The following is a 144,179-nucleotide window of genomic DNA, read 5'->3' as shown; positions in this document are numbered from 1 at the left end:
GGGGGGTGGGGGGCGTGGTTAAGATATATATATATATATAAGAAATACTTGACTTTCAGTGAATTCTAGCTATATATATATATATATGTTTTATTACATATATATATATAAATAAATAAAAGAAATTCTTGAATTTCAGTGTTCATTTATTTACACATAAACACACACATAACACTCATCTACTCATTGTTGAGTTAAGGGTTGAATTGTCCATCCTTGTTCTATTCTCTGTCACTATTTCAGAACACACACATTATACAAATATACATTATAAAACCAATAAGAAAACGGGAGCTCTAATTTGGGAGTCTGTATTAGGATCAAAAGTTCCTATATAAACATTGCGCACTCACGTCGCCTTTTTGTATTTATTACTGCAGCTGTGCACTGGATTCATTCACAAATACAAACTACAACTCACAAACACTTTAGAGTTAGGCTCCACCATCAGAATGTGTACTTAAACTTATAAAGATCACATGGATATTATTCAGTGAGTTGATTCACCAAAACTAACCTGTTACTACTCAGTGGCCTAGTACCTACTCAGTGGCCTAGTGGTTAGAGTGTCCGCCCTGAGATCGGTAGGTTGTGAGTTCAAACCCCGGCCGAGTCATACCAAAGACTATAAAAATGGGACCCATTACCTCCCTGCTTGGCACTCAGCATCAAGGGTTGGAATTGGGGGTTAAATCACCAAAAATGATTCCCGGGCGCGGCACCGCTGCTGCCCACTGCTCCCCTCACCTTCCAGGGGGTGAACAAGGGGATGGGTCGAATGCAGAGGACAAATTTCACCACACCTAGTGTGTGTGTGACAATCATTGGGACTTTAACTTATACAGGAGGAACAAGCACACAGGACGTTTCAATTGTTCACAGACTGGTCACGCTCATCAGAATGACAAGACACTTCCGGTCTGCAGGTGATAGCATTCAATTGGGAAGAAACGCCCTACTGCCCCCTACTGACCAATGTGAATACTGGTTAAGAGGGGAGGAGTATATTGACAGCTAGAATTCACCAAGTCAAGTATTTCATACATATATATATAGATATAGATATAGATATCTACATCCTGAATATATGCAAACAAAACTGTTTAGATAATTGATACTTCAAACTTGCATAAATAAATATTAAGGAATATAACATAACTTGGCTTCTGAGAGTTTCAAAATGTAATGAATAAAAATGCTAAAGTTGTTGATAAACAAGCAATTATTTTAATAATTAAATATGGTCATTTTAAATGAATTATTATGATCATTTAAAATGAATTATTTCAAATATGTTTATTTTAATGTATAATTATATGGCTGGATGTAATAAGGAGTCACAAAAAAAATAAATTAATTTTGATGTTTTTAGCAAAATATAGTAAAAATGTATTTAGTTTTTTTTTTTTTTTAATTAATAAATATATTTATTTTTAGGTAAAATAAACATAATAATGCAATTTATGTCTAGTCTGGATGATTTAGTTCTTGTCACCCCATGAAAAAAGGTTGTCCTCACTCAGGTCCGCATGGAGCTGGAGGGGGCGTGGCTTCCAGCTCCGGCCGAAAATCGGGAGGGGAGAATATTTGTCCCGGGAGGTTTTCGGGAGAGGCGCTGAATTTCGGGAGTCTCCCGGGGAAATTCGGGAGGGTTGGCAAGTATGCACATATGGCTGCCCCACGATGATGCAACAGTTTTGTCCGTTGCCAGGGTGACAACCATGCTCAGGAGCCCCCGGGACATGTTGATATTACTTTAGAACTGGAGGCAGCAAATAGAAAGTCATGCATTTAATGACTGAGAGTCAACGTCATCACTCTAACACATTTGTGTCCCTTAAGGAGGTGGCGTCAGGGCGACTAGGAGGGGCACCAGATCAGCCCCTGGAGACTGACGCCACACCCATCAGGGTGTTGCTGCACACACTTGCACTCCCGGCTGCTGTTCGACCGAGCTGGTGAGTTTTGTTCACATTGTGCACGTCTTTCATTTCGGGGCTTGTGAGGAAGGACTATATCAGTATTTGACCACAAATCTAAGGTTATTTCTCATTTACTATTTCAATCGTTTTGCTGGTCAAAGCGCCACAATGTCATGTCTGTGTAATCATGTTTTGTTTTAAGTCATGTTTTGTTTAGTTTCTGGCTTTTCATTCCCTTGTCTTGTTTGCATGATTACCCATTAGTTTCACCTGTTCCACGTTTGGACTCATTGTGCACTCTTGTTTGTCACCATAGCAACCATTAGTTGCTATGGTGACAAACACGTTTTAAAATCGTGTTTTTATCATCTTCGTCTTTTAGCAAAGGTAAAACCGTTTTTATCTTTTAACCTTTTTGAACAAGTCGTGCATGCTTTTATTTCAAGTCGCCTGGACTACTGCAATGCACTTTATGCTGGCATTAGCCAAAAAGCTCTCTCCCGGTTGCAGTTAGTCCAGAATGCGGCAGCACGACTTTTAACAGGGGCCAGGAGACGCCAGCATATAACCCCAATCCTTGAGAGTTTGCACTGGCTCCCTGTTCATTTTAGAATTGATTTTAAAACCTTGCTGTTTGTTTTTAAAGCTTTACATGGACTGGCACCTCAGTATATCTCGGACCTCATCCAAACTTACAATCCTGCGCGCGCTCTGAGGTCCGAGAGCCAGCTCCAGCTCGTGGTGTCCAAGACGAGACTTAAAACCAGGGGAGACAGGGCCTTCTCTGTGGTCGGCCCTAAGCTCTGGAACACTCTGCCCCTCCATGTTCGAACTGCTCCCACAGTGGAGTGTTTTAAGTCTCGTCTTAAGACCCACTTTTATTCTCTGGCTTTTAACACTATGTGAGTTGTGTGGTCCTCTGTTGTCCTCTGTGTTTTTAAAATTTTGCTTTTTGCTTTCTATTTACTGTTTTAATTGGTTTTACCCTTTGAAATTGTTTTTAATCATATTTATTTTATATTGTTTTTAATTGTGTTTAATATTGTTGTGCAGCACTTTGGAAACATTTTGTTGTTTAAATGTGCTATATAAATAAAGTGGATTGGATTGGATTGGATAGTTTTCACCTGTCACGTCACGCACCTGTTTCACGTTTCGAGTCACGCACCTGTTTTCGTTAATCATGTCTGTGTTATTTAAGCTTTTCATTTTCTGTTGTTAGTCCTGACAGATGTCGTCAGCAAATAAGTTTTCCCGCAGATGACATCACGCCGCCGCCTTGTCATGACGTCACCCCACCCTCTGGTGATGACGTCAGAGACCAAGACCAAGAACTTTGTCTATCAGCCACCACCAAAGGACTTTTTTGCCAGAATCCTGCCCACTAAATTGTCCAAAAAATATTTCTTTTTCCCCCACCTGGGGTTGTGTGGGCGGAAAAAAAGAAACATTTTGTGACGGGGACGTGGCTTGAGTCTTGGGGGGGGCAAGGACAGTCCCAGTGAGCGGGTCTGTGAAAATTTTTTCTGGAAGTGTCTGATTCTGGCAAAAAAAAGTCCTTTGGTTGTGGCTGATAGACAAAGTTAACAGAATTTAAAAAAAAAATCTTGGTCTCTGACGTCATCACCAGAGGGTGGGGTGACGTCATGACAAGGCGGCGGCGTGATGTCATCTGCGGGAAAACTTATTTGCTGACGACATCTGTCAGGACTAACAACAGAAAATGAAAAGCTTAAATAACACAGACATGATTAACGAAAACAGGTGCGTGACTCGAAACGTGAAACAGGTGCGTGACGTGACAGGTGAAAACTAATGGTTGCTATGAAAACTAATGGTTGCTATGGTGACAAACAAGAGTGCACAATGAGTCCAAACGTGGAACAGGTGAAACTAATGGGGTAATCATGCAAACAAGACAAGGGAGTGAAAAGCCAGAAACTAAACAAAACATGATTACACAGACATGACATACAAGACCTTTACTGAATAACAATACCTTATATTACATGCTGCAATTTAGGAATTAAATATTATGTATTTATTTATTCGGCTCAGGTTTCTGTGGAGATGGCAGCTTCAACAACTCGTCCGCCCATGGACCATCTTGAACCTGTGACCCATCCTACGAACGGTACGTTCCTACAAGTTTTCGGAGAGACTTCAAGAAAGTTAAAGAAGACCTGGCCGAACACGCTCTTAGTTCAACATGGTAAAAGTCAACAAATACTTGCAGAAGAGCACGTGCTGAAACTGAAACCACAGATGTTTGCTTTGCTGGTTTGTCGTCACCTGCAACGTGCATCAGCCCTGCGTAGTGACCGGAGGAAATAAAAACATACAATGTTGGTAAAGTGGATGTAACGGCGCCGACGTTACTGGAGGCGGGCGGCGTCTTATCAGTCTGATGTCAGAGAAGAGTCTGGGAAGGAGCGACTCTGCCGGCGTCTGTTGCCGTGGAGATAAGAGCCGTATGGTCTTTTATTCCAAAGCAGAAGCAAGCAGAATTAAATGAGCAAAGTTGAAATTTCCCAAGGAGTTAGAATATCAAATATGTCGATGTATTCAGATGTTAAAATAATGCCTATTGTAGGGAGCAAAACAAATTGTAGAGTAAACTACAATGGTACTATTGTAAATAGGAGAAATTATATTTTTGTTCCAGAAGAGGGGTGTCAAACTCATTTTGGCTCAGGGACCGCATGGAGGAAAATCGGTGCATTAAACATGGCACTAAAACTAAAAACTAAAGACATCTTCAGATTGTTTTCTTAGATTTACTTTGGCCAAAAATTACGGAGCGCCTACAGGGACATGGATGTTTTGCGAGATCTCGCAATACCTTTTGAGAGATCTGGCAATACTTTTTGCGAAATCTCGCAATACTTTTTGTGAAATCTCGTAATACTTTTTGCGGGATCTCGCAATACCTTTTGTGAAATCTCGCAATACCTTTTGCGAAATCTCGCAATACTTTTTGCAAAATATCGCAATACTTTTTGCGAAATATCGCAATACTTTTTGCAAAATATCGCAAAAATCTCGCAATACTTTTTGCGAGATCTGGCAATACCTTTTGCGAGATCTCGCAATACCTTTTGCGAGATCTGGCAATACTTTTTGCGAAATATCGCAATACTTTTTGCGAAATATCGCAATTCTTTTTGCGAAATATCGCAATACTTTTTGCGAAATCTCGCAATACTTTTTGCGAGATCTGGCAATACCCTTTGAGAGATCTGGCAATACTTTTTGCAAGATCTCGCAATACCTTTTGTGAAATCTCACAATACCTTTTGCGAAATCTCGCAATACTTTTTGCAAAATATCGCAATACTTTTTGCGAAATATCGCAATACTTTTTGCAAAATATCGCAAAAATCTCGCAATACTTTTTGCGAGATCTCGCAATACCTTTTGCGAAATCTCGCAATACCTTTTGCGAAATCTTGCAATACCTTTTGCAAGATCTTGCAATACCTTTTGAGAGATCTGGCAATACTTTTTGCGAGATCCCGCAATACCTTTTGCGAAATCTCGCAATACCTTTTGCGAAATCTCGCAATACCTTTTGCGAGATCTCGCAATACCTTTTGTGAAATCTCGCAATACCTTTTGTGAAATCTCGCAATACCTTTTGCAAAATCTCGCAATACCTTTTGAAAAATCTCGCAATACCTTTTGCGAAATCTCGCAATACCTTTTGCAAGATCTTGCAATACCTTTTGCAAAATCTGGCAATACTTTTTGCGAGATCTCGCAATACCTTTTGCGAAATCTCGCAATACCTTTTGCAAGATCTTGCAATACCTTTTGAGAGATCTGGCAGTACTTTTTGCAAAATCTCGCAATACTTTTTGCGAGATCTTGCAATACTTTTGCGAAACCTCGCAATACTTTTGCGAGATCTCGAAATACTTTTTTGCGAAATATCGCAATAGTTTTTGCGAAATATCACAAAAATCTCACAATACTTTTTGCGAGATCTGGCAATACCTTTTGCGAGATCTCGCAATACATTTTGTGAAATATCGCAATACTTTTTGCGAAATATCGCAATACTTTTTGCAAAATATCGCAATACTTTTTGCAAAATCTCGCAATACCTTTTGCGAAATCTCGCAATACCTTTTGCGAAATCTCGCAATACCTTTTGCAAAATCTGGCAATACTTTTTGCGAGATCTCGCAATACCTTTTGCAAAATCTCGCAATACTTTTTGTGAGAGCTCGTAATACTTTTTGCGCAATATCGCCACACTTTTTGCAAAATCGCGCAATACTTTTTGCAAAATCTCGCAATACTTTTTGCGAGATCTTGCAATACTTTTGCGAAACCTCGCAATACTTTTGCGAGATCTCGAAATACTTTTTTGCGAAATATCGCAATAGTTTTTGCGAAATATCGCAAAAATCTCGCAATACTTTTTGCGAGATCTGGCAATACCTTTTGCGAGATCTCGCAATACCTTTTGCGAGATCTCGCAATACTTTTTGCGAAATATCGCAATACATTTTGCAAAATATCGCAATACTTTTTGCGAAATCTCGCAATACTTTTTGCGAGTTCTGGCAATACCTTTTGCGAGATCTGGCAATACCTTTTGAGAGATCTGGCAATTCTTTTTGCGAGATCTCGCAATACCTTTTGCGAAATCTCGCAATACCTCTTGCGAAATCTCGCAATACCTTTTGCGAAATCTCGCAATACCTTTTGCGAAATCTCGCAATACCTTTTGCAAGATCTTGCAATACCTTTTGCAAAATCTGGCAATACTTTTTGCGAGATCCCGCAATACCTTTTCAAAAACTCGCAATACTTTTTGTGAGAGCTCGTAATACTTTTTGCGAAATATCGCAATACTTTTTGCAAAATCGCGCAATACTTTTTGCAAAATCTCGCAATACTTTTTGCGATATCTTGCAATACTTTTGCGAAACCTCGCAATACTTTTTGCGAGATCTCGAAATACTTTTTTGCGAAATCTCGCAATACTTTTTGCGAGATCTCGCACTACTTTTGCCAAGTCATATTGGAGAAATTTAGACCCTATGTGTCAAAGTTAAGGTCCGCGGACCAGATCCGAATGAATGATCTATTGCCCCCCAGGATGATATTTGATTAGTATTAGACCCGGCCCGCAGGCCACAGCCGTCTGCTGCTGTTTTGCACGCACCAATACTCCATCAGTGTTGGTGCAAGGAATTCTGTAAATGGGGACCCCATCAGGTCATAAAAATGGGGTCCTACAGTAAATTTTTGGGATCCCACTTTTTTGGTAAGCGTTTTGAAAAATGATAAATGCATGCATTTTCCTGTTATATCTCACATTCTATATAGTGTTTTGGAAAAATTATTATTATTTTTTTTATTAAAATAAAAATAAAAATGTATGCATGTGTAAATGTATTCAGTTGTAAATATTCATTCACTTTCTTCTTTCCTTCGTGGATCTAAACTTTACCGCTGCCGATTTTTTTTAAATACATTTTTATTGTAATATTTTCAGAATGTGTTTGTTCTATTTTTGGCCAAAGTAAGACAAAGAAAACCATCTGAAGTTGTCTTTATTTTTTTTAGTTTTAATGCCATGATTTTAATAGTTCGGCCCGCGTGTGCACACATTTTCCTCCATGTGGCCCCTGAGCTAAAATGAGTTTGACACCCCTGACTTAGACCATGCAAACAAGTAATAACCTGTGTTTAATATCGATTCATCCAAATTTAAAAAGTGTGATTTAGAAAAAAAGAATGTTTCCAGCACGAGACCTGGTCTATTTACAATGTCTCCCAATAATGTGAATTGTGTGTTTTATGTTGAAGGTGTGACCGAGGACTACAACAGCGTTGCAGCCTTGGTTGGAGGTGAGAATTTAACCCTAAATGTCAACTTTTGAGTGATGATTGACTGACGGATTGCGTTCAGCTTGAACAGACGCAGACAATGTTCGTGAAAGAGTATTTTGCCAACAGTTTTAGAACACAAAGCGCAAATCAACAAAAAAGGTTAAAACAGCAAAACTAGGGCTCACGAAAAGCAAGAAAAAGGAACATCTAAGATGGAAAAGGCCGCTGAGACAGAACGAGGGAAGTAGGAAGTAAGGATGGGTGCTTTCCACATCTCAACCAATACGGTACCGATTCCCGGCACCTTGAAATCGATACCAATATGTAACGGCAAATGTGTTAATAAATATGACCTTTGAAGAATTTCATCTTTTCTGACTGTGGAGGGGGGCGTGGCCTGCGGGCCTGCCGCGGAACGGGGTGGGGGGTGTCAGGACCGGCCTCAAAGACAGCGACAGGTGCGTAGATGGCCCAGGTGGGCCTTGTTATCTAATCACCTGTCGCCTTGATTAGCAGCAGCCGTGAGGAAACGAGGGGTTGGAGTCAAAGGTGCTGCTGAGAGACGGACGCAGAAAAGACTGTGCTGAAAAGCAGAAGACTTTGCACCATTGAAGGAAAATAAAACAGTGTTATATGCTGAATGCCTGGCAGTCTGTGGTGGTCTGAAGAACCCACTAGAGGGCAACCTCTACAATTGTAGAAGAACCAGGGTTAGGGTTAGGATTAGGGTTAGGGTTGGGTTAGGGTTAGGGTTGGGGTTGGGGTTGATGTTGGGGTTCGGGTTCGGGTTAGGGTTAGGGTTGGGGTTGGTGTTGGGGTTGGGGTTAGGGTTAGGGTTAGGATTAGGGTTAGGATTAGGCATAAAGAAAAAGAGTTGGTTAGGGTTAGACATAAAGAAAGAGAGTTGGTTAGGGTTAGGGTTAGGGGTAGCGTTTAGGGTTAGGGTTAGGATTAGGGTTAGGGTTGATGTTGGGGTTAGGGTTAGGGTTAGGATTAGGTATAAAGGAAAAGAGTTGGTTAGGGTTAGGCATAAAGAAAGAGAGTTGGTTAAAGTTAGGGTTAGGGGTAGCGTTTAGGGTTAGGGTTAGGATCAGGGTTAGGGTTAGGGTTAGGGTTGGGGTTGGGGTTGGGGTTAGGGTTAGGGTTAGGATTAGGGTTAGGGTTAGGATTAGGCATAAAGAAAAAGAGTTGGTTAGGGTTAGGCATAAAGAAAGAGAGTTGGTTAGGGTTAGGGGTAGCGTTTAGGGTTAGGGTTAGGATTAGGGTTAGGGTTAGGGTTAGGGTTAGGGTTAGGGTTAGGGTTGGGGTTAGGGTTAAGGTTTGGGTTAGGGTTAGGGTTAGGTTTGGGGTTAGGGTTGGGTTAGGGTTAGGGTTGGGTTTAGGGTTAGGGTTGTGGTTGGGGTTCGGTTAGGGTTAAGGTTAGGGTTAGGGTTGGGGTTGGGTTAGGGTTATGGATAGGGTTAGGGGTTAGGGTTAGGGTTAGGATTAGGATTAGGGTTAGGGTTAGGCATAAAGAAAAAGAGTTGGTTAGGGTTAGGGCTAGGGTTGGGGGTGGGGTTGGGGTTAGGGTTAGGGTTGGGTTAGGCTTAGGGTTAGGGTTGGGGTTGTGGTTGGGGTTAGGGTTAGGATTAGGCATAAAGAAAAGAGTTGGTTAGGGTTAGGGTTAGGGGTAGCGTTTATGGTTAGGGATAGGATTAGGGTTAGGGTTGGGGTTGGGGTTGGGTTAGGGTTGGGGTTGGGGTTGGGTTTGGGGTTGGGGTTAGAGTTGGGTTAGGGTTAGGGTTAGGGTAGGGGTTAGGGTTAGGATTAGGGTTAGGGTTAGGATTAGGCATAAAGAAAAAGAGTTGGTTAGGGTTAGGCATAAAGAAAGAGAGTTGGTTAGGGTTAGGGGTAGCATTTAGGGTTAGGGTTAGGATTAGGGTTAGGATTAGGGTTAGGGTTAGGGTTAGGGTTGGGGTTGTGGTTGGGGTTAGGGTTAGGATTAGGATTAGGGTTAGGATTAGGCATAAAGAAAAAGAGTTGGTTAGGGTTAGGGTTAGGGGTAGCGTTTATGGTTAGGGATAGGATTAGGGTTAGGGTTGGGGTTGGGTTAGGGTTGGGGTTGGGTTTGGGGTTGGGGTTAGGGTTGGGGTTGGGTTTGGGTTAGGGTTGGGGTTAGGGTTAGGGTTAGGGTTGGGGTTAGGATTAGGGTTAGGGTTAGGGTTAGGATTGGGCATAAAGAAAAAGAGTTGGTTAGGGTTAGGCATAAAGAAAGAGAGTTGGTTAGGGTTAGAGTTCGGGGTAGCGTTTAGGGTTAGGGTTAGGGTTAGGGTTGGGGGTGGGGTTGGGGTTAGGGTTAGGGTTGGGTTAGGGTTAGGGTTAGGGTTAGGGTTGGGGTTGTGGTTGGGGTTAGGGTTAGGATTAGGGTTAGGGTTAGGATTAGGCATAAAGAAAAGAGTTGGTTAGGGTTAGGGTTAGGGGTAGTGTTTATGGTTAGGGATAGGATTAGGGTTAGGGTTGAGGTTGGGGTTGGGTTAGGGTTGGGGATGGGGTTGGGTTTGGGGTTGGGGTTAGGGTTGGGTTAGGGTTAGGGTTAGGGTTGGGGTTGGGGTTTGGGTAGGGGTTAGGGTTAGGATTAGGGCTAGGGTTAGGATTAGGCATAAAGAAAAAGAGTTGGTTAGGGTTAGGCATAAAGAAAGAGAGTTGGTTAGGGTTAGGGGTAGCATTTAGGGTTAGGGTTAGGATTAGGGTTAGGGTTGGGGTTAGGGTTAGGGTTTGGGTTAGGGTTAGGGTTAGGTTTGGGGTTGGGGTTGGGTTATGGTTAGGGTTGGGTTTAGGGTTAGGGTTAGGGTTGTGGTTGGGGTTCGGTTAGGGTTAGGGTTAGGGTTGGGGTTGGGGTTGGGGTTGGGTTAGGGCTAGGGATAGGGTTAGGGGTTAGGGTTAGGATTACGGTTAGGGTTAGGATTAGGCATAAAGAAAAAGAGTTGGTTAGGGTTAGGGTTAGGGTTAGGGGTAGCGTTTAGGGTTAGGGTTAGGGTTGGGGTTGGGTTAAGGTTACGGTTAGGGTTAGGGTTTGGGTTGGGGTTGGGGTTAGGGTTAGGGTTGGGGTTAGGGTTAGGGTTGGCGTTGGGGTTTGTGTTAGGGTTGGGGTTGGGGTTAGGGTTGGGGTTGGGTTAGGGTCGGGGTTGGGGTTGGGGTTAGGGTTAGGGTTGGGGTTGGGGTTAGGGTTAGGCATAAAGAAAAAGAGTTGGTTAGAGTTAGGGTTAGGGGTAGCGTTTAGGGTTAGGATTAGGGTTAGGGTTAGGGTTAGGGTTGGGGTTGGGGTTGGGTTAGGGTTGGGGTTGGGGTTGGGGTTAGGGTTAGGGTTAGGGTTAGGGTTAGGATTAGGCATAAAGGAAAAGATTTGGTTAGGGTTAGGCATAAAGAAAGAGAGTTGGTTAGGGTTAGGGTTCGGGGTAGCGTTTAGGGTTAGGGTTAGGGTTGGGGTTAGGGTTAGGGGTTAGGGTTAGGGTTAGGGTTGGGGTTGGGGTTAGGGTTAGGTTTAGGATTAGGCATAAAGAAAAAGAGTTGGTTAGGGTTAGGGTTAGAATTAGGGTTAGGGTTAGGGTTAGGGTTGGGGTTGGGTTAGGGTTGGGGTTAGGGTTGGGGTTGGTGTTGGGTTAGGGTTAGGGTTGGGGTTGGGTTAGGGTTGGGGTTAGGGTTAGGGTTGGGGTTGGGTTAGGGTTGGGGTTAGGGTTGGGGTTGGGGTTGGGTTAGGGTTAGGGTTGGGGTTGGGGTTAGGGTTAGGGTTAGGGTTAGGGTTGGGGTTGGGGTTGGGGTTGGGGTTAGTGTTAGGATTAGGGTTAGGGTTAGGATTAGGCATAAAGAAAGAGAGTTGGTTAGGGTTAGGGTTCGGGGTAGTGTTTAGGGTTAGGGTTAGGGTTAGGGTTTAGAGGTTGCTCGCTAGTGGGTTCTTCTACAATTGTAGAGGTTGCCCTCTAGTGGGTTCTTCAGACCACCACAGACTGCCAGGCATTCAGGGTTAGGGTTAGGGTTAGGATTAGGCATAAAGGAAAAGATTTGGTTAGGGTTAGGCATAAAGAAAGAGAGTTGGTTAGGGTTAGGGTTCGGGGTAGCGTTTAGGGTTAGGGTTAGGGTTGGGGTTAGGGTTAGGGTTAGGGTTAGGGTTAGGGTTGGGGTTGGGGTTAGGGTTAGGTTTAGGATTAGGCATAAAGAAAAAGAGTTGGTTAGGGTTAGGGGTAGCGTTTAGGGTTAGGGTTAGGGTTAGGGTTAGAATTAGGGTTAGGGTTAGGGTTGGGGTTGGGTTAGGGTTGGGGTTAGGGTTGGGGTTGGGGTTGGGTTAGGGTTAGGGTTGGGGTTGGGTTAGGGTTGGGGTTAGGGTTAGGGTTAGGGTTGGGGTTGGGTTAGGGTTGGGGTTAGGGTTGGGGTTGGGGTTGGGTTAGGGTTAGGGTTGGGGTTGGGTTAGGGTTGGGGTTGGGTTAGGGTTAGGGTTGGGGTTGGGTTAGGGTTGGGGTTAGGGTTAGGGTTGGGGTTGGGTTAGGGTTGGGGTTAGGGTTGGGGTTGGGGTTGGGTTAGGGTTAGGGTTGGGGTTAGGGTTAGGGTTAGGGTTGGGGTTAGGGTTGGGGTTGGGGTTGGGTTAGGGTTAGGGTTGGGGTTGGGTTAGGGTTGGGGTTAGGGTTAGGGTTGGGGTTGGGTTAGGGTTGGGGTTAGGGTTGGGGTTGGGGTTGGGTTAGGGTTAGGGTTGGGGTTAGGGTTAGGGTTAGGGTTAGGGTTGGGGTTGGGGTTAGTGTTAGGATTAGGGTTAGGGTTAGGATTAGGCATAAAGAAAAAGAGTTGGTTAGGGTTAGGCATAAAGAAAGAGAGTTGGTTAGGGTTAGGGTTCGGGGTAGTGTTTAGGGTTAGGGTTAGGGTTAGGGTTAGGGTTTAGAGGTTGCTCTCTAGTGGGTTCTTCTACAATTGTAGAGGTTGCCCTCTAGTGGGTTCTTCAGACCACCACAGACTGCCAGGCATTCAGGATATAACACTGTTTTATTTTCCTTCAATGGTGCAAAGTCTTCTGCTTTTCAGCACAGTCTTTTCTGCGTCCGTCTCTCAGCAGCACCTTTAACTCCAACGCCTTGTTTCCTCACGGCTGCTGCTAATCAAGGCGACAGGTGATTAGACAACAAGGCCCACCTGGGCAATCTACGCACCTGTCGCTGTCTTCGAGGCCAGTCCTGACACCCCCCCCCCCGCCCTCCCCGTTCCGTGGCAGGCCCGCAGGCCACGCCCCCTCCACACTGACTTTTTTATTGATCTTGTCATTCACTTATTTGTTTCCTGTTTCGCAATGAAGGGAGAAACCGTGCCAAATGCTGTCGAACCGGTGTAGAATGTATGTTTGTACAAGGACAATAAAGATTTTTACGTTATCTCGGCCTACAAAGTCGGATACTCGCGTGAAACAACGTTGAAGCATCAAATCATGAGGTTCGTGCATTTTGGCGTGAGATTGCACGCAGTTTTTGAACGTCGGATTTTTTTCGCGGGGTTTTGTAGCCTGGGTAACTTTTTGACATCACAGTGATACTGTCATGATCCGTGGCCGGATCATGTTTTGTTTAGTCATGTTCTGTTAGTTTTGGACTCCCTGTTTTGTGCACTTCTGGGTTTGTTTTGGTTACCATGGGTACTAATTGGTTTCATCTGCCTCTGATTAGTGTTCGGTACGTTCACCTGCTGCACGAGAAACTTTTTATAAAAAAAAAAAAAAATAAAAAAAAATAAAATATATATATATATATTTTTTTTATAATTTAAAAAAAAAATTTTTTTCAGACATGTATCTCGTGCGCACAAGAAACTTTTTAAATATAAAAAAAAAAAAATAATAATTTAAAAAAAAAACAGCACCGCGGTATTTTTAAACTGGCAACAGAGCTGCCAAATTTTTTTGTAGGAAAAAAATGTTGTACTGTTTTTCCATTTACAGTAATGCACTGTAAAAAAATTTACAGATTTTACAGTAAAAAAGCGCTTGGTTGACTGAATTTTACCGTAAAAAAGTGGAGAGAAAAAAAAGCAATTACTGTCATATGCTTTAACAAAAAGAAGCAAATTTTACTGCAAAATCTATATATTTTTACGGTGTACAATTTGATTGATAAATTACTTTGAAATTATAAATCAAGCAGATATTTCAAGTATTTATTTTCATTTTAACAAAAACAGTGTTTGCAAAGTATAATAATATAATATTTGTTGCAATATTGGGTAATATTAAAGTTAAAAAAATATGCAATTTCACGCAATACATTTTTTTTTTCTGTCAAAACGTAAAAAACTGATACGTTTAGTAAGAAAACAATAAGGTACGCTTATTAATTCCAGCATTGACGAGCCATGTTAAATGATGTGGCGGGCCAAATGTGGCCCCCAGGGCCTTGATGTTGACATCAGTGTGTTGGAGCCTTATTCCAAAATGGCATTTTTTTGTTGTTGTTGTTCTCAAAATTCTTCAGACAATATCCCGTAGCAATGTGAAAACTGTCTTTTTTTTTTAAAGAATTTTTTGTAAATGTTTTAAAACAAGAAAAAAACAAGAAATCACTTTGATTTCGCCGTGATTACCTTTTGGATGACCTGGAAAAGGTCAACATGCTAACCTCCTCCAACCTCCGAGGACAAAGCTACGAACAATGGGAGACCGGGCTTTCTGCTCCGCCGCTCCCAGTCTGTGGAACGCTCTCCCTGACCACCTGAGGCTACCACAGACTGTGGATGCTTTTAAAAAAGACTTAAAACCCCTTTTTTTTTTTTTTTTTTTAAAGCATTTTTTAGATGTATGCATTAGAAATGCGCGGTTTGCGGGCACAACCGCGTAGTCCGCGGATTATCCGCGGATCGGGCGGATGAAATTTAAAAAAATTAGATTTTATCCGCGGGTCGGGTCGGGTCGGGTCGGGCGGTTGAAATTAAAAAAAATTAGATTTTAAATAGATTCAGGCGGGTGGCAGTTAAACCAATTCGGAAATATATATACATAGTTAAATGTTGTTACCCACATACGAAAAACGAGCAGGCACCTGCTGCATATGCCACAACAGAAGAAAAAAAAAAAAAAAAGAGATGGACACTTTTACGGAGCGGAGAAGGCCCCCGACGCCTCGCCGGGGTCCGGGACCGAGGCCCCTTCCCCCGAGAAAGCCCCACCGGGAGCCGTAGCTGAGGCGATCCGCGAGAAGGGCCCGACGCACGTCCAGGGTCACCACCGCGCCCACCGCACCGACATCCCGCCTCGTCCGCCTTCGCCGCGGCCGGCGTCACGCGCAGCAGGTAAGCAGCTTACCTGCCCGCCACCCCCGTGGCCGGGGGCTCGTAACAGGGGTCACTCCGCGCGCTCCGCCCGCACAGCTTACCTGCCCGCCACCCCTGTTGCCGGGGGCGCGTAACAGGGGCCATGGACGTCGGAACCCGCTAAGGAGTGTGTAACAACCCACCTGCCGAATCAACTAGCCCTGAAAATGGATGGCGCTGGAGCGTTGGGCCCATACCCGGCCGTCGCCGGCAGCGAGACGCGCTTGGAGGTGCGCTCAGCGCGGCTCCCATATGATTGCGCACTGGTGTGCGTCTGGGCCGTGACAGCGTGGCACGCGAATGTCTGTGTTGCATTGGATCAGTCTCCTTTCTTTAACAGGCAAAAGCTTTATAACCTCACTAATGCCTTGCATCGTCGATATTAGATATATAACAACGGGCGGGTGCGGGCGGATGGCGGGCGGGTGCGGTTCTGATCAAATGTTACATCGGGTGGATGGCGGATGGTTGACGACTTTCTGATGCGGTTGCGGATGAAATAATTGCCTATCCGTGCATCTCTAGTATGCATACTAGTTTTAGCTATTTGGCTGTTCTAGTTTTTATTTTTATTTATTTTTAATTATCTTTTTTTATTTTTTTTATTTTTTTTAATACACTGTAGCACTTTGAGGTTGTTTACTCAATGTAATGTGCTTTTTACAAATAAAATCTATTATTATTATTATTATTATTAACATTACATGGAGGGTGGCGTCAAAATAAGGCATCGTTTGATTTTACGGGAATTGATACCTGGTACTACTGATGGAATTCAGTCCTTACCTTTAATAGTTCTAAATTGGAAACCCATCCCTAGTAGGAAGACACAAACAAAGAGATAATAAAAATGTGGTCATATGGCAGCAGTTACCAAGCGGCTGTTAGGTTGGCCTTGTTGTCCTGGCTTTTACCAAAAATCAGGGTGTCAAGGCAATAAATACAAAATCAAAGTCAGGAAGTAGACACATAAAACAGAACAATGAATTAGATTTTGTGACGAACGTTTGTACCCTTCCTTGTGTAGGGGTTGTAGGTGCAACGCTGCTAATCCTCATCAGTGTGATGGCCTTCCTGTGGTGGTGTCGACCTGGACAGAAAGGCTCCTACACCACCAACGAGATGGTGGATAAGGATAACGGAGATACTGACGATGATGACGAGTCCGTTTGCTCCGATACTGCACTCAAACACAATGTGCCTTCAGAGGTGGAAGAGGACGAGTAGAGGACTACAATGTGAACTTTGGACAGAAAGTCGGTGAATGTTTTTTTTTTATTACGTCATCAGTCTCCAAAAGTTACCCCGAAATTCCCCCAATCTACCAATTTGATGAATGCAACTGTTGCAGGATCTCACAGTAGAAATGTTTACTATTGGCAAAAATAATGACCTTTTGTGATTAAATATTTTCTCAAGGTAGTCAACTTTAAGAGCTATCTTCCTTGGGACATTGTGAACTGAAGGTTTTCTAACTTAATATAAACAGCACCGCTTTGTGGTCAACATGGAGAACTGCAGCCTGTCTGCATGGCGTCGATATATATTCTCTACTGTACCAAGTGTCCTTAAAGTTTGAGTATTTGATATACAATAAATAAGTCAATTAAATTAATAGTAAATAATTGTATATATATATATATACATATATATATATATATATATATATATATATATATATATATATATATATATATATATATATATATATATATATATATATTAGAGATGCGCGGTTTGCGGGCACAACCGCGGAGTCCGCGGATTATCCGCGGATCGGGCGGATGAAATTTAAAAAAATTAGATTTTATCCGCGGGTCGGGTCGGGCGGTTGAAATAAAAATAAAAAAGATTTTAAATAGATTCAGGCGGGTGGCAGTTAAACCAATTCGGAAATATATATACATAGTTAAATGTTGTTACCCACATACGAAAAACGAGCAGGCACCTGCAGCATATGCCACAACGTGGCCGGGGGCTCGTAACAGGGGTCACTCCGCGCGCTCCGCCCGCACCTTACCTGCCCGCCACCCCTGTTGCCGGGGGCGCGTAACAGGGTTCACTCCGCGCGCAGTGCGCTCACGAAAGGGGTGGGGCTCACCCTGGTTGATATAGACAGCAGGACGGTGGCCATGGAAGTCGGAACTCACTAAGGAGTGTGTAACAACCCACCTGCCGAATCAACTAGTCCTGAAAATGGATGGCGCTGGAGCGTCGGGCCCATACCCGGCCGTCGCCGGCAGCGAGACGCGCTTGGAGGTGCGCTCAGCGCGGCTCCCATATGATTGCGCACTGGTGTGCGTCTGGGCCGTGACAGCGTGGCACGCGAATGTCTGTGCTGCATTGGATCAGTCTCCTTTCTTTAACAGGCAAAAGCTTTATAACTTCACTAATGCCTTGCATCGTCTATATTAGATATATAACAACGGGCGGGTGCGGGCGGATGCGGTTCTGATTAAATGTTACATCGGGTGGACGGCGGATGGTTGACGACTTTCTGATGCGGTTGCGGATGAAATAATTGCCTATCCGCGCATCTCTAATATATATATATATCAGTGACGTGCAGTCACTAGAGGCCTCACCTGCCATCATGGAAAGAAAAAAAATGTAAAAAGAAAAAAAATTAATTAAATTGTTAAATGTATCCAGTGATTATACTATAAAGTTGTTTTCCATTTAACTTCACCAGTTTTAGATTATTTTTATTCAAAATCGCTGAATTTTCACATTTGCCGTTCAAATACTGAGAAGAGACGGTGCGGTGATCAGCAGCCAGTTGAGGCACGTCACTCAGTGCCTCAACATGGATTGCGGACTCGGCTAACTGCTGGCCTGCTGTGCAGTGAGACCGTATTGCTATATGAATTATATTATACATTTCCATAGTTTAGTTAGCTGAGGTATATAATGTACAGTGTATTTTGTCAACAACTGTATGTGTGTAAAGTCTTTCTTGTGCTGAGCAATCATAAAACTGCTGCGAAAACGCACTGTGTGAGGCTCGCAGTAATCCCGCCTCCTGGTGCCGGTTAATGCACCCCCCGACGGGAGCGCCACACCAACCAAAGCCCACACCCAAACCCTCCACGTGCAAGACCGAATCCACCCAAAAAAAGTCACTTAACAAAAAGCCAAAAAGTGCAAAAACAACAATGCTCGCGCCGGAGGAGCCGTGAACGACTGCAGGGACACAACATTAGGTACACCTGCAGACTGCAGCACGGATTTCATATTTCATTCATTCACAACTCCTCCAACACGAACACCACTGTTCCCGCACTTATAAGTAAAGGTAAGACCATAATAAGGTTTTTTTAATTAAATGTGCTTTTTTGTGTGCTACAGTTTGTATGTGTAAAGTTAAAGTTAAGTTAAAGTACCAATGATTGTCACACACACACTAGGTGTAAAAAACAAACAAAAAAACACCAAATTATTTAGGGGGGGCTTAAGAATATTTTAGGGGGGCTTGAGCCCCCCTAAAATAGGCCTAACAACGCCAATGAGTTAAAGTACCAATGATTGTCACACACACTAGGTGTGGTGAAATTCGTCCTCTGCATTTGACCCATCCCCTTGATTACCCCCTGGGAGGTGAGGGGAGCAGTGGGCAGCAGCGGCGCCGCGCCCGAGAATAATTTTTGGTGATTTAACCCCCAATTCCAACCTTTGATGCTGAGTGCCAAGCAGGGAAGAATGCTGGTATGAGCTTTTAAACATAACCCGTTAACTGCTGCCAATCAAATGGTGAATAAGATACTCTTTAGGGTTCATATGTTTGTAAATCTGACTGTGATGAAGTCAGTCCCTCACCAGCCATCAACCTCACCACACGTCACTGATATATATATATATATATATATATATATATATATATATATATATATATATATATATATATATATATATGAAACAAAGGATGAACATGTAAATAAAGGATGTTGGATTTACAATAGGGCAGCAGGGTGGCACAGTTGTTAATGCTGGTGCCTCACAATAGGAAAGTTCTGGGTTCGATTTCCCTAGCTTGGGGTCTCTCTGTGTGCAGTTTGCATGTTCTCCCCGTGACTGCGTGGGTTCTCTCCGGGTACTCCGGCTTCCTCCCACCTCCAAAGACATGCACCTGGGGATAGGTTGATTGGCAACACTAAATGGGCTCTAGTGTGTGAATGTTGTCTATCTGTGTTGGCCCTGTGATGAGATGGTGACTTGTCCAGGGTGTACCCCGCCTTCCGCCCGGGTGCAGCTGAGATAGGCTCCAGCCGAAAAAAATCAAGACAAAATTTCCTGCATTTATGTGCCTTTCTACGCTCTAATTTACCTTTGGATTTATTCACATTTACCAACCTCTTTTGGCTGTCTTTTTGACACTCACATGTTCCATGTAATGCATCACTTTTTGTTTTTTGTTTTTGTTAAATTTTATAACATGCTTGCAAAGAAATTAGAAAAAGTTTCCCACTTGGCAACGCTAACCTGTAGCCACGCCCCTTCAAGTAATATACTTCTCGTGTTGTGACCTCTGTTTGCATCCGTCACGTCAAAAATATACCTTATCGCTGGCTACTAATAAATACTCGAAAACTACAACTGCTTCGGAACGCACAGTGTTCACATTGTAATAATCAATCATTCTGACGCGAAAATGTATGTTTAAAAACGCTGATTTCCGTGTTTTCACGGACATTTCACATGCCTGAGATTTAGATTTAACATTTAGATTTAGATTCAAAATTTAGAATAAAATTTTGCCTAACGGTCACAATCATTATGAAATACATGACAAATGGATTTTAAAAAAATGCATTCCTAAATATTAAACTTAAATAAAAGTTTGCTTCCGCCCATAAAATCCGATAAATAAAAAATCAAAAAGTGCCAACAAAACTATTTATGGCGACCACGTGATCCCTACGGCCTATGTTTACGTCATCGAGTGGTCTGCTGTTTCCTTGCTTCCCTGCTCCCTGTAAGTTTATTGTAGATCTTAAATCATGCCTCTCACCTCAAATGTAGATGGCTGAGGATCAGTGTTGGGACTGTACTTTGTAACGCATTACTGTAACGCTGTTACTTTCTGCGGTAAATAGTAATCAACACGTTTTTTTTATATTCAGTAACTCAGTTACCGTTACTACATGATGCGTTACTGCCTTATTTTACATAATTGTTTATGTAGTATCGGCTAGAAACTGAGAAGATCTGAGTGTGTTTTATTGGAGCGCTGCGGAAGAGGCGACAAGGAAAAGGCGCGCTGTGTGTGTGTGTATGTGTGTGTGGGTGTGGGAGAGGGCGTGTCTGTGTTAATAACAAGACGTCATGGCGAAGCCCAAAGCCGAGTTTCTTAACATGGAGATATTCTCACTACTTTTCTTTTGTCGACCACAAATAAAAGAACATTTTTGTTAAATGTAAATTGTGTAAGATCCTATCTTGGCAATTCAAATCTGCTGAAACAGCTACAAAAGCAACATGCTTCGACGAAGCAAGTAAAAAGAGACACACTTCACCTCCTAAGCAACAGCGGCTGGATTTTAACGAGGCACTGCACACTGAAGGTACACACACTCTGTCATTTCTCTTATATACTCTTTCATTTTAGACTTCTAGAGTGTTTGATTATCACATCACTCTAAATGTATAGACTATAAAGTCCACAAACATAAAGAGGGATGCTAGTGGGCCAGGCCAATCTTTCCTTATCTCTAAACTAAAACTGGGGAAATGTGTGGAGTGTTCTCGGCTACAGACATGATTTTATTTCAGAATTCCTTGAGAGAGAAAAAAACGCCTGGTTAGGCTTTGTATATGTAGTGTGTGCCTTCCTTGGTTTACAGCTATGTTGTTATTATGCTGTTTGTTACTTATGTATGTTATGTTGCAGCTATTTAAAATAGTTTTGTCAATTTGTTCTGGCCTGAAACAAATTGGCCCTTTGAAACATATCTTTGTCTTTGTGTGTAGAGCACATTGCTTAGCAGAGTTCAGTGATGCAAATGCATGTCAAGTTGATCAACACATTGTATTATTCTCCAGTGCAATAACAGTACTGAAATGAAGGCTAAAAGGGCATTAAAGGGGGCCTTAAAAAAAAATTAAATTAAATAAAAAAAAAAATAAAAAAAAAATATATATATATACAGGTAAAAGCCAGTAAATTAGAATATTTTGAAAAACTTGATTTATTTCAGTAATTGCATTCAAAAGGTGTAACTTGTACATTATATTTATTCATTGCACACAGACTGATGCATTCAAATGTTTATTTCATTTAATTTTGATGATTTGAAGTGGCAACAAATGAAAATCCAAAATTCCGTGTGTCACAAAATTAGAATATTACTTAAGGCTAATACAAAAAAGGGATTTTTAGAAATGTTGGCCAACTGAAAAGTATGAAAATGAAAAATATGAGCATGTACAATACTCAATACTTGGTTGGAGCTCCTTTTGCCTCAATTACTGCGTTAATGCGGCGTGGCATGGAGTCGATGAGTTTCTGGCACTGCTCAGGTGTTATGAGAGCCCAGGTTGCTCTGATAGTGGCCTTCAACTCTTCTGCGTTTTTGGGTCTGGCATTCTGCATCTTCCTTTTCACAATACCCCACAGATTTTCTATGGGGCTAAGGTCACGGGAGTTGGCGGGCCAATTTAGAACAGAAATACCATGGTCCGTAAACCAGGCACGGGTAGATTTTGCGCTGTGTGCAGGCGCCAAGTCCTGTTGGAACTTGAAATCTCCATCTTCATAGAGCAGGTCAGCAGCAGGAAGCATGAAGTGCTCTAAAACTTGCTGGTAGACGGCTGCGTTGACCCTGGATCTCAGGAAACAGAGTGGACCGACACCAGCAGATGACATGGCACCCCAAACCATCACCCAACCATGCAAATTTTGCATTTCCTTTGGAAATCGAGGTCCCAGAGTCTGGAGGAAGACAGGAGAGGCACAGGATCCACGTTGCCTGAAGTCTAGTGTAAAGTTTCCACCATCAGTGATGGTTTGGGGTGCCATGTCATCTGCTGGTGTCGGTCCACTCTGTTTCCTGAGATCCAGGGTCAACGCAGCCATCTACCAGCAAGTTTTAGAGCACTTCATGCTTCCTGCTGCTGACCTGCTCTATGGAGATGGAGATTTCAAGTTCCAACAGGACTTGGCGCCTGCACACAGCGCAAAATCTACCCGTGCCTGGTTTACGGACCATGGTATTTCTGTTCTAAATTGGCCCGCCAACTCCCCTGACCTTAGCTCCATAGAAAATCTGTGGGGTATTGTGAAAAGGAAGATGCAGAATGCCAGACCCAAAAACGCAGAAGAGTTGAAGGCCACTATCAGAGCAACCTGGGCTCTCATAACACCTGAGCAGTGCCAGAAACTCATCGACTCCATGCCACGCCGCATTAACGCAGTAATTGAGGCAAAAGGAGCTCCAACCAAGTATTGAGTATTGTACATGCTCATATTTTTCATTTTCATACTTTTCAGTTGGCCAACATTTCTAAAAATCCCTTTTTTGTATTAGCCTTAAGTAATATTCTAATTTTGTGACACACGGAATTTTGGATTTTCATTTGTTGCCACTTCAAATCATCAAAATTAAATGAAATAAACTTTTGAATGCATCAGTCTGTGTGCAATGAATAAATATAATGTACAAGTTACACCTTTTGAATGCAATTACTGAAATAAATCAAGTTTTTCAAAATATTCTAATTTACTGGCTTTTACCTGTATATATATATATATATATATATATATATATATATATATATATATATATATATATATATATATATATATATATATATATATATGTATATATATATAAGTAACTAAATAGTTACTTTTCACAGTAACGCATTACTTTTTGGTGTAAGTAACTGAGTTAGTAACTGAGTTACTTTTGAAATAAAGTAACTAGTAACTGTAACTAGTTACTGGTTTTCAGTAACTAACCCAACACTGCTGAGGATATAATCTGACAAATTGGGACTCTTTGACAGCCATTTCGGACCTGGAACTGGCGAGGAAGACAAGAAAAGCGCTTGATTGCCAACCAGGAACAGGTGTGTCTGATCAGCACGCCGATAGGAAGTGAACACAAAGGAGGAAATAAAACAAAATGGGATGCAATGTGACAAAGTCCAAAAACTGTCATATGAGATCATGGCAATTGTGGTTAGTGTGTTTGCTTCACAGTCAGAATTATTCTGAGAAAAGATCAAATAGGCCTACTTATGAATAGTCATTTAAATGTAAACAGGAAATCATTTAAACCCCCGCTTTTATTTTGATGGGGTGACTGAGTTCATTGGAGGCTGTTGTCACATTACTCGTGTGCGTGTGTGTGTGTGTGTGTGTGTGTGTGTGTGTGTGTATGTGTGTGTGTGTGTGTGTGTGTGTGTGTGTGTGTGTGTGTGTGTGTGTGTTGCTAATCAAGCACAGATGAGCAAGCACTGTGTGTGGTTCAGTTATTGTTGTCAGGGTCATTTTAAATGTCATTTGGCCAAATGGAAAAATGATTTAGTCCTCATTCAAACCTGTGTGTGTGTTTGTGTGTGTGTGTGTGTGTGTGTGTAGTGTGTGTGTGTGTGTGTGCATGTGCGCCATTTGGAGCCAAAGAACAATTTTGGTACTGTTTAACTCAGCTGAGGGCTACAGTTAGTTGCCAGTTCATTGTTGTTCACAAATGTTATTATCCCTACCCGTGACTTTCACAGAAGCTTTCATCCTCAAATGTGAGTCTGTAACCCAGACCTGGGCAAAGTAAGGCCCGGGGGCCACATGCGGCCCGTTGATCTTTTCAATCTGGCCCGCCGGACATTCCCAAATAATTGTTTTAGATGTTTAAGATGTAAAGTGTAGCTGCCATTATGATGTGCAGTGATGTTTCATCATATACTAGTTACTATGGTCATCTAATTAGTTACTATGGTCATATAATTAGTTACTATGGTCATCTAATTAGTCACTATGGTCATCTAACTACTTACTATGGTCACTATGAGATATCTCAGGTTGTAGGTGGGTTTTTTTTCACTATGTTTGTTGCATTTTGGTTGCTTTTAAAAATATGTTGTTGATATTCAGTGTTTTATCATTCATAGTTAATATTGTAAATCCCACATTCTTTATTTGTATGCACATTCTGGGTGTCTCATTCTTTCAAAACATTTTCAAATTCCATTCCGTTTTTTAAGGCGGTCTGTCATAACGTTTTAAGCTTTCAATCATTATTGTGAGGTTTTGTATTAGTGTTCCTAAAAATAGATATACCGGCCCCTAGACACACTTTTTATCTAAATCTGGCCCCCCGAGTGTGTTTTGTCACCATACTTGCCAACCTTGAGACCTCCGATATATATATATATATATATATATATATATATATATATATATATATATATATATATATATATATATATATATATATATATATATATATATATATACATATATATATATATATATATATATATAAGAAATAATTGAATTTCAGTGTTCATTTATTTACACATATACACACACAGGGGAGGTATAGCTCGGTTGGTAGAGCGGCCGTGCCAGCAACGTGAGGGTTGCAGGTTCGATCCCCGCTTCCGCCATCCTTGTCACTGCCGTTGTGTCCTTGGGCAAGACACTTTACCCAACTGCTCCCAGTGCCACCCACACTGGTTTAAAAGTAACTTAGATATTGGGTTTTACTATGTAAAGCGCTTTGAGTCACTAGAGAAAAAGCGTTATATAAAATATAATTCACTTCACACATAGCACTCTTCTCTACTCATTGTTGTATATATATATATATATATATATATATATATAAAAGAAATAATTGAATTTCAGTGTTCATTTATTTACACATAAACACACACATAACACTCTTCTCTACTCATTGTTGTGTGTGTGTATATATATATATATATATATATATATATATATATATATATATATATATATATAAAAGAAATAATTGAATTTCAGTGTTCATTTATTTACACATATACACACACATAACACTCTTCTCTACTCATTGTTGTATTTGAAAGTGCAATGCTTTGCAGCCAGTAGCACAGCCTTTGAAGGAGCATAGGTATGGGCAGCATCTGTGAAATTTAAATTTGCAGGAAAGGAGTGAGTTTAGGGTTGAATTGTCCATCCTCGTTCTATTCTCTGTCACTATCTTTCTGACCATCTTTTCTAACCATACCGTTATGTTTTTGGACATTACTACTTGCCGTAGTTTTGAAGCAATTAGCAAGTGTATTAACGTGCCGGCTGGAATAAACACAGGCTGAGAAATAGCTCCGTGCCTGCCTACTTTATGGGTTATAGATAAAACTATGGATAACGAAGACATATAGTCACATAGTCTCTGTCATGTTCTGTGGTCATGTTTTGTTTGGTTGTGTTCTGTTGGTTTTTGGACTCTTAGTTCCTGTTTATGCTCCCTTGTTTTGGTTGCCATGTCAACTTATTAGTTTCACCTGTCATGTGTTGGACTCACGCACCTGTTGTCACTAATCATGTCATTATTATTTAAGCCGGTAGTTGCCAGGTAGTCGACCTGCCGACATTACTCTGTTTGTGCTCACTTCTTGCCATAGTTACTGACATTGTTGAAAGTCTGATTTTGCTAGTTTTCATACCATAGTTCATGCTTCATGCCTTGCCACGTAAGTTTTGTTTTTTCATGTCACAGTTAGCGAGTTTTGTTTCATGTCCATAGTTTACGTCAAAGTATAAGTTTTGAGTGTCCGCCTTGTGTTTGTACTTTTGAGTAATTAAATCATGTTCCTACCTTCATCCGATGTCCAGTCAAGTCCGTTTGCACCACGGGAAAACATTTCTCGCAGTAAGCTGCAAGATAGTCCACGTCCTGATGGTCTCCTTGTTGTGTGTGCAGTTGCGCACTGAGCTCCAAAAGCCGTAGATGTTATATAACGTGACTGGGCCGGAACGCTGTTTATATGGAGGAAAAGTGGACGTGACGACAGGTTGTCCTCACTCAGGTCCGGCTGGAAATCGGGAGAAATATTGGGAGAATGGTTGTCCCGGGAGACTTTCGGGAGAGGCACTGAAATTCGGGAGTCTCCCGGAAAATTCGGGAGGGTTGGCAAGTATCTTTGTCACCCCATGTGAGCTGATATCTTATGATTATTAAAGAATTTAATAATCAGACGGGTCGCAATGTCCTCGCACGATTCCGTAACACTTCACCAAACGGTGTAAAATATAACAATGTTCCATCTAATCTAATTGTAGAGTACAATATTTTAATACCTCACATAACCTCGTCATCAGTAATTGCAAGTATATAACATCCTTCAAAATTGCAAGATTGCTTGTTTGATTTTGGCCCTTTGCAAAATGCAAAAATAAAATGGATATATTATCTGATAACATTTCGGCTTGATATGTTATGGTTTGACTAAGAGGAGGTGACGGCAACAGACACCAGGGGGAGGATAGCTCTAAGATTATTTATTATATATATAGCTAATATATATAATAATAATAATACAAAACAATACAAACTAAACTAAGAAAATGGAGTATGTGACAAAACCCAAGAGTGAGTGGTGTTAGACTATGTGCGTAGTTAGCTATTGTGTATTACCGTGATGTTGGATGAGGAAGCAGACAAGTCCAAAGAGGGCAAGGCAAAAGGGGTCCAAGATCCACGAGAGGTCCGTGGGGCAGAGAGAGACGTCTGAGTCCGGGGACGAGCGAGGAGTCGAGAAACGAGGAAGGCAGTCGAGATCCAGGGCAACGGAAGGAAAACACTGCGGGCACATGGGAGAAAACAGGGGACAAGTCAAGCCACGGAGAGGAAACAAGGAGAGAGCATAAAGCTTGTCGCTTACGGTTCACCATCGAGAAACTAAGTTTCCGCAAAGATCCCTGGGTCCACAGGTCCTTTAAGCAGCTCGCCCTCATCAGTTCCAGGTGTGCAGATTGCCGATTGTCTGCAGGCTTGTAGCTGCGTGGGCGTGCTGCTCTCAGCGGAGCCTCTAGGTGCTCCCGCAGAGGAGGGAGAAGCAGACTGCGTGTGCACCGTAACATGATAATTACAAACAAATCTAAGATGTGAACGTTTTGTTCAGAAAACTGCATTTTTTTTTAACCTAGATTGGATGGGCCTCTTTAATCTTTAATCCACAGAACGTTTAAAAAAGGCCTTCTGCATCGTTTTGTGTTTTGCTGCACTCGGTGGAAAAGGTTTAACTCCTGAGGGAGCGGTTGCAGCCAGCATGGCTCCAATTAGGGACAATATGAAAGTGATTGGTTGTCTGCTTCTTAGTGTTGTTATATTGGTGTTGACTGCACTGTCAATTTGTCATGGATAATTTGGCATTGAAATGCACATTTCTAAGAGAGCAGAGCTGCAGCCCGTCAAGACTGCTCCTTCTCTCACCGCTAACAACGGATGATGAGTCCCAGGTCTGAGGTCTCCCAGGCCCGCTGCCATGGAAGATCACTATGGCAGCAGGCCTGTAATTGAAATATCTTGGACGTGTATGTGGGGACGGCGTGGTGCAGGTTGGGAGAGTGGCCGTGCCAGCAACCTGAGGGTTCTTGGTTCGATCCCCAGCTTCTACCAACCAAGTCACGTCCGTTGTGTCCTTGAGCAAGACACTTCATCCTTGCTCCTGATGGGTCATGGTTAGCGCCTTGCACGGCAGCTCCTGCTATCAGTGTGTGAATGGGTAAATGTGGAAATAGTGTCAAAGCGCTTTGAGTACCTTTAAGGTAGAAAAGCGCTATACAATTTACCATTTATTCAAAAGTTTTTCTCTTTCTGGGCTAATTTGAGATATTTGTTGGTCAGTTAGTTGGGTGCCTCATAATAGCCTGACAACACTGTTACCAAGATTGGTTGAGGAAATTAAATACAAATTAAAGCTGAAAGCAGTGCTGAATGGGGCCTTGTGCGTATTTAGTAAATAAGTAAATATTTTAGTGTCATTTCTTGTTATCACTGACTAATTCAGGAAGTGACCTATGCATATCTGGAGGGGGGAGTTGTGATGGCACAGAACCACAAGGGGGCTCTCTCTCTCTCTCACTCTCTCTCTCTCTCTCTCTCTCTCTCTCTATTGGTCCATCTCTGCTCTCCATATTTAATTGATCACTGGTTTCGTCCTGTCCCATTTCAAGCAAGCAGTTGTTTAGTGTCTTATAAAAAGTCAAACCTGTTTTTATCAATTATTGTCCCATTTCTAAGCTGCCCTTGGTGTTTTACAAACAGTTGTAGCAACGCAGTTTATCTCCGCTTCAAACAAATACGATATTTTTGATGGACTTTAGTCCGGTTATCGCCAGTTACGCTCCACAGAAACAGCTCTTCCACTGGTCTCCAATTACACAATGAAGGCTTCTGATCTTGGTAAATGTACAATACTGGTTTGATCTCAGCAATCTTTGACACTGCTGATCACCACATCCTTGCAGACAGGCTGGTGGACTGGCATTTTGAAAGACTCAAATGTTTTAAATGCTACTTAACTGATAGATCTTTCTCAGTGGCTGTTGGCCCACATAAGTCAGTGTGAGAATAATTGTATCTAAGTTATCACAAAACTTTGTGTTACATTGAGTTCAGCTCGCCCTGCGAGAGGACAAAAGCTGTCTTTGATCCTACCAAGCAAAAGGCTTGTAAAAACTCCACTGTGTACGATGGGAGGAGACAGGAGGGGTTCGGTTTCTTTGATGTATTGTAATCCACAGAAAGATATTGTCTTGACCCGAGATCTACAAAGCGGAGCAGAAGCAGGGCCTGACTCCCCTCTAGGCACCTCTTCTTTGAACTGTTTTACGACCTTTTCTTTGAACTGTTTTTAATCAAAGACAATGGCTGTTTACGACCCCTCTCCCTTAGAAACAGCTGTTGTCATGTAAGCAGGGAAAGTCCAAATAAAAGAGGGGTTCGTACAATCTTTCGTCAGAGCATGGTGACACTGTGCAAGGGTACAAGTGTACGTGTTTCTCCTTATTGAGCCAAATTTAATTCTGTCTCTGTTTGATTCCTTGCTTTTTGTCTTGTTTAATAGATGCCATCAGTGTTTGAATCTGACAGTCAGTGTTTTGTTGTCAACAGCCTCGTCTAGAAGACATCCGGTCCAACTGTGCAAACTAAACAATGGTCTCCGAAAAAAGGTTACACTTTATTAAATGATTATAGTTTCTATCAATTACGGTAAAAGTTGGGATCAGTGGCAGAAAAAATATATAAAATGATTCATCTGTAGCTCGCATGGTAGTTTCAAGCAACCATTGGTAAATTGCACTACATTTAGAAGTTTTAGTTTTTATTCTCACAGGGTAGTTATTTAAATAGATTAGATTTTTCTTTCAATTGTTGAGTTGCAAATGTATTGTCTTTCTGTATAAATGGGAGCGGAAGCACAAAGTCCACTACGGCACTGGGGTGTCAAATGACTTAGAGCGTGTCCGCCCTGAGATTGGTAGGCCGTGAGTTCAAACCCCGGCCGAGTCATGCCAAAGACTATAAAAATGGGATCCATTACCTCCCTGCTTGGCACTCAGCACATACTTGCCAACCTTGAAATTTTGCATTTTTATTTTTATTCTACACATTTTTGGAACATTGGAAATCATGAGTAAAATGGAGGCTTCTCAAAGGATGATATAAGTTCTGGAAATTACTGGCTCAGAATAGATGTGTGTGTCCACGTTAAAGGAAACGGCAGGCTGTCTTCTTCTAATGGATTTATTACAGTCTTTGCAAGCTGGGTAACGTTTGCTGTGGTCTGGAACAACATGGCACATAAACAGCTATGAGAAATGCAGCCAATATTACATACAGATAATGTGTCATGAGACATGCAAATATAAAATAAATACACAGAGGACACAAGTAAAGGAAATTAAATGAGCTCAAATATACCTACAATTGAGGCACAATGATGCAATATGTACATACAGCTAGCCTAAATATCATGTTAGCATCGACTAGCTTGCAGTCATGCACTGACCAAATATGCCTGATAAGCACTCCAGCAAATCAATAACATCAACAAAGCTCACCTTTGTGCATTCACGCACAGCATAAAATGTTTGGTGGACAAAATGAGACAAAGAAGGAGTGGCATAAAACACCTTTTTCCGTGGCAGCATCGGAGAAAGTTGTACATGTAAACAAACTACGATGACTTTAAGGATCGCTAAAATTAGTAGGACAAAACTGTGCTTGCCGAATACTCTCATCAGTGAAGCATGTTTAATATAAACAGTGGGATTTCTAACAATTAGGAAGGTTTGTGTCATGTTTGTTCTCCTACAGAAAATATATTTAAAAAAATATATACTTTTTTCTTCATCTTTGTTCATTTTTTTTTTACACATCTCTGAAAGAGGTCCAGGGAGCCAATAGGGCGGCGCTAAAAAGCCACATGCGGCTCTAGAGCCGTGGGTTGCTGACCCCCAATTTAGACATTAAGGCCCACCAAATACCCCAGACACTGTTCTTCCGTCGAACACCTGCTTTTAGAAACTGATAAAAAGCAATTATGAGGGATACAAGGTTTTATGTTCAATCCAAGCCTTGACAGAAGTCAATTTTGGATTGAACCTTACATAGTATGGTGGATAGAAAAATCACATTGTTGTTGTGGCCTGGAGTTTTGTTAGATTCATATGCATCAAAGTTTCTATTCTTGATATATCATTTTTGTCATGGTTTAATGACAGGCCTGGTCCTCCCCGGTAAAACCGACCCGGTGTCATTATCTGTAATAAGTATTGCAGCGCTTGATTTTAACCGCCATCGCCCTCGTCATTTGCCATAATGCCCCAAAAATGTACCAACATTTGCGGCAAGAACATGTCGTGACCGCCCTTGACTTTTTACTTGTTAATGGACAAGGGATGTAACAGTGAACGGTATAATAAACAAAAATTAACGTTGTTGCCCTAGGGTAAACTGGGTATAACACATGGCACACTAACAAAGCTTATTGTTAATATAACAATCTACAAGGTTAATATAGGTTGCTTCTCTTTCTTCCCCTCCATTTTTCTTCTTTCCTTTGTATCTCTAGTTATCCATTCATCCATCCATTTTCTACCGCTTGTCCCGTTCAGGGTTGCGGGGGGTGCTGGAGCCTATCTCAGCTGCATTCGGGCGGAAGGCGGGGTACACCCTGGACAAGTCGCCACCTCTTCACAGGGCCAGTATCTCTAGTTATCATTACATATATGTATTGTTGCATTTGAACAACTGTATTGTTGATAATAGAGGTAAATGATTGGCTTGTGCAGCCCTTTGAGACACTTGTGATTTAGGGCTATATAAATAAACATTGATTGATTGATTGATTGATATTGCTATTATTCATTATCAATAGTGCTGTTTCTATTGGTGTTTGTATTGCTATAATATAAATACATTTAATAAAGTCAAATACAAATAAGGCAACAAGAGAAGTATCCCACACTTCTCTTTTGTAAAGTAAATCTGGGCATCTACATCAACTACAGGTAAAAGCCAGTAAATTAGAATATTTTGAAAAACTTGATTTATTTCAGTAATTGCATTCAAAAGGTGTAACTTGTACATTATATTTATTCATTGCACACAGACTGATGCATTCAAATGTTTATTTCATTTAATTTTGATGATTTGAAGTGGCGACAAATGAAAATCCAAAATTCCGTGTGTCACAAAATTAGAATATTACTTAAGGCTAATACAAAAAAGGGATTTTTAGAAATGTTGGCCAACTGAAAAGTATGAAAATGAAAAATATGAGCATGTACAATACTCAATACTTGGTTGGAGCTCCTTTTGCCTCAATTACTGCGTTAATGCGGCGTGGCATGGAGTCGATGAGTTTCTGGCACTGCTCAGGTGTTATGAGAGCCCAGGTTGCTCTGATAGTGGCCTTCAACTCTTCTGCGTTTTTGGGTCTGGCATTCTGCATCTTCCTTTTCACAATACCCCACAGATTTTCTATGGGGCTAAGGTCAGGGGAGTTGGCGGGCCAATTTAGAACAGAAATACCATGGTCCGTAAACCAGGCATGGGTAGATTTTGCGTTGTGTGCAGGCGCCAAGTCCTGTTGGAACTTGAAATCTCCATCTCCATAGAGCAGGTCAGCAGCAGGAAGCATGAAGTGCTCTAAAACTTGCTGGTAGACGGCTGCGTTGACCCTGGATCTCAGGAAACAGAGTGGACCGACACCAGCAGATGACATGGCACCCCAAACCATCACTGATGGTGGAAACTTTACACTAGACTTCAGGCAACGTGGATCCTGTGCCTCTCCTGTCTTCCTCCAGACTCTGGGACCTCGATTTCCAAAGGAAATGCAAAATTTGCATGGTTGGGTGATGGTTTGGGGTGCCATGTCATCTGCTGGTGTCGGTCCACTCTGTTTCCTGAGATCCAGGGTCAACGCAGCCGTCTACCAGCAAGTTTTAGAGCATTTCATGCTTCCTGCTGCTGACCTGCTCTATGGAGATGGAGATTTCAAGTTCCAACAGGACTTGGCGCCTGCACACAGCGCAAAATCTACCCGTGCCTGGTTTACGGACCATGGTATTTCTGTTCTAAATTGGCCCGCCAACTCCCCTGACCTTAGCCCCATAGAAAATCTGTGGGGTATTGTGAAAAGGAAGATGCAGAATGCCAGACCCAAAAACGCAGAAGAGTTGAAGGCCACTATCAGAGCAACCTGGGCTCTCATAACACCTGAGCAGTGCCAGAAACCCATCGACTCCATGCCACGCCGCATTAACGCAGTAATTGAGGCAAAAGGAGCTCCAACCAAGTATTGAGTATTGTACATGCTCATATTTTTCATTTTCATACTTTTCAGTTGGCCAACATTTCTAAAAATCCCTTTTTTGTATTAGCCTTAAGTAATATTCTAATTTTGTGACACACGGAATTTTGGATTTTCATTTGTTGCCACTTCAAATCATCAAAATTAAATGAAATAAACATTTGAATGCATCAGTCTGTGTGCAATGAATAAATATAATGTACAAGTTACACCTTTTGAATGCAATTACTGAAATAAATCAAGTTTTTCAAAATATTCTAATTTACTGGCTTTTACCTGTATATGAATTGCCTGAGAAGCTGGACAAGACAAAAAAAATAAAATAATCCTCTCATTTTCTCAAAAACTCGACAGCGCGCTTTATAACCCGGTGCGCCTAATGTACGGAAGGATTCTGGTTTTGCTTACCGACCTTGAAGCAATTTTTTGACCAGTAGATGGCAGTCAAACATAAGAGATACGTGTAGACTGCACTATGATGGCAATATGACTCAAGTAAACAACACCAACATTTTACATGTTCCATTGAAAATACAGAACATTACACACGGCGCTCAAAACTCGAATGGAATAAGCGGTAGAAAATAGATGCATTAATGGATATGTATCTATATATATATATATATATATATATATATATATATATATATGCAGAGGTGGGTAGTAACGCGTTACATTTACTCTGTTACATCTACTTGAGTAACTTTTGGGATAAATTGTACTTCTAAGAGTAGTTTTAATGCAACATACTTTTACTTTTACTTGAGTATATTTATAGAGAAGAAACGCTACTTTTACTCCGCTACTTTTATCTACATTCAGCTGGCTACTCGCTACTAATTTTTATCGATCTGTTAATGCACGCTTTGTTTGTTTTGGTCTGTCAGACAGACCTTCATAGTGCCTGCGTTTCAACAAATACAGTCACTGGTGACGTTCACTCCGTTCCACCAATCAGATGCAGTCACTGGTGACGTTGGACCAATCAAACAGAGCCAGGCGGTCACATGACCTGACTTAAACAAGTTGAAAAACTTATTGGGGTGTTATCATTTAGTGGTCAATTGTACGGAATATGTACTGTACTGTGCAATCTACTAATAAAAGTTTTAATCAATCAATCGAAAGTGTGAAGGAAAAAAGACCCTTTTTTATTTCAACCGTACATCCCGTCAAAAGCCTAAAGACTGACTGCACAGTTCCTGTCTTCACAATAAAAGTGCTGCTCCATCGCGCCTGTGCTTTCAAAATAAGAGTCTCCGAAAGCCAGCGCAAACGAGCTAGCAAGCTACGGAGTTTGCCGCCAATGTATTTCTTGTAAAGTGTATAAAAACGAATATGGAAGCTGGACAAATAAGATGCCAAAAACCAACCACTTTCATGTGGTATTAGACAGAAAGGAGGAACTTTTTTTCTCCTCCATTTGAAAACTTGGACGTTATCAGCACTACTGTCTGATTACAATCAATGCAAGTCATCAGAATCAGGTAATACACCAACTTATATTCTTGTCTTCATGAAAGAAAGGAATCTATATGTGTTAAACATACATGTATATTCATTAAAACCCCTTTAACATGTAAACAAAAACGGCAAAATAAATAAATATAAATTATATACTGTATATATATATATATATATATATATATATATATATATATATATATATATATATATATATGTGTGTATATATATATATATATATATATACACATCGAGAGGAGCCAGATGAGGTGGTTCGGGCATCTGGTCAGGATGCCACCCGATCGCCTCCCTCGGGAGGTGTTTAGGGCACGTCCGACCGGTAGGAGGCCACGGGGAAGACCCAGGACACGTTGGGAAGACTATGTCTCCCGGCTGGCCTGGGAACGCCTCGGGATCCCCCGGGAGGAGCTGGACGAAGTGGCTGGGGAGAGGGAAGTCTGGGCTTCCCTGCTTAGGCTGCTGCCCCCGCGACCCGACCTCGGATAAGCGGAAGAAGATGGATGGATGGATGGATGGATGGATATATATATATATATATCGACATATATATATATATGCCTCGAAAGAAAAGCCTCGAAAGAAAATAATGTTTGCCTTGGTGCCCTTCTAACATGCCTTGGTGCCCTAAAATATGAGCCCTCCTTTAAGACAACACTTGCCTTGTCCTTAAAAAGTTCAAATTCGAGGCCTGGTATTGGCAATACAACCTGGTATCAGATCGATACGGAAATGAGCAGCATTTCCCACACTTATTGCGCAACACACTCACTTTTACTGTAGTTGTGAAAAACAAAGCCTTTTTAAGGTCGTCCGTAAGGTTGTCGCACATCTCAGCGGTGAGTCCAAGCCGGATCCTAGTTAGTCCACCTTAAATATTACACACGCCTCTGAGAGGGGAAGGGAAGAAGAGGCTGCACACAGGCTGACGTCTCGTAGACCTTTTTTCCCCTTTAGCGCTCTTCATGGCTTCCTAACATTTGCTGGAGTTATATCGAAGTTGTTATTGTTGTTTTTACTTTTTACTCCTGATGGGCGTTTCGACTGGAAGAAAGCAAACACACAAGTTCATGTTGTCCACCGACTTCTCCCCTCGTCATTTGTAGCATTTTCACTGGCAACTTTCTTCTTTCTTTTTTGTCCGGTGATGTGATTCTCCTCAATTTATCTGGAGCGGTTTTTTTTTGTGTGTGTGTCAAAGGCAGGATTACGTTTGTCCACTTTTGCAAACTCGGATTTTCAACATGCTGGCGAGCACGACACTTTACGCGGCCAAGAAACGGAAGAAGCCGCAGCAGAAAATGTAAGTCAATAAATCATCTGGCGGTTGATATAATTATTATAATTACACTATTGTCTTTTAAAGTTAAAGTGCCAATGATTGTCACGCACACACACTCGGTGTGGCGATATTATTCTCTGCATTTTGACCCATCCCCCTTGATCACCCCCTGGGAGGTGAGGGGAGCAGTGAGCAGCAGCGGTGACCGTGCCTGGGAATCATTTTGGTGATTTAGCCCCCAATTCCAACCCAACATTGATTGATTGATTGATTGAAACTTTTATTAGTAGATTGCAGTGTTTCCCACAGGGCAGGCATCTATTTGTGGTGGTGTGGTCGGGGGGTGGCGGCGGCAGCGGGGATGACCAAGAAGAACGCGGAGTTGGAATATAATTACAACACTTTATGTACATATTTATATACAGATTTGAACAATTAGTTATTCACTGAAATATATTTATTAATTGTGGTTCTTACAAAAAATATATCTTATAAAATATAAAAGCTAAAATGTCTCTTAAAGCTCTGACCCTTTAATTAGTGAATACTAAATAATTTAACTTTAGCCTACTACTACAACCATATTATTTACCAGCAACATAAAGTGAAACAGAGGCAGAGGTGTATGTTTTGTCGTGGTCCTCTCTATAAGGCACATAAGAATATAAATTAGGACCCTTTTCATGAGAAAAGTGCATTTCTGATCTGACCCTGCTTTATTTTTCAGTGTTTGCTGAGTCTCACCTGTTCCCTCCGCCCTAATTTTTCTACTTGCCCGACTTCTCAAATCTACTTGCCCCAATATTTTTACTTGTCCTGCCTAGGTTTTTTTCTGGCTGTGTAGTGCTCATGGCTTATATCTTACTAAAATCCTCCCCGTTTACTATTTACAACACTACACAGTATTTATTATTATTATTATCTATAATTACATTTAAATGACATTGCATACATGTAAAATTAAATGCTATTTCACATTATTTGACCAGTAGCAGTTACACCCATCTGAACAGGTCAGCCACCTGTTTAAAGCCCGATCACAGTTGAAATCTTGAAATGAAGGGCTTTTAATGGCCAAAACATTAACCTGGACAACATTTTAACAGCTGGTTGGCTCAGATTTTATTCTTTTCATTGCATTCACATGCTGCAGTGGACAGTGGACATTTTAGCTTGAGTATTAATGTAGTATCTGAAGCACCGTCTCCACGTGTGTTTATTGACAACAGGGTTATAACCTGGACACGTTAGCTCGTCGGTATGAAAACAGGTGATTGTTATTACGTCCGTCTGCCTCGGACCCTGAGTCAAACAGCGGCGGTGTTAATGAAGCAGCGTCAGGCTGCTCACCGTCAGTGAAACGCTCGGTGAAATCGCGGATTAACGTTAAATATATGACGAGCCGCGAGCGATGCAGCTATAACCTATCTACCTATAACCTATATTACCCTCGTATTTTGATCCCGTCCGTCCGTCCGTCTTCGTCTTCGTCGTCTTTGTCTTCTTCTTCTTCTTCTGGCCCACCAGGTGAATTAAGTGCTATTGGCGGAGTTACAATGCATAGTAGGCTACCGCCACCTACTGCACCGGAGTTGTAACTACAAGCAACATTCACAGACAGAGTCCCATTGCTTTTATGAGCGGTCGAGCGAGTCAAAAGCCGAAAAATCCATTTGTGGCGGACGTAATTCTTCCGTGGCGGGCCGCCACAAATAAATGAATGTGTGGGAAGCACTGGATTGCACAGTTTAGTATATATTCTGTACAATTGACCACTAAGTGGTAACACCTGAATACGTTTTTCAACTTGTTAAACTTGTTCACGTAAATCAATTCATGGTACAAATATATACTATCATCATAATACAGTCATCACACAAGTTAATCATCAGAGTATATACATTGAATTATTTACATTATATTTACAATCTGGGGGGTGGGATGAGGAGGGTTTGGTTGATATCAGCACTTCAGTCATCAACATTTGCATCATCAGAGAAATGGGCATTGAAACAGTGTAGGTCTGACTTGGTAGGATATGTACAGCGAGCAGAGAACATAGTGAGTTCAGATAGCATAAGAACAAGTATATACATTAGGAATACATTTGATTATTTACATTTAGTTATTTACAATCCGGGGAGGTGGGATGTGGAGGGGGGAGGGAGTTAGTCAAGGGTTGAAGTTGCCTGGAGGTGTTGTTTTAGTGCGGTTTTGAAGGAGGATAGAGACGCACTTTCTTTTACACCTGTTGGGAGCGCATTCCAAATTGATGTGGCATAGGAGGAGAATGAGTTAAGACCTTTGTTAGATCGGAATCTGGGTTTAACGTGGTTAGTTGAGCTCCCCCTGGTGTTGTGGTTATGGCCGTCATTTACGTTAAGGAAGTAATTTGACATGTACTTCGGTATCAGGGAGGTGTAGCGGATTTTATAGACTAGGCTCAGTGCAAGTTGTTTTACTCTGTCCTCCACCCTGAGCCAGCCCACTTTGGAGAAGTGGGTAGGAGTGAGGTGTGATCTGGAGTGGAGGTCTAGAAGTAATCTGACTAGCTTGTTCTGGGATGTTTGGAGTCTAGACTTGCGGGTTTTGGAGGTGCCAGGGTACCAGGAGGTGCATGCGTCATCGAAAAAGGGTTGAATGAGAGTTCCCGCTAGAATCTTCAAGGTGCTTTTATTGACCAGAGAGGAGATTCTGTAGAGAAATCTCATTCGTTGGTTGACCTTTCTGATTACCTTGGTTGCCATTTTATCACAGGAAAGATTAGCCTCTAGAATGGAACCTAGGTAGGTGACCTCATCTTTCCTGGTGATTACAATGTCGCCCACTTTTATAGTGAAGTCACTGACTTTCTTGAGATTGATTTGGGACCCAAATAGGATGGATTCCGTTTTACCCAAGTGTATGGATAGCTTATTGTCAGCGAGCCAGGTGCAAATTCTACAGAGTTCAGCACTGAGAATTTTTTCCACCCGTGACTTGTCCTTGCCGGATACCAGCAGACTACACGCTGCAAAATTTTGCACAAAAAAACCAAGCACAACAAACTTTTTCCTGCATCTGAAACCGAAGCCTCTGGCTGAGTGCGGGAAATGCAACAATTTACGAGGTGAACAAGACCGCGACAACAAACAAACTCTCGCTAAAAAGAAGCTTACTGTGGTGGAATCATTTACACAAGGTGCCATGTTTGATGACATAGAATTGCAGTGGAGAACAATCACTAGGTAGATAGTAGAGATGCGCGGTTTGCGGGCACAACCACGGAGTCCGCGGATTATCCGCGGATTGGGCGGATGAAATAAAAAAAAATTAGATTTTATCCGCGGTCTATATTAGATATATAACAACGGGCGGGTGCGGTTCTGATCAAATGTTACATCGGGTGGATGGCGGATGGTTGACGACTTTCTGATGCGGTTGCGGATGAAATAATTGCCTATCCGCGCATCTCTACTAGGTAGATAGGTCTTTATTGTCATTGCACAAGTACAATGAAACGTTGTTTTCAGCACAAACCTGTTCAAGATTAGACAAACAAACAGTGTACAGGGTTACAGAACAGGAACGCTGATTGGTCGCCACAAGGCGCCCCGTAAAAGGTGGGAAAAAGGTAAATGCTGGGGAAAGATGAGTAAAAAAAATACAATCTAGACTGGGCTCCTAAGGGGGCCCAGTCTGGAGTGGGAAAAAACCTCCATAGCAAAGCACATATACATATTACAACATACATCTCGAGATATCTAGCAACAGAGGGAAGGGCGAGGTCATGATGGTAGGCCGCAGCTCTCAGGCGCTGACCGTCCATTCATCACCCCTATGGGATTTGCGTCGAGGGCGTTGTATTGGGGTTGGGGTATGTGTGTGTGGCGTATATTTTTGTGGTTGCAAGTGTGTGTGTAAGCCCGTAGTGTGTCTCTGCTTTCGCGGCCTTGATGTCCTTGCCAGTCAGTCCAAAGTCAACAACAACAGGTGTGTGTCCATGAGAGACAAGAAGGGAAGTTTGTTGTGTCTTCACCGCACTGTCCTTCGGTAGAGTCTCCAAGCCAGGGAAACAATCCAAGTTAGAATGTTTTGTACGTGAGTAAAAATAAAATTTGCTTTTCACTCTAAATTGTCTATGACTGGTCCTCAAAACTGCGGAGAAGACAGTCCGATGTGATCCAAAATCACAAGAGTGTCCACAGTTCTTCCTGCATCCTCCAATCATTTGTGGCAGCTTTGGGCTACTTTGAAGTCTGCCAGCAACTTCCAATTTGTCGACAAACCAGAGCAACGCTTACTCCAATCAGCAGATGTCCTGTTGTCATAATCCCAAATAGGTAGATATCTTCACGTCCTCGACTGAAAAGGGTTGCCAGGCACACGGCACTCCTTCTTCTCCCAAGAGTCCGTCGCGTGTCCAGCAACAACCGCTCCGTCACGACAAGCAGGTTCCCCCAAACCCAAGATCTTGTCAATTTCGTTGAGGCCAGTTAAATAGTTCCAATGTTTAGATTTGGAGAGCAGTGCAAAAAGAGGCAACAAGAAAGTTAAGACAAGACAAAGAAGCAAGCAGGAGAGATAAGGGAGAGGGAAGGGGAGCCTCCGCCCTCGATGAGTGCCAGAGAGAATGTAATGTAAAGCAATCACTCTTCACAACCGTCAAGATGTAGTTTAGACACAATGAAAAAGCCTACCCCTCGTTATGCCCACTACCCCTACATACAGTCTTTGGGACCCCACTAAAAAAAAAAATAATAATAATAAAAAAATTTGGGACCCCACTACTTTCTTGGGAACACGCAAAATGTAGGGATAGTAGGGCTGGGTGATATATCGAATATACAGGTAAAAGCCAGTAAATTTGAATATTTTGAAAAACTTGATTTATTTCAGTAATTGCATTCAAAAGGTGTAACTTGTACATTATATTTATTCATTGCACACAGACTGATGCATTCAAATGTTTATTTCATTTAATTTTGATGATTTGAAGTGGCAACAAATGAAAATCCAAAATTCCGTGTGTCACAAAATTAGAATATTGTGTAAGGGTTAAATTTTGAAGACACCTGGTGCCACAAACTAATCAGCTGATTAACTCAAAACACCTGCAAAGGGCTTTAAATGGTCTCTCAGTCCAGTTCTGAAGCCTACACAAACATGGGGAAGACTTCAGATTTGACAGCTGTCCAAAAGGCAACCATCGACACATTGCACAAGGAGGGAAAGACACAAAAGGTTATTGCTGAAGAGGCTGGCTGTTCTCAGAGCTCTGTGTCCAAACACATTAATGGAGAGGCAAAGGGAAGGAAAAACTGTGGTCAGAAAAAGTGTACAAGCGATAGGGATCACCGCGCCCTGGTCAAGATTGTGAAAAAAAACCCATTCAAAAATGTGGGGGAGATTCAGAAGGAGTGGACAGCTGCTGGAGTCAGTGCTTCAAGATCCACCACCAAGAGACGCTTGAAAGACATGGGTTTCAACTGCCGCATACCTCGTGTCAAGCCACTGTTGACCAAGAAACAGCGCGCAAAGCGTCTCACCTGGGCTAAGGAAAAAAAGAGCTGGACTGCTGCTGAGTGGTCCAAAGTCATGTTTTCTGACGAAAGCAAATGTTGCATTTCCTTTGGAAATCGAGGTCCCAGAGTCTGGAGGAAGACAGGAGAGGCACAGGATCCACGTTGCCTGAAGTCTAGTGTAAAGTTTCCACCATCAGTGATGGTTTGGGGTGCCATGTCATCTGCTGGTGTCGGTCCACTCTGTTTCCTGAGATCCAGGGTCAACGCAGCCGTCTACCAGCAAGTTTTAGAGCACTTCATGCTTCCTGCTGCTGACCTGCTCTATGGAGATGGAGATTTCAAGTTCCAACAGGACTTGGCGCCTGCACACAGCGCAAAATCTACCCGTGCCTGGTTTACGGACCATGGTATTTCTGTTCTAAATTGGCCCGCCAACTCCCCTGACCTTAGCCCCATAGAAAATCAGAATGCCAGACCCAAAAACGCAGAAGAGTTGAAGGCCACTATCAGAGCAACCTGGGCTCTCATAACACCTGAGCAGTGCCAGAAACTCATCGACTCCATGCCACGCCGCATTAACGCAGTAATTGAGGCAAAAGGAGCTCCAACCAAGTATTGAGTATTGTATATGCTCATATTTTTCATTTTCATACTTTTCAGTTGGCCAACATTTCTAAAAATCCCTTTTTTGTATTAGTGTTAAGTAATATTCTAATTTTGTGACACACGGAATTTTGGATTTTCATTTGTTGCCACTTCAAATCATCAAAATTAAATGAAATAAACATTTGAATGCATCAGTCTGTGTGCAATGAATAAATATAATGTACAAGTTACACCTTTTGAATGCAATTACTGAAATAAATCAAGTTTTTCAAAATATTCTAATTTACTGGCTTTTACCTGTACTGGATATATCGCGGGTTTGTCTATGTGCGACATAGAAAATGACTATATCGTGATATTCGAGTATACGTTCTCACACAGTTGCTTTTAGCTGCGGGCATTACACTACAGGCTTTTCTCACTCCTTCTTGTCTCTCCTTCTCACAGAGACATAAAACAAGCGCACCTTCTTACATACGTCACATACTGTCGCGCGTGCAACGTAATACGCCCTCGCCGAGCAGAGAGGTTGCAGCATGGGTAAAGTCAGCTGTGCTGCTACCGGTGCGGTGCGAGTGGTAATACGAGAGAAAGAAGGTGCGAATCTAATAACAAATGAAGGAAGAATTAATTCCCAAGAAAAATAGCATGGGGTCCATCGTCTGGCGGTGGTTTGGCTTCAAGCGGGAAGATGTTGAACAGACAACCGTAATGTGTCAATTATGCGGCAAAAGCGTCCCCCCACACCTTAGACTTAGACTTCCTTTTTATTGTCATTCAAATTTGAACTTTACAGCACAGATAAGAACAACATTTCTTTACATAAGCTCATGGTAGTGCAGGATAAAAAAGCAATAAGGTGCATATATAAATAAAATAAAAAAATATAAATAATATATAAATATATATAAAATAAATAAATATATATAAATATATATAAATTAATAAATAGATTACTGTACAGATAAATATATTGCACTTTTTCACATGCGTCCACGTTTATGGATGTACGTTATATTGTCTTTTTTATTCCAGCGAGTTAATCCATTTTGGGGGTAGTTGAGGGGATAATTTGCGGTCCCCTCCAAGGTTTCTCATTCTCTGTGTTGAGTTTTTTCTTGCCCTGATGTGGGATCTGAGCCGAGGATGTCGTTGTGGCTTGTGCAGCCCTTTGAGACACTCGTGATTTAGGGCTATATAAGTAAACTTTGATTGATTGATTGAATGACGCACAGAGTGAGACGTATTTCTCCCTATTTGAAGCGAGAGACGATTAAACGTGAGGCTCAACATGTCTGACACTCCAATGCCAGTGTGGGCGGAGAAACCCCCCAAACTCAGCCAGTTACGTAATTGCACTAATTAAAACCTCAATGTTGATTCGTTGTCGATTAATCGTGCAGCCCTAGTGTACATGACTCCAAAATACTTTCAAAAATAAGGTATTGATGTACAATCTGTCTACTTTTAAGTCCTCTAAAAATGGGGATATACTAAAGTCTGCATAAAAGGGCTATAACTCCTAACAGGTAAATTATTTTCAATTGTGTGAAATTAAAGGTGAAAGTCCACACCTTGAGTGTTTTATCTCATTATCCAAATTCAGAACTGAAAAATATTGATTTCATCCTGCTATGTGATACTGATACCAAACTTGGTATTAATACTATCACTATTTGGATTGATCCGTCCACTACCCTTGTAGACAATGTTTATTCTTTCTCCATCCATCCATCCATTTTCTACCGTTTGTCCCTTTTGGGGTCGCGGGGTGTGCCGGAGCCTATCTCAGCTGCATTCAGGCGGAAGGTGGCGTACACCCTGGACAAGTCGCCACCTCATCGCAGGGCCAACACAGATAGACAGACAACATTCACACTCACATTCACTCGCTAGGGCAGAACATGCAAATTCCACACAGAAAGATCCCGAGCCCGGGATTGAACCCAGGACTACTCAGGACTACTCAGGACTAAGGCTGCAGCTAACGATTATTTTTCTATCGATTAATCTATAGATTATTTTTTTCGATTAATCGGTTAATCTATAGATTATTTTTTTCGATTAATCTATAGATTATTTTTCCTTTTACCGATTATTTTTTTTAATTTAAAATGAAGATGAAAAAATAAATGTAGGCCAGTTTTTTCAAAAGGCATGGCTTTTATTTACAAAAAAAAAGAAGTATGGCCACTCAGTCAACATGGACAACAACATGACAAAATATTCTGTAACAATGTTAACATTTAAAACTTTTAACATTTAACAACATTAAAAGTAGCTTATTTGCTTTTTAATGTGCAAATATAAAAGTAAACATCCAGTGTAAATCTTAATATTCTGCAATAGTATAAGCATTTCAAAAGTAAAAGTATTGCTTATTTTGCTTTAAAATGTGCAAAAATAAAGATGAACATCCAATACAAAAAAGTGCAAAACGAAATATTCTGTAACAACAGTGTAAACATTTCAACAAAAGTAAAACTTTTGCTTATTTTGCTTAATAACACAACAATGATAGTATGATTAAAGTGAAAGTTAATTGTTCGTTTGTACATAGTATATGTAACTGTTAATGTTGTAAAAGGTATTTGCACAACTAATTAACGTTAGCGTTAAAGAGGAGCACGTCTTTGTAAACACTGAACAGGCAGGCCAAACGTGCCTCTCAGAGCGAAACGGTGCTTTAGTTTATGAATTTACAATGCAGATACAAATGACACATTCATGTTTTTGTGTAATGATGACAACGTATACTCACGCGGACGATTGACTAGTTGATGGTGATGGCAAGAACGCTGTCGGGTGTTTTCTTTTCAAATGTTCGTTCATAGCCGTTGTGCTGCTATGATAGGCCATTTCCACTCGACACAGTGTGCATACAACAACATTATTAGCAGAGGTGGGTAGAGTAGCCAGAAATTGTACTCAAGTAAGATTACTGTTACTTTAGAGATTTATTACTCAAGTAAAAGTAAGGAGTAGTCACGCAAATATTTACTTGAGTAAAAGTAAAAAGTATGTTGTGAAAAAACTACTCAAGTACTGAGTAACTGATGAGTAACATAGACACACATATCATATATATATATATATATATATATATATATATATATATATATATATATATATACACATATATATATATACACACACACATATATATATACACATATATATATATATATATACACACACACATATATATATACACATATATATATATATATACATACATTGATATATACAGTATATAATTTATATTTATTTATTTTGCCGTTTTTGTTTACATGTTAAAGGTGATTTAATAATTATACATGCATGTTTAACATATAGATTCCTTTCTTTCATGAAGACAAGAATATAAGTTGGTGTATTACCTGATTCTGATGACTTGCATTGATTGTAATCAGACAGTAGTGCTGGTAACGTCCACGTTTTCAAATGGAGGAGAAAAAAAGTTCCTCCTTTCTGTCTAATACCACATGAAAGTAGTTGGTTTTTGGCATCTTATTAGTCCAGCTTCCATATTCGTTTTTATACACTTTACAAGAAATACATTGGCGGCAAACTCCGTAGCTTGCTAGCTTGTTTGCGCTGGCTTTCGGAGACTCTTATTTTGAAAGCGCAGGCGCGATGGAGCGGGACTTTTATTGTGAAGACAGGAACTGTGCAGTCAGTCTTTAGGCTTTTGACGGGATGTACGGTTGAAATAAAAAAGGGTCTTTTTTCCTTCACACTTTTGATTGATTGATTGGAACTTTTATTAGTAGATTGCACAGTACAGTACATATTCCGTACAACTGACCACTAAATGGTATCACCCCAATAACTTGTTTCAACTTGTTTAAGTCCGGTCATGTGACCGCCTGGCTCTGTTTGATTGGTCCAACGTCACCAGTGACTGCATCTGATTGGTGGAACGAAGTGAAACGTCACCAGTAAGGCAGGCACTTTGAAGGTCTGTCTGACAGACCAAAACAAACAAAGCGTGCATTAACAGATCGATAAAAATTAGTAGCGAGTAGCGAGCTGAATGTAGATAAAAGTAGCGAAGTAAAAGTAGCGTTTCTTCTTAGGCCGTTTATTGAAATACTCCCACACTTTTGACGACTTTTGGCGTGCTTTTTTCCCCTCGCTCGCACCGCTCGCAGCATCTGTTTTGCGCTCCGCCACGACGGTAGTGTGACGTAAATATGCGACGCGTCGACGCACAAAAACGGCGTCAACGTATTTACGTAACCGATGACGTCGACTATGTCGACGCGTCGTTTCAGCCCTACTCAGGACCTTCATATTGTGAGTCACATGCACTAACCCCTGTGCCCACCGTGCTCATTAAGTCTAAATGCTTCCTCTTCATTTCTGTCAAAGTGGTGAATCATGTCCCTTGGTTCCAAAGTAAGGTCTTTAAAGATTATATTCCTCACTTTGATGTTATCAGTTTGAGATGTTAATCCTAGCCCGATAACAGCCCGTACAGAACTTTGGTAGAACTGGTAGTGGGTGATGGTGTGTGAAGTTCTACCTGCATTCATCACAACTAGGCATGTTTCCACAAGGGAGGAGGGCAGAGTAACATGAGACACGTTCTATGTTTTTCTCAGAAGGGCCTCGACATACTTTCTTTCCTTCTGTCTTGCTCTGTTTTCCTTCCTCCCTAAACCCAAATGATCCTAGTTCTGTGTCACGCAAATGCTTATGTAAGTCGGCCATGATCCATCAGCCTGTTTAGTAAAAGTTACTCTCATCCTTCTCCACCTTCTCATTTTCAGTGAGTTACAAAAGAGGCCCAATGCAAATCCATACCTGCCAACTACTCCGGTTTTCCCGTAATTAGTACGGTTTTCATCAACCTATTCCGGGTTACGGTTGCAGTGATAAAAAATACGTTTTTTCATTAATTAAAATTTTTTTTTTTTTTAAAGTTTTATTCACGAAATCGCGTAACAACAATGACAATCGACACTGCTTCCCGTAACTTCCTATCGAGCCATTCCGAATGCCATGCGCGAGGCTATTTATAGCACCGCTGCCAAGCACGAGGCACCAGTTGCCATTGTTTCCAAACGAGCGAACGATCATGGAATCAGCCGGAGAAAAATCGCAAACGAGTCTTAAACCGAAAAGAAAACTGCAGTCATTCCGTGAAGAATATTCAAAAGCCTATCCGGGAATAATTATCCCTTCCAAAAAGGGTGAAAACTACGCGAATTGCACCTTGTGCAGACAAGATTTTTCGATCGGACACGGAGGAATTAGCGATGTAAAAGACCACGTTGGGACAAAAAAGCACAAGTCTAATGCCGTTGCTAGCGATTCAAGTGGAAAACTTTCAACGTTTTTCGGATTTTAGCCACAAAAAGGTAATGACACCAATGTTATCTATTGGAATTGTTTAGTACTGTTATACTGTTAAAAGTGTTTATACTATTTATGCTTTCAAGTCCAAGTTGAAGAAATCTTGTTAAATGTTGACAGCATAACTACCAAAATACAGAAGTACCGTATTTTCCGCACCATAAGGCGCCCTGGGTTATAAGCCGCGCCTTCAATGAACGGCATATTTCAAAACTTTGTCCAACTATAAGCCGCCCCGTGTTGTAAGCCGCATCTAACTGCGCTAAAGGAATGTCAAAAAAACAGTCAGATAGGTCAGTCAAACTTTAATAATATATTAAAACCAGCGTGATGTGGGCGCGCATGGAATCGTATATCAACATGGACGGAGCTGCGTGAAAAAAGCCACCTGGCCTCTTCGCGTAAACTTAAACTTACCTTAACCACTCGCTCATCTTTTCTTCATCCATCCCTTCGAGTTAGCTTTTATGATGACGCCGGCTGGAAAGGTCTCTTTTGGCAAGGTCTTCCTTTTGAATATCACCATGGGTGGAAGTTTCTGGCCATTAGCATGGCAAGCTAGAACCACAGTGAAGGATGACTTCTCATTCCCTGTGGTGCGAATATTCACCGTACGTGCTCCCGTTGTATCCACAGTGCGGTTCACAGGAATATCAGTTGCTGTGAAATAGTAATCCGTGTGCGGATGGAGAGATTGCGTCTTTTCATGAACCGGATACCTGTCGCTTAGTAGGAGCCATTTTGTGGTCTTTACAGATGTAAACACACAAAGGAAATGAAACGGTAATATCCGCGCGCTTTTTCTTCTTCTACGTGGGCGGGTGGTTGCTTACAGTAGAAGAAGAAGCGCTTCCTGTTCTATGGGGGCGGGTGCTTACCTTGGCGGTTGCTTGCGTAGAAGAAGAAGCGCTTCCTGTTCTACCGGGAAAAAAGATGGCGGTTGTTTACCGAAGTTGCGAGACCGAAACTTTATGAAAATGAATCTTAATATTTATCCATATATAAAGCGCACCGGGTTATAAGGCGCACTGTCAGCTTTTGAGAAAATTTGTGGTTTTTAGGTGCGCCTTATAGTGCGGAAAATACGGTATGTCCTTAATATTTTTGCAGTGCTATTTCTTTTGAAAAGTTAAAATGATTACATTAGAGATGTGATGTGCCACTTTTCAAGTGTCTGATGGCTTAAATTAATTTTCATTAATTTTTCATATTTTGAATTCTTTTGAAAGGCTTACAAAAAAACTACATTTGAATTGTAATTCCATGCTATTGACAGGACCATTAATTTTAATGAAGTTAGCTTACCATGTTTACAGTATGATAATTGTGATAGAAATGTGAATTTTAGGCACAGAATATTTTTTACACTTGAACAAGGCAGTAGATTATACAAGCTTGGACAGAAAGTTAATAATGACACCAATTTTTTTTTAAATGGAATTGTTTAGTACTGTTTTACCATTTGTTTACTGTAAAAAGTGTTTATACTGTTTATACTTTCAATTAACAAATTGAAGTCTTGTGAAAGGTTGACAGGATAACTGGCATTAACTGTCAAAATAATTTCAAACTATTGAAGTTAGCTTACAGAATAAACATGTCAATCAACCCATATGATTTTTGCTGTAATATTTTTGTTTTGAAAAGTCACTGTGACTGATAGAAAAGTGATGGTTTTAGCAACATTTTAACCTGTCTGAATGCTAATAATCATTTTGCGTCGGGGGGCGCCCCTGAACCCCCCACCAGGACTTTGTCCTGGACCTACCGGGGCCTGTGGCCTCTGGACCCTGGCTACTAGGTTTTTCTGATTTCAAAAGTTGGCAGGTATGCAAATATTTTTCAACCTATATTCAATTGAATAGACTGCAAAGACAAGATATTTCATGTTCACACTGGAAAACTTTGGTATTTTTTAGCAAATATTCTCTCGTTTGGAATTTGATGCCTGCAACATGTTTCAAAAAAGCTGGCACAAGTGGCAAAAAAGACTGAGAAAGTTGAGGAATGCTCATCGAACACTTATTTGGAACATCCCAAAAGTGAACAGGCTAATTGGGAACAGGTGGGTGCCATGATTGGGTATAAAAGCAGCTTCCATGAAATGCTCAGTCATTCACAAACGAGGATGGGGCGAGGGTCACCACTTTGTCAACAAATGCCTGAGCAAATTGTCCAACAGTTTAAGAACAACATTTCTCAACGAGCTATTGCAAGGAATTTAGGGATTTTACCATCTACGGTCCGTAATATCATCAAAACGTTCAGAGAATCTGGAGAAATCACTGCACGTAAGTGGCAATGCCTGTGACCTTCGATCCCTCAGGCGGTACTGCATCAAAAAGTGACGCCAGCGTGTAAAGGATATCACCAGGAACACTTCAGAAAACCACTGTCGGTAGTGCACAAATATAAGGCTATACGGTATATATCAATTCATACTGTAACAACCTGCTGTTGGTAATGTTTTATGTTTGTGTGGTTTTGATTTGATGTTCCCATGTTTGCAAACACACCATTTGTACCTGAAAGCGGATTGGCGAGAGGATGAGAAAGTAGTGTTGTGTGTCCAGTGAAGCACAGACGAAAGTGTTTACATGTGATGTAAAATTTGTTGGAATTCAGTTTCGGATTCAGTTCATTTCGAGCATGCATACGTTATAATGTAATGCATCACATATTTCCGGTTGTTTCATTACAGCACGTCCGAAAAGCAGTATGGAGCTTATTTATTCCTACCCCTTTACATATCATAGCAATTTTGTCCCATTCCCTTGTTCTCTGTTTGTAATAGAACAGTGAATAAATACATAATAAATGAAAAAAATACCATAGTAAACAAATATTAAGTACATAATAAGTATCTCAAAAAACAAGTTGGAGGATGTTCATCATAATTGTTCTTCTCTCTGCTTTGTGAACTCTTGTAGTTTGAACAGTCTCTTAAACTGAATCATATTGGTGCTTTGTTGGATTTATTTGAATAATCCATTCCATCATTTAATTCCACATACGGATATGCTAAAGATTTTAAGTGTTGTACGCGCATACAAATGCTTTAAATTAGATTGTTCTCTAAGGTTATACAGTACTTCTCTTCTTTAAAGTGTATATATATAGTTAAGTTATAGTTTACTTTGTACATCATTTTAGCTGTTTGCAAATGCACCAAATCGTTGAATTTCTATATTTGTGATATAATAAATAAAGGGTTTGTATGTTCTCTTTATCCAATATTATATATTATTCTAATTAATTTTTTTTGTAACACCGTTAGTGAATGAAGCACACATTTGTAGTTATTTCCCCATATTTCTGTACAATAACTCAGATTTGTAACACTAGTGAGCTGTGAAGAATATGAAGTGATTATTGGTCCAGAACATATTTTGTTTAATTCATTATTGACGTGATTCTTGCTACTTTATGTTGTATATTTTTTACATGAGGTTTCCATTTCATTTTATCATCTATTATTACACCCAAAAATGTAGGTTAGTGTTGATGGCTTCTGACTTTTGTAGAGTTTGTAAGTACTCAATGATTTTTTGGCTTGTACTTTCTTTTGAGTAGTTCATGTGTTGGAGTCTTTGAGGAGTGTAAGCAACTGGTTTTGGTAATTAGTTGTGTTGAGAATTACTGTGCATATCCCCTTATCAGCTGGCAGGATCGAGATGTTTTTATCCTTGCCCAGTGATGTTACAGCCTTCCTCTCCTCCAAGGAGAGGTTTGGGGCTGGAGTCTTGGCATTAGAAAGAGCTGCTGTCACTTTCAGCTGTATTTGTTCCCCTTTCGGTTTCTGTTCTGTTTGTTTTTGTTAGTTTTTTTCTGATCCCGTCGCTGTGATCAAATCAAGTGTAGGAACCTGATGCAGAGTCATGGCAAAGTTCAACCCTTTCGCCAATACATCTTTTTCTGGTTGGGTAAGATTTCTGCTGGACAAATTCTTTACCCATCTATTGTGTGATTAATCATCAGTTGAGTTCCCAGTTTTTTGCCTCCAAATGAGTGCTTACGGCGTAGAGGTGTTATTTGTAAGTTGTGATTTTTGAAACGTTCCCATTTGTCTTGCTTTGGTTCTGTTATGTTGTCAAAATTGGGCTTTGATTGTGAAATTCGTCACCTTTTCACAGACCTCTTGAGACAACATATTTTGCAATTTGAGGAGTTATTCATCGGATTTTACTCTGAGGCTTTCAATTGTAAATTTGATTTGTCTTACGCTCTCATTCAAGAGTTGTTTTTGCGCTTTCAACAGGATTGTGTCTGTCTTGTGGCCTTTCATGGTCGAACGAAGGCGTAGGCCTGTGGGTATGAGGCCACTTTGTCTACATGTTAGGTTAAACTGGAGATCCTGCACCATTTTTAGGGTATCCAACACAAAATGTTTAGAAACATGTCTATGAACGTTCTCATTCATCCAGGTCATTGTAATCTCAGGGCATTCAATCGATCGCAACTGGACTGTTTGGTTCGTCTTAGAAGACGTTTGGCCTCTCATCCGAGTAGGCCTCATCAGTTCGTGCTTATAGACTTAGATCGGTCAGATGTAGTCTAGTGGCTGGTGCCAAAACCTCAAATGGCACCAAACAGTCCAGTTGCGATTGATTGAATGCCCTGAGATTAAATAACAGTAGTTTTGTTTTGTATGTAATATTTTACAAGACATTGTTATAGGCAGGCCCGGCCCTAACCAATCTGGCACCCTAGGCAAGATTTTAGGTGGCGCCCCCCCACATCGGCAGTGAAGTGTATATACTCACAAGAACCCGAATAGCTTTGTCTTTGACCTTTTTTTTTTACTTACAACTATACCTAATATATAAAGGGGTGGAAAAGTGACGATTACCTGCAGGGCAAACATTAGCTAACCAGAAGGCAATAACAATGTAAACAAAAAACACCTGCTTAAAAGATCTAATACAAACATTTATATGCACGTATAACACTTAGAACTTTTAGCATATCAGTATGTGGAATTAAATTATGGAATGGATTAAGTAAATAAGTTAAAAATTGTACTGATATGATCCAGTTTAAGAGGTTGTTCAAAATAATAGTGCTTACAGAGTACAAAGAAGAAGAATTATGAGAAATACTTTCAACCTTATTGAAAAGAAGATATTCTTCATCTCAGTATGTTAATAATGACTGAATTAATTAATTAATTACATATTACAAAACTGTTGTATACTAATTCATAGATGTTATTTTATTATATAAAAAGGTCAGTAAATGATTCTATATATTTGTAAATGCTTTGAAGTGGGAAAGGGGTAGGATTAAATAAGCTTTGCTTCTTCCTACTCCTTTTCGGGCATGATGTAAAATGAAATGATATGAAATTGTGTGATGTATTATACTGTAAGTGTGTTCATGTTCGAAATAAACTTAAGAAAGAAAGAAATGTCCCTGAGGAATGTAAGGTGGGAGTACTGTAATTACCTAACGTTACATTATTATTTTCCATAACAATTTAGCCCCCTCCACAATATTAACCCAACGTTAAAACAGAACTAGCTATTTATTGATTAGCAATTGCCGAATCATGTAACATTAGCTTAATGCTAAAAAGCCAGGTTACTATCACATTCTGTAACAGACAAATAATTTCATGTAGGCTAACGTTACCTACCTGCTACCTCTGTCTTTTCTCGTTTCTCCTCCTCTTCTTTTCTCTTTTTTCTTCCCTGGGCACCTGACAGTTTTGGGAGGGGGCGCACCGTGCGGGGGGAGCAGGGGGTATGGGGGGGGCGTAATGTTGTAACAAATAATATTTCTATTAAATAGGCTTTACTTTGCATTTTAATTAACGTGGGATTATTTTTTGTATTTAGAAATAATAGTACCGTACCAACTTATTTATTTTTTTTTTTTCTCCAACATTTGTGGCACTGGCGTGGCGCCCCCTGATGGACGGCGCCCTTAGCATTTGCCTATACGGCCTATGCCACGGGCCGGCCCTGGTTATAGGGCTGGGCGATGTACGGAGTTTGGAAAATATATAGATATATTTTTAAACAAAATATCTTAATATCGATATAATTTATTTCACGTTTAAATGACCAAACGCAGCTTGTTTGTTGTTCCTTGATTCCCCCCCGCTTCCCACTCCCTCTCAACTCTCCATGGGCTATTAAACCCCTTCCTCCTTCCACCTTCCAAGACGTGCTTGCCCTCTCCCACCCATTGCACTGACCCACAACAACAACACACAAGCAAATATGGAGTCTGACTGTGCCACCATCGACAACCACTGTGCCAGTAAACAACTAGTAAGTAAAATGCAAACTTCTGCATACCTGCCAACAACTATGGTTTTCCCGTAATGAGTACGGTTTTTGATAATCCATTCCGGTTTACGGCTGCTGTGAAAAAAACTATGTTTTTCCATTAAAAATAATTCGCTGAAAAATCGAAGCTACGTAGCTTAACTACATTTTCCAGTGGCTTTAAACAAGTAGCAATTTCCGTAGCTTAGCTATTTTTAGACCCATGTAGCGGTTAGCTAAGCTACATGCTACAAAAGACGAGATATGGAGAAGAGAAAGAGAGAAGTGGACTAGTGTAACTCCACGGGCAGGGGACAAAATATACAGGAAACATCAATGATGGTTGGTTGGTTTACGTATAAGAACATCCATGATTGGTTGGTTGGTTTACGATGATGAGTCACGCACGATTGGTTAAGATTAGGGCAAAAGATTACGGACGGGCCAATCAGCGGCAAGATGGGGCGAGTCATCGAACCAGGAAGGGAAATCTTGGGAGACACAATAGAGGTTTAAATATTAACTATAAAGAAAAATAGGGACTTTTTATTTCCCTTGCGTAACGAATTGCAACTTGGTTTTATATTGCCGATTTATTCTTTTGGCTGCGCTCTCAGAATGAGTTTGGACTAGAGATGCGCGGTTTGCGGACACAACCGCGGAGTCGCGGGTTGGGCGGGTAAAAATAGATTTTAAATAGATGCGGGCGGTTGGCGGTTGAACCAATTCGGAAATATATATACATAGTTAAATGTTGTTACCCACATACGAATAACGAGCAGCACTCTTTGAAACAGTCAATTATTCATCAGGCACTGCAGCACAACACAACACAACAGAAGAAGAAGAAAAAAAGAAAAAGATGGCAACGCGTCCCAGCAACAAGTGGCGCAAGTGAGCGCTCCTTCAGCGCAGCAGAGCGCATTTTAGAGGCCAGGCGCTCTCGCCTGAATCATGGCACTGTAGATGCCATTTTATTCCTGCATATGCTAACAAAAAAAAAGTAAGTAGACATACGGTTGGATATGTTAAACGAATTAGTCTACGTTACCTAGGCTATACCAAATAAGCCCATGTCTAACCTATATTGAGTTCGGTCAGCTGAATAATTTTGATGGTTACGTGTTGTTTGGGCGCACTACAATGCAAAGGAATTAAGGCAATTGCGTTGTTTATTGTAGGTTTTTTCTATTCGAGATATACTACTGTGTGTTAATTATTTGGCCTCGCTTTCAAGTGAACCGCATCTCCGATTGGCGACAATGTAAGGCTATTTAGCCTGCTTTGTTTGTCGCGACCGTCTATTTTCATTATGATTCAAGTTTGATGATAAAGTGCAGTCTGATGGGTTTGATTCCCCCCTTCAGCTATTTGCCTTGGCCAATAAGTTGCAGGTAATTTATTATTGTTATTTATTGAATTTATTTTTGTTTAAATAGGGATGACATATATATGTTATTGTATAATTTAAGTTTGTGCGCGTGATTGACAGCCTAAGGCTTATGAGGCACATTATTTATTTATTTTTTTATTTCAACTTAAAAACGTATGAGCCTATGCCTATGCCTACAACATAGGCTATGTGTTTATCTTTATTTTCCTGCCTGTCGTTGACAATGGAGATTGTCTGATATTTTGTCATGGCTGCAGATCAATCAATAAAGGTTCATCTTTGTCGCGAAATTGTTCACTGCTTCACTGTGCACCCCGCCCCCGTCCCTATTTGAGCATTATGACGTTAACAAGTTAATATTCATTGAAATAAATTCAGAATTTTTTTTTAACCTAACGAAAATATAGGCCGGGTCTTTCTAAAACATTTTTTTAACTTCTTAAAAGCATTGTTCTGCTTGCTGCAACTGCGCACACAAAGTGTGAGGAACGCACTCCTGATCTGAGGGCATTGGCAACAATAGTCAACACTTTCTTAATGGAAATGACAATAATATTATAATAATGATAAATAATATTATCACACATTAATATCTCTTAGCCACTAATGCGTGGCCAAGAGATATTAATGCGTGGCACGCATTGAATGTCTCTGCTGCATTGGATCAGTCTCCTTTCTTTAACAGGCAAAAGCTTTATAACCTCACTAATGCCTTGCATCGTCTATATTAGATATATAACAACGGGCGGGTGGCGGGCGGGTGTGGTTTTGATAAAATGTTGGTTCGGGTGGATGGCGGGTGGATGACGACTTTTGTGATGCGGTTGCGGATGAAATAATTGCCTATCCGCGCATCTCTAGTTTGGACAGTATTAATGATTTATGGTAACGCATCGTAGTCACGAAACGTAACAAGAAACATAACACAAGGATGGTAACGGTAATTTCTCTTGCGCCTAAAATGGGACACATCTGCTAGACGAAGCTCATTAGTCTTTACAGGGGAGTGTTTATTCAAGCCCAACCCAATCCCTTATTGTCACACACACACACACACACACACACACACACACACACACACACACACACACACACACACACACACACACACACACACACACACACACACACACACGACCGATGCCTGCTAACACTAGAGGCAGCAACACTGTACTCTCATTGTTCTCATGGAGAATCCATGCATCGATAACCATCGCCTTGATTTTGGATCTGTCATGTTTGAGAGGATTATTGGAAGCGGATGGCTCATTTACAGAAGGGAAGAAATGTCAAGATTTTACAGTTTCATCTCCAGAACACTACTTCTTCTGTAGTAATGAACACAACACTATAACAGGGCATAGTTCTGTATAACAGTTGACCACGATCAGAGGTGGGTAGAGTAGCCAGAAATTGTACTCAAGTAAGAGTACTGTTACTTTAGAGATTTATTACTCAAGTAAAAGTAAGGAGTAGTCACCCAAATATTTACTTGAGTAAAAGTAAAAAGTATGTTGTGAAAAAACTACTCAAGTACTGAGTAACTGATGAGTAACATACACACTCATATATTTATTTAGCTGTTTTTGTTTACATGTTAAAGGTGTTTTAATGAATATACATGCATGTTTAACACATAGATTCCTTTCTTTCATGAAGACAAGAATAAAAGTTGGTGTATTACCTGATTCTGATGACTTGCGTTGATTGTAATCAGACAGTAGTGATGATAACGTCCACGTTTTCAAATGGAGAAGAAAAGTTCCACCTTTCTGTCTAATACCACTTGAAAGTGGTTGGTTTTTGGCATTTTATTTGTCCAGCTTCCATATTCGTTTTTATACACTTTACAAGAAATATATTGGCGTCAAACTCCGTAGCTTGCTAGCTTGTTTTCGCTGGCTTTCGGAGACTTGTTTTGAAAGCGCAGGCGCGATGGAGCGGCACTTTTATTGTGAAGACAGGAACGTCCTCATGTGCGGTCAGTCTTTAGGCTTTTGACGGGATGTACGGTTGAAATAAAAAAGTATCTTTTTTCCTTCACACTTTTGATTGATTGATTGGAACTTTTATTAGTAGATTGCACAGTACAGTACACATTCCGTACAATTGACCACTAAATGGTAACACCCCAATAAGTTTTTCCACTTGTTTAAGTCAGGTCATGTGACCACCTGGCTCTGTTTGATTGGTCCAACGTCACCAGTGACTGCATCTGATTGGTGGAACGAAGTGAAACGTCACCAGTAAGGCAGGCACTTTGAAGGTCTGTCTGACAAACCAAAACAAACAAAGCGTGCATTAACAGATCGATAAAAATTAGTAGCGAGTAGCGAGCTGAATGTAGATAAAAGTAGCGGAGTAAAAGTAGCGTTCCTTCTCTATAAATATACTTAAGTAAAAGTAAAAGTATGTTGCATTAAAACTACTCTTAGAAGTACAATTTATCCCAAAAGTTACTCAAGTAGATGTAACGGAGTAAATGTAGCGCGTTACTACCCACCTCTGACCACGATACATTGTTAAAGCTATTTGATTGAACTCACAAGTGACTGCCTGTACAGAAGGAATTGGCAAATATTCCAGTGAAAACTGGTTATGTACATAAAATTCCACGAAGCAAACATACATTATTGATGTGCTTCTATGAAATCAAACACTTATGTGTAAATCCATTTTTATTTGGGCTGTCAAAAAGTGGTAACGGTGGTAAAGATGCAGCAGCATATTCTGTATTTTTCGGACTATAAGTGGCAGTTTTTTTCATAGTTTGGCCGGGGGTGCGACTTATACTCAGGAGCGACTTATGTGTGAAATGATTAACACATTACCGTAAAATATCAAATAATATTATTTAGCTCATTCACGTAAGAGACTAGACGTATAAGATTTCATGGGATTTAGCGATTAGGAGTAATAATAATAATAATAACTGGGATTTATATAGCGCTTTTCTAAGTACCCAAAGTCGCTTTACATGTAGAACCCATCAATCATTCACACCTGGTGGTGGTAAGCTACTTTCATAGCCACAGCTGCCCTGGGGTAGACTGACGGAAGCGTGGCTGCAATTTGCGCCAACGGCCCCTCCGACCACCACCTATCATTCATCATTCAGTTCACCAGTGTGAGTGGCACCGGGGGCAAAGGGTGAAGTGTCCCGCCCAAGGACACAACGGTAGCGAATTTTTGGATGGTAAGAGGCGGGGAGCGAACCTGCAACCCTCAGGTTTCTGGCACGGTTGCTCTACCCACTACGCCATGCCGCCCCAAGTGACAGATTGTTTGGTAAACGTATTTGAATGACTCTTACCATAATATGTTACGTTAACATACCAGGCACCTTCTCAGTTGGTTATTTATGCCTCATATGACGTACACTTATTCAGCCTGTTGTTCACTATTCTTTATTTATTTTAAATTGCCTTTCAAATGTCTATTTTTGGTGTTGCGTTTTATCAAATACATTTCCCCAAAAAATGCGACTTATACTCCAGTGCGACTTATACTCCGAAAAATGCGGTAGACAAGTGCCCAATAATATATAATTATTGTAATTACCCATTAATTCCCATATAATCCCATTAATTCCCATGGACGGTGTCCAAATTTGAATAATCAAAAAATGGTCAATATTTCCAAACTTCCCTGAGCTTAACTTCCCGTGGTAAATTTCCGGAAAGTTTCTGCCCCTTTGCAGCCCTACAAGTCACACTTCCTCTTTTTAGATGATAACGAAAACATAGCAGACAGGCGAGTTGGCGCAAGATGAGCCAGCTCGACCTATAGAAGTTTTTTTTTATTACAAAAAGAACAATAATGCAAGAGTAAAAAAAATGTGATGTACAAGAAGGAGTTTCAATTTAAATGAAGCTGTAATGTAAGCATTGCCAAGGTTTAGTATTATATTGCGCTCCACGAGCTTGAGAACCACACAAATCAGGAACTTGATGGTTGAATTGACTCACACTTGAAGAACAAGAGTTATAAGACGCTATTAAACACTTGTGAGGGAAGGAAACTACTTTCTTTTGTTGACAGGTTCAATTAGAGCTGTGCCATGTGGACAAAAAGTATATATCGATCCATCCATCCATCCGTTTTCTCCTGACGGGGAATTTTATATCCCGTGGTTATCAGGTATTGTTAGTATCTTGTCGCATGTTAACACTAAGTCTGTACTGTTCTTCAAGACTTGAAGTGATAGAAAAGACTAAACTTTTGATTGATTGATTGAGACTTGTATTAGTAGATTGCACAGTACAGTACATATTCCGTACAATTGACCACTAAATGGTAACACCCCAATTAGGGATGTCCCGATCCAGGTTTTTGCACTTCCGATCCGATACCGATATTGTTTTTGCATTTCCGATCCGATACCGATACTGACCGATACCGATACTGACCGATACTGGCCTATCCGAGCATGTATTAAAGTTTAAAGTTATTTAGCCTACTTAGTTGTCAGAATCATGTTGAAAAGGGTTTTAGTACTCTTGATAACAACTAGCCAGCTGAATTAGGGGAGTTTGAATAATACACAATGGTTGGTAACAAGAAACTGACCTGTTTATTCAAGGATAAACACAAAATAGACAAAATTATACATGACAAACAGAAATGACATCATTGAACTAGGGCTGGGCAATATGGCCTTTTTTTAATATTGCGATATTTTAAGGCCATATTGCGATACACAATATATATCTCGATATTTTGCCTTAGCCTTGAATGAACACTTGATGCATATAATCACAGCAGTATGATGATTCTATGTGTTTTGATTGATTGATTGAGACTTTTATTAGTAGGTTGCACAGTGAAGTACATATTCCGTACAATTGACCACTAAATAGTAACACCCGAATAAGTTTTTCAACTTGTTTAAGACGGGGTCCACTTAAATTGATTCATGATACAGATATATACTATCAGATATATACTATCATCATAATACAGTCATCACACAAGATAATCACATTGAATTATTTACATTATTTATAATCCAGGGTGTGGAGGGGGGCGCCGGATGTAAGTGTCAAAAAGACAGCCAAAAGAGTTTGATATGAGAATAAATCTAAAGTTAAAATATAGGGTAGAAATGCACCCATTTGCAGGAAATGTAGTCTTGATTTTCAAAATGTTCTTTCAAGGCTTGCATGTCTACATTAAAACATTATTCTTCATACTGCATTGATATATGCTACTTTTAAACTTTCATGCAGAGAAGGAAATCACAACTAAAAAAATCACTAATTTTTTCATACGGTGTTGATGTGGAAATTTTTGCCATTTTGATGGTGTGGAGTCTGGACGTGTGGCACCGAATGGAGATAAGCGTCTCGACAGACGTCACAATATTTGAACAATAATGACGAAAACTGTTGTCTCTGTCGTGTCCGTGTGTCAAATTGTTATGCGCTTATTTTTCTATTTGATTTTGTGCGTGGCATAGATTTGCCGTGCGCAGAGGATGCTTGAGCAGGCGCGCACCTTAGCAGCTGCGCTAGCATCACAGCTAACGTTTGCCATGCCGCTACCTCGCTCTCTGCTGGGAGAGGACGTATACGTATGTGACGTATGACGTGACAGTATGTGACGTGTGTAAGAAGGTGTGCTGCTGTCTGTGAGAGGGAGACACAGGAAAGAGTGAGAAGAGCCTGTCGTGTAATGCCAGCAGCTAAAAGCAACTGCGTGAGAATTGTGGATGTGTTGAAGGTGTGCTGGAAAATGCGGAACGGAAATTACGGAGCAGCAGAAAAGTGGAATGTATTATTTAAATAGGAGCGTTGGAAAACACGGACCGGAGTTTTTTTTTAAACTGGATCTGGATCGGCATTTTCCCATGCCTTGCCGATACGGTAATGGTAATATCGGCAGCCGATCCGATACAAATGTCGGATCGGGACATCCCTAACCCCAATAAGTTTTTCAACTTGTTTAAGTCGGGGTCCACGTTAATGAATTCATGGTAATAATTCATGGTGTACGCTAAGCTTTTTCCACTAGTAGTACCGGCGCTATTAAATGAAAAAAATTAGTATGTGCGACAGGTTGTTTTTTTTAAGTCGCACGGTCAATTTTAAGCACATTTGCAAGTGAATTTGTCACACCGTACATGTTCAAGTCGCTAGCGAAGACTAGTTGGGGTCGTGTTTTAGCAGAGCAGCCTACCGTTGTTTGGTCGATGTCTGACTATTTTCATCCAAACTGAGGAGTTCCTCTTTCCGAATTGCTCTTTTGGTTTTGTTGTTTTAGCTACGGTTGTGCTCCAGCCAGCTCTTCCCTTCAAGTTCTTTAAACCCTTGTGTAATGTTCCGGTCTGATGGACCCGTTGCATTTTGTGGCTTTTAATGCCTCACAAACAAACACTTTTATGTTAAAATACTGAACAGATGTTTGCCTTATCCCAATAAACATCTGCTCAGTATTTTAACATAAAAGTGTTTGATTGTGAGGCATTAAAAGCCACAAAATGCAACGGGTCCATCAGACCCACAAACGCTGGCTGAGTAACAACAATATGAACGTTGCACGGAAAATTTCTCTGCCAGTTTCTGCATCCCACAGGGATTCTTCTTTTGTGTTTCTGCACCTGCGGTTCCCACACAAGGTTGCAACATTGTTTGTCAACACTGTCTGCTCTCATTTTCTCGCACATTTGACCCTCTGATGTTTTGTGTACCTACACTCTGTCCTCCTCCTGTGTGTGTGTGTGTGTGTGTGTGTGTGTGTGTGTGTGTGTGTGTGTGTGTGTGTGTGTGTGTGTGTGGTACACAGAACATCAATTTCCACACTTCTATTAGCCCCGGGTCCAGTGGACCCGGACATCTTATATGTAGTAGAAATGTGTAGGTGGGGTGTATGGTGTGTGGTCAATAAATATGTATTCTGATTTATGTTCTTCACAGAAAATGAGCCAAAGTCAGTGAGTCACAGTTTGAAAAATTAATTAATTGTATCATTTTTCTTTTAATAAAAAATGAAAACGGATCCCACAGACCCGAACACCACACAAGGGTTAAATGACATAAATATTAGCCACAGCCCAGAAATTAAAATTAATATAAAAGCAATGCAGAGTCATATTGTACAATAGGCATTTTCAGGTGGTACTAGGATGTACGGTACATGGTTATATTGCGCAGCCCTCGGTTCAACTTTAGATGGCTATGGTCACTAAAGGACTCTCACCAAAGCTTTATTAAAACCGCTGCTATATTTCACACTTCTCTAAAGTTGCAATTTGATATTTAAATATTAGCATACGTTTCTAACAAAGTAATAATCATTTAAACGTATCAGGTATTGTGTACACACACATCAAACAAGTAATTGTATCTCATGCTTCTATGTTTGAAGAGGAGAGGCTTTATTTCCTACAGTTCCTGAAGGCAGCAGCCCTCGCCACACTGGTCAAGTTGCCCACTGTGCATGTCATAAAGCCTTCATGCCTAAACTGAAACTAATACTGACTATCCATCCAGTGTTGGCGTTAACGCACTTTTTGTGTCTTCATTGAAGTCAGAAAGGACGCAAAATCCCGAAAGTCCACGCGTCCAGGGGACGCACGTTTTTTTAATCTATTAATTTTTACCGATCATTGCTTTCCGCCTACGTTTTGTTTACAATGATTTCCAAAGTTGAGCTTACCCACCTCAATACTTTTGATTAGAGATGTCCGATAATATCGGCCGATAAATGTAATATCGGAAATTATCGGTATCTGTTTCAAAAAGTAACATTTATGACTTTAATCCACTATGGACTGGACTCTCACACTATTATGTTAGATCCACTATGGACTGGACTCTCACACTATTATGTTAGATCCACTATGGACTGAACTCTCACACTATTATGTTAGATCCACTATGGACTGGACTCTCACACTATTATGTTAGATCCACTATGGACTGGACTCTCACACTATTACGTTAGATCCACTATGGACTGGACTCTCACACTATTATGTTAGATCCACTATGGACTGGACTCTCACACTATTATGTTAGATCCACTATGGACTGGACTCCCACTATTATGTTAGATCCGCTATGGACTGGACTCTCACACTATTATGTTAGATCCACTATGGACTGGACTCTCACACTATTATGTTAGATCTACTATGGACTGGACTCTCACACTATTATGTTAGATCCACTATGGACTGGACTCTCACTATTATGTTAGATCCACTATGGACTGGACTCTCACTATTATGTTAGATCCACTATGGACTGGACTCTCACTATTATGTTAGATCCACTATGGGCTGGACTCTCACACTATTATGTTAGATCCACTATGGGCTGGACTCTCACACTATTATGTTAGATCCACTATGGACTGGACTCTCACACTATTATGTTAGATCCACTATGGACTGGACTCTCACACTATTATGTTAGATCCACTATGGACTGGACTCTCACACTAATACCGTATTTTTCGTACGATAAGTCGCAGTTTTTTTCATAGTTTGGCTGGGCTCCAGTGCGACTTATATATGTTTTTTTTTTTCCTTTTTTATTGTGCAATTTCGGCAGGTGCGACTTATACTCCGGTGCGACTTATACTCCGAAAAATACGGTATGTGCGACTTATACTCCGAAAAATACGGTATGTTAGATCTACTATGGACTGGACTCTCACACTATTATGCTAGATCCACTATGGACTGGACTCTCACTATTATGTTAGATCCACTATGGACTGGACTCTCACACTATTATGTTAGATCCACTATGGACTGGACTCTCACTATTATGTTAGATCCACTATGGGCTGGACTCTCACACTATTATGTTAGAACCACTATGGACTGGACTCTCACAATATCATGCTAGATCCACTCGACATCCATTGCACCGGTCGCCCCAAGGGGGGATCCCCACATCTGCGGTCCTCTCCAAGGTTTCTCATTGTCCCATTGGGTTGAGTTTTTCCCTGCCCGGGATCTGAACCGAGGTTGTTGTTGCGGCTTGTGCATCCCTTTGAGACACTCGTGATTTAGGGCTATATAAATAAACAATGATTGATTGATTGATTGATTGATGTTCCTGCAGCTAATGAGTTTGCTTGTGGAGAAACAAGCTTTGTCTCCAATGCTCCTGCTTGTGTGCACATTTGTGTTTGTTTTGCTCATGTTAGCAAATGATTTATCTTGCAGACCCAAACTTCCACCAGCCCTGGGTGCCAAGTCGAACCCATCTAAACGACACCGTGACCGTCTTAATGACGAGTTGGAAAAGTTGACTAGTCTGCTGCCCTTCACCAAGGAAGTCCGGGCTCGCCTGGACAAGTTGTCAGTGCTCCGGCTCAGCGTGGCTTACCTGAAGGTCAAGAGCTTCTTTAATGGTGAGTGTGACACATCAAATATGTGATGAAATAGCACTCTTTCCAGTTTCCACCAACAATTGCAGGAATAACTTCTATTACCAGGATGAAATAACTATTGATAGTCTGCGGGGTTTGCTTTTCAACACACCTCAAGGTTCAGAGTGATAATTGCAAATGGCTTGTGACATTTAAAGAAATGACCGAACAACTTTTGTTTGTAGTTTTAAACATATTTGTTTTGATGTCCATGTTTTTTTACTCACTTTTTGCAAATATACCGTGGCAAATACGACAGTTAGGTTATTACGATCGCCCCTTCAACCCATAACCACTAAAAATAGAATAGAATAGAACACTTTATTGTCATCAAACTTGAGAGCATGACAACATTACAGGTGACTACTCTATTAGGTGCAGTTAAAATACACAAAAACAATAGATAACATCCATCCATTTTCTACCGCTTATCCCTTTTGGGGTGGCGGGGGGTGCTGGAGCCTATTTCCACTACAATCAGCCTGCAGAGTTACCGTATTTTCCGCACTATTAGCCGCACCTAAAAACCACAAATTTACTCAAAAGCTGACAGTGCGGCTTATAACCCGGTGCGCTTTATATATGGATTAATATTAAGATTCATTTTCATAAAGTTTCGGTCTCGCAACTACGGTAAACAGCCGCCATCTTTTTTCCCCGTAGAAGAGGAAGTGCTTCTTCTTCTACGCAAGCAACCGCCAAGGTAAGCACCCGCCCCCATAGAACAGGAAGCGCTTCTTCTTCTACTGTAAGCAACCACCCGCCCCCATAGAAGAAGAAGAAGCGCGCGGATATTACGTTTCATTTCCTTTGTGTGTTTACATCTGTAAAGACCACAAAATGGCTCCTACTAAGCGACAGGTTTCCGGTTCATGAAAAGACGCAATCTCTCCATCCGCACACGGACTACTATTTCACAGCAACTGCCTAAAGACTTTCAAGAAAAGCTGGCTACTTTCCGTGCATATTGTAAAAACAAGATAGCTGAAAAAAAGATCCGGCCAGAGAACATTATCAACATGGACGAGGTTCCACTGACTTTTGATATTCCTGTGAACCGCACTGTGGATACAACGGGAGCACGTACGGTGAATATTCGCACCACAGGGAATGAGAAGTCATCCTTCACTGTGGTTCTAGCTTGCCATGCTAATGGCCAGAAACTTCCACCCATGGTGATATTCAAAAGGAAGACCTTGCCAAAAGAGACCTTTCCAGCCGGCGTCATCATAAAAGCTAACTCGAAGGGATGGATGGATGAAGAAAAGATGAGCGAGTGGTTAAGGTAAGTTTACGCGAAGAGGCCGGGTGGCTTTTTTCACGCAGCTCCGTCCATGTTGATATACGACTACATGCGCGCCCACATCACGCTGGTTTTTAATATATTATTAAAGTTTGACTGACCTATCTGACTGTTTTTTTGACATTCCTTTAGCGCAGTTAGATGCGGCTTATAACACGGGGCGGCTTATAGGTGGACAAAGTTTTGAAATATGCCGTTCATTGAAGGCGCGGCTTATAACCCAGGGCGGCTTATGGTGCGGAAAATACGGTACATTTGTGCAGTTATTTGTTCAATGCGTGTTGCAGCAAAACCAAAGTACTGACAACACTTTTCTTCAGTTTGGAACAAATGTCTCGTTAGCGTTAGCATTAGCCATGTTTTGAATATCTACTGAGGAAGTAAGGGTGTGGGCGAGGGCCACAAAAGCTCATAGGGGCAAAAGGCATGCCAGAGCGAGATAAAAAAACAAAAAGTTTATCTTTTAAATCGTGTGCCACCAACAACTCAAATTTATTGATAAAATTGATATATAAAACACTGGATTTGACTACATTTGAGAAGTGAAGTGAATTATATTTATATAGCGCTTTTCTCTAGTGACTCAAAGCAATTTTACATAGTGAAACCCAATATCTAAGTTACCGTATTTTTCGGACTATAAGACGCCGTTTTTTTCATAGTTTGGCCGGGGGTGCGACTTATACTCTGGAGCGACTTATGTGTGAAATTATTAACACATTACCGTAAAATATCGAGTAATATTATTTAGCTCATTCACGTAAGAGACTAGACGTATAATATTTCATGGGATTTAGCGATTATGAGTGAGAGATTGTTTGGTAAACCTATAGCATGTTCTATATGTTATAGTTATTTGAATGACTCTTACCATAATATGTTACGTTAACATACCAGTTGGTTATTTATGCCTCATATAACGTACACTTATTCAGCCTGTTGTTCACTATTCTTTATTTATTTTAAATTGCCTTTCAAATGTCTATTCGTCCTGTTGGCTTTTATCAAAGAAATTCCCCCCCAAAAATGCGACTTTTACTCCAGTGCGACTTATATATGTTTTTTTCCTTCTTTATTATGCATTTTCGGCCGGTGCGACTTATACTCCGGAGCGACTTATACTCCGAAAAATACGGTACGTTTAAACCAGTGTGGGTGGCACTGGGGTCAGGTGGGTAAAGTGTCTTGCCCAAGGACACAACGGCAGTGACTAGGATGGCAGAAGCGGGGATCGAACCTGGAACCCTCAAGTTGCTGGCACGTCGACTCTACCAACCGAGCTATACCGCCCCATACATAAGAACGGTACATAATCATTCAAACTGTAATACATACTCTTAAAGGCTTAACAATGCTCCGGAAATATCAGGAACGAGACAGACAACCATTTATCGTTTCATGATCTATGAAAATGACAAATGTCTCCACTGGGACTCATTGTCAAAAGTGAATTTGGTCCTGTTCTTTCAACAAGGCCAGGACAGCCGGGATTTGTTTTTTCAATTTCCAACTTCCTCTTATTGTTTCACTGTTTTTTGCAAACTGTAAGCCATCAAATGCAGACTTCCTGAAAGACATAATCCTTATTTCTAGACAAGGCGTCTTGGGTGGAGTTGCTCTTTGTTACTAAATCAGTGTGTTGCTGTCTCTCCTGGCAAACCATTCGGAACTGACATTTGGACCAATGGAGGTTCAAAAGTTACAGGCGAGCATGTCCTTGTGTGCATGGTTTAAGAGGACTATCAACCTTCAGTGTCTTCAGTAGAAAACTTGACCATATGTGTCATGCACGTTCAATTTTGCATCAATTTAATTGGGAGAGTTAATCAATTTAATCCCAACAGACCTGCCTCGGTGTCCACCCCCTTCGCCAGATTACCTTCAACCTCTATCAGTACCATCCATCCATCCATCCATCTTCTTCCGCTTATCCGAGGTCGGGTCGCGGGGGCAGCAGCCTAAGCAGGGAAGCCCAGACTTCCCTCTCCCCAGCCACTTCGTCCAGCTCTTCCCGGGGGATCCCGAGGCGTTCCCAGGCCAGCCGGGAGACATAGTCTTCCCAACGTGTCCTGGGTCTTCCCCGTGGCCTCCTACCGGTCGGACGTGCCCTAAACACCTCCCGAGGGAGGCGATCGGGTGGCATCCTGACCAGATGCCCGAACCACCTCATCTGGCTCCTCTCGATGTGGAGGAGCAGCGGCTTTACTTTGAGCTCCCCGCGGATGGCAGAGCTTCTCACCCTATCTCTAAGGGAGAGCCCTGCCAACCGGCGGAGGAAACTCATTTCGGCCACTTGTACCCGTGATCTTGTCCTTTCGGTTATAACCCAAAGCTCATGACCATAGGTGAGGATGGGAACGTAGATCGACCGGTAAATTGAGAGCTTTGCCTTCCGGCTCAGCTCCTTCTTTACCACAACGGATCGATACAGCGTCCGCATTACTGAAGACGCCGCACCGATCCGCCTGTCGATCTCACGATCCACTCTTCCCTCACTCGTGAACAAAACTCCGAGGTACTTGAACTCCTCCACTTGGGGCAGGGTCTCCTCCCCAACCCGGAGATGGCACTCCACCCTTTTCCGGGCGAGAACCATGGACTCGGACTTGGAGGTGCTGATTCTCATCCCAGTCGCTTCACACTCGGCTGCGAACCGATCCAGCGAGGGCTGAAGATCCTGGCCAGATGAAGCCATCAGGACCACATCATCTGCAAAAAGCAGAGACCTAATCCTGCAGCCACCAAACCGGATCCCCTCAACGCCTTGACTGCGCCTAGAAATTCTGTCCATAAAAGTTATGAACAGAATCGGTGACAAAGGGTAGCCTTGGCGGAGTCCAACCCTCACTGGAAACGTGTCCGACTTACTGCCGGCAATGCGGACCAAGCTCTGACACTGATCATACAGGGAGCGGACCGCCAAAATCAGACAGTCCGATACCCCATACTCTCTGAGCACTCCCCACAGGACTTCCCGAGGGACACGGTCGAATGCCTTCTCCAAGTCCACAAAGCACATGTAGACTGGTTGGGCAAACTCCCATGCACCCTCAAGGACCCTGCCGAGAGTATAAAGCTGGTCCACAGTTCCACGACCAGGACGAAAACCACACTGTTCCTCCTGAATCCGAGGTTCGACTATCCGGCGTAGCCTCCTCTCCAGTACACCTGAATAGACCTTACCGGGAAGGCTGAGACTATACCAGTACTCTACACCCAATCCCTCTTCGCAAACAAGCTCCACCCAACTACCTCAACAAACTTTTTGGGACTCAATGTTGCTTTAGATCAGCTTGGTAGCACAGCAGCCGTCTACTGGGACAACTCAGGCTTTATGCATTCAAGGTGTACTGCACACACATCCATCCACAGCGCTAGAAGGTTCCACAGTGTACTATAGCTGCTGCTTCCTCCTGCTTGAGCCCTTTTTCCACCAAAAGTCCAAACACTTTGATGTCCTGGATCTAAGAGATTCCTGTGGATCTGTGTGGTTTGCATTTCCACAACTATTCTAACTTAATGGTAGTTTATACAATAAACTCACGACGGATGGGAAAGAGGTATATTCCTACATTGATTCAATTCAGAGAAACAGACATTTGGTCAGAATTATTTTGCAAAAGTGTATTCAAATATAAAGCAATAAAAGAAAACACGATTTTCCAACACAGTGGCCAGAGTTTTAGTGGAAACGCAAGCAGGTATTTTGATTTTACTTGGGTAAATAGAAAAGTCACTGAAGGTTAGGGATGATGTTTCATAAGAAATTATCGAGTTCGAGCTCATTATCGAATCCTCTTATCGAACCGATTCCTTATCAATTCTCTTATCGAATCCAGATAGGTTGTTGTATGTGGAAAAAAACACAATATTTGGTTTAACAAAAGCTCCCTTTTTTTTTATAAGAAAAAAAATTAATAAAATAAATAAATAAATAAATATTGACTGTTATCCCCCTAAAAAATAAAATAAATAAATATTGACTGTTGTTACCCAAAGTATATTAAGTGGGATTTTTCAGAAAAAACAATATATACAGTAACACAAAAACAACCTGTCTCTGTGATCACTATAGGTGTATAAATAATAATATAGTGTTAAATAAAATCAGTCCCTTGAGCACAAAACTGAAAATAATACAGCTCTCCAAAAAGTGCACTTCTGCTGCTATTGGAACATACTAACTACACACACAGGCAGACAGCTAACAAACAATCCAAGACGTCTAATAAAGTTCCAAAGCAGATTAATCCATTTAGGCTCTTTATTGTTGTTGATCTTGCTTTGTCTTTTCCAATCTTTACTTTTGTCTTGCACTGGACTGTTATTTTATTTTTTTTAAAGCTGAAATACACACAATGACAAATGTAAAAGCTATGTGATTCAATTAACATACTGCAATGTAATACACAATATGTAAATATTAGCTTGACACAAATATACAGTACTATCATCAAACAAATACTTCTGTTTCGATGATGGAAATACACGACTGGCAGCCATTTTAAGTCCTCAAAACATCCATTGAAACAGTGTACAAAAATCGTTTTTCAATAAACATCTTACTATCAAATTTAACCACTTTCCACCTTAATATTGAGTTACATAAACAAGTTAAACAGTTTACTTACAGACGTATCTTTTCCAAGGCTTGTAAGAGCTAACACAACTTGTCTACTTCTCAATTGTCTCATGAACTTAACTGACGTGGCCGACCTGGAAGTGCCCAAACTAATGACGCGTAGTATTTTCATATCGCCACAAGGTGTCAGTAAGAGTCTACAATCAAATGGGCATAACATTGCCGTCCCACAGGGCATTTCCTGTGGGAAGGGATTCGTTCCCAGGGATTCGAATAAAGAACCAACTCTTTCTTTACTATAGTGGCCTCGATAACGGGAACCGGTTCTCAAAAAGGGATTTGAGTCCATGGAATCAGTTCTTTTCTTATCGAACAACCGGGAGAACCGGTTTCGAACATCATCCCTACTGAAGGTTACTGCAGTGGAAGAACACTTACTATGGTCCCATGTTCCCTTATGGTCTTGTATCGCTCTTGACTGTGATTTACTTTTTTATGAGCCTACCTTGCAGAAAATGGCGGATGTGGTATTTAAGGAACATGCCAGTTATTGTGCGTCATAACCATGATGTGTATGAAGGCTGAATGCAAAGGTGGAAATGTAAGTTGATTTTGCTGTGAATTTGGTGTATTCTGATTTCAAACACCAATGTTGATTAGCACTTGAATACAGTGTAACCTTTTTAGGCCAACCCGATTTATGTCGACAACCCATCTAAATTGACCAAGTCACCATAATCTGGTCCGCTGTGTACTTCTTATTACTAAAAAGTACCTGTCCTCAATGTCAACGTACGTGATCGACTGCTTTTGTTGACATAAGTTTTGAGGCCCAAAGGGGTAACTTCTCAGAAAAATCGGTCTGTTTATGTCTAAATGTCTCATTACACATTACTCATTCTCACTCCAATGATTTTGCAAAAGCCGATTTGTGGTTATGTCAAAATCAATATAAACAAACGTAGAAGGGCTGTAGGCGCAATTCACAAGTAAATGTTTCAACAGTGGGTATTTTTGGTTATGCAGACAACCTCTTGTATCGACAGTAACTGTTTCCACTGTAGTCAAATAAAATGAAATATTAGACGTTATTGCAAGTAGGGATGGAAATTGACAAGATGTTTTCTGTTCCAATTCTCTTTAACGATTGTTTTTTATCATTGGTTCTCTTATTCCGAGATGGAAATAAAGAGAACAAAAAGGTTGATTTGCATCAGTTTTGTTTAGGGGTAACATGACCTTACAAAGTCTACAGTGAGGTGTTATCATAGGGAAAATTAAAAAAAAAAACATTTTTGAAAAATTAATATAAAAAAATATCTTTTTTGTAGAATTTAACAAAATATAACTGAAAATCTGGTGGAAGGAAAACATGCAACTTTCCTCTGACTACAACTGAACATTCACCCACCGAAAATGAAAAGCCTCTACTGTGGCAAATGGGTGCAAGTCTCTGACCCCAAACTTAGTCACTGCTTGGTGACATCCGTGAACTGGAGCGAGTACTGCCAGGCCCGGCCGGGGCCAGTCAGAATCTGTCCCTCATCTTGCTCATCTAAGTCAGAAGGCAATTTAGCATGTTGGTCCAGCCAGGAAGAAAGAAATGCTTTGTCTTTGTAGCCTCATCCCTTTCTTGTCGTCCAGGCTTAGTTCTGGGACTATCCAGACGGCCTGATGGGAAACTTCTTGAGGGTCCAGTCCCATGGAAGTTGCTGACAACAACAGGATTGTCTGGTGTTTTCTCATCAATTGTCATGAATGGGTTTTATCTAAATTCCCATCCCAATATATTGTATTCTCGACCTCCAGACCGATTTGAGGTATTGTAGTTGTGCTGATGTTTGGCAGCACTCTTCGGACAAGTAACGACATACAGAAAACAGATGCTCAGTTTAATGCAGGCACCTAAAACTCAAGTTGTGAATCAGAGGCTGAATAAGTGAAATACATTGGTACTTTGACTTTGGAGGTCAATTTGTTCCACTTGTAAAACACCTCGCCCATTGATTTTAAATCCTTATTTGACCTCCACCCCAGATCACACCTCACTCCTACCCACTTCTCCAAAGTGGGCTGGCTCAGAGTGGAGGACAACAGTAAAACAACTTGCACTGAGCCTAGTCTATAATATTCGCTACACCTCCCTGATACCGAAGTACATGTCAAACTACTTCCATAACGTAAATGACCACCATAACCACAACACCAGGGGGAGCTCCACAAACCACGTTAAACCCAGATTCCGATCTAACAAAGGTCTTAACTCATTCTCCTTCTATGCCACATCAATATGGAATGCACTCCCAACAGGTGTAAAAGAAAGTGCATCTCTATCCTCCTTCAAAATCACACTAAAAGAACAGCTCCAGGCACCTACAACCCTAGCCTAACCCCCTGCCCCCACCACATCCCACCTCCCCGGATTGTAAATAATCAAATGTAAATTATCAAATGTATATACTTGTTCTTATGCTTTCTGAGCTCACTATGTTCACTGCTTGCTGTACATATCCTACCAAGTCAGACCTACACTGTTTAAATGTCCATTTCTCAGATGATATAATTGTTGATGACTGAAGTGCTGATAGCAACCCAACCTAACCCCACCCCCCGCCCCAACCCCCTCCACATCCCAACCCTCCGGATTGTAAATAATGTAAATAATTCAATGTATATACTCCATCCATCCATCCATCCATCTTCTTCCGCTTATCCGAGGTCGGGTCGCGGGGGCAGCAGCCTAAGCAGGGAAGCCCAGACTTCCCTCTCCCCAGCCACTTCGTCCAGCTCCTCCCGGGGGATCCCGAGGCGTTCCCAAGCCAGCCGGGAGACATAGTCTTCCCAACGTGTCCTGGGTCTTCCCCGTGGCCTCCTACCGGTCGGACGTGCCCTAAACACCTCCCGAGGGAGGCGATCGGGTGGCATCCTGACCAGATGCCGAACCACCTCATCTGGCTCCTCTCCATGTGGAGGAGCAGCGGCTTTACTATGAGCTCCCCCTGGATGGCAGAGCTTCTCACCCTATCTCTAAGGGAGAGCCCCACCACCCGGCGGAGGAAACTCATTTGGGCCGCTTGTACCCGTGCTCTTGTCCTTTCGGTCATAACCCAAAGCTCATGACCATAGGTGAGGATGGGAACGTAGATCGACCGGTAAATTGAGAGCTTTGCCTTCCGGCTCAGCTCCTTCGTCACCACAACAGATCGATACAGCGTCCGCATTACTGAAGACGCCGCACCGATCCGCCTGTCGATCTCACGATCCACTCTTCCCTCACTTGTGAACAAGACTTCGAGGTACTTGAACTCCTCCACTTGGGGCAGGGTCTCCTCCCCAACCCAAAGATGGCATTCCACCCTTTTCCGGGCGAGAACCATGGACTCGGACTTGGAGGTGCTGATTCTCATCCCAGTCGCTTCACACTCGGCTGTGAACCGATCCAGCGAGAGTTGAAGATCCTGGCCAGATGAAGCCATCAGGACCACATCATCTGCAAAAAGCAGAGACCTAATCCTGCATCCACCAAACCAGATCCCCTCAACGCCTTGACTGCGCCTAGAAATTCTGTCCATAAAAGTTATAACCAGAATCGGTGACAAAGGGCAGCCTTGGCGGAGTCCAACCCTCACTGGAAACGTGTCCGACTTACTGCCGGCAATGCGGACCAAGCTCTGACACTGATCATACAGGGAGCGGACCGCCAAAATCAGACAGTCCGATACCCCATACTCTCTGAGCACTCCCCACAGGACTTCCCGAGGGACACGGTCGAATGCCTTCTCCAAGTCCACAAAGCACATGTAGACTGGTTGGGCAAACTCCCATGCACCCTCAAGGACCCTGCCGAGAGTATAGAGTTGGTCCACAGTTCCATGACCAGGACGAAAACCACACTGTTCCTCCTGAATCCGAGGTTCGACTATCCGGCGTAGCCTCCTCTCCAGTACACCTGAATAGACCTTACCGGGAAAGCTGAGGAGTGTGATCCCACGATAGTTAGAACACACCCTCCGGTTCCCCTTCTTAAAGAGAGGAACCACCACCCCGGTCTGCCAATCCAGAGGTACCGCCCCCGATGTCCACGCGATGCTGCAGAGTCTTGTCAACCAAGACAGCCCCACAGCATCCAGAGCCTTAAGGAACTCTGGGCGGATCTCATCCACCCCCGGGGCCTTGCCACCGAGGAGCTTTTTAACTACCTCAGCAACCTCATCCCCAGAAATAGAAGAGCCCACCACAGATTCCCCAGGCACTGCTTCCTCATAGGAAGACGTGTTGGTGGGATTGAGGAGGTCTTCGAAATATTCCCTCCACCGATCCACAACATCCGCAGTCGAGGTCAGCAGAACACCATCCTCACCTTACACGGTGTTGATAGTGCACTGCTTCCCCTTCCTGAGGCGGCGGATGGTGGTCCAGAATCGCTTCGAAGCCGTCCGGAAGTCGTTTTCCAATGTATATGCTCTGATGATTAACTTGTGTGATGACTGTATTATGCTGATAGTATATATTTGTACCATGAATTGATTAACGTGGACCCCGACTTAAACAAGTTGAAAAACTTATTTGGGTGTTACCATTTAGTGGTCAATTGTACGGAATATGTACTGTACTGTGCAATCTACTAATAAAAGTTATAATCAATCAAAGTCTTAAAGTGACAGGCGGATTACACAGTGAGCGCTTGCACTTAGAACTACAAGTTTTAATGTGAAACTACGTAGAAGAGAAAATGAATGAATGATTACTGCATTACTTCATATTTGTGAACAGTTTCCTCCAGACCCCTCTAGACTTCCCTAATCTGTCCCACATTTGTTATCATCAGAACATCCCATCAGCCCACCCAGAACACTTTGTTTTGATGCTGTGAAGTTTCTCAGCCTTCTTCTTGCATAGAGCAATCCTTCAGCTGGCAAACAATGAAACGAAACACTGTTTTTTGTATGCTCTCTTGTCGCCTGGGACTTAGTGCTCAGACGTGTATGTTTCAAATGATTTTTTTTTTGTCTTGTAAGACTTGGGGCCTCATTTATAAGAGTTGCAAAAAAGTTGTGTCAAACGGGGTTAAACGTGGGTAAGTAACTTTCACCGCAAATGTTGGAAGTTATAGAAAAATTTAATTCGGAAAAAGTTGCATATTTATACGCACCCTTTCGACCGTCCTCACGCAAACTTTTCCAGTCACGGAATTCAGTGACACCCGATGATGTCTCCATGCAAAAAAACTCATACTGGCACTTTAAAATACATAACGTAACATATGTTACGATGTTCAGGGTTTCCCCCAGGTTGCCAATATACATGTCGCGGTGGGGTGGGGTAGCTAGGGTGGTGTAGGGGCCTGGCCAACGGGACATCAAATAGGTTGTGTTTACCCGACGTCACGTCTGTGGTCATAGCGTTCTGTCATAGCATTTTATCTTTCTCGAAGAAAAATGCCCGATGCTTGCATTGTTTTAGGCTGTTGGTAGAGATGTCTGATAATATCGGACTGCCGATATTATCGGCCGATAAATGCTTTAAAATGTAATATCGGAAATTATCGGTATCGGTTTCAAAATGATCGGTATCGGTTTCAAAAAGTAAAATTTATGACTTTTTAAAACGCCGCTGTGTACACGGACGTAGGGAGAAGTACAGAGCGCCAATAAACATTAAAGGCACTGCCTTTGCGTGCCGGCCCAGTCACATAATATCTACAGCTTTTCACACACACAAGTGAATGCAAGTCATACTTGGTCAACAGCCATACAGGTCACACTGAAGGTGGCCGTATAAAGAACTTTAACACTGTAACAAATATGCGCCACACTGTGAACCCACACCAAACAAGAATGACAAACACATTTCGGGAGAACATCCGCACCGTAACACAACATAAGCACAACAGAACAAATATCCAGAACCACTTGCAGCACTAACTCTTCCGGGATGCTACAATATACACTCCCCGCCCACCTCAACCTCCTCATGCTCTCCCAGAGAAAGCATGTCCCAAATTCCAGGCTGCTGTTTTGAGGCTTGTTAAAAAAAAAAATGCACTTTGTGACTTCAATAATTAATTTGGCAGTGCCATGTTGGCATTTTTTTCCATAACTTGAGTTGATTTATTTTGGAAAACCTTGTTACATTGTTTAATGCATCCAGCGGGGCATCACAACTAAATTAGGCATAATAATGTCTTAATTCAAGACTGTATATATCGGTATCGGTTGATATCGGAATCGGTAATTTAAGAGTTGGACAATATCGGATATCGGCAAAAAAGCCATTATCGGACATCTCTAGCTGTTGGAACCGTTCAAATCGCGAAAAGGACACAAGTTTCCACAGAGTTACTCGAGAGGTAATCAAGAAAGGACATCTTCGAAAGATGATAAGAAAAGTGGCACACTACTCCAGTCCAAGAAGGCAGAGTCGAAGAACGCACAAGTTTGAAGTAATCACTTTGTTAAAGTTTTTTTTATTATACTTTTAGCATTTAACATTTCCTACTTAAGTATTATATTGATAATATTCGTATTTTATCTTGTTTCAGAGTTGTTAAAACACATTTTTGTACGAGTGTTTCGTAAACCACCAGAGGTGGGTAGAGTAGCCAGAAATTGTACTCAAGTAAGAGTACTGTTACTTTAGAGATTTATTACTCAAGTAAAAGTAAGGAGTAGTCACCCAAATATTTACTTGAGTAAAAGTAAAAAGTATGTTGTGAAAAAACTACTCAAGTACTGAGTAACTGATGAGTAACATACACACTCATATCATATATATATATATATATATATATATATATATATATATATATATATATATATATATATACATTGATATATACAGTATATAATTTATATGTATTTATTTTGCTGTTTTTGTTTACATGTTAAAGGTGTTTTAATGAATATACATGCATGTTAAACATATAGATTCCTTTCTTTCATGAAGACTAGAATATAAGTTGGTGTATTACCTGATTCTGATGACTTGCGTTGATTGTAATCAGACAGCAGGGATGATAACGTCCACGTTTTCAAATGGAGGAGAAGAAAAGTTCCTCCTTTCTGTCTAATACCACATGAAAGTGGTGGGTTTTTGGCATCTTATTTGTCCAGCTTCCATATTCGTTTTTATACACTTTACAAGAAATATATTGGCGTCAAACTCCGTAGCTTGCTAGCTTGTTTGCGCTGGCTTTCGGAGACTCTTATTTTGAAAGCGCAGGCGCGATGGAGCGGCACTTTTATTGTGAAGACAGGAATGTCCTCATCTGCGGTCAGTCTTTAGGCTTTTGACGGGATGTACGGTTGAAATAAAAAAGTATCTTTTTTCCTTCACACTTTTGATTTATTGATTGGAACTTTTATTATTAGATTGCACAGTACAGTACATATTCCGTACAATTGACCACTAAATGGTAACACCCCAATAAGTTTTTCAACTTGTTTAAGTCAGGTCATGTGACCACCTGACTCTGTTTGATTGGTCCAACGTCACCAGTGACTGCATCTGATTGGTGGAACGAATTGCAACGTCACCAGTAAGGCAGGCACTTTGAAGGTCTGTCTGACAGACCAAAACAAACAAAGCGTGCATTAACAGATCGATAAAAATTAGTAGCGAGTAGCGAGCTGAATGTAGATAAAAGTAGCGGAGTAGAAGTAGCGTTCCTTCTCTATAAATATACTTAAGTAAAAGTAAAAGTATGTTGCATTAAAACTACTCTTAGAAGTACAATTTATCCCAAAAGTTACTCAAGTAGATGTAACGGAGTAAATGTAGCGCGTTACTACCCACCTCTGTAAACCACCAACTCGGCGAGTCCAAATAAAAGAATGCGAATGTGAGCAAAACCTAAAATAGTTAAGCTTTTACCAAAGGCAGCATTCATAAATGAAGTTTTCAGCACATACACAACGTCAGGATCTATTGTTATATTTTGATGAAGACGGAGAAAAACATGCATACTCGTTACGACGCATGCAACAACAGTAAAGCAACAAACATGGCTGTAGATGCAAAGTTAAAACATGAATTCAAGCAAAACCGTTATCCGGGTGAGTCTTGATACCAATTTCCTTGACCTAGCCACTGACAAAGAAGTTGTAGACCTCAATGCTTTTCCAAGTTTTCTTCTGTTTTGCCGTGTAAAATGACATCTGGAGCACCAGCTATTTCCATTTGTCTGGGAACGTGACCGACGGATAAGCCTTGAGATCACTCGACATTTTTTTTTCTTTTTCCTTTGATTAAACGGAGCCAAACGCTTCGTTTCACTTTATTTCCCTCGCTTCACTTCCGTAGTGTAGAATCTCGGCGTGCGGGCGCACTGCTGTGAGATGGCGAGTGTGACGATATTGCGGACAGACGCCTTTGTGCTAAACTGAAAGTATTTAAGGAAGTAGAGAAATATTGGAAGTTGCTTTCATTTTCTCAACAGAGTGCCTGACTGTGGCTAAGAGTTAATGACGAGAGGAAAATCATGAAGCAGGCGATGTGTTGGGAACGTTGCCACAACTTCTTTGTAAAGTATTTAGTTTGTTTACTGGGAGGCTCACTCGTCATTTATTTAACTGCTAACTTTGTCGGTGCGGGTTTTCTTCTTAATGTAATTTAATTATTTTTAACACAATCCTTGAAAATAAGGGCTTTTTTGTTTGTTTTTTGAAAACAAATTAAAATAATATAATATATTGTAGCCCCCAGAAGAAATCACACAACGTCTGATGCTATTTTTAACTTTTATTACCAATCTTATGCATACCTGCCAACTACTCCGGTTTTCCCGTAATTAGTACGGTTTTCATCAACCTATTCCGGGTTACGGTTGCAGTGATAAAAAATACGGTTTTTCATTAATTAAAAAAAAAAATTTTTTTTTAAATGCGCGAGGCTATTTATAGCACCGCTGCCAAGCACGAGGCACCTGTTGCCATTGTTTCCAAACGAGCGAACGATCATGGAATCAGCCGGAGAAACATCGCAAACGAGTCTTAAACCGAAAAGAAAACTGCAGTCATTCCGTAAAGAATATTCAAAAGCCTATCCGGGAATAATTATCCGTTCCAAAAAGGGTGAAAACTACGCGAATTGCACCTTGTGCAGACAAGATTTTTTGATCGGACACGGAGGAATTAGCGATGTAAAAGACCACGTTGGGACAAAAAAAACACAAGTCTAATGCCGTTGCTAGCGATACAAGTGGAAACTTTCAACGTTTTTCGGATTTTAGCCACAAAAATGTAATGCCACCAATGTTATCTATTGGAATTGTTTAGTACTGTTATACTGTTAAAAGTGTTTATACTATTTATGCTTTCAAGTCCAAGTTGAAGAAATCTTGTTAAATGTTGACAGCATAACTACCAAAATACAGAAGTATGTCCTTAATATTTTTGCAGTGCTATTTCTGTTGAAAAGTTAAAATGATTACATTAGAGATGTGATGTGCCACTTTTCAAGTGTCTGATGGCTTAAATTAATTTTCATTAATTTTTCATATTTTGAATTCTTTTGAAAGGCTTACAAAAAAACTACATTTGAATTGTAATTCCATGCTATTGACAGGACTATTAATTTTAATGAAGTTAGCTTACCATGTTTACAGTATGATAATTGTGATAGAAATGTGAATTTTAGGCAGAGAATATTTTTTACAATTGAACAAGGCAGTAGATTATACAAGCTTGGACAGAAAGTTAATAATGACACCAATTTTTTTTTTTTATGGAATTGTTTAGTACTGTTTTACCATTTGTTTACGGTAAAAAGTGTTTATACTGTTTATACTTTCAATTAACAAATTGAAGTCTTGTGAAAGGTTGACAGGATAACTGGCATTAACTGTCAAAATAATTTCAAACTATTGAAGTTAGCTTACAGAATAAACATGTCAATCAACCCATATGATTTTTGCTGTAATATTTTTGTTTTGAAAAGTCACTGTGACTGATAGAAAAGTGATGGTTTTAGCAACATTTTAACCTGTCTGAATGCTAATAATCATTTTGCGTCGGGGGGCGAAGCCTGAACCCCCCACCAGGACTTTGTCCTGGACCTACCGGGGCCTGCAGCCCCTGGACCCTGGCTACTAGGTTTTTCTGATTTCAAAAGTTGGCAGGTATGCTTATGATTACAAATGCCACAATTCCAACAGGTTTTACCTCCCGTGTACACACACTTTTTCTTCGTGAGTCCGGGCTTCCCCGTCGGACACACAACAACCCATCTTCATTCTCCGTAAATCACCTTTCAGGCACAAACGGTGTGGTGCACCGAAAACTTGACCATTGTGGAGAATGCATATATGTTTAAGAGTTCTTTCTCTATTCATAGCCATGTTTGGCGCATCTAGTTCTTTTCCTTTGTATATTCTACCAGTTTCTCTTTGTCCTCAGATGCCTGTTTAGTGTCTTAACCATTGGAATGTGAATACCTCCCCCACTTGTTCCTTATCAGTGTTGCGAGGGTTAGAGGTGGGGGCTTTCTTTGTGTGCAAGGAGTTGGCTTTTCCGTTTGAATGTCAGATCAACTAGAGTAGCCGATATGAATGTATTGAATAAGCTGATCTCCTGAAATTTCAGTAAATCTTGATAATATTCCAATTCTGTCTTGATGGTTCTTCTTACTCATCATTTATGTCATCGAAAGAACTTGGGATTGACTAGTGAATTAGATTCCCTGGGAAGAAGAGCTGGTCGACGCAACACCACCTAAAAAAAGACTTTAATCACCGAAACCACTCTACCGATACCGGATGTAAACAAAACGCACGCCGTTGTCTGTAGCGTTGTCAGCATTTCTGTGATGTGGACGTGATATTTATATACAGTATATCGCAGATATACCCGTCCAAACACTCATCTACAAAACATTAAGTGGTGACTTTTAAAAAAGAGAAAGTCCAACTAGAGCAACGGTGCGAAGCAGGTATGAGGTCACGCTCGCTTCAGCTCACTTCTTTCTTCAGGGACATCAAGGGACAGAAGAAGAGTCTCTAAACACGAGTACAATCTATAATAACACGAGATGCTATATTTGTTGATAGTTGTTTTTAATTTTAAAAAAAGTCTGTAAACACTTGAAAAACAGCAAAAGCGGCAACAATGGAAAATATGGCAAAATTGTAAAAAAAAAAACATGTTAATACTAATAATAAAAACTGATTTGTTTTAAATGTTTCTATAAAAAATTTTGAGTCTTTTTAAAGAAAATCATAGCCATCCATCCATCCATTTTCTGCCGCTTGTCCCTTTCGGGGTCATGGGGGGTGCTGGAGCCTATCTGAGCTGCATTTGGGCGAAAAGCGGTGTACACCCTGGACAAGTCGCCACCTCATCGCAGAAAAAATCATAGCAAATTATGCAAATTACTCGATGATGTCACTGATTGTGGGAATTGAGCATAGATTTAACTATCCTGTCGGGACCATGTCATTGTCGTTGGCCTAAGTGTGTCTGTTGAAGTCAGTATTTCATTTCACTGACAAACTTCACCCATACTTGCCAACCCTCCCGGATTTTCCGGGAGACTCCCGAAATTCAGCGCCTCTCCCGAAAACCTCCCGGGACAAATTTTCTCCCGAAAAACTCCCGAAATTCAGGCGGACCTGAGTGACGTGTTGACAACACACAACAACAGTGTCTACCGTAAAGCAGTTCGTCTGCCGTAAACAGCAATGTTGTGACACTTTTAAACAGGACAATAATGCCATCTGCTGTACATGCATATGTGACCCACCCATAATGTGTCACATTTTTGTGTTGATTTATTTATTTTATTTTGTGGTTTGAATTCGTTTTTGGAGCTGTCATTACACATTTATCAGTATTCACATTGGTCAGTAGGGGGCAGTAGGGCGTTTCTTCCCAATTGAATGCTATCGCCTGCAGACCGGAAATGTCTTGTCATTATGATGAGCGCGACCAGTCTGTGAACAATTGAAACGTCCTGTGTGCTTTTTCCTCCTGTATAACAGGTTAGTTTTGGTGAATCAACTCACTGAATAATATCCATGTGATCTTTATAAGTTTAAGTACACATTCTGATGGTGGAGCCTAACTCTAAAGTGTTTGTGAGTTGTAGTTTGTAAATGAACACTGAAATTCAAGTATTTATTTTATTTATATATATATATATATATATATATATATATATATATATATATATATGTATAGCTAGAATTCACTGAAAGTCAAGTATTTCTTATATGTATATATCTTAACCACGCCCCCAACCACGCGCCCGCCCCACCCCCGACCACGCCCCCACCCCCCACCTCCCGAAATCGGAGGTCTCAAGGTTGGCAAGTATGACTTCACCTCACATGTTTCCCCGTTCACTAATATTGAAGTTGTTTTTTTACATCATTACTTTAAGTTGCTCACCGGCTGACTTTTAACCATCACATGAAGTCATGTTACTCCATCAGTAGATCTAAAGAAAACAGGTTTTCTTGTCTTAGGAAGTTTTTTTCTTATACAGGTAAAAGCCAGTAAATTAGAATATTTTGAAAAACTTGATTTATTTCAGTAATTGCATTCAAAAGGTGTAACTTGTACATTATATTTATTCATTGCACACAGACTGATGCATTCAAATGTTTATTTCATTTAATTTTGATGATTTGAAGTGGCAACAAATGAAAATCCAAAATTCCGTGTGTCACAAAATTAGAATATTACTTAAGGCTAATACAAAAAAGGGATTTTTAGAAATGTTGGCCAACTGAAAAGTATGAAAATGAAAAATATGAGCATGTACAATACTCAATACTTGGTTGGAGCTCCTTTTGCCTCAATTACTGCGTTAATGCGGCGTGGCATGGAGTCGATGAGTTTCTGGCACTGCTCAGGTGTTATGAGAGCCCAGGTTGCTCTGATAGTGGCCTTCAACTCTTCTGCGTTTTTGGGTCTGGCATTCTGCATCTTCCTTTTCACAATACCCCACAGATTTTCTATGGGGCTAAGGTCAGGGGAGTTGGCGGGCCAATTTAGAACAGAAATACCATGGTCCGTAAACCAGGCACGGGTAGATTTTGCGCTGTGTGCAGGCGCCAAGTCCTGTTGGAACTTGAAATCTCCATCTCCATAGAGCAGGTCAGCAGCAGGAAGCATGAAGTGCTCTAAAACTTGCTGGTAGACGGCTGCGTTGACCCTGGATCTCAGGAAACAGAGTGGACCGACACCAGCAGATGACATGGCACCCCAAACCATCACCCAACCATGCAAATTTTGCATTTCCTTTGGAAATCGAGGTCCCAGAGTCTGGAGGAAGACAGGAGAGGCACAGGATCCACGTTGCCTGAAGTCTAGTGTAAAGTTTCCACCATCAGTGATGGTTTGGGGTGCCATGTCATCTGCTGGTGTCGGTCCACTCTGTTTCCTGAGATCCAGGGTCAACGCAGCCGTCTACCAGCAAGTTTTAGAGCACTTCATGCTTCCTGCTGCTGACCTGCTCTATGGAGATGGAGATTTCAAGTTCCAACTGGACTTGGCGCCTGCACACAGCGCAAAATCTACCCGTGCCTGGTTTACGGACCATGGTATTTCTGTTCTAAATTGGCCCGCCAACCCCCCCTACCTTAGCCCCATAGAAAATCTGTGGGGTATTGTGAAAAGGAAGATGCAGAATGCCAGACCCAAAAACGCAGAAGAGTTGAAGGCCACTATCAGAGCAACCTGGGCTCTCATAACACCTGAGCAGTGCCAGAAACTCATCGACTCCAAGCCACGCCGCATTAACGCAGTAATTGAGGCAAAAGGAGCTCCAACCAAGTATTGAGTATTGTACATGCTCATATTTTTCATTTTCATACTTTTCAGTTGGCCAACATTTCTAAAAATCCCTTTTTTGTATTAGCCTTAAGTAATATTCTAATTTTGTGACACACGGAATTTTGGATTTTCATTTGTTGCCACTTCAAATCATCAACATTAAATGAAATAAACATTTGAATGCATCAGTCTGTGTGCAATGAATAAATATAATGTACAAGTTACACCTTTTGAATGCAATTACTGAAATAAATCAAGTTTTTCAAAATATTCTAATTTACTGGCTTTTACCTGTAGCTATTTGTCTTGTTTACATACTTTGGCCCAGGCAGATGAAAGAGGAGCCGGCGTCTCTTTCCAGCTCGTTCAGACATGTTGGCAAACAGGCCATCTTGCCAACTGCCCACAACAAAGCCAGCCAAATATAGTTGTGTAATGGCTCTGCACATTAGAGCGAGCAGCAGAGCAAGTTTGAGTGGTATTGTAGTTTGTACTACTGCAATTAATACTTCCATGGCTGATGATGACCACATTACACAATTTACTATGAGGCATTCACATTTGTATTCATATTTAAGCAAAAGTGTTTGCTAATGTCACGACTGTACCTGAATAACATCTAACATTGTTTTTGTAAGGTCAGAGGTCATCTTGCTCACCCACTAATTGTTTGTATCATGTCTGTACACGCTTCGATGAATCGATCTCCCCGTTTGTGACATTTTTCGCATTGGTAGGAAACCATATATGGCGGATATACATAAAGCAAATATCTCCATACATGGTAAAATTTCACCCAAAACGTCCTTCTTTTTCTCTATGCTCCTGTTGTGGGGCAGACTGGCTCATACATGCACATGCATCCTCAGCTCTCGCCATTTCTAATACAAAGTAGCGTATGGTTCTAACTTCTATCCGTCAGTAAACTCACTATGGAATATGAAAGCGCTAAAATAGCTCGGTTGGTAGAGTGACCGTGACAGCAACTTGAGGGTTTCAGGTTCGATCCCCGCTTCCGCCATCCTAGTCACCGCCGTTGTGTCCTTGGGCAAGACACTTTACCCACCTGCTCCCAGTGCCACCCACACTGGTTTAAATTAGTGTGGGTAATTCTCCTCACTTTCAAAGCCATCCATAAGCTCTCTCCATCATATCTCTCTGACCTGATCCATGTCGCCACGCCCTCACGTTCCCTAAGATCCTCTTCATCCATCCATCTCACTGTCCCTTTATTTAAACTGTCCACCATGGGTGCCCGAGCTTTCAGCCGCTCTGCCCCACATCTTTGGAACTCTTTACCACCAAACCTTCGTAACTTAGATTCAATATCCCTCTTCAAATCAAGACTCAAAACACACCTATACCTGACTGCTTATTCATTGTAATCATCTTTTTTTCTCTATCTTTGTTGTTGTTGTTGTTTTTTTAGTTTTTTATCCAATTTGATTTTATTTTTGTGATTTTGTACAGTGTCCTTGAGTGCCCAGAAAGGTGCCTTATAAATAAAATGTATTATTATTATTATTATTATTAAATTAGAGATGTCCGATAATGGCTTTTTTGCCGATATCCGATATTCCGATATTGTCCAAATCTTAAAGGGGAACATTATCACCAGACCTATGTAAGCGTCAATATATACCTTGATGTTGCAGAAAAAAGACCATATATTTTTTTAACCGATTTCCGAACTCTAAATGGGTGAATTTTGGCGAATTAAACGCCTTTCTATTATTCGCTCTCGGAGCGATGACGTCACATTGTGACGTCACATCGGGAAGCAATCCGCCATTTTCTCACTTTCGTCGGTGTGTTGTCGGAGGGTGTAACAACACGAACAGGGACGGATTCAAGTTGCACCAGTGGCCCAAAGATACGAAAGTGGCAAGAAATTGGACGGAATTTGTTCAAAATACGAGGGTGGGAAGAAAGCCGACGAAATGGTCAGTCGTTTGTTCCGCACACTTTACCGACTAAAGCTATGCTACGACAGAGATGGCAAGAATGTGTGGATATCCTGCGACACTCAAAGCAGATGCATTTCCAACGATAAAGACCCTAGCTTGCCTGGCCTGCTGACATCAACTCCAAAACTGGACAGATCAGCTTTCAGGAAAAGAGAGCGGATGAGGGTATGTCTACAGAATATATTAATTGATGAAAACTTTATTCATTACTCGCGTTTTTACGTAAATGATTATACATAAACTGTGTTTACCAATAATTTAGCTTAAAAACATTTGTTTTTTTTCAATCATTCGAGTAGTCTTGTGTAATGCAGTATTTTGTGTCTATATAGGTATGGTTAGCCTGAGGGCTGAAATCGTGGAAAAATATATGTTCTTAGCGCGCCTGAAATGGGCTGTCTGCACCCTCAAAGTGCATGTTGTTGCCAAATGTATTTCATATGCTGTAAACCTAGTTCATAGTTGTTAGTTTCCTTTAATGCCAAACAAACACATACCAATCGTTGGTTAGTGTCAGGCTTGGACGGAGGAAGGGACTCAGATGCAGAGAGGTGATTCCAAATAAAGCTTTTATTTTGAAATACTCTTTAAGCCTCCAGAGCCGAGTAAATTCAATTACTATGAAATACAAAAATACTATCGACAAAATGTTCCAAAAGGGAAAAACCGAAAATCACTCCAAAAAAAAGGAGGAATACAAAAATAAGGACGATATAATTAGCACCGTATCTGTTATCAAAAACTTTAACAAAAAACGCTCCAAACAGGAGGAAGAAAATAAAGACTATAAAACTTAACTACTCTAATCAATGTAAACAAAAAATCACTCAACAAACTTTGAGGAAAAAATCTTTAAAGAAAAATAATAACTCACCACTGCGGTAGAAAAAGGTAGGATAACAAAAGTCGCTCTGAGGGAGGAAAAAAGTCAATTCAAAATTACAGCGTGGGATATTCTGGGAGCAAGGACGTAGACGTGAGACAAGGCAAGGCATGGACATGAACAGGGACATAGAACGCAAGACAGGCACGAAAGCTCGAGACAATCTGGCACAGAACAAGGGGAGGCTTGGGCTTATAAAGAACATGAGGGTAATGGGAAACAGGTGGAAACAATCAAGGGTCAGGAATGACGTCAGACTGGTGACACAAGAGGAAGGACCCGTGATCTGAAACAAGAGGAGTTGCTTTTCAAAATAAAACATGTAGATCACAAGACAGAAAAAACCAAGACAAGACTTCCCTCACCGCGGTGTGACAGTTAGAAGGCGATTGCCGAATTCGTCCTCGCTTTCTCCCGTGTCGCTGGCTGTCGTGTCGTTTTCGTCGGTTTCGCTTGCATACGGTTCAAACCGATATGGCTCAATAGCTTCAGTTTCTTCTTCAATTTCGTTTTCGCTACCTGCCTCCACACTACAACCATCCGTTTCAATACATGCGTAATCTGCTGAATCGCTTAAGCCGCTGAAATCCGAGTTTGAATCCGAGCTAATGTCGCTATACCTTGCTGTTCTACCCGCCATGTTTGTTTGTATTGGCATCACTGTGTGACGTCACAGGAAAATGGACGGGTGTATATAACGATGGTTAAAATCAGGCACTTTGAAGCTTTTTTTAGGGATATTGCGTGATGGGTAAAATTTTTAAAAAAAATTCGAAAAATAAAATAAGCCACTGGGAGCTGATTTTTAATGGTTTTAACCCTTCTGAAATTGTGATAATGTTCCCCTTTAATTACCGATTCCGATATCAACCGATATATACAGTCGTGAAATTAACACATTATTATGCCTAATTTTGTTGTGATGCCGCGCTGGATGCATTAAACAATGTAACAAGGTTTTCCAAAATAAATCAACTCAAGTTATGAAAAAAAAATGCCAACATGGCACTGCCATATTTATTATTGAAGTCACAAAGTGCATTATTTGTTTTAACATGCCTCACAACAGCAGCTTGGAATTTGGGACATGCTCTCTCTGGGAGAGCATGAGGAGGTTGAGGTGGGCGGGGAGTGTATATTGTAGCGTCCCGGAAGAGTTCAAGGTTCAAGGTTCAAGGTTCAACTTTATTGTCCCCGCGGGGAAATTTGTCTTGGGCACAGTGCATCATTGCTTTCTTAACATACCCAAAAACAACAGAACAAAAACACAAGCACAGACACAACCACAACCATACAACTAACATTTAAACATCAGAACATGGAGCTTGATAGACATAGGTGGCACTTTGATGTAGGCATAAAATCTACAGTATGGAGATAAAGATAAAGTACCAATGTGCATTGCACTAGAGCTCATGGATAAAGTGCTGTGTGCTAAAGTGCTTAGTTCTAAAGTGCTATGTGCTAAAGTGCTATGTGCTAAAAAAGTGCTAACCTATGTATTACAATTCTATTGCACATTGTTGGTCAGCTTAATGGAGGCTGGGACAAATGATAATTTAAGGCGGTTAGATTTTCATAGTGGGACCCGGAGTCTTCTCCCTGATGGCAGGGTTCCATATTCAGGAAAGAGTGGGTGTTGTGAGTTGGAAATAATTTTCTTAGCTTTTTTCCTAACTGCCTGCTCATAGATGCTCTGTATAGGCTCATATTCTTTCCTCCCTACGATTTTCATTGCCGTTTTATGCATGCCGGCCAGTTTGCTTTTTAGCTTAACGGTTAGGTTGCCAAACCATGAGGTGATCCCGTATCTAATGATGCTCTCTACAATGGCACGGTAGAAAATCATCATGATGTGGCTGCTTACGCCGTACAATCTTAATCTTTGCAAAAAATATAGCAGTTAGTGCTGCAAGGGGTTCTGGATATTTGTTCTGTTGTGCTTATTATGTGTTACGGTGCGGATGTTCTCCCGAAATGTGTTTGTCGTTCTTGTTTGGTGTGGGTTCACAGTGTGGCGCATATTTGTAACAGTTTTAAAATTGTTTATACGGCCACCCTCAGTGTGACCTGTATGGCTGTTGACCAAGTATGCGTTGCATTCACTTGTGTGTGTGAAAAGCCGTAGATATTATGTGACTGGGCCGGCACGCAAAGGAAGTGCCTTTAAGATTTATTGGCGCTCTGTACTTCTCCCTACGTCCGTGTACACAGCGGCATTTTAAAAAGTCATACATTTTACTTTTTGACACCGATACCGATAATTTCCGATATTACATTTTAAAGCATTTATCGGCCGATAATATTGGCAGTCCGATATTAACGGACATCTCTAGTTTAAATGTAACTTAATATTGGGTTTCACTATGTAAAGCGCTTTGAGTCACTAGAGAAAAAGCGCTATATAAATATAATTCACTTCACTTCACTAAAAACTACAGCATTGCTGGCGGGGAGGAGACGCAGTCGAAGTGGAGGCACGTAAACAAGACCGGCCACAAAACAGTAGGGACGGTCATAAAGGGGTTTGAAGATGGTGTGTAAAACATAATTTGGGCAACATTTTTACCAAATAACCACAATGAAGTGTGTTTAAATGCAAATTTAAATGTGGGGGGGAAAATGATATAATGATCCCTATAAGCAATGGGAGCTAATATCTGCTGGTGATTGGTTGCACTGATCGACGGCGCCTGCAAGAGCTGGAAAAAGTGTTGACCGAAGTCTTAGCGTTAGCTCTTATAGTATCACTAATACTTGGTTAATAATCAGGTCACAACATGTAAATGAAGTATTGTTGGCATTTTTTGTATAGTTTTTGTAGGGCTTTATAGACTCCCGTTTGCTTCATTGTTAGCCACCTCGTACATGCCATATTTTACCGTATTTTTCGGAGTATAAGTCTCTCCGGGGTATAAGTCACACCGGCCGAAAATGCGTAATAAAGAAGGAAAAAAACATATATAAGTCGCATTTTTGGGGGAAATGTATTTGATAAAAGCCAACAGCAAGAATAGACATTTGAAAGGCAATTTAAAATAAATAAAGAATAGTGAACAACAGGCTGAATAAGTGTACGTTATATGAGGCATAAATAACCAACTGGTATGTTAACGTAACATATTATGGTAAGAGTCATTCAAATAACTATAACATATAGAACATGCTATACGTTTACCAAACAATCTGTCACTCCTAATCGCTAAATCCCATGAAATCTTATACGTCTAGTCTCTTACGTGAATGAGATCAATAATATTATTTGATATTTTACGCTAATGTGTGTCATGTCTGTGTAATCATGTTTTGTTTTAAGTCATGTTTTGTTTAGTTATTGGACTCTTTAGTTTCTGGCTTTTCACTCCCTTGTCTTGTTTCCATGATTACCCATTAGTTTCACCTGTTCCACGTTTGGACTCATTGTGCACTCTTGTTTATCACCATAGCAACCCATTAGTTTTCACCTGTCACGTCACGCACCTGTTGCACGTTTTGAGTCACGCACCTGTTTTCGTTAATCATGTCTGTAGTATTTAAGTTCAGTGTTTTCAGTTTGTCTTTCTGGTGACATCTCCACATTTATGCTTCTGCACATTTCTGACTCTTTTTTTCATGTCCATCGTTCACGCTGCTCCTTTTTGTCCATGCCAAGTAAGTTTTGTTTATTATTGCCACAGTTAGTTTTTTTTGTTGTTCATAGTTTTTGCCTTTGTGCAAGTGTTTGGTTTCATAGTGTGTTCTCCGCCATTGTGCGCGCCTTTTGTTTACTTCCTTGTTTTGTATTTTTTGTAGTTTGAATAAAAATGTACCTGCATTCCCGTCTCGCCCGAGCCAACTTTCCGTTGCCTTCGATAAAAACTAAACCCCAGGACCAAGTCATGACAATGTGTTCATAATTTCACACATAAGTCGCTCCTGAGTATAAGTCCGAAAAATACGGTAGTAAGGATTGTGAATGATAGCCAAAAAAAAGTGCAGTTCCCCTTTAAACTGTTAAAGTTGTCTGTTTATGAACACTAAACTAAACTTACTTGAAACACTTCCTGTTCCTGCAGTATTATTGCACTTAAAATACATGTTTGTAATCATAAATGTGATTAGAACATGTGTTTGTGTTTAATTACAGTAAGTGTGTCTATCCGCAACATTCCTGCCACTTTATTTGACACACTATGCTATATTTACCAAGTCCTAATTTTATTTATAATACCACAATAATCTCGTACCGTGGCTTTAAAACCATGCCGATCTGGTACCGGGAGATTTTGATATTGTCACATCCCTACTGCCGAGCATTGTGGAGAATTGTTTGATTGTTTTAATTACATCCAGCGCATGCAAAATGAGACTTCGAATAGAAGTGTAAAAATATTGAGATAATTAAGTATCAGTCAGTTATCTGATTGATGTGTGTGTATAAATGATACCTGTTATGTTGCTTGCACGCTTTCCACTTTCCAAAGGTGCTTGGAGGGGTGTTTTTTGTATTTTTATTACATTAGTTGTTACTTTTATTTGGAAAGTTGCATCAGCAGTTGCAAAAGCAAGTGGCACACCTGCACGTCAACAAACCCATTGAGCCTGTTTGACCTGTTTCCCATCTGATCGATGATACTTTCTCTTTCGTTTGCTCAACCTTCGTTTGCATTTTGGATCTTTCGATGCAGATGGAAATCAGCCTTCTGCTACAATCTGCCACATTTATATATAATATGTTCATGAATGTGCAATGTGTCATGTTACACAGTTATAACTCCTATGAGGAGTTTTATTGTACATCTATAAACAAGCTTATTGGTGTGTTTAGTGGGACAGGTCAAAGTTAAGTCAGAGGAAATGCAGTCCTTTATAAATGATTTCATGTTTCATGTGTCACGGACAGAGGTGGGTAGTAACGCGCTACATTTACTCCGTTACATCTACTTGAGTAACTTTTGGGATAAATTGTACTTCTAAGAGTAGTTTTAATGCAACTTATTTTACTTTTACTTGAGTATATTTATAGAGAAGAAACGCTACTTTTACTCCGCTACTTTTATCTACATTCAGCTCGCTACTCGCTACTAATTTTTATCGATCTGTTAATGCACGCTTTGTTTGTTTTGGTCTGTCAGACAGACCTTCAAAGTGCCTGCGTTACTGGTGACGTTTCACTCCGTTCCACCAATAAAATGCAGTCACTAGTGACGTTTGACTCCGTTCCACCAATCAGATGCAGTCACTGGTGACGTTGGACCAATCAAACAGAGCCAGGCGGTCACATGACCTGACTTAAACAAGTGTAAAAACTTATTGGGGTGTTACCATTTAGTGGTCAATTGTACGGAATATGTACTGTACTGTGCAATCTACTAATAAAAGTTTCAATCAATCAATCAAAAGTGTGAAGGAAAAAAGACACTTTTTTTATTTCAACCGTACATCCCGTCACAAGCCTAAAGACTGACTGCACAGTTCCTGTCTTCACAATAAAAGTGCCGCTCCATCGCGCCTGCGCTTTCAAAATAAGAGTCTCCGAAAGCCAGCGCAAACAAGCTAGCAAGCTACGGAATTTGCCGCCAATATATTTCTTGTAAAGTGTGTGAAAACGAATATGGAAGCTGGACAAATAAGATACCAAAAACCAACCACTTTCATGTGGTATTAGACAGAAAGGAGGAACTTTTTTTCTCCTGCATTTGAAAACGTGGACGTTAAGCACTGCTGTCTGATTACAATCAATGCAAGTCATCAGAATCAGGTAATACACCAACTTATATTCTTGCCTTCATGAAAGAAAGGAATCTATATGTTAAACATGCATGTATATTCATTAAAACACCTTTAACATGTAAACAAAAACGGCAAAATAAATAAATATAAATGATATACTGTATATATCAATGTATGTGTATATATATATATATATATATATATATATATATATATATATATATATATATATATGATATGTGTGTGTATGTTAATCATCAGTTACTCAGTACTTGAGTAGTTTTTTCACAACATACTTTTTACTTTTACTCAAGTAAATATTTGGGTGACTACTCATTACTTTTACTTGAGTAATAAATCTCTAAAGTAACAGTACTCTTACTTGAGTACAATTTCTGGCTACTCTACCCACCTCTGGTCACGGACCAGCACCGGTCCGCGGACCGGTGGATGGGGACCACTGCTCAGTGGCCTAGTGGTTAGAGTGTCCGCCCTGAGATCGGTAGGTTGTGAGTTCAAACCCCGGCCGAGTCATACCAAAGACTATAAAAATGGGACCCATTACCTCCCTGCTTGGCACTCAGCATCAAGGGTTGGAATTGGGGGTTAAATCACCAAAATGATTCCCGGGCGCGGCCACCGCTGCTGCCCACTGCTCCCCTCACCTCCCAGGGGGTGATCAAGGGTGATGGGTCAAATGCAGAGAATAATCTCGCCACACCTAGTGTGTGTGTGACAATCATTGGTACTTTAACTTTACTTTAACTTTAAGGGGGCTCTATGGTTAAGAAACACTGCATGACAGTCCAGAGAAGATGCGGTGGTGAGGAAACTGAGAAAGAATGGTGTAGTATAACACAGTGTTTTTCAACCACTGTGCCGTGGCACACTTGTGTGCCGTGAGATACAGTCTGGTGTGCCGTGGGAGATGATGTAATTTCACCTATTTGGGTTAAAAATATTTTTTGCAAACCAGTAATTATAGTCTGCAAATGATGTGTTGTTGTTGAGTGTCGGTGCTGTATAGAGCTCGGCAGAGTAACCGTGTAATACTCTTCCATATCAGTAGGTGGCAGCCGGTAGCTAATTGCTTTGTAGATGTCGGAAACAGCGGGAGGCAGTGTGCAGGTAAAAAGGTGTCTAATGCTGAAAACAAAAATAAACAAAAGGTGAGTGCCCCTAAGAAAAGGCATTGAAGCTTAGGGAAGGCTATGCAGAACCAAACTAAAACTGAACTGGCTACAAAGTAAACAAAAACAGAATGCTGGACGACAGCAAAGACTTACTGCGGAGCAAAGACGGCGTCCACAATGTACATCCGAACATGACATGACAATCAACAATGTCCCCACAAAGAAGGATGAAAACAACTGAAATCTTCTTGACTGCTAAAACAAAGTAGATGCGGGAAATATCGCTCAAAGGAAGACACTGCTACAGGAAAATACCCCAAAAAAAGAAAAAGCCACCAAAATAGGAGCGCAAGACAAGAAGTAAAACACTACACACAGGAAAACAGCAAAAAACTCAAAATAAGTCAGGGTGTGATGTGACAGGTAGTGACAGTACACCTACTTTGAGACAAGAGCTATAGTGATGCATGCTTGGTTATGCTTTAAAGTCATATCCAACAATTACGACTTTTTACTGTCAACTGAGTTTCGTTTTTTTAATGATTTCTGCTGCTGGTGTGCCAACGGATTTTTTCAACGCAAAAAATGTGCCTTGGCTCCAAAAAGGTTGAAAAACACTGATATAACAAGCAGCTGTCTGCAATAAAGGTTGGAACCTTATACCTAATGGACTGTAGCCTTGGCTTTTTCTGCTATCGTGCCTGGGAGTCACTAAAGATCGGAAGCACGCACACAAACACAGGACACACACGCAGAAAGACACACAAAGTTAGTTCATGAGTCAATCAGTGAGTCAGTTCCTGAGTCAGTCATGGATCCTGACAGTACCTGGCAGGGTACCAGGCTGCTGACTGACAGGTGCTGTGAGCTGCAGACGGGTTGGGAAGGCAGCCAGCAGAGTTGCGTGTAAAGAGTTTATTTGGACAAGAGAGTGAATGTGTGTGTGTGTGTGTGTGTGTGTGTGTGTGTGTGTGTGTGTGTGTGTGTGTGTGTGTGTGTGTGTGTGTGTGTGTTTGTTTGTTTATGTGTGTGTTAGTGGTGGTGGGGGTCTGTTCAAAGTGGTTTTGTTGAGCCCAGAGGGATCATTTGTGCCACAGAGAGGGAAGAAGTCTCACTCACACTACAAAAACTGAAATCTAAGTAAGATGAAATATCTCAAATAAGGGTGATATTTGCTTATTTTCTGTCTGATAAGATCATTCTTCTCACTAAGCAGATTTTATGTTAGAGTGTTTTACTTGTTTTAAGTGTTTTGGTCCTAAATGATCTCAGTAAAATATTCCAGCTTGTTGCTGAGATTTGATGACCTATATTGAGTGAAACATGCTCGAAACTATTTTTGTCCAAATGTCCAAAACACACCCAGCAATGGTGCACAGGAAGGCGGGGAAGAAGAGGGGGAAAAGGCGGCCAAAATGGTCAAAAGTCCCAATTGTGTCCAAAATACCTCCCTGGGTTCCAGTTCTACGAGTCCCGCCGCCGGCCGCACAAGTCCCGGGATGCCCAAAATGTCCATAGCACACCCAGCCGAGTCCCACGGGGAGGGGGGATAAAAGTTGGAAAAGTCGGCAAAAGTCCCAAAAATGTTAAAAAATACCTACCCAGGTTCGAGTCCCACATGGAGTGCCAGAAGTCTTAAGGTGTGATTTTTGAACATTTTACCGACTTTTCTCACTTTTCTCCCCGCCTTCCCGTGGGACTTTGCTGGGCGCGTTTTGGACATTGTGGGCATCCCGGCCGACTTGTGGGACTGGAACCTGGGTAGGTATTTTGAACATTTTTGGGACTTTTGCCGACTTTTCCAACTTTTATCCCCCTTCCCCGTGGGACTCGGCTGGGTGTGTTATGGACATTTTGGGCATCCCGGGACTTGCACGGCCATACATAAGACTTTGTTAGAGTGTTTTACTTGTTTTAAGGGTTTTGGTCCTAAATGATCTCAGTAAGATATTCCAGCTTGTTGCTGAGATTTGATGACCTATATTGAGTGAAACATGCTTGAAACTATTTTTGTCCAAATGTCCAAAACACACCCAGCAATGGTGCACAGGAAGGCGGGGAAGAAGAGGGGAAAAGGCAGCCAAAATGGTCAAAAGTCCCAATTGTGTCCAAAATACCTCCCTGGGTTCCAGTTCCACGTGTCCCGCCGCCGGCCGCACAAGTCCCGGGATGCCCAAAATGTCCATAACACACCCAGCCGAGTCCCACGGGGAGGGGGGATAAAAGTTGGAAAAGTCGGCAAAAGTCCCAAAAATGTTAAAAAATACCTACCCAGGTTCGAGTCCCACATGGAGTGCCAGAAGTCTTAAGGTGTGATTTTTTAACTTTTTACCGACTTTTCTCACTTTTCTCCCCGCCTTCCCGTGGGACTTTGCTGGGCGCGTTTTGGACATTGTGGGCATCCCGGCCGACTTGTGGGACTGGAACCTGGGTAGGTATTTTGAACATTTTTGGGACTTTTGCCGACTTTTCCAACTTTTATCCCCCCTCCCCGTGGGACTCGGCTGGGTGTGTTATGGACATTTTGGGCATCCCGGGACTTGCACGGCCATACATAAGACTTTGTTAGAGTGTTTTACTTGTTTTAAGGGTTTTGGTCCTAAATGATCTCAGTAAGATATTCCAGCTTGTTGCTGAGATTTGATGACCTATATTGAGTGAAACATGCTTGAAACTATTTTTGTCCAAATGTCCAAAACACACCCAGCAATGGTGCACAGGAAGGCGGGGAAGAAGAGGGGAAAAGGCGGCCAAAATGGTCAAAAGTCCCAATTGTGTCCAAAATACCTCCCTGGGTTCCAGTTCTACGAGTCCCGCCGCCGGACGCACAAGTCCCGGGATGCCCAAAATGTCCATAGCACACCCAGCCGAGTCCCACGGGGAGGGGGGATAAAAGTTGGAAAAGTCGGCAAAAGTCCCAAAAATGTTCAAAACACCTACCCAGGTTCGAGTCCCACATGGAGTGCCAGAAGTCTTAAGGTGTGATTTTTGAACATTTTACCGACTTTTCTCACTTTTCTCCCCGCCTTCCCGTGGGACTTTGCTGGGCGCGTTTTGGACATTGTGGGCATCCCGGCCGACTTGTGGGACTGGAACCTGGGTAGGTATTTTGAACATTTTTGGGACTTTTGCCGACTTTTCCAACTTTTATCCCCCTTCCCCGTGGGACTCGGCTGGGTGTGTTATGGACATTTTGGGCATCCCGGGACTTGCACGGCCATACATAAGACTTTGTTAGAGTGTTTTACTTGTTTTAAGGGTTTTGGTCCTAAATGATCTCAGTAAGATATTCCAGCTTGTTGCTGAGATTTGATGACCTATATTGAGTGAAACATGCTTGAAACTATTTTTGTCCAAATGTCCAAAACACACCCAGCAATGGTGCACAGGAAGGCGGGGAAGAAGAGGGGAAAAGGCGGCCAAAATGGTCAAAAGTCCCAATTGTGTCCAAAATACCTCCCTGGGTTCCAGTTCTACGAGTCCCGCCGCCGGACGCACAAGTCCCGGGATGCCCAAAATGTCCATAGCACACCCAGCCGAGTCCCACGGGGAGGGGGGATAAAAGTCGGAAAAAGTCCCAAAAATGTTCAAAATACCTACCCAGGTTCGAGTCCCACATGGAGTGCCACAAGTCTTAAGGTGTGATTTTTGAACATTTTACCGACTTTTCTCACTTTTCTCCCCGCCTTCCCGTGGGACTTTGCTGGGCGCGTTTTGGACATTGTGGGCATCCCGGCCGACTTGTGGGACTGGAACCTGGGTAGGTATTTTGAACATTTTTGGGACTTTTGCCGACTTTTCCAACTTTTATCCCCCTTCTCCGTGGGACTCGGCTGGGTGTGTTATGGACATTTTGGGCATCCCGGGACTTGCACGGCCATACATAAGACTTTGTTAGAGTGTTTTACTTGTTTTAAGGGTTTTGGTCCTAAATGATCTCAGTAAGATATTCCAGCTTGTTGCTGAGATTTGATGACCTATATTGAGTAAAACATGCTTGAAACTAGAATATCAAGTGTTGCAAAGCTGTGTCATCAACACTCACAAGTATAAAACTACTTTTTTAAAGTAATCATTTCTTATTTCAAGCATGAAAAAAAAAATCATGACTTTGACACAATTGTGTCTCATAATTAAAACAGATGACAGCCAAATGGACTTTGCTGTTTTATTTTCAATGAAACAATAGAAAATAGGTACTCATATAGTAGTACAGTTGGCACAGTACAGTAAACTGACAGTTAATATTTAAACATTTAACATGTGACATTTGTAACAATTTTGAACAGAAATAGTTCATGCACATTCAGATGAATTCTTCAAAATTACAATTAATTTTTTTAATGTATATATAATATATATATGCGCACTAATTGACTGAAAGGGCACGCACTTGGCACGATGATGTCATGTTATCGATGGAAAAATGCATATTTAGACAATATGATTTGCCTGAGCGGCTAGGAGGCCCCGAGAGTAACAAGCGCTTGCCTTGTTGCCTTTCCATTAAGAACAATAAATTAGTTTTTAGTATAAGTTTGCTGGTTTCATTATGTCAAGATAATGGCACTAGCATTTACTTCATTTAAGAATATTTTTCAACATATTGAGCAAAAAGGTATTTTTTTTCTACCAAGAAAAGTGCACTTGTTATTAGTGAGAATATACTTATTTTAAGGTATTTTTGGGTTCATTGAGGTTTGCTGATTTTACTTGTTTCGGAAAGTCTTGGCAAGCCAGATTTTCTTGTTCTATTGGCAGATAATTTTGCTCAGTTCAAATAAAATACCCCTTATTTTTGTATTTTTTTCCCTTGTTTTTGAACACTGACTTTTTGCAGTGCAGAGAGGGAAGAAGTCTCACTCATGTTGGAATTCAGGAAAAAAAAAGTGTAGCCTGGACACATATACAGTTTGGTCAAAAGTTGACATACTACACCAGGGTAGTTTTTTTTAGTGTTTTTTAAGTACCCTATTTTCCGGACCAAAGGGCGCACCGCAAACTCCACACTTTCTGTATGGAGTTTGCATGTTCTCCCCGTGACTGCGTGGGTTCCCTCCGGGTACTCCGGCTTCCTCCCACCTCCAAAGACATGCACCAGGGGATTGGTCCCTCCCACCTTTAAAGACATGCACCTGGGGATAGGCCCCTCCCACCTCCAAAGACATGCACCTGGGGATAGGTTGATTGGCAACACTAAATTGGCCCTAGTGTGTGGATGTGAGTGTGAATGTTGTCTGTCTATCTGTTGGCCCTGTGATGAGGTGGCGACTTGTCCAGGGTGTACCCCGCCTTACGCCTGAATGTAGCTGAGATACACTGCAAAAAGTCAGTGTTCAAAAACAAGAAAAAAAAAAATTCAAAAATGAGGGGTATTTTATTTGAACTAAGCAAAATTATCTGCCAATAGAACAAGAAAATTTGTCTAGTCAAGACTTTCCAAAACAAGTAAAATTAGCTAACCTCAATGAACCCAAAAATACCTTAAAATAGGTATATTCTCACTAATTACTGTACTACTATATGAGTACGTATTTTCTATTGTTTCATTGAAAATAAAACAACAAAGTCCATTTGGCTGTCATCTGTTTTAATTATGAGACACAATTGTGTCAAAGTCATGATTTTTTTTTTTTTACATGCTTGAAATAAGAAATGATTACTTTAAAAAAGTAGTTTTATACTTGTGAGTGTTGATGACACAGCTTTGCAACAGTTGATATTCTAGTTTCATTCATGTTTTACTCAATATAGGTCATCAAATCTTAGCAACAAGCTGTAATATCTTACTGAGATCATTTAGGACCAAAACCCTTAAAACAAGTAAAACACTCTAACATAAAATCTGCTTAGTGAGAAGAATTATCTTATCAGACAGAAAATAAGCAAATATCACCCTTATTTGACATATTTCTTCTTACTTAGATTTCACTTTTTGCAGTGTGGGCACTTGACCAGTCTGGCACGGTCAGGATTCCTGCTGGTTGGTAGGGTTTTAAATATTTATTTTATGCCATCACCACCATTTTACGCACTTTTATTTAAAATGTTTATTGGACATTTTTTATGTTGATATTCTGACTAAAAAAACCTACCACTGAAACTATGGATATTTATGCCTTTGTTAGGGAGTACACTTACAAAATCAACAGACCCAGTAATTGTTTCCCTCAGTGTATATCAGATGTGTTGCTGCTATCCTATCACTGTGTGTGTGTGTGTGTGTGTGTGTGTGTGTGTGTGTGTGTGTGTGTGTGTGTGTGTGTGTGTGTGTGTGTGTGTGTGTGTGTGTGTGTGCGTGTGTGTGTGCGTGTGCGTGTGCATGCACACTGCTGAACGGTTTATATCTTTTCCTCCACCGGCCTCCTTCCTTACTCAGGATGCTGGGGGTTGAAAGTTCGCACGCGAGGCTTTGTTGGTGTATGTGTGTGCGTGCATACACTGTTTGTCTTTAGGAAAGAGGAGAAGTAAACAGCAACTTTATAACAAATACTGTGAGCCTCATTTTCATCAATTTTTTTCTAAATAATTAGAGCACCTTTCTGATCTTCAGTGTTTCGTAAACATTTATATATATATATATATATATATATATATATATATATATATATATATATATATATATATATATATATATATATATATATATATACACACACACATATATTATATATATATATATATATATATATATATGACATATATGTGTGTGTGTGTATATATATGTATGTATGTGTATGTATGTGTATGTATATATATATATATATATATATATATATATATATATATATATATATATATATGTATATGTGTGTATGTATATGTATATATATATATATATATATATATATATATATATATATATATATATATATATATATATATATATATATGTGTAGCTCCTTTCGGTACACGGCAACACAGGAAAGTTATTTTTTGTAAAACGGGCGTTTATTGACTCCTCCTTCTTGCTGTACACACCATCCACGCCGACACGCCAACACGCCGTGAGAACTTACAAAATACAGTACAATACATCAGACTTTGATTTCACATCAATAAACACTCAGAAAGAAATTAAATTACAAAAATACAATACCTCGTTGGCTGCTTGTAACGAAAAGAGGTTCACTTGCTTGAAGTTTTGCACAAATCATCGAATACACTTAAATCTTTTGAGGAGCTGAAGACAACGTGCTCAAGCTCCCCTCTTGCCTGTTCTGCCTTATTTACTGTCCGTGGGGTCGCAACATCACAACAATCGTTCCGCTTTGCAACACAATTAACACAATACATTTACATTTTGCTCAGGAGATTTTACAATCACACATTTTCTAATAATATTTTATAACTCTGCATCATTAACTTATTTATTAATATTTATTTATTTATGACACATATTTAAAGCATGCAAACTCAGCAACAGCTACAATATGTGTACATTTGTATATATATATATATATGTGTATATATATGTATATATATGTGTATTAGGGATGTCCCGATCCAGGTTTTTGCACTTCTGAACCGATACCAATATTGTTTTTGCATTTCCGATCCGATACCGATACTGACCGATACCGATACTGGCCTATCCGAGCATGTATTAAAGTTTAAAGTTATTTAGCCTACTTAGTTGTCAGAATCATGTTGAAAAGGGTTTTAGTACTCTTGATAACAACTAGCCAGCTGAATTAGGGGAGTTTGAATAATACACAATGGTTGGTAACAAGAAACTGACCTGTTTATTCAAGGATAAACACAAAATAGACAAAATTATACATGACAAACAGAAATGGCATCATTGTAACTAGGGCTGGGCGATATGGCCTTTTTTTAATATTGCGATATTTTAAGGCCATATTGCGATACACGATATATATCTCGATATTTTGCCTTCGCCTTGAATGAACACTTGATGCATATAATCACAGCAGTATGATGATTCTATGTGTTTTGATTGATTGATTGAGACTTTTATTAGTAGGTTGCACGGTGAAGTACATATTCCGTACAATTGACCACTAAATGGTAACACCCCAATAAGTTTTTCAACTTGTTTAAGTCGGGGTCCACTTAAATTGATTCATGATACAGATATATACTATCAGATATATACTATCATCATAATACAGTCATCACACAAGATAATCACATTGAATTAATTACATTATTTATAATCCAGGGTGTGTAGGGGGGCGCCGGATGTAAGTGTCAAAAAGACAGCCAAAAGAGTTTGATATGAGAATAAATCTAAAGTTAAAATATAGGGTAGAAATGCACCCATTTGCAGGAAATGTAGTCTTGATTTTCAAAATTTTCTTTCAAGGCTTGCATGTCTACATTAAATCATTCTTCTTCATACTGCATTAATATATGCTACTTTTAAACTTTCATGCAGAGAAGGAAATGTGTATATATATATATGTGTATAAAAATGTGTATATATATATGTGTATATATATGTGTGTATATATATATATATATATATATATATATATATATATATATATATATATATATATATATATATATATATATATATAGTGTACAGATAAATATATTGCACTTTTGCATATGCATCCTACAGCGTAGGACTACAATGGCAGACTCACGTAAAGCACTTTAGGTAAATTTCTACCATAAGGACAATCCGCTGACTTCTCAAGTCAGAAAAAATCCTAGGACAGAGCAAATTCCAAAAGGCTCTCAGAGAAGAAATATGAAGGTAATTAATATTGTTTTATAAGTATTTCTGCAATGCCACCATTGTGTGATTTTACATTTTTGGAACTTATGCAGATCCCAAATGCACACCATCAGACACAAATAGGTAAGGAACGTTGGTTTTGCATAGTTGGGCCCCTTTAAAGTTGAGGTGTTATGCCAATTCTTCCACCCACACTCATTGAAGCATGCATTTACAACTTAGCTTTGTGCCCCAGACCACTTGGACGACAGTGTCATGGCCTTACTATTAGGACTGCAATGAGAGTAGAAATAGATGACAAGAATTTTCTGTTTTCGCCCTTCATGCCCGAACATGCCCAGTGAGGAGCATGAGAAAGAAAGATCTCACAGCCAAGAATGAAAGGGAGAAAAAGAGTGTTGCTCCTATACTCCAAAGGGGTCGAAGAACAATCGATGCATTCAGCTCTTGGGTTTCAGATAAAGAAAGCGCAATATGTTGGGAAATGCCCAGATACAGTGAGGGCTGATACTGTTAGCTGACATGTATTTTTAATGTTTCCCATACATGCATTTATTTGCAGTGGACCACATGTTAACTCTGCTATTTAACATACACTACATTGCCACAAGTATTTGGCCACCTGGCTTTACTCACATATCAATCAATGTTTATTTATATAGTCCTAAATCACAAGTGTGTCAAAGAGCTGCACAAGCCACAACAACAACCTCGGTTCAGAGCCCACATAAGGGCAAGGAAAAACTGACAACCCAGTGGGATGTCAATGAGAATGACTATGAGAAACCTTGGAGAGGACCGCAGATGTGGGTGAACCCCCACTCTATGGGAGACCGGATACAATGAACGTCGAGTGGGTCGAGCATAATATTGTGAAAGTCCAGTTCATAGTGGATCTAACATAATAGTGAAAGTCCAGTCCATAGTGGATCTAACATAATATTGTGAAAGTCCAGTTCATAGTGGATCTAACATAATAGTGAGAGTCCAGTCCATAGTGGGTCTAGCATAATATTGTGAAAGTTCAGTCCATAGTGGGTCTAGCATAATATTGTGAAAGTCCAGTCCATAGTGGATCTAACATATTAGTGAAAGTCCAGTCCATAGTGGATCTAACATAATAGTGAGAGTCCAGTCCATAGTGGATCCAACATAATAGAGAGAGTCCAGTCCATAGTGGGGCCAGCAGAAGACCATCTCGAGCTGAGACGGGTCAGCAGCGCAGAAATGTCCCCAACTGATGCACAGGCGAGCGGTCCACCCCGGGTCCCAACTCTGGACAGCCAGCACTTCATTCATGGCCATGGGACCTGTGCCCCCCACCTGCCCCCTCCACAAGGGAGAGGGGGGAAGAGGAGAAAAGAAAAGAAACGGCAGATCAACTGGTCTAAAAGGGGGGTCTATTTAAAGGATAGAGTATACAAATGAGTTTTAAGATGGGACTTAAATGCTTCTACTGAGGTAGCATCTCTAACTGTTACCGGGAGGGCGTTCCAGAGTACTGGAGCCCCAATGGAGCCCGCAGACTTTTTCTGGGCTCTGGGAATCACTAAAAAGCCGGAGTTCTTTGAACGCAGATTTCTTGCCGAGACATATGGTACAATACAATCGGCAAGATAGGATGGAGCCATACTTGCCAACCCTCCTGGATTTTCCGGGAGACTCCCGAAATTCAGCGCCTCTCCCGAAAACCTCCCGGGACAAATTTTCTCCCGAAAATCTCCCGAAATTCAGGCGGACCTGAGTGACGTGTCGACAGCCTGTTTTTATGTCCGCTTTCCCACAATATAAACAGCGTGCCTGCCCAATGACGTTATAACTGTAGAATGATGGAGGGCGAGTTCTTGGTTTCTTATGTGGGTTTATTGTTAGGCAGTTTCATTAACGTCCTCCCCAGCGCGGTAACAACACACAACAACAGCAGTCACGTTTTCGTCTACTGTAAAGCAGTTTGTCTGCTGTAAACAGCAATGTTGTGACACTCTTAAACAGGACAATACTGCCATCTACTGTACATGCATATGTGACAATAACATCTAGGGCTTTTAGAGAGTGCAGTGCACAACTGCGCACACAACAAGGAGACGAAGCAGAATGCATCATCAGAGAGGGTGTTCAGCATGGTTAGAAAAATAGTGACAGAGAATAGAACGAGGATGGACAATTCAACCCTTAACTCAACAATGAGTAGATGAGTGTTATATGTGTGTATAAGTGTAAATAAATGAACACTGAAATTCAAGTATTTCTTTTATATATATATATATATATATATATATATATATATATATATATATATATATATATATATATATATATATATATATATATATATATATATAATAAAATAAATAAATATATATATATATATCTATACATATATATATAGCTAGAATTCACTGAAAGTCAAGTATTTCTTATATATATATATATATATATATATATATATATATATATATATATATATATATATATATATATATATATATATAAATATGTATATATATACGTATGTATATATATGTATATATATATATATATATATATATATATATATATATATATATATATATATATATATATATACGTATATGAAATACTTGACTTGGTGAATTCTAGCTGTAAATATACTCCTCCCCTCTTAACCACAATCCCCAACCACGCCCACGCCCCCGCCCCAGCCCCACCCACCAACCACGCCCCCTCCCACCTCCCGAAATCGGAGGTCTCAAGGTTGGCAAGTATGGATGGAGCTAGACCGTGTAGTATTTTATACGTAAGTAGTAAAACCTTAAAGTCACATCTTAAGTGCACAGGAAGCCAGTGCAGGTGAGCCTATGAAACATGAACTTAAAGTGCCATCCCATGGAATTGTCCAAAATGTTTTGGTATCCTGGATCATTCAAAGTTCCTTTCACTGGAACTAAGGGGCTAAGCCCAACTCCTGAAAAACAACCACACACCATAATTCCTCCTCCACCAAATTTCACACTCTGCACAATGCAGTCCGAAATGTAGCGTTCTCCTGGCAACCTCCAAACCCAGACTCATCCATCACATTGCCAGATGGAAAAGCGTGATTCATCACTCCAGAGAAGGCGTCTCCACTGCTCTAGAGTCCAGTGGCGACGTGCTTTACACCATTGCATTCCACGCTTTGCATTGATGTATGGCTTAGATGCAGCTGCTCGGCCATGGAAACCCATTCCATGAAGCTCGGGTTATCGACCTAAGCGGGTCAGAGTTAGAGGGGTTCATCGCCAGCACACACAATCAGACGTGACAGGAAATGGTTGTAAAACCAATGTACATTACCATACTGATGATTCCGTTCAGCGCAACAAGAAATGAAGCAGCTCAAGTGAGTTGGTCTGTGGCCTTCATCCACCACACGGTACTTGTCTTTCAAAAATAGTTGCATACCCACTACAGCTTGTTCAGGCCAATGGGTAATTTTGTGGTTATGTCTGTAATCTGCATTTAGCCCAGAGTCGGAAGAAGCTAAGATGGACTCCGTTAGGGGTGGGTGATACTGCAAATGTTGATACCAATAATTATAATAATAATGGAGTAGATTTATATAGCGCCTTTCTGGACACTCAAAACGCTTTACCCTGAGAACTGAGAACCCATCATTCATTCAGTCCACATTAACAGTGGTAAGCTACATCTGTAGTCCCACAGCTGCCCTGGGGTCAATTGACAGAAACGTGGCTGCCAATTTGCTCCAACCACCACCAAACATTCCTTCACATTCATACACCAGCGTCAACGGGAACAAGATACTGATCCTTTTTACTTGTTTCTGAAATTTTGCCTGTAATATGTTATACAAACTTAAAAAACGAACCTATTTGTGAACAATTTAACAATCCTGATTATAATCAAAACAAATGTTCCAATGCCAACAAAGTACCACCAATATTCTCTTTTATTACATATGCAAATACAGTCAATAGTGCAAATAACTACACAAAAGCATTATGTTGTTAGCGGCAACTAACGATTATTTTTCAGAAGTTTTGGAAAATCATCAAATCTTTGTCCGCCTAGTATACTTGTTGATGGTGTCAGAGTAAGTGACAGAAGAGAAATGGGTAGTCATTTTAATAATCATTTTATTTCCTCTGGTTTTCTCTACAATTCTGACAACTCTACTGAAGCTCCGCTAACCGTTGAAAATACCCAGGTTTTTAACTTTACGCCCTTTACCACAACAGAGGTCACGAGGGCTCTAAAACAACTTAAACCTAGAAAGCCAGCTGGCTCAGATAAGTTGGAGCCGCTCTTTTTAAAGTTAGCAGCTGAAATTATAGCTGAACCACTGACTCACATTTTTAACCTTACTCTAATTTCAAATGAAATCCCTTTGGATTGGAAATCTGCCCTTGTAATCCCCCTATTAAAAGGAGGTGACCCTAGTAATCTAAATAATTACAGACCGATCTCTAAACTCTCTGTTCTGGCAAAAGTGCTTGAATCCCTTATCAGTGAACAGATAAAAGACTTTTTGGACACCAATTTTATTCTGTCACCATTTCAGTCAGGTTTTCGTAGAAATCACAGTACTGTTACTGCTGCTATGAAGTTTATAAATGATGTAACTGAAGCTCTTGACAAGAAGCAGTGCTGTCTGTCCCTCTTTATTGACTTTTCAAAGGCATTTGATACTGTTGATCATGTCATTTTAATCAAACGTCTTTCAGCTATTGGTTTTTCTCAGCAAGCAGTTGGATGGTTTGCAAATGACCTCACAAGTAGAACTCAGGCTGTTCAGATAGAAGGTTCCTCCTCGGACGTACTGCAAGTGAAAAAGGGTGTCCCTCAAGGTTCTGTGTTGGGCCCCTTATTATTCACTATTTACATAAATAATCTTGGACAGAATATTCCGAACTCAACTTTCCATTTCTATGCTGATGATACTGTCATATACTGCACAGCACCCACTCTTGCTGAGGCTTTTAAATATCTACAACATGCATTTGACAGAGTACAAGAACAACTTTGCTATCTTCAACTGGTTTTAAATGCAGAGAAAACAAAGTGTATGCTCTTTACCACATCAAAAACTGTAAGATCATCACTGTGTGAGAACATTTTCACAAGAAATGGGCAACAAATTATGTTAGTATCTGCTTTTAAATATTTAGGATTTTTAATTGATGACCACTTGAGTTTTAAGGAGCACATTCAGTATGTTGTAAAAAAACTGAAACTTTTACTGGGATTTTATTATATAAACAAGTCTTGCTTTTCTTTTACTGTGAAACAGAAATTGGTGGAAACAACCTTTTTACCTGTTATTGACTATGGAGATGTGTTGTACATGAATGCTACTGCTGCTTGTCTCCACAAGCTGGATAGTGTGTACCACGGGGCACTGAGATTCATCACCAACTGCGCTCCCCTTACTCACCATTGTGTGTTATACTCAATGGTTAACTGGACATCTTTATGTGCTCGATGCCTCAATCTATGTTTTCATCTACAAAACCATTCTGGGTATCACTCCATCTTATCTGTCTTGTCTTTTAACAAAGAAACAAGGAAGTCACAATCTTCGTTCAATGAATGTTCTGCAATTTGTCGTCCCCAACGTAAGAACTGAACTGGGCAAGAAAGCATTTAGGTTTTCAGCACCGAAGGCTTGGAATAACCTACAATCGAACATTAAACTTCAAACCCTAGTTACGTTGAATGAGTTTAAAGCTTCTGTGAAAGGATTGCAGTCTACCTTGTCTGTATGCACATGTGTCATGTGAGCAAGTTTTAATGTTGTAAATGTGATGTTTTATGTATTTGTTTACTGTTTTTAATGTAACCTTGCTGCTGCCCTCTTGGCCAGGTCTCCCTTGGAAAAGAGATCTTTGATCTCAATGGGATTTTACCTGGTTAAATAAAGGCTAATAAATAAATAATTTTGATGGACGATTAGTCAACGATTTTCTTAACGATTAGTCGACTTCTAAATGCAGCTTAAGTTAGTTGGCAAGCCCTGCTCTGCACAGTGAAACTAACCTAAAACCATTCTTTATCTCTTCACATGACAGCCACCCTCAAAAATGGGCCGACTAGGTCAAGCTGGCACAGCCATCCCAGCCTCATGGTGGAGGAAGAAGTCCAGAGCACATCCACACCGACCACCGCCCTGGTGACTTCCATTGATGGGATTCGCTTCTCAGAGGGAGACCTGCTCCTCCAGGTGAGGTCTGATGGATCCTCTACGTCAAACTTATTTCCATTGAGGGCCACGTCGCAATTATGGCTGCCCTAAAAGGGCCGTTTGTAAGAGTGAATATAGATGAATACGAAAGATTTGCCTCATGATATTACCTAATGGCCTATGCATTTGATTATTATATGTATTTTTTTTTACATACACTGTTAAAAAAAAAATATATATCTAAGGCTGGGCGATATGACTAAAAAATGTATCACGATATAAGTGTTTCATATCAGTCGATGTCGATAATTATTGATAATAAAAAAAAAAAAAACGATTCTAAATAAAGACCAGGAGAAAAAAGGCTGAATTTAAATACTTTTATTTTAAATATAACCTTTAACCTTTAGAACGAGGTCAGCATTATGAAAAACAGTCAAATAAATGAAAATACTGGTCGATGTGCAAATATTGACATTAAATAAATGCTTAATCCAACAAAATGTGCAAAGTATTGTAATTAAGAAATTAGTAGTGTACAACTCAGGCTTTAAAGCCATATTGGTAACAATATATGCAAATAAATAACAGTCACATTAAGCAAGCAGAAACAAGCATGTCTTACAGAATATTGCATACTTGCCAACCTTGAGACCTCCGATTTCGGGAGGTGGTGGGGTTGGCGTGGTCGGGGGGGGGGGGGGGGGGGGGGGTTAAGATATATATATATATATATAAGAAATACTTGACTTTCAGTGAATTCTAGCTATATATATATATATATATTTTTTTTTTATTACATATATATATATATATATATAAATATATATATATATATATATATATATATATATATATATATATATATATATATATCCATCCATCCATTTTCTACCGCTTATTCCCTTTGGGGTCGCGGGGGGCGCTGGAGCCTATCTCAGCTACAATCGGGCGGAAGGCGGGGTACATATATATATATATATATGTATACATATATATAAATAAATAAAAGAAATACTTGAATTTCAGTGTTCATTTATTTACACATATACACACACATAACACTCATTTACTCATTGTTGAGTTAAGGGTTGAATTGTCCATCCTTGTTCTATTCTCTGTCACTATTTCAGAACACACACATTATACAAATATACATTATAAAATCAATAAGAAAACGGGAGCTTTAATTTGGGAGTCTGAATTAGGATCAGAAGTTCCTATATAAACATTGCGCACTCACGTCGCCTTTTTGTATTGATTACTGCAGCTGTGCACTGGATTCATTCACAAATACAAACTACAACTCACAAACACTTTAGAGTTAGGCTCCACCATCAGAATGTGTACTTAAACTTATAAAGATCACATGGATATTATTCAGTGAGTTGATTCACCAAAACTAACCTGCTATACAGGAGGAAAAAGCACACAGGACGTTTCAATTGTTCACAGACTGGTCGCTCTCATCAGAATGACAAGACACTTCCGGTCTGCAGGTGATAGCGTTCAATTTGGAAGAAACGCCTTACTGCCCCCTACTGACCAATGTGAATACTGATAAATGTGTAATGACAGCTCCAAAAACGAATTCAAACCACAAAATAAAATAAATAAATCAACACAAAAATGTGACACATTATGGGTGGGTCACATATGCATGTATAGTAGATGGCAGTATTGTCCTGTTTAAAAGTGTCACAACATTGCTGTTTACGGCAGACGAACTGCTTTACGGGGGACGAAAACTTGACTGCTGTTGTTGTGTGTTGTTACCGCCCTGGGAGGACGTTAATGAAACTGCCTAACAATAAACACACATAAGAAACCAAGAACTCGCCCTCGATCATTAACTGTTTATATGGTGGGAAAGCGGACGTGAGAACAGGCTGTCAACACGTCACTCAAGTCCGCATGGAGCTGGAGGGGGCGTGGCCTCCAGCTCCGCCTGAATTTCGGGAGATTTTCGGGAGAAAATTTGTCCCGGGAGGTTTTCGGGAGAGGCGCTGAATTTCGGGAGTCTCCCGGAAAATCCGGGAGGGTTGGCAAGTATGGAATATTGTAAACATCGGAATAAACTTGCGTCTGAACATCTGTGACAAAACAAACCTGTTACCCTCTTCAGTCATTTATGAAAAAATCAAACCAACTTCAGCATACAAAAAAAATAACTCAAGCAACTACTCAACCATTGCTTCACTGGCTGCAACAACTCAAACTCTGCTTCACTGCAAGTTACTCAACAATTGCCTCACTGCAGATTTTGTGCAAGGAAGAAAAAGCTGATTGACCATCCCAGGTTTTAAGGCTGCCCTGGTACATGTCACAATATTACCCCCAGTACTAAAAATTATTTCAGAGGGGGTGCTGGTGGCTGGAATGCACAAGTATCTTTTGGCAAGCTGCGACATTCTGGGGAAACTTGCGCTCTTATACCTTCCACCACTCAAGGGGGTCAGACTCACTGTCGGCATCCAGGCATTTTAGGTAGCTTTCCAGCTCATTTTCCACTTTTTGCCTTTCAGTGAGAGGTGAGGCATCTTCTTCATCGTCTTGACTTTGTTTTTTGAAGAAACTACCTAATGATTTACGTTGTTTCTTCACACCCAGTGGGAGAGGTGTGGCAGCTTCTCCTTCTGCACCCTGGCCTGCTGTTCCATACCTGCCAACTACTCCGGTTTTCCCGTAATTAGTACGGTTTTCATCAACCTATTCCGGGTTACGGTTGCAGTGGTAAAAAATACGGTTTTTCATTAATTAAAATATTTTTTTTTTTTTTAAGTTTTATTCACGAAATCGCGTAACAACAATGACAATCGACACTGCTTCCCGTAACTTCCTATCGAGCCATTCCGAATGCCATGCGCGAGGCTACTTATAGCACCGCTGCCAAGCACGAGGCACCTGTTGCCATTGTTTCCAAACGAGCGAACGATCATGGAATCAGCCGGAGAAAAATCGCAAACGAGTCTTAAACCGAAAAGAAAACTGCAGTCATTCCGTGAAGAATATTCAAAAGCCTATCCGGGAATAATTATCCGTTCCAAAAAGGGTGAAAACTACGCGAATTGCACCTTGTGCAGACAAGATTTTTCGATCGGACACGGAGGAATTAGCGATGTAAAAAACCACGTTGGGACAAAAAAAACACAAGTCTAATGTCTAATTTCAACGTTTTTCGTTGCCCAAACAGATTCTTTGGATACATTTGGATTTTAGCCACAAAAAGGTAATGACACCAATGTTATCTATTGGAATTGTTTAATACTGTTATACTGTTAAAAGTGTTTATACTATTTATGCTTTCAAGTCCAAGTTGAAGAAATCTTGTTAAATGTTGACAGCATAACTACCAAAATACAGAAGTATGTCCTTAATATTTTTGCAGTGCTATTTCTGTTGAAAAGTTGAAATGATTACATTAGAGATGTGATGTGCCACTTTTCAAGTGTCTGATGGCTTAAATTAATTTTCATTAATTTTTCATATTTTGAATTCTTTTGAAAGGCTTACAAAAAAACTACATTTGAATTGTAATTCCATGCTATTGACAGGACTATTAATTTTAATGAAGTTAGCTTACCATGTTTACAGTATGATAATTGTGATAGAAATGTGAATTTTAGGCACAGAATATTTTTTACAATTGAACAAGGCAGTAGATTATACAAGCTTGGACAGAAAGTTAATAATGACACCAATTTTTTTTTTAATGGAATTGTTTAGTACTGTTTTACCATTTGTTTACTGTAAAAAGTGTTTATACTGTTTATACTTTCAATCAACAAATTGAAGTCTTGTGAAAGGTTGACAGGATAACTGGCATTAACTGTCAAAATAATTTCAAACTATTGAAGTTAGCTTACAGAATAAACATGTCAATCAACCCATATGATTTTTGCTGTAATATTTTTGTTTTGAAAAGTCACTGTGACTGATAGAAAAGTGATGGTTTTAGCAACATTTTAACCTGTCTGAATGCTAATAATCATTTTGCGTCGGGGGGGGCGAAGCCTGAACCCCCCACCAGGACTTTGTCCTGGACCTACCGGGGCCTGCAACCCCTGGACCCTGGCTACTAGGTTTTTCTGATTTCAAAAGTTGGCAGGTATGCTGTTCCCTCTGAAACCTCTGCCTCTGATTGGCCTGGGTTTTCATCCAACATTTCAGACACTGCTCTTTTTTTAATGGCCTCTTCCTTTTCCGGGCTGATGTACTGTGCTTTGAATCTGGGATCCACAAAGGCAGCCATGTTGAGGAGATCATCTGTTGCAGAGTCGGCATATTTTTCATCAAGATAGGTCGTTATCGTCGTCTTCGGGTCTTTTGTGAGTTGAGTGTCCTGGTCTTTTTCCTTCAGCAAATCTGTACGGAACAGGTGGAGCACTGGCTTGACATAGGAGACTGTCACGTATGACTCCCTTGAGAGGGAGTCTGTGAACTCCAGAAGAGGAGTTAAGGCCTCATGCAGTGACTCCAGAACACCAATGTCCTGCCATGTAGGGACCAGGTGCCTGTTGTTTTTGTCTGCAAACAAAACTTCAGTGATTGCCTTTTGTTGTTCGAGGACCCTTGCCACCATCTTCTGTCTTGATCCCCACCTGGTTGGTGACTCTGTGACCAGCTGGTGTTTAGGGAGATGGAGACGTTCCTGAGCTTTAAAAAGCTCCCTCTTTTTCTTCCAGGTGTAGGAGAAGGCAGAGACCACCTTCTTACACACTCCAACAGCCCTTTTCACTCTTTTATCCTTCCCTGCCGCACCTGCAGAAATACAAAAGTAAATACAGTGTAAATTAAAGCTGCAAGCAGCGTTGGTCGGGCCCGCGTATTTGGCAGGTGCTAGTCCTAAGTGTCCCAATACTTTTGTCCAGTTTTAGTCCCAAGTGTCCCAATACTTTTGTCAAGTTGTAGTCCTAAGTGTCCCAATACGTTTGTCAAGTTGTAGTCCCAAGTGTCCCAATACTTTTGTCCAGTTTTCGGCCTAAGTGTCCCAATACTTTTGTCCAGTTTTCGGCCTAAGTGTCCCAATACTTTTGTCCGGTGGTAGTCATAAGTGTCCCAATACTTTTGTCTAGTGTACCTACCTTGTCTGCATTGTGTAGGCTGGTGCTTCCTGCTTTTAAGCAGCCATCTTAAAAAAACAGCAGCGCAGCAGCATCAGCGCAGCGGGTCTTTGAAGGGTCATAAAATCAAAACCAGAGCAGGTATTAAAACGCTGTTCTGTTATTTTATACACAAGGGTTTAATCTCTCTCCTGTGTTAGTTTGAAGCCGAAACGACAAACGCGCTCAGAGGAGATAGTTTTTGAAGGAAGGTGACCGGTTTTTACAAAAAATGTGTTTTGAAGGGGGAATAGCAAACTTCCTGTTGATTTTTGCTGAGGGTTGTCAGTTTATGAAATGTAGGTCTAAGTGAGCCCTACATATAGGTTTTTGTTTCATGTCTCTCCAACCTTCCCAGTGGGAGTTACAGGCAGTTTTGTCAGTTTTTTCATCCGAGGAGCAGTTTTTTGTGCGTTTCATTAAAAAATTGCGCTAGAGCACAATTTTGAGATTTGGGGTTAGGTTTTTTTATTAGATCACAATTTCTGCCAGTCCTGATGTGTGCGTTCAGTTTGGTGAGTTTTGAAGCATGTTAAGGGGGTCAAATTACAGCTCAAAGAGGCAAAAGTGACTGTTTTTAGTACTTTTTTGTCTTGAAGGGGGAATTGCCAACTTCCTGTTGATTTTTGCCCGAGAATGTACCATTATGAAATGTAGGTCTAAGTCAGACCTACATAGAGGTTTTTGTTTCATGTCTCTCCGACCTTCCTAGTGGGAGTTACAGGCAGTCTAGTTTTTTTTTTCTAGGGGGCGCTAGAGCGCAATTTTGAGTTTTGTGGTTCGGTTTTTTTTTTTAAAAAGGCAATTTTCGCAGGTCCTGATGTGTGGGTCAAATATGGTGAGTTTTGAAGCATGTTAAGTGGGTCAAATTACAGTTTAATGTGGCGGCGGAAGAATAAAGAATAAAGAATAAAACCTTACAAATTCAATAGGTCCTTATGTCCCATTGCATAAGGACTAAAACTGATTTTCAAGGTAAAATCAGATTTTCAAGGTAAAAGTTTATTTTCAAGGCAAAAACTGATCTTCAAGGCAAAAGTTGATTTTCAAGGTAAAAACTGATTTTCAAGTTAAAAGTTGATTATCAAGGCAAAAACTGATTTTCAAAGCAAAAGTTGATTTTCAAGGTAAAAACTGATTTTCAAAGCAAAAGTTGATTTTCAAGGTAAAAACTGATTTTCAAGGCAAAAACTGATTTTCAAGGTAAAAACTGATTTTCAAGGTAAAAACTGATTTTCAAAGCAAAAGTTGATTTTCAAGGTAAAAACTGATTTTCAAAGCAAAAGTTGATTTTCAAGGTAAAAACTGATTTTCAAGGTAAAAACTGATTTTAAAGGTAAAATCAGATTTTCAAGGTAAAAGTTTATTTTCAAGGCAAAAACTGATCTTCAAGGTAAAAGTTGATTTTTCAAGGCAAAAACTGATTTTCAAGGTAAAATCAGATTTTCAAGGTAAAATCAGATTTTCAAGGTAAAAGTTTATTTTCAAGGCAAAAACTGATCTTCAAGGTAAAAGTTGATTTTTCAAGGCAAAAACTGATTTTCATGGTAAAATCAGATTTTCAAGGTAAAAGTGTATTTTCAAGGCAAAAACTGATCTTCAAGGTAAAAGTTGATTTTCAAAGGAAAAACTGATTTTCAAGGTAAAAGTTGATTATCAAGGCAAAAACTGATTTTCAAGGTAAAAGTTGATTTTCAAGATAAAAACTGATTTTTAAAGTAAAAACTGATTGTCAAGGTAAAAGTTGATTATCAAGGCAAAAACTGATTTTCAAGGTAAAAGTTGATTATCAAGGTAAAAACTGATTTTCAAGGTAAAAACTGATTTAAGGTAAAAGTTGATTATCAAGGCAAAAACTGATTTTCAACGTAAAAACTGATTTTCAACGTAAAAGTTGATTTTCAAGGTAAAAGGTGATATTCAAGGCAAAAACTGATTTTCAAGGTAAAAACTGATTTTCAAGGTAAAAACTTATTTTCAAAGCAAAAGTTGATTTTCAAGGCAAAAACTGATTTTGAAGTTAAAAACGGATTTTCAAGGTAAAAACTGAATTTCAAGGTAAAAACTGAATTACAAGGTAAAAACTGAATTTCAAGGCAAAAAATTATTTTCAAGGCAAAAAATTATTTTCAAGGTAAAAACTGATTTTCAAAGCTAATGTTGAGCAAACTCATCCAAAAGATGGCGCCATAACACAAACAATAACAAACTTTTATCATGTTCTATTGGCTGATCAAGTCAACATAATCAACAGAGAATTCTACTCACCAATTGCTGAGTGCAAACGATGGCCAAAGCACTGCAGCCGTGTCCACTTGTTTAATGAAGTTGCCTTCACTATATTTGCCCCGCTGTCTGTGGTGATGCACACCATTTTTTCCTCAGCCAGACTCCAGGACAACAGTGCCTCCTTCAAGCCTTCTGCTATTATCTCCCCGGTGTGGTCTTCGGGGAAATACGCAGTTTCCAGGCATCGTGTTTTCAGAACCCAGTCATTGTCGATGAAATGAATTGTCAAGCTTAGGTATGGCTCGCATGAACGGCTTGACCACATGTCGGAGGTTGTCGCAAAGTGCTTTGCTAACTGTATCTCCTTTTTCACGGATTCGTATCGGACTTAAAAACTGATTTTCAAGGCAAAAACTGATTTTCAAGGCAAAAACTGATTTTCAAGGTAAAAACTGATTTTCAAGGTAAAAACTGATTTTCAAGGTAAAAACTGATTTTCAAAGCAAAAGTTGATTTTCAAGGTAAAAACTGATTTTCAAAGCAAAAGTTGATTTTCAAGGTAAAAACTGATTTTCAAGGCAAAAACTGATTTTCAAGGTAAAAACTGATTTTCAAGGCAAAAACTGTAAGGTAAAAACTGATTTTCAAAGCAAAAGTTGATTTTCAAGGTAAAAACTGATTTTCAAGGTAAAAACTGATTTTAAAGGTAAAATCAGATTTTCAAGGTAAACGTTTATTTTCAAGGCAAAAACTGATCTTCAAAGCAAAAGTTGATTTTCAAGGTAAAAACTAATTTTCAAGGTAAAAACTGATTTTAAAGGTAAAATCAGATTTTCAAGGTAAAAGTTTATTTTCAAGGCAAAAACTGATCTTCAAGGTAAAAGTTGATTTTTCAAGGCAAAAACTGATTTTCAAGGTAAAATCAGATTTTCAAGGTAAAAGTGTATTTTCAAGGCAAAAACTGATCTTCAAGGTAAAAGTTGATTTTCAAAGGAAAAACTGATTTTCAAGGTAAAAGTTGATTATCAAGGCAAAAACTGATTTTCAAGGTAAAAGTTGATTTTCAAGATAAAAACTGATTTTTAAAGTAAAAACTGATTGTCAAGGTAAAAGTTGATTATTTAAGGTAAAAACTGATTTTTAAAGTAAAAACTGATTTTCAAGGTAAAAGTTGATTATCAAGGTAAAAACTGATTTTCAAGGTAAAAACTGATTTTCAAGGTAAAAGTTGATTATCAAGGCAAAAACTGATTTTCAACGTAAAAACTGATTTTCAACGTAAAAGTTGATTTTCAAGGTAAAAGGTGATATTCAAGGTAAAAACTGATTTTCAAGGTAAAAGTTGATTTTCAAGGTAAAAGGTGATATTCAAGGCAAATACTGATTTTCAAGGTAAAAAACTGATTTTCAAGGTAAAAAACTGATTTTCAAGGTAAAAACTGATTTTCAAAGCAGAAGTTGATTTTCAAGGCAAAAACTGATTTTGAAGTTAAAAACGGATTTTCAAGGTAAAAACTGAATTACAAGGTAAAAACTGATTTTCAAGGCAAACAATTATTTTCAAGGCAAAAAATTATTTTCAAGGTAAAAACTGATTTTCAAAGCTAATGTTGAGCAAACTCATCCAAAAGATGGCGCCATATCACAAACAATAACAAACTTTTATCATGTTCTATTGGCTGATCAAGTCAACATAATCAACAGAGAATTCTACTCACCAATTGCTGAGTGCAAACGATGGCCAAAGCACTGCAGCCGTGTCCACTTGTTTAATGAAGTTGCCTTCACTATATTTGCCCCGCTGTCTGTGGTGATGCACACCATTTTTTCCTCAGCCAGACTCCAGGACAACAGTGCCTCCTTCAAGCCTTCTGCTATTATCTCCCCGGTGTGGTCTTCGGGGAAATACGCAGTTTCCAGGCATCGTGTTTTCAGAACCCAGTCATTGTCGATGAAAGGAATTGTCAAGCTTAGGTATGGCTCGCATGAACGGCTTGACCACATGTCGGAGGTTGTCGCAAAGTGCTTTGCTAACTGTATCTCCTTTTTCACGGATTCGTATCGGACTTAAAAAATCCAAAATACTGCCAAACTGGTGACGTGACGTTTTCTTTTTTTTCTAACAGATCTCAGTGAAATTATCGGACGTTCTATCGACACCATTTTCTATTGATATTGATCACATGTCTATCGCGATATATATTGTTATCGTTTTATTGCCCAGCCCTAGAATGTTGTCTATCTGTGTTGGCCCAGATATATAATATATCTAGATTTTACGATAAATTTGAAGCTCAGTCAGAATTTTACAATAAAATGTACAGTGTTCTTTTACAGCATATTACTGTATTGTTCATACATATTATAAATACACTTTGTACACAACATAAGCACTGTTCGATGAATACGTTGTGAAATGGGTTATTTACACAGAAACATTTAGTAAATGTTGAACAAAATACCTTAATTGTTTCCAAATGGCGTCTGTAACACGGCAGTAAAACGGCTGAACAAACAAAACAGAAGTCATCGTCATAGACCCACTAGCTGCGAAAGCTACCTTTCAAATCAGCTAAACAGACTCAATAACGCCACGCTGACGTCTTTGTGAATTTATATTATTGAAACCCTACAAAAATAATGTTATTGTAAGTTAGTAACAAAGACACTCGCAAACGTGCTAGCATTGTAGCTAATGCTAACAACGCTAGTTTCATTACATTACCAAAGGAAACATACAATTATGCATAAAAACACTCCGACAGACGTCACACATGAGACGGTTTAATAAATAAACTGATTTTCAAGGTAAAAACTGATTTTCAAGGCAAATACTGATTTTCAAGGCAAATACTGATTTTCAAGGTAAAAACTGATTTTCAAAGCAAAAGTTGATTTTCAAGGCAAAAACGGATTTTGAAGTTAAAAACTGATTTTCAAGGTAAAAACTGATTTTCAAGGTAAAAACTGATTTTCAAGGTAAAAACTGATTTTCAAGGTAAAAACTGATTTTCAAGGTAAAATCAGATTTTCAAGGTAAAATCAGATTTTCAAGGTAAAATCAGATTTTCAAGGTAAAAGTTGATTTTCAAGGCAAAAACTGATTTTCAAGGCAAAAACTGATTTTCAAGGTAAAAACTGATTTTCAAGGTAAAAGTTGATTATCAAGGCAAAAACTGATTTTTAAGGTAAAAGTTTATTTTCAAGGTAAAAGTTGATTTTCAAGGTAAAAGGTGATTTTCAAGGTAAAAACTGATTTTCAAGGTAAAAGTTGATTATCAAGTCAAAAACTGATTTTCAACGTAAAAGTTGATTTTCAAGGTAAAAGGTGATATTCAAGGCAAAAACTGATTTTCAAGGTAAAAACTGATTTTCAAGGTAAAAACTGATTTTCAAAGCAAAAGTTGATTTTCAAGGCAAAAACTGATTTTTAAAGTAAAAACTGATTGTCAAGGTAAAAGTTGATTATCAAGGCAAAAACTGATTTTCAAGGTGAAAGTTGATTTTCAAGGTAAAAACTGATTTTCAAGGTAAAAACTGATTTTCAAGGCAAAAACTGATTTTCAAGCCAAAAACTGATTTTCAAAGCAAAAGTTGATTTTCAAGCCAAAAACGGATTTTGAAGTTAAAAACTGATTTTCAGGGTAAAAACTGATTTTCAAGGTAAAATCAGATTTTCAAGGTAAAAGTTGATTTTCAAGGCAAAAACGGATTTTTAAGGTAAAAGTTGATTTTCAAGGTAAAAGTTGATTTTCAAGGTAAAAGGTGATTTTCAAGGTAAAAGGTGATATTCAAGGCAAAAACTGATTTTCAAGGTAAAAACTGATTTTCAAGGTAAAAACTGATTTTCAAAGCAAAAGTTGATTTTCAAGGCAAAAACTGATTTTTAAAGTAAAAACTGATTGTCAAGGTAAAAGTTGATTATCAAGGCAAAAACTGATTTTCAACGTAAAAGTTGATTTTCAAGGTAAAAGGTGATATTCAAGGCAAAAACTGATTTTCAAGGTAAAAACTGATTTTCAAAGCAAAAGTTGATTTTCAAGGCAAAAACGGATTTTGAAGTTAAAAACTGATTTTCAGGGTAAAAACTGATTTTCAAGGTAAAAACTGATTTTCAAGGTAAAATCAGATTTTCAAGGTAAAAGTTGATTTTCAAGGTAAAAACTGATTTTCAAGGCAAAAACTGATTTTCAAGGCAAAAATTGATTTTCAAGGCAAAAACTGATTTTCAAGGTAAAAACTGATTTTCAAGGTAAAAGTTGATTATCAAGGCAAAAACTGATTATCAAGGCAAAAACTGATTTTCAAGGTAAAAGTTGATTTTCAAGGTAAAAGGTGATTTTCAAGGTAAAAGTTGATTTTCAAGGTAAAAACTGATTTTCAAGGTAAAAGTTGATTATCAAGGCAAAAACTGATTTTCAACGTAAAAGTTGATTTTCAAGGTAAAAGGTGATATTCAAGGCAAAAACTGATTTTCAAGGTAAAAACTGATTTTCAAGGTTAAAACTGATTTTCAAAGCAAAAGTTGATTTTCAAGGCAAAAACTGATTTTGAAGTTAAAAACGGATTTTCAAGGTAAAAACTGAATTTCAAGGTAAAAACTGAATTACAAGGTAAAAACTGATTTTCAAGGCAAAAAATTATTTTCAAGGCAAAACATTATTTTCAAGGTAAAAACTGATTTTCAAAGCTAATGTTGAGCAAACTCATCCAAAAGATGGCGCCATATCACCAACAATAACAAACGTATTCAGTGTGTTTGCTTGTATTTTTAAACTATTTAAGTTATAGCCTGCAGTCAGCGAAAAAAACAACATAAATAAGCCACACTGTTTTATAAGCTGCAGGGTTCAAAGCCTAGGAAAAAAGTAGCTGCTTTTCATGACTATTTACATTGTAGATTATCACATCAAAACTATGAATGAACACATGTGGAGTTATGTACTTAACAAAAAAAAAGGTGAACTAACTGAAAACGTGTTTTACATTCTAGTTTCTTCAAAATAGCCACCCTTTGCTCTAATTAGTGCTTTGCACACTCTTGGCATTCTCTCGATGAGCTTTAAGCACACCTGCAAAGTGAAAACTATTTCAGGTGACTACCTCTTGAAGCTCATCCAGAGAATGCCAAGAGTGTGCGAAAAAGTAATCAGAGCAAAGGGTGGCTATTTTGAAGAAACTAGAATATAAAACTTGTTTTCAGTTATTTCACCTTTTTTGGTTAAGTTAATAACTCCTCATGTGTTCATTCATAGTTTTGATGTGACAATCTACAATATAAATACTGTATTTTTCGGAGTATAAGTCGCACCGGAGTATAAGTCGCACCTGCCGAAAATGCATAATAAAAAAGGAAAAAAACATATGAAAACTATGAAAAAAACTGCGACTTATAGTCCGAAAAATACGGTAGTTATGAAAATAAAGAAAACACATTGAATTATAAGGTGTGTCCAAACTTTTGGCCTGTACTATAAGTAAATAAACATTTACAAAATATTTCTATGTAAATAACTAATTTCACAGCGTCTATATTCTGCGGCTTATAGTCCAGTGCGGCTAATATATGCAAAATCGTATTTTTTTCTCAATTTTTGTGATTGCGGCTTATATACCGGTGCGCTCTATAGTCCGGAAAGTACAATATTTATATTAATTTCAACAACAAATGTTAGAAATGTATGATATAATATTTGTTACATTATTGGATAATAATGAAGCTTAAAAGATATGCAGTCGCATGAAATACGTGTATTTTTTTCTGTCAAAATGGAAAGAATGAATACTGTACATTGAGTAAGAAAAGATGAAGCACTTTATTAATGCGTATTATTTCCAGGCTTTCGCGGGCCATGTTAAATGATGTGGTGGTCTAATCAATTGTTTGGTGTATAGGCGCTGAATAGCTTTGTGTTGGTGGTGACCTCTGAAGGTTACGTCTTCTACACATCGCCCACAATCCAGGACTTTCTGGGTTTCCACCAGGTAAGAACAACCTCATGGAACAGAAGATCCTAATGCTCAATGTTTTTCACAACATCTAAAGGTCTACATCAAGGGTGCGCACACTTTTTCAGCATACGAGCAACTGTGTGGTGATCACAATAGGTATATAGAGAGAGAGCTATTCACCAAAAGACTTGTCCGCTTTTACCCAGAACCGGAAATACTACTCTCTTGGTGAATAGCTCTTTACACCTATTGTGATCACCACAAAGTGAGCAAAATTTGGAGTTCCAAGCCAGTTTCACATACTGTACCTGTCAGGTTCAAACACCGAACTATCTATTACACAAGACAAGAAGAAGGAATCAGGCAGAGACAGAGTTAAATTTTGCTAATGAGGAGAAACGTATTGGGCTGCACACTCAGTTACAGTTTCACCCGACGCTCTAAGGTACAGTCCCACGCGCTCCTCTATTTATTCGGGAGTTCCCTAGTTAACATCACTGAGGCTGCTTCTGAAGGGAGGGGTAATGCAAGCAGCCCCAGTAGAAACGATACAGGATTATTCAGAATGGAAATGTGCTGACACTCGGGATTTCGCCCTGTCTCTGTTTTGTCTGCGTTGAGGTACTCGATGTCCGTCCTTGGCTGTCAGCGGGCAAATCTGGAAACAAACTACTGATGCGAGACAACCCGCAATGGAAGATTACAAGTTGTGTGCCCGGATAGAAAAGTACAACTTCAGCACAATTGATAATAACTATAGCGACGGCCTTTAAGCATAAGAGTTGTGTGATAACTTATACATAATTATTCTAACAGTACCTCCCCAAGGCTAGTTGGGCGGAGAGAATGCACCCTATATGATTCGCCTAACATCCGGTAATTCACTCGCTAGCATTAGCTAATAGCACATCGATAGCCAGACAAACAAAAGCAATGTGTCAGAAGAAACTGAGTGGGAAAGACTGCTGAGAAGAAGTGGATGATATCTGTTGAATTAAATGAAATTCTCAAATATTGGGGCAGGCCCCTTTTGGGTGGGGCCACAGTGCGATGCCAGTGGGGTCTCGTGTGACCATGTGGAACATGCTTTCTTTTGCCGTACTAGAATATGACTAAGTGTACTCATACTTGCCAACCCTCCCGATTTTCCCGGTGGACTCCCGTATTTCAGTGCCCCTCCCGAAAACCTCCCGGGGCAACCATTCTCCCGAATTTCTCCCGATTTCCACCCGGACAACAATATTGGGGGCGTGCCTTAAAGGCACTGCCTTTAGGGTCCTCTACAATCTGTCGTCACGTCCGCTTTTCCTCCATTCAAACAGCCCAGTCACATAATATATGAGGCTTTTACACACACACACAAGTGAATGCACGCATACTTGGTCAACAGCCATACAGGTCACACTGAGGGTGGCCGTATAAACAACTTTAACACTGTTACAAATATGCGCCACACTGTGAACCCACACCAAACAAGAATGACAAACATTTCCGGAGAACATCGGCACCGTAACACAACATAAACACAACAGAACAAATACCCAGAACCCCTTGCAGCACTAACTCTTCCGGGCCACTACAATATACATCCCCCGCTACCCCCTACCCAAAACCCGCCCCCCCTCTACCTCAACCCTGCCCGCCCAAACCCCGCCCACCTCAACCTCCTCATGCTCTCTCAGGGAGAGCATGTCCCAAATTCCAAGCTGCTGTTTTGAGGCATGTTAAAAACACTTTGTGACTTCAATAATAAATATGGCTGTGCCATGTTGGCACTTTATTCCATAACTTGAGTTGATTTATTTTGGAAAACCTTGTTACATTGTTTAATGCAGGGGTGCTCATTACGTCGATCGCGGGCTACCGGTCGATCTCGGAGGGTGTGTCAGTCGATCACCAGCCAGGCATTAAAAAAATAGTCCTAAAAATGAGCGATCATAAATCTTCACTATGACATCACTTTCGTCACTTGATTGACATTCACGGCACCCGAGGATCTTCTGAGATGACGCTGGCTGCTGCCAGCTCATTAAAATTACCGACTGGAAGGCGAGAAACACTTTATTTCAACAGACTCTGGCGCCGTACCTGTCGTCAAAACTCCAAAGACCGACTGCACAGTTGCACAGTTGCGCTACCAAAAGAAGAGCCTCAGAAAGCTGGCGTGCACAAGCTAGCAAGCTACAGAGTTTGCCGACAATGTATTTCTTGTAAAGTGTATACAAAGGAGTACGGAAGCTGGACAAATAAGGTGCCAAAAACCAACCACTTTCATGTGGTATTGGACAGAAAGGAGGACTTTTTTCTCCTCCATTCGAAAATGCGGACGATTTTAGCACCACTGTCTGATTCCAATCAATGCAAGTCATCAGAATCAGGTAATACACCAACTTATATTCTTGTCTTCATGAAAGAAAGGAATCTATATGTGTTAAACATGCCTGTATTATCTTTAAACACCTTAACTTGTTAACAATATTAACTATATGTGTTAAACATGCTTGTATTATCATTAAACACCTTTAACTTGTTAACAATATTAACTATATATGTTAAACATGCTTGTATTATCTTTAAACACCTTTAACTTATTAATAATATTAACTATATGTATTAAACATGCTTGTATTATCATTAAACACCTTTAACTTGTTAACAATATTAACTATATGTATTAAACATGCTTGCATTATCTTTAAACACCTTTAACTTGTTAACAATATTAATCTATGTATTAAACATTCTTGTATTATCATTAAACACCTTTAATTTATTAACAATATTAACTATGTGTTAAACATGATTGCATTATCATTAAACACCTTTAGTTTATTAACAATATTAACTATATGTGTTAAACATGCTTGCATTATCATTAAACACCTTTAACTTATTAACAAAAACATATATTTCATTAATAAGTAAATATAAATTATATATATGAATGAGGTAGATCCCCACGACTTGATCAATTGAAAAGTAGCTTGCCTGCAGAAAAAGTGTGAGCACCCCTGGTTTAATGCATCCAGCGGGGCATCACAACAAAATTAGGCATAATAATGTGTTAATTCCACGACTGTATATATCGGTATCAGTTGATATCGGAATCTGTAATTAAGAGTTGGACAATATCGGATATCGGCAAAAAAGCCATTATCGGACATCTCTATTTATTATTATTATTATTATTGGCTTTTATCTAGTTTGCACTTTGTCTGTATTATTACTATTATCATTATTATCGACTCCTCTTTGCCTCATTCTTTTTATTTTCCTATTTTAATGATGTTAGATCTGTGTTGTTGTTGTTGTTGGGGACAAGTGTTGTAAATTAGCTTTGGCTACAAACTAGAGATGCGCGGATAGGCAATTATTTAATCCGCAACCGCATCAGAAAGTCGTCAACCATCCGCCATCCACCCGATGTAACATTTGATCAGAACCGCACCCGCCCGCACCCGCCCGTTGTTATATATCTAATATAGACGATGCAAGGCATTAGTGAGGTTATAAAGCTTTTGCCTGTTAAAGAAAGGAGACTGATCCAATGCAGCACAGACATTCGCATGCCACGCTGTCACGACCCAGACGCACACCAGTGCGCAATCATATGGGAGCCGCGCTGAGCGCACCTCCAAGCGCGTCTCGCTGCCGGCGACAGCCGGGTATGGGCCCGACGCTCCAGCGCCATCCATTTTCAGGGCTAGTTGATTCGGCAGGTGGGTTGTTACACACTCCTTAGCGGGTTCCGACTTTCATGGCCACCGTCCTGCTGTCTATATCAACCAGGGTGAGCCCCACCCCTTTCGTGAGCGCACTGCGCGCGGAGTGACCCCTGTTACGCGCCCCCGGCAACAGGGGTGGCGGGCAGGTAAGCTGCGCGGGCGGAGCGCGCGGAGTGACCCCTGTTACGAGCCCCCGGCCAAGGGGGTGGCGGGCAGGTAAGCTGCTTACCTGCTGCGCGTGACGCCGGCCGCGGCGAAGGCGGACGAGGCGGGGTGTCGGTGCGGTGGGCGAGGTGGTGACCCTGGACGTGCGTCGGGCCCTTCTCGCGGATCGCCTCAGCTACGGCTCCCGGTGGGGCCCTCTCGGGGGAAGGGGCCTCGGTCCCGGACCCCGGCGAGGCGTCCCTTCTCCGCTCCGTAAAAGTGTCCATCTCTTTTTTTTTTTTTCTTCTGTTGTGGCATATGCAGCAGGTGCCTGCTCGTTTTTCGTATGTGGGTAACAACATTTAACTATGTATATATATTTCCGAATTGGTTTAACTGCCACCCGCCTGAATCTATTTAAAATCTAATTTTTTTTAATTTCAACCGCCCGACCCGACCCGACCCGCGGATAAAATCTAATTTTTTTTTATTTCATCCGCCCGATCCGCGGATAATCCGCATCTCTACTACAAACACTAAGATGCATACATTGGACGACTGTTTCAGATATCTATGTTTCTGTATCTGTCCCTATTTCAAATAAATCAGAAAGAAGAAAAACAGATGTGGCTATTGAAAAAGCTCACTGTATATAAATGGGTCTGTGGTATTTTTGTGTTACAGTCTGATGTCATCCATCAGAGTGTATTCGAGTTGATACACGCGGACGATCGAGCACTTTTCAGGCAAGAACTTCACTTTGCTTTCAACCCTCATTCCAGCCAGCCAGATGGCACCACAGAGGCCAGCAGTAAGTCGCCTCTGCGTCATCCAAATCAGTTTTTTTACCTGAAAACCCATGTGTTGCCTGCTTGCAGACCTTCTGTTTTCATTGTGGCTGCAGGTGAACAGAGCAGCAGCGAAGTCACCGCCAACCTGATGACCTATGACCCTCAGGCTATTCCTCCAGAAAACTCGTCTTTCCTAGAAAGAAACTTCTGCTGCCGGTTCCGATGCCTGCTGGACAACTCATCTGGCTTCCTGGTAGAACATAATAACAAGATAATAACTTATGACACCTGGTCCATTGTTGCTTTTTGTGGTGTGGTTGTCTTCAGGCCTTAAACTTCCACGGCCGCCTGAAACTCCTCCATGGTCAGAACCATAAGGTCATGTCAGAGAACGGCACACAAGTTCCTCCACAGCTTGCTCTGTTTGCCATCGCTACGCCACTGCAGCTGCCGACTATTTTGGAGATCCGCTCCAAGACGCTCATTTTCCAGAGCAAACACACGCTGGACTTCTCGCCGATCGGCATCGACACCAGGTACCCGTTTGCATTGGGATTTGAGATTAAATTCAGTCATTGCTAAATGTTGCTGACTGTTGGCCATGAAAAGACAAACTGATTGGAATTTAATCTGTTCAGAGGAACGGTGGTTCTGGGTTACAGTGATGCAGAGCTCCGCATGACGGTTTCAGGCTACAGCTTCATCCATGCTGCAGACATGATGTACTGTGCCGACAACCACCTCACCAGTGAGTCATACACACGCTTAAAGTACCAGGAGGGTGGAAAAATATGTTGACTTTATATGCTTGATTGTGTTCCATTGTCCACATCGTCCTTGATTATTCTGCACGGGGAAAAAAACAGAAAATTTAAACACCAGATCAGAATAATCATTGATAGAAATAACACGCAAATGTACACACAAAACAGCAATAATCACTATTGCATACCTGCCAACTACTCCGGTTTTCCCGTAATTAGTACGGTTTTCATCAACCTATTCCGGGTTACGGTTGCAGTGATAAAAAATACGGTTTTTCATTAATTAAAAAAATATATTTTTTTAAAAGTTTTATTCACGAAATCGCGTAACAACAATGACAATCGACATAACTTCCTATCGATCCATTCCGAATGCGATGCGCGAGGCTATTTATAGCACCGCTGCCAAGCACGAGGCACCAGTTGCCATTGTTTCCAAACGAGCGAACGATCATGGAATCAGCCGGAGAAAAATCGCAAACGAGTCTTAAACCGAAAAGAAAACTGCAGTCATTCCGTGAAGAATATTCAAAAGCCTATCCGGGAATAATTATCCGTTCCAAAAAGGGTGAAAACTACGCGAATTGCACCTTGTGCAGACAAGATTTTTCGATCGGACACGGAGGAATTAGCGATGTAAAAGACCACGTTGGGACAAAAGAACACAAGTCTAATGCCGTTGCTAGCGATACAAGTGGAAAACTTTCAACGTTTTTCGTCGCCCAAACAGATTCTTTGGATGTGATGAATGCCGAAGTTTTATTTACGGAGACAATAATTGAGCATGGACTAGAATAAATTTGGATTTTAGCCACAAAAAGGTAATGACACCAATGTTATCTATTGGAATTGTTTAATACTGTTATACTGTTAAAAGTGTTTATACTATTTATGCTTTCAAGTCCAAGTTGAAGAAATCTTGTTAAATGTTGACAGCATAACTACCAAAATACAGAAGTATGTCCTTAATATTTTTGCAGTGCTATTTCTGTTGAAAAGTTAAAATGATTACATTAGAGATGTGATGTGCCACTTTTCAAGTGTCTGATGGCTTCAATTAATTTTCATAAATTTTTCATATTTTGAATTCTTTTGAAAGGCTTACAAAAAAACTACATTTGAATTGTAATTCCATGCTATTGACAGGACTATTAATTTTAATGAAGTTAGCTTACCATGTTTACAGTATGATAATTGTGATAGAAATGTGAATTTTAGGCACAGAATATTTTTTACAATTGAACAAGGCAGTAGATTATACAAGCTTGGACAGAAAGTTAATAATGACACCAATTTTTTTTTTTTATGGAATTGTTTAGTACTGTTTTACCATTTGTTTACTGTAAAAAGTGTTTATACTGTTTATACTTTCAATTAACAAATTGAAGTCTTGTGAAAGGTTGACAGGATAACTGGCATTAACTGTCAAAATAATTTCAAACTATTGAAGTTGGCTGACAGAATAAACATGTCAATCAACCCATATGATTTTTGCTGTAATATTTTTGTTTTGAAAAGTCACTGTGACTGATAGAAAAGTGATGGTTTTAGCAACATTTTAACCTGTCTGAATGCTAATAATCATTTTGCGTCGGGGGGCGAAGGAACCCCCCACCAGGACTTTGTCCTGGACCTACCGGGGCCTGCGGCCCCTGGACCGTGGCTACTAGGTTTTTCTGATTTCAAAAGTTGGCAGGTATGCTATTGGTACATTCAGTGGCGGGACGTGCGTTTCCCACCTACACTGCAAAAAGTCAGTGTTCAAAAACAAGAAAAAAAATTTAAAAAATGAGGGGTATTTTATTTGAACTAAGCAAAATTATCTGCCAATAGAACAAGAAAATTCAGCTTGTCAAGACTTTCCAAAACAAGTCAAATTAGCTCACGTCAATGAACCCAAAAATACCTTAAAATAAGTATATTCTCACTAATAACAAGTGCACTTTTCTTGGTAGGAAAAAAATATGAGACCTTTTTGCTCAATATGTTGAAAAATGTTCTTAAATGAAGTAAATGCTAGTGCCATTATCTTGACATAATGATATGCGCTCGGCATTACATTTCTTGAAACCAGCAGACTTATACCAAAGACTAATTTATTGTTCTTAATGGAAAGGCAACAAGACAAGCGCTTGTTACTAGGGATGTCCCGATCCAGGTTTTTGCACTTCCGATCCGATACCGATATTGTTTTTGCATTTCCGATCCGATACCGATACTGACCGATGCTGGCCTATCCGAGCATGTATTAAAGTTTAAAGTTATTTAGCCTACTTAGTTGTCAGAATCATGTTGAAAAGGGTTTTAGTACTCTTGATAACAACTAGCCAGCTGAATTAGGGGAGTTTGAATAATACACAATGGTTGGTAACAAGAAACTGACCTGTTTATTCAAGGATAAACACAAAATAGACAAAATTATACATGACAAACAGAAATGGCATCATTGAACTAGGGCTGGGTGATATGGCCTTTTTTTAATATTGCGATATTTTAAGGCCATATTGCGATACACGATATATATCTCGATATTTTGCCTTAGCCTTGAATGAACACTTGATGCATATAATCACAGCAGTATGATGATTCTATGTGTTTTGATTGATTGATTGAGACTTTTATTAGTAGGTTGCACAGTGAAGTACATATTCCGTACAATTGACCACTAAATGGTAACACCCCAATAAGTTTTTCAACTTGTTTAAGTCGGGGTCCACTTAAATTGATTCATGATACAGATATATACTATCAGATATATACTATCATCATAATACAGTCATCACACAAGATAATCACATTGAATTATTTACATTATTTATAATCCAGGGTGTGGAGGGAGGCGCCTGATGTAAGTATCAAAAAGACAGCCAAAAGAGTTTGATATGAGAATAAATCTAAAGTTAAAATATAGGGTAGAAATGCACCCATTTGCAGGAAATGTAGTCTTGATTTTCAAAATGTTCTTTCAAGGCTTGCATGTCTACATTAAAACATTCTTCTTCATACTGCATTAATATATGCTACTTTTAAACTTTCATGCAGAGAAGGAAATCACAACTAAAAAAAATCACTAATTTTTTCATACGGTGTTGATGTGGAAATTTTTGCCATTTTGATGGTGTGGACGTGTGGCACCGAATGGAGATAAGCGTCTCGACAGACGTCACAATATTTGAACAATGATGACGAAAACTGTTGTCTCTGTCGTGTCCGTGTGTCGAAAAATTGTTATGCGCTTATTTTTTTATTTGATTTTGTGCGTGGCATAGATTTGCCGTGCGCAGAGGACGCTTGAGCAGGCGCGCACCTTAGCGGCTGCGCTAGCATCACAGCTAACGTTAGCCATGCCGCTACCTCGCTCTCTGCTGGGAGAGGACGTATACGTATGTGACGTATGACGTGACAGTATGTGACGTATGACGTGACAGTATGTGACGTGTGTAAGAAGGTGCGCTCGCTGTCTGTGAGAGGGAGACATAGGAAAGAGTGAGAAGAGCCTGTCGTGTAATGCCAGCAGCTAAAAGCAACTGCGTGAGAATTGTGGATGTGTTGAAGGTGTGCTGGAAAATGCGGAACGGAAATTACGGAGCAGCAGAAAAGTGGAATGTATTATTTAAATAGGTGCCTTGGAAAACACGGACCGAGGTTTTTTTTTAAACTGGATCTGGATCGGCATTTTCCCATGCCTTGCCGATACGCAATTTTTGGCAAATATCGGCAGCCGATCCGATCCAAATATCGGATCGGGACATCCTTACTTGTTACTCTCGGGGTCTCCTAGCCGCTCAGGCAAATCATATGGTCTAAAAATGCATTTTTCCATGGATAACATGACATCATCGCGCCAAGTGCGTGCTCTTTCAGTCAATTAGTGCGCATATATACAGCCCGGCCCCCGGCCAAATTTTTTTTAACTGTAATTATGAAGAATTTATCTGAATGTGCATGAACTGTTTCTGTTCAAAATAGTTATAAATGTCACTTGTTAAATGTTTAAATATTAACTGTCAGTTTGCTGTACTGTGCCAACTGTGCTACTATATGAGTACCTATTTCTATTGTTTCATTGAAAATAAAACGGCGAAGTTCATTTGGCAGTCATCTGTTTTAATTATGAGACACGATTGGGTCAAAATCATGATTTTTTTTCTCATGCTTGAAATAAGAAATTATTACTTTAAAAAAGTAGTAGTTTTATACTTGTGAGTGTTGATGACACAGATATTCTAGTTTCAAGCATGTTTTACTCAATATAGGTCATCAAATCTCAGCAACAAGCTGTGATATCTTACTGAGATCATTTAGGACCAAAACACTTAAAACAAGTAAAACACTCTAACATAAAATCTGCTTAGTGAGAAGAATTATCTTATCAGACAGAAAATAAGAAAATATCATATATATAATTACCTCTCAAAATACCACAATTTTTGTCCCCACATGACCATTGCTGGAGAAATATTATACAGGAACACATTTACGAACTACTGGGCATTGAATCACCACCAACAGTGTACATAACTGGTTATTTTTTTGCGCATTTAAAAATCATTAAACCCGCATCAGCGATTAAAACGTATCTTATGTGGTACTGTCAAAATAAAAATGGCAAAAAACATTTTTAACGTGAAAAAATGAAGAAATACAATATCTGAACTCACAATTTGTAGAACTCATTCGAGCTTCCGGGGTTGGCCGACATCTTATCACAAGATGTAGTTTCTCTTTAAATATCCTTCTTGAAAATGGCCTTGCAAATATATGTCAGTGTTTCCCACAGGACAGGCATCTATTTGTGGTGGTGTGGTCGGGGGGTGGGGGGTGGCGGCGGCAGCGGCGATGACCAAGAAGAACGCGGAGTTGAAATATAATTACAACATTTTATGTACATATTTATATACAGATTTGAACAATTAGTGATTCACTGAAATATATTTATTAATTGTGGTTCTTACAAAAAATATATCTTATAAAATATAAAAGCTAAAATGTCTCTTAAAGCTCTGCCCCTTTAATTAGTGAATACTAAATAATTTAACTTTAGCCTACTACTACAACCATATTATTTACCAGCAACATGAAGTGAAACAGAGGCAGAGGTGTCCTGCCACAGTCAGTCAACCTCCTCCTCCTCCTCCTCCTCCTGCTGCTGCTGAACAGGTCGCACCTGTGGTCCGGACTGTAGGCCTACCTTCCTCTCCAAGTCGAGCCCTTTTCGGCCATTGAAAATATTTTTCTATACTCATCTGTGTGAAGGAGTGAACATCCAACATTAGAATTTATTACTAACGAGCAGAAGTGCTCTATGTACAGTGCCGTCTAACCTTAAGCGGCAGCTAGCAGCTCAACACATGCAGGGTTCAACGTTAAGGTTTTTTTCTACTTGCCTGACTTCTCAAATCTACTTGCCCCAATATTTTTACTTGTCCTGCCTAGGTTTTTTTCTGGCTGTGTAGTGCTCATGGCTTATATCTTACTAAAATCCTTCCCGTTGACTATTTACAACACTACACAGTAATTATTATTATTATTATTATTATTATCTATAATTACATTTAAATGGCATTGCATACATGTAAAATTAAATGCTATTTCACATTATTTGACCAGTAGCAGTTACACCCATCTGAACAGGTCAGCCACCTGTTTAAAGCCCGATCACAGTTGAAGTCTTGAAATGAAGGGCTTTTAATGGCCAAAACATTAACCTGGACAACATTTTAACAGCTGGTTGGCTCAGATTTTATTCTTTTCAGTGCATTCACATGCTGCAGTGGACAATGGACAATTTAGCTTCAGTCCATGTGTGTTTATTGACAACAGGGCTATAACCTGGACACGTTAGCTCGTCGGTGAAACGCTCGGTGAAATCGCGGATTAACGTTAAATATATGACGAGCCGCGAGCGATGCAGCTATAACCTATCTACCTATAACATCTGTAAAAATGAAGCAATGCTACCACGCTAGCAAGCGTTAGCTAGCCGGCTATGAGCCACCAAGCTGCTAACTATCGCCAAAAGGCACCATTTAAGTTTTTTTCCCCATAGCATCCTGGATCAAGGCTTTCAGCAGGTTTTGGACGTTTGAGGTAGAAACGTAGGACGCGCCATCATTATGAAAAGTAGCCGGCGAGTATTTTGATCCCGTCCGTCCATCCGTCCCTCTTCTTCTTCTTCTTCGTCTTCTTCTTCTTCTTCTGGCCCACCAGGTGAATTAAGTGCTATTGGCGGAGTTACAATGCATAGTAGGCTACCGCCACCTACTGCACCGGAGGTGTAACTACAAGCAACATTCACAGACAGTCCCATTGCTTTTATGAGCGGTCGAGTGAGTCAAAAGCCGAAAAATCCATTTGTGGCGGACGTAATTCTTTTGTGGCGGGCCGCCACAAATAAATGAATGTGTGGGAAACACTGTATGTGTTGTCACTGTCTAAACATCACAAGATGAAAAATACGGTAGTCGCAAACTTTGTAAGTCTTTCGGTGTCATACATCAGATGTATATGATAATAGCTTCAATATAGAGGCAACTTGTTTTTCCACCCTACTGCTACTTTCACCTACAGCACAGGTATCAAACCCGTATCCCGGGAGCCACATCTGGCCTGCTACATCATTTTGTATGATCAGAGAAATGAAAACAATATGCTTTAGTAAAGTACTTCTTCTTTCTTACTAAATGTAATTTGTAGTTGGACAGAAATTTTATACTTCTAGTGCATGTAGTTTTATTTATTGTATTTATTATTTTGATATTACCTAATAATGCAAGAAATAACACAACTTTTTTGTTAAAAAACAAACAAATATCTGCTTGACTTTTGATTTTAAAGCAAGTTATCCATCAAATTCTACACTTTAAACATGACAATAGAATTTACGGTAAAAAACGCCCTACAAAAATATTTGCAATAATTCTCCGTAAAAATAACAACCGTTGAATTTACGGTAAAGAACTGTCACCTCAGTCGCCTTAATTTTAATGATACATACAGTGGTACCGTTTGTACCACTGTACGCACCGTAAATATAACATATTTTACAGTAAAAAACTGATAGCTCAGTTGGCAGAATTTAAGGAATTTGGGGTAAAAAACGCCATAGATTTCACGGTAAAATTCTGGTGCCTGAGCTGCCAGTTTTTTAATTGCAAAATATACAGATGTATTTGTAAGCTTTTTCTACTTACAGTCCCACAGATTCACGCTGGAAGCCAGTTGCGCAGAGTTGACAGGGTTGAATATGGTTTTTGCAGTTCTCCAATATGTACTTTTGTTGACTTTTCAGTCGCTCCAATCCTCCTCCTCCTGCACCCGGCCGCTCACTGTTAAAGACAACAGATGATTAGTTTAACACGTACCACCTGCGCAAACTAATCGTCTGCCAGCTGTGTCTCGCCGTCAGCACATGCCACGCCCCCGTCTGATGGTGCTCTGTTTTCAGCACCATGGACAGAGGCGTTGACCTTTACTTCTGCGGCGTGCTGATCACAAGCCCCTTCCACAGTATTTTTTATACAGTTTGTGTAAACACAAATATATAATGATAAAATAAATAGGCAACTGTTTGATAATAACATGAGGTGAATACTTATAAATAACAAACATACAACATGATAAAGCAATACATTTTTCAGTTACAACCAACCCTCTGAGGGCAGCCGTAACTGCAATGTGACCCTCAATAACAACAAGTTTGACACCATTGACCTTCAGCTTGAACTTCATTCATCTCTGTCTTTGCCCAGTGATGAAAACAGGACAGGCGAAATCCGCCTTCCGACTGCTGACTAAAAAGAGAAAGTGGATTTGGGTCGAAGCCAACGCCAGGCTTGTCCTAAAGGGAGGGAAGCCGGATTTCATTGTGGTGCAGCAGAGACCTATATCGTAAGTTGCAAGGAATGATTGTAGGTTTCTTTGTGATGCTTGTCAAAGACACTTTTGATGTGAGTGAGACAACAGCCACTGTTCTGCCTGGCTGTCATATCATCAAGGATTGTGTGCTTTCTCTACACTTTCTTTAAGCCCTCCATCTGCGAGAATTGGCAGATGTTTTAGTAGATGTCTTAGTCGTGGTCAAAAGTAGACATACACTTGTAAAGAACATCATGTCATGGCTGTTTTAAGTTTCCAATAATTTCTACAACTCTTATTTTTGTGTGAAAGAGTGATTGGAGCCAATACTTGTTCCATCCATCCATCCATCTTCTTCCGCTTATCCGAGGTCGGGTCGCGGGGGCAGCAGCTTAAGCAGGGAAGCCCAGACTTCCCTCTCCCCAGCCACTTCGTCCAGCTCTTCCTGTGGGACCCCGAGGCGTTCCCAGGCCAGCCGGGAGACATAGTCTTCCCAACGTGTCCTGGGTCTTCCCCGTGGCCTCCTACCGGTCGGACGTGCCCTAAACAACTCCCTAGGGAGGCGTTCGGGTGGCATCTTGACCAGATGCCCGAACCACCTCATCTGGCTCCTCTCGATGTGAAGGAGCAGCGGCTTTACTTTGAGCTCCCCCCGGATGGCAGAGCTTCTCACCCTATCTCTAAGGGAGAGCCCCGCCACGCGGCGGAGGAAACTCATTTTGGCCACTTGTACCCGTGATCTTGTCCTTTCGGTCATAACCCAAAGCTCATGACCATAGGTGAGGGTGGGAACGTAGATCGACCGGTAAATTGAGAGCTTTGCCTTCCGGCTCAGCTCCTTCTTCACCACAACGGATCGATACAGCGTCCGCATTACTGAAGACGCCGCACCGATCCGCCTGTCGATCTCACGATCCACTCTTCCCCCACTCGTGAACAAGACTCCGAGGTACTTGAACTCCTCCACTTGGGGCAAGATCTCCTCCCCAACCCGGAGATGGCACTCCACCCTTTTCCGGGCGAGAACCATGGACTCGGACTTGGAGGTGCTGATTCTCATCGCAGTCGCTTCACACTCGGCTGCGAACCGATCCAGTGAGAGCTGAAGATCCTGGCCAGATGAAGCCATCAGGACCACATCATCTGCAAAAAGCAGAGACCTAATCCTGCAGCCACCAAACCAGATCCCCTCAACGCCTTGACTGCGCCTAGAAATTCTGTCCATAAAAGTTATGAACAGAATCGGTGACAAAGGGCAGCCTTGGCGGAGTCCAACCCTCACTGGAAACGTGTCCGACTTACTGCCGGCAATGCGGACCAAGCTCTGGCACTGAGCATACAGGGAGCGGACTGCCACAATCAGACAGTCCGATACCCCATATTCTCTGAGCACTCCCCACAGGACTTCCCGAGGGACACGGTCGAATGCCTTCTCCAAGTCCACAAAACACATGTAGACTGGTTGGGCAAACTCCCATGCACCCTCAAGGACCCTGCCGAGAGTATAGAGCTGGTCCACAGTTCCACGACCAGGACGAAAACCACACTGTTCCTCCTGAATCCGAGGTTCGACTATCCAATACTTGTTGGTCACAAAAAACATTCATGAAGTTTGGTTCTTTTATAAATGTATTATGGGTCTACTGAAAATGTGAGCAAATGAGCTGGGTCAAAAGTATACATACAGCAACATATCAAATTAGCTTCATTGCATGGCCTCTTAACTTCATGTGAGTGATTATGATTGACGACACCTGTTGACTTCTCTGAGCCCATTTAAATAGGGCTCATGTGATGCAGTCATTAGACTCGGTTACAAACGCGATAATGGGAAAGTCCAAGGAACTCAGCACAGATCTGAAAAAACGAATCATTGACTTGAACAAGTCAGGAAAATCACTTGGAGCCATTTAAAAGCAGCTTAAGGTCCCAAGAGCAACTGTGCACACAATTGTTCTTAAGTATAAAGTGCATGGCACAGTTTTGTCACTGCCACGATCAGGAAGAAAACGCATGCTATCACCTGCTGCTGAGAGAAAATTGGTCAGGATGATCAAGAGTCAACCGAGAACCACCTGTTGACTTCTCTGAGCCCATTTAAATAGGGCTCATGTGATGCAGTCATTAGACTCGGTTACAAACGCGACAATGGGAAAGTCAACGGAACTCAGCACAGATCTGAAAAAACGAATCATTGACTTGAACAAGTCAGGAAAATCACTTGGAGCCATTTCAAAGCAACTTAAGGTTCCAAGAGCAACTGTGCACACAATTGTTCTTAAGTATAAAGTGCATGGCACAGTTTTGTCACTGCCACGATCTGGAAGAAAACGCAAGCTATCACCTGCTGCTGAGAGAAAATTGGTCAGGATGATCAAGAGTCAACCGAGAACCACCAAAAAGCAGGTGTGCAAAGAATTTGAAGCTGCTGGAACACAGGTCAGTGTCCACAGTCAAGCGTGTTTTGCATCGCCATGGACTGAGAGGCTTCGATGCAAGAAGGAAGCCCTTGCTCCAGAAGCCACACCTTTAGGTTCGTCTAAAGTTTGCAGCTGATCATATGGACAAAGATAAGACATTCTGGAGGAAAGTTCTGTGGTCAGATGAAACAAAAATGTAGCTGTTTGGCCACAATACCCAGCAATATGTTTGGAGGGTAAAAGGTGAGGCCTTTAATCCCAGGAACACCATGTCTACCGTCAAGCATGGTGGTGGTAGTATTATGCTCTGGGTCTGTTTTGCTGCCAATGGAACTTGTGCTTTACAGAGTAAATGGGACAATGAAAAAGGAGGATTACCTCCAAATTATTCAGTACAACCTAAAATCATCAGCCCGGAGGTTGGGTCTTGGGCGCAGTTGGGTGTTCCAACAGGACAATGACCCCAAACACACGTCAAAAGTGGTAAAGGAATGGCTAAATCGGGCTAGAATTAAGGTTTTAGAATGGCTTTCCCAAAGTCCTGACTTAAACGTGTGGACAATGCTGAAGAAACAAGTCCATGTGAGAAAACCAACAAATTTAGCTGAACTGCACCAATTGTGTCAAGAGGAGTGGTCAAAAATTCAACCAGAAGCTTGTGGATGGCTACCAAAAGCGCCTTATTTCAGTGAAACATGCCAAGGGACATGTAAGCAAACATTAACTTATCAACTTTTGACCCAGCAGATTTTCTCACATTTTCAGTAGACCCATAATAAATTCATAAAATAACCAAACTTCATGAATGTTTTTTGTGATCAACAAGTATGTGCTCCAACACTTTATCACAAAAAATAAAGAGTTGTAGAAATGATTGGAAACTCAAGACAGCCATGACATGATGTTCTTTACAAGTGTATGTAAACTTTTGACCATGACTGTAGATCTTGGCAAACAGTTTTTGGCTCTTCTCTCAGTCCATTTATTTGATCTTTGCTTGCGTGTTTCATCAATGAGAAATAAGATGAGTCACAGACAAAACTGGCACTACATTCCTCTTTGCAGCAACGAAGAAGGAGAGGAAAATCTGCGTCTTCGTCGGCTGGAGCTGTCGTTTAGCTTCGCCACTGGTGAGGCACTGTTGTACGATTTGGCGCCAACATTGGACATGCCCGACCCTTGTTCCGTCCCAAAGCAGAGGAAGCTAGACCAGCACTCTGTCAGGGCCACTTCGATTCTTGGCTGCATGCTAAACCAGGACCAGTCTATCTACTGCAAGCACAACTTTGCTAACAATGTCAACTACATTAACGATATAGCCTTTCAAGACACGCATGCCACAGTCAGTGTTGCTGGAGACGTCTGGCAGCACACTTCACCCAAACCTTCCATTGAAAGCTTGGTGAAGTCTGAGAGCACCGTCCAGGACATGATGGAGACTCTGCAGGAGATTTTGGGTGACGGTCACCTTATAGATACAGTGAACGTGAAACCTGAAGAGCTAAAAAGCTGGGAAAGCACTGTACTTAAGGTTAAAAGTAACAGCTGCGAAATGAGTGCCAACCTAAATGAACTTATTAGTGAGGACATCCTTTTGTATGTGGAGGAGCAGCTACAAAAAGAAGGTGGGCTGATGTTGCCAGACCAGCTCAATGATGTTTCCCCAATGTTGAACTTCCAGAACCAGGGTCCTGCTGACCCAAACATGGGACAAAACGTCAGCTGGCTTTTAGACCCTCAGAGCCAGTTATCTAGTGGGGGACAGATGATGCCTGAACAGCCATGTACTGTTTTGGGGACGAGTTTGTCTGGTCTCAATAGTCCAGTAATGGGCCAAATTCTCTCAAAGCAAAAACTGTCCCTTCCTACTTGCCTTCAAGATTCCACAGGTGGACTTCCACCGAGCTTTGTCCCGTCTTTGGGAGCCTCTTTTGCCGAGACACCGATGACATTGAGGACCATAGAGGCGAGTTTCAAAGATAGCAACATATTGTCGCTCAGACAACCCAATCATCTAACCAACCAAATGGCTCAACCAATGCAGAACTGCCATCAGCGGATGGTGCCTAACCTTCCTGCTGACCACTGTGATCAAATACAGCCTGCAATCAGCTTCCACAATACCCAGTGGAGCTTCAACCATGCAGATGCTTTTGTGGAAAGTCACACTCAAAATCTTCCTAATGGACCAGTCAAAGCAACCAGCTGTATGCAGAGCCACATCGACCATCCGGTTCATGGTGGACAATACCAGAGACATTCTTGGCAGCAACAGCACCAACTAGAACCACAGCAAATTTCAAATGGACAAATGAGCCTTAACCAATTGTCAGGATTTCAGACAAATCCAGGGTTTGCAGTGATCCAGAACACTGCCCTGTCCGGACCAACGTTTAGGAATCCATTTAGTACTGTTGAGCATGGGGTGGGGCTGGCACCTATTGCAGTTCCAAGCAGTTGTATGTTAATTAACAATCCTCCCACTCTACCTGTGAATGGTGGACACGCCAGTGAGATGCTCTCTTACCAGAAATTGAAACACGTCAGCAACCACATCCCAGACAGCAACTCCTGCTTCAATCAGGGTGAAGGCGAGTCCTTGTCCCGCCCAGACATGGCAACGCTTCCCTGCCAAATAGCCCCAGGTGTTGACCTGGGCATCCCGCTGATGCAACAACAGTACCTGAATTTCAGTGACCAGGTAAAAAGAGCTACAGATTGACTGACTGTTTGATGTAGAATCAGGTTTTGTATTTAATGTTATTTGTTTTTACAGCTCAACAACCACTCAGTTGTCGAGAACAGGGGCGGGGCTTTTCCTCACTGCCAAACAGGAACTTCTGCTTCTCAGAGAAAAAACAGGAAACAGCTTTGACTTTTGGGCTGCGGGGATCCCGACATGGACCGACAGACAAATGTCTCTAAAACAAAGTCATGAATGTGTGCTTGACTCTCTCTCAGTCGTCCTCAGACAAGCTTCCATCGGAGTCTCCAATCATTCCGGTTCTCCATACACCCGGGCAGCTCCGTAGAGCTTTCAGCTCCCGCATCTTTTTTCAGGATGTCCACGTACGTTAGCACGTTGGTTCCCATAGGACCAGCCTGCTGGCCGGGAGCTCCCGATGTCTGTGGTAGTGGCCGGCCAGCCTCATCCTCCTAGCTGTTATCTTCTTGCTGAGCCTCGACAGTTGCCCTTGTTGGTGATGTGGATGTTCTGGTCCACGTTAAGAACAGCTCGTAACATTCTGGTGTGGCACCCATCAAGGGACTTCTGCAGGGTGGGTGTCAGGGTTCAGCTTTCGCAGCCTTACAGGAGGACAGACTCCACAGTGCCGTGGAATAGACTCAGCTTTATGTGTCGGGGGAGATTCGAGCACCAGACTATTGACATATCCTTCAGGGCCCTCCACGCTAGTGCCTTCCTGACCTTAAGGTCTTGTTCTGTGGAGTTCATCCAGGAACCCAAGTACTTGAAGTCATTGACCTCTCGCAGAGCGTTGCCATCTGATGTTGTTAGGGTATAGGTGATTACTTCTTTGCGTTCAGTCTGAGGCCAACCCTGGCACATTCCTGAAGAACAGAATTGTGCCTCTTTGGTTCTTGAAAATCTAATGGTTGCCTAAATGTTCACTATAAACGAGCAAGACATGAAAGGTCACCTGTTCGGAGTTTAATTTAGGTCTTGAAACATGGAATGATGGAATCAGGGTGGTTGGATTTGACCAAAGAAATAAATAATAAAGATCGGTGAAATTTGAGAACAGCCAGCAAGCCCGGCGAACAAGTTTGAGGGCTCATGATGATCAGGAATATTAAAAATAGGAGTTAAAAGTTTGCAGTTTGCAGTCCCCTTCTCAACCCAAATTTTGTAACTCTGAATGGTCTGCTGCTTCACTTCTACATCTCATTTTCGGCCAGAGATGTACCAGCGCCACATTTGTTGTTGAAGGTAAACTTTTTTCATGACCACATACACAAAAGTTGAAGTGTAATGCGTTTGATACATTTAATGCATCAAAGATGCTAAAATTAATCAATCAGTATATGTCTAAACTCTTATCTTTATTATAAGAGACAAAGCAATTGTGTGAGAATATATCTAATTAATAATTAAACTATATACCTGTACATTTTAGACTACGATGAGGGCCAATAAAGGACAAGCTGCAGGATGAATTTGGCCTGCAGGCTGCACTTTCGACACCCGTGACCTAAAGAAACTCTACCAGCTGGTCAGTTTTGTGCACAAACAACTTATTCACTCTCAGAAGGATAAAGTGATAATTTTTTTGCCAATATTTGTGCTTTTGAAGTGTGCCGTTATGACATTTCAAGTACTTGTGATGACGACACACACCATCTCACAGATTTGCTGTGTTCTGTTTTAAAGCAAAAAGGCACTTGTAGTTCATATTTCTGTAGTTTTAGCTTCTAGTGGAGACTAACGGAGACAATGCCTCACTGTGTATATTTAGACTGGAGTAAAGCAAATCATTGCCTTGGACTTCAGTTGTATTGCACTTACTGTTGAAAAAGCCCATGTATATAAATTAATAGAGCATTTTTGTGATGCTTTAACTTATTTTATTCACTCTAATGTGTACAAAACAAGCAGTTTGTCAGCGTTTTTGCCACAAAGGCTGTAAACATCAAACTACCAGTCATCATTTTGCAGCAAATGTCCGTCCAAGCTGGTGCAGAAGTAAAACTACAGAAGGCAGCTTTATGAGGGTGTAAATGGAACTGAGAAAATAGCAGATGAAAAATGTCTCAGTACTAAGACTAACAGCCTTGGTTAGTTTGTGAACGCAGCTGACTTCTTTCTGGAAAACAATCTTACTTTTACCAGTTGGAATTGTAAACAGGATAACCATATCCTGCCGAGAACCAGACATTTCTTTTGTCAAGAGTTAGACATTTCAGAATAAAATACCGCTGCTATGTAAAACACAAATTTCCATTTCAAAAGACACTGGTTCTTAGACGAATAGTCTTTGATTGATTGATTGAAACTTTTATTAGTAGATTGCACAGTACAGTACATATTCCGTACAGTTGACCACGAAATGGTAACACCCCAATAAGTTTTTCAACTTCTTTAAGTCGGGGTCCACGTAAATCAATTCATGGTGCAAATATATACTATCAGCGTAATACAGTCATCACACAAGTTAATCATCAGAGTATATACATTGAATTATTTACATTATTTACAATCCGTGGGGGTGGTATCAGCACTTCAGTCATCAACAATTGCATCATCAAAGAAATGGACATTGAAACGGTGTAGGACTGACTTGGTAGGATATGTACAGCGAGCAGAGAACATAGTGAGTTCAGATAGCATAAGAACAAGTATATACATTTGATTATTTACAATCACTGGTTTAAATGTAACTTAGATATTGGGTTTCACAATGTAAAGCGCTTTGAGTCACTTGAGAAAAAGCGCTATATAAATGTAATTCACTTCACACTTCACTACAATCCGGGGAGGTGGGATGTGGAGGGGGGAGGGTGTTAGTCAAGGGTTAAAGTCTATACTTTATTTCTAGTTAGTGCTCGCCTTCTCTGGAGGGATGTCCAAATATTGAATATATATCTTGGACAGTAAACCCATCAAAGTCAACCCTTTTTACACAGCAGATTTGTGCTTATGTCGAAATAAATACAAACCAACACATTTTCAGATCTAACAAAATGCACTTATTTCATACTTGCCAACCTTGAGACCTCCGATTTCGGGAGGTGGGGGGCGGGGGGCGTGGTGGGGCGGGGGGCGTGGTTAAGATATATATATGTAAGAAATACTTGACTTTCAGTGAATCCTAGCTATAAATATATATATATATATATATATATATATTTTATTACATATATATATATATATATATATATATATATATATAAATAAATAAATAAAAGAAATACTTGAATTTCAGTGTTCATTTATTTACACATTTACACACACATAACACTCATCTACTCATTGTTGAGTTAAGGGTTGAATTGTCCATCCTTGTTCTATTCTCTGTCACTATTTCAGAACACACACATTATACAAATATGCATTATAAAATCAATAAGAAAACGGGAGCTTTAATTTGGGAGTCTGAATTAGGATCAGAAGTCCCTATATAAACATTGCGCACTCACGTCGCCTTTTTGTATTGATTACTGCAGCTGTGCACTGGATTCATTCACAAATACAAACTACAACTCACAAACACTTTAGAGTTAGGCTCCACCATCAGAATGTGTACTTAAACTTATAAAGATCACATGAATATTATTCAATGAGTTGATTCACCAAAACTAACCTGTTATACAGGAGGAAAAAGCACACAGGACGTTTCAATTGTTCACAGACTGGTCGCGCTCATCAGAATGACAAGACACTTCCGGTCTGCAGGTGATAGCATTCAATTGGGAAGAAACGCCCTACTGACCAATGTGAATACTGATAAATGTGTAATGACAGCTCCAAAAACGAATTCAAACCACAAAATAAAATAAATAAATCAACACAAAAATGTGACACATTATGGGTGGGTCACATATGCATGTACAGTAGATGGCAGTATTGTCCTGTTTAAAAGTGTCACAACATTGCTGTTTACGGCAGACGAACTGCTTTACAGTGGACGAAAACTTGACTGCTGTTGTTGTGTGTTGTTACCGCGCTGGGAGGACGTTAATGAAACTGCCTAACAATAAACCCACATAAGAAACCAAGAACTCGCCCTCGATCATTATCTGTTTATATTGTGGGAAAGCGGACGTGTGAACAGG

At 40.5% G+C, this 144,179-nt stretch overlaps 1 protein-coding gene across 2 annotated transcripts; it reads left to right on the top strand.

The window, feature by feature from the left end:
• Positions 1-35,286: 35,286 nt before the first annotated feature.
• LOC133578368 (aryl hydrocarbon receptor-like) lies at positions 35,287-141,419 on the top strand. 2 transcript variants are annotated; one of them, XM_061932742.1, is made up of 11 exons: positions 35,287-35,679; positions 63,973-64,160; positions 108,291-108,442; positions 121,630-121,719; positions 126,240-126,366; positions 126,460-126,599; positions 126,674-126,882; positions 126,985-127,094; positions 134,862-135,000; positions 138,453-140,088; positions 140,164-141,419. In XM_061932742.1, the coding sequence occupies exons 1-11, from the start codon at positions 35,621-35,623 to the stop codon at positions 140,260-140,262; spliced, it is 2,949 nt and encodes a 982-aa protein (XP_061788726.1). In that variant the 5' UTR covers positions 35,287-35,620; the 3' UTR covers positions 140,263-141,419. The 2 variants fall into 2 exon arrangements, with proteins under 2 accessions (XP_061788726.1, XP_061788727.1); XM_061932743.1 differs by lacking the exon at positions 35,287-35,679 and adding an exon at positions 50,629-51,052.
• Positions 141,420-144,179: the final 2,760 nt, after the last annotated feature.

Source organism: Nerophis lumbriciformis, linkage group LG38, assembly GCF_033978685.3.
Source record: "Nerophis lumbriciformis linkage group LG38, RoL_Nlum_v2.1, whole genome shotgun sequence".
NCBI classification, from domain to species: Eukaryota; Metazoa; Chordata; class Actinopteri; order Syngnathiformes; family Syngnathidae; genus Nerophis; species Nerophis lumbriciformis.
This window is presented reverse-complemented; position numbering and strand designations above follow the sequence as displayed.

Bases quoted from the DNA above. Each gene is read 5' to 3' on its own strand.
- LOC133578368 (XM_061932742.1), top strand. From the start codon at position 35,621: ATGCTGGCGAGCACGACACTTTACGCGGCCAAGAAACGGAAGAAGCCG. The intron at 121,720-126,239 runs GTAAGAACAACC...TTTGTGTTACAG, and splicing joins ACTTTCTGGGTTTCCACCAG to TCTGATGTCATCCATCAGAG. The intron at 127,095-134,861 runs GTGAGTCATACA...GTCTTTGCCCAG, and splicing joins TGCCGACAACCACCTCACCA to TGATGAAAACAGGACAGGCG.